We start from the raw sequence: 112,041 nt of genomic DNA, 5'->3' as shown, positions 1-112,041 counted from the left end.
ACTTTGGGCAAGTCACTTAACTTTTCTGTGACTCAATTACACCATCTGTAAAGTGGGGATTAAGACTGTGAACCCCACGTGGGACAACCTGATCCCTTGTATCCTCCCCAGCGTTTAAAATGGTGCTTTGCTCATAGTAAGTGCTTAACATGTGCCTTCATTCTTATTATTATTAAAAGGGGGGTGGAGGAGAAGGGGAGAAAAAGGAAAAAAGGTGGAGGGGAGGGGAGGGGAAGGGGAGAAAAGGGAAGGGGAAAAGGGGAGGAGGGGAAGGGGAGGAAAAGGAAAACAGGTAGAGGGAAGGGGGGGAAAAGGGGAAAAAGGAGGAGGAAAAGGGAGGAGGGGAAGGGGAGGAAAAGGAAAAGAGGAGGAGAGGGGGAAAGGGGTGAAAGGAGGGGAAGGGGAGAAATGGCAAAGGGGGGGAGGAAAAGAGGGAAAGGGGGAGGAGGAGAAGGGGAAAAAAAAGAAAAGGGAAGGAGGGGAAGGGGATAGAGGGGAGATGGGGTGGAGAGGAAAGGTGTGAGGGGAAAGGGGAAGGGGAAAAACGTGGAGGGGAAGGGGAAGAGGAGGAGGGGGAAAGGGGGGAGGAGAAGAGGGGGAAAGGAAAAGGGGAGGAGGGAAGGGGAAAAGGGGAGGAAAGGAGGAGGGGAAAAGGGGAGGGGGAAGGAATGAAAGGGAGGAGGGGAGAAAAGGAAAAGGAGGAGGGAAGGGGAAAGGGGGAGGAAGGAGGAGGGGAAAAGGGGGAGGGGAAGGAATGAAAGGGAGGAGGGAGAAAAAGAAAAGGGGAGGAGGGAAGGGGGAAAAGGGAGGAGGGAGGGAAACCCCCCAAAATAGAAGGGTGTGAGGTTCCGGCGGCCGGCTCGGCCGGCACGGGCAGGATCGGCGGGGCGGGGCGGGGCGGGGCGCAGCACAGACAAGTTCCCGGATGGTGGGAGCAGCCCCGAGGCCTCCGCCCTCCTCCGCCTCCTCCTCCTTCACCTCCTCCTCCTCCTCCTTCACCTCCTCCTCCTCCTTCACCTCCTCCTCTTCCCCCTCCTCTTCCCGCCCCCCTTAGCCGGGCCGCGGCCGACAAGATGCCCGGCGCGCTGCTGCGGCGGCGGCGGGGCCCGGGAAAGGGTCGGGGGCCGCCGGCCTCCCCGCTGCCGCCTCCCCGCCGCGCCGGGCCCTGAGGACACCCGTCCCGCACCGCTCCCGCACATCGGTAAGGACCTGACACGGCTCCCGCCGCACGCTTAGCGGAGCAGACGCGCCCCCCGGGACCCCCGAAGGAGGACCTCCGCCCCACGGGCCCCTTCTTCCCCCCACCCCGTGCGGCTCCAGGCCTCGCACCCAGACCCCGGCGCCCCCCACCCCCATCCCAACTCTTCTTTTCACGTGGAAGAGGAAAGAGACCGACTTCATTGGGGCCGGCCTTCGGCATTGACCCTGCGTCCCAGCACTGTAGTAAGCGCTGGGCAACTACAGTTCAGCAGCAAGGACCATCCCTAGACGATTCCAGCACTGTAGTAAGCGCTGGGCGACTACAGTTCGGCAGCAGACCATCCCTAGACGATCCCCAGCACTGTACTAAGCGCTGGGCAACTACAGTTAAGCAGCAAGGACCATCCCTAGACGATTCCAGCACTGTAGTAAGCGCTGGGCAAGTACAGTTCTGCAGCAGACCATCTCTAGACGATCCCCAGCACTGTAGTAAGCGCTGGGCGACTACAGTTCGGCAGCAGACCATCCCTAGACGATCCCCAGCACTGTACTAAGCGCTGGGCAACTACAGTTCGGCAGCAAGGACCATCCCTAGACGATCCCCAGCAATAATAATAATAATGTTGGTATTTGTTAAGCGCTTACTATGTGCCGAGCACTGTTCTAAGCGCTGGGGTAGACATAGGGGAATCAGGTTGTCCCACGTGGGGCTCACAGTCTTAATCCCCATTTTACAGATGAGGTAACTGAGGCACCGAGAAGTTAAGTGACTTGCCCAAAGTCACACAGCTGACAAGTGGTAGAGCCGGGGTTCAAACCCATGACCTCTGACTCCAAAGCCCGTGCTCTTTCCAGTGAGCCACAAGCGCTGGGCAACTACAGTTCGGCAGCAAGGACCATCCATAGACGATCCCCAGCACTGTACTAAGCGCTGGGCAACTACAGTTCGGCAGCAAGGACCATCCCTAGACGATCCCAGCACTGTAGTAAGCGCTGGGCGACTACAGTTCGGCAGCAGACCATCCCTAAACGATCCCCAGCACTGTAGTAAGCGCTGGGCGACTACAGTTCGGCAGCAGAGACCATCCCTAGATGACCCCAGCACTGTACTAAGCGCTGGGCAACTACAGCTCGGCAGCAAAGACCATCCCTAGACGATCCCCAGCACTGTAGTAAGCGCTGGGCGACTACAGTTCAGCAGCAAGGACCATCCCTAGACGATCCCAGCACTGTAGTAAGCGCTGGGCAACTACAGTTCGGTAGCAGGGACCATCCCTAGATGATCACCAGGACTGTACTAAGCGCTGGGCGACTACACTTCAACAGCAGAGACCATCCCTAGACGATCCCCAGCACTGTACTAAGCGCTGGGCAACAACAGTTCAGCAGCAGAGACCATCCCTAGAGAAGCAGCGTGGCTCAGTGGAAAGAGCCCGGGCTTGGGAGTCAGAGGTTATGGGTTCGAATCCCCGCTTTGCCACTTGTCAGCTGGGTGACTGTGGGCCAATCACTTCACTTCTCTGGGCCTCAGTGACCTCATCTGGAAAATGGGGATGAAGACTGGGAGCCTCAGGAGGGACAACCTGATTAGCCTGTATCTACTCCAGTGCTTAGAACACTGCTCTGCACTGAGTAAGTGCTTAACAAATACCAACATTATTATTATCATCCCTGCCCACTATGGGCTGGCGGTCTAGAAGGGGCATCAAAGAAAGTAAAGGGGCGACAGCCGGGCTGTCTCTTTGGTAAAGGGGCATCAAAACAAGTAAAGGGGCATCAGCTGGCCCATCTCTTTGGTCCATGGTACAGAATCAGCTTTAGGCTCTGTAACTTTGCAGCTTACCGAAAAGAATTGGCATTAGGCTTTATAACTTCTCACCTTACAATACAGAATTGGCATTAGGCTTTATTACTTCTCATCTTACCATACAGAATTGGCATCTTACCATACAGAATTGGCATTAGGCTTTGTAACTTCTCACTTTACCATACAGAGTTGGCATTAGGCTTTGTAACTTCTCAGTTTATTCTCGCTGATCTACTACAGACCTACCCGCACAGGTCATTCACACTTGGTCCCTCTAATGCCAACCTACTTCATACCTCAGTCTCATCCGTCTCACCCCCAGTCCCTTGTGCACGTCCTCTTTTGGGCCTGGAACACCTTTTCTCTTCATATCTGACTGTCCACCACTCTCTGCACTTTCAAAACCGTGCTAAAATCACATCTCCTCCAAGAGGCCTTCCCTAAGCCCACATTTGTCCTCCCTTCTGTGTTGCTACTCACGTGGATCCATATCCATTAAGTACTAGATATCATTGTGGAGAGGGAACATGTCTGCCAACTCTGTAGTATTGTCCTCTCCCGAGCGCTTAGTACTATGCGCTGCACATAGTTGGGAAGCTTAGTGGAAAGAGCATGGACTTGGGCGTCAGAGGTCGCGAGTTCTAATTCCAGCTCCACCACTTGTCAGCTGTGTGACTTGGGGCAAGTGACTTAACTTCTCTGTCTCAGTTACCTCATCTGTAGAGTGGGGATTAAGCCCCACGTGGGACAACCTGATAACCTTGTATCTGTCCTAGTGCTTAGAACAGTGCTTGGCACATACTGAGTGCTTAACAAATACCATTATTATTATTTAGGGCTCAGTAAATACAATTGTTATTCATTCCACCTCAGCACTTACATGCACATTCCTGTACTCTGCCATTTCCCCTATCTGTAGTTTATTTTAATGTCTGCCTCCCTCTCTAGAGTTTAAGCTCCTTGCGGGCTTTGATCGCATCTACTAACTCTGTTGTACACTCCCAAATGCTTAGTATAGTGCTTTGCATTCAATAGGCGCTCAATAAATACCATTGGTCGTGTGGGTCTGAGTGCAGGCAAGGAAGAGACAACTGGCGCTGGGCCGAGCCAAGGGAGTCCCGGAACTCTCTCATCTCACAGCATCAGTAATCATCTCCCTTTCAGTGGGGTAGCCGGAGGTCAGCCTCTCTGAGGGCCATGGCCAGTGGAATCCCTGTCATCCTATGGAATTTCAGGTCCAGACTTCCAGGTCTGCAGACAAGCCCTGAATTTTAATGGTCAGAGCTTGTTGGGTGCTTGGAGCCCGGGCATTAAAGTAGCTCCTAATATGCATGTCATGATTAATCAATCAATGGTATTTCTTGAGCGCTTACATTGTGCAGAGCTGAACTAAGCTCTTGATCATTCTATTTATATTATTTCCTCTTTACTTGTTTTGATGTGTGTATATCAATAATTCTATTTATATTGATGCTTGTTTACTTGTTTTGATGTCTGTCTGTGAGCCCGGCTTAGGCAGGGATTGTCTCTCTTTGTTGCTGAATTGTACTTTCCAAGTGCTTAGTACAGTGATCTGCACACAGTAAGCTCTCAAGAAATACGAATGAATGAATGAATGAATGAATGAAAAAGTAGAATACAGCAGAATTGGTAGACACAGTCGTGGCCTACAAGGAGCTTACTCTCTGCAGGGGGAGACAGACATTAAAGTATAGAGAGGGGAAGTGGAGCATAATGTTATGTCAGGCTGGGATGAGTATCAGAGGGCTTAAGTGCCCTATCTGGGACTACAATTCCCAGAAGATTTTAAGCCTTTAAGATGACTCTTCTCCCGCCTCTCGCTCTCACGTTTTACAGGAAGTACTGGCACTTAGTCTATGGGATCCTTGAGCAAGTCGTTCTGCGACTGACCCAGTCATTGCCAAGTGGAAAGTGACTGTGTGGATAGTCCGGAGATGGGACTGCAATCCCAGCCCAACGTAAATCCCCTCAAAGACACTGACCATGCCTGGCCAATCCAGATGTGACCGCTTTTCTCATCCTGGCGGCCCTCAGGCTCATGATACAATTGATTCCTAAAACCATCTTAAATTGACTTGGTGTAAGTCAGAACCAAGCTGAGGAATGATGTTGTAAATAGGGAAGTGGTTCCTGAACCAAGGTTGAATACCCAAATTACCCATAATTGTGTCCTCAATCAACTGTAGATGAGTAGTATAGCTACATTCATGCACTTACATTGAGACGGAGAGGTTCCAGCTTAGGGCAGAATGCATAAGCTTCACCGGAGGTAAAATGGATGTGTCGATACTTCCCGGTGAATCCAGCTGGTGATCAAAGGGCCCTTCCCTCCCCTGCCTTCCCGATTCCTCCACTTTCCTTCACTGCCCTCCCGTCTCTCCTGCTCTTTTTCCGGACCCTCTTTAAACTTTCCCTTCCTTTCTTCCTACCCTCCCCGCACTGCCACTTTTAAACCTTGCCTCCGTTTCTTGCGGCTCCCATGTGGTCCACCCCCTTCCCTCCATCAGTGGTATTTATTGAACACTAGCAATGTGCCGAACACTTTACTAAGCACTTGAGAGAGTACAGTACAGTAGAGTTGTTAGACACAATCCCTGTCCACAAGGCGCTTAGAGTGCACAGCTTCCAACCTGTGCCCCGACCGTGAGCCATAAAGGAGGATAATGCTTTAAAGTGGGTAGCAGTGTATTGTAAAGTTGAAACAGGATGTAAATGTGGAAATGTCGTAATTGCCATTTGTCTTAACTTAAAACCTCCTAAGTCAAGGACTATTGAGATTCTCCAGAGAGCTAAAGCTCAGCATACCACTTGCTGTTTTTTGGAGGAAGTAAGATGACTTTGGATGGTCTTTATCTTGACTTGTTGGTATTTTTGTCTGTCAAGAGTGTTTATCTCCAAGATGAATAAAATGAGCCCCAAAACGTTTCTATAATGGTTTATGTTTACAAATAGTTTCTGGTGTTTAATGCTGGAGGGAGGGAGATTAGTGTAAAATCAGATTGATAAACATTTCTACAGATTTAATTTATACATGACTTTTTCACTGTAAATATGGCAAACGAAAGGGGGTTTAAGTGAATCCCACAACCTCCTTTGGTCCCTTATGCCCTCCAGAAAGGCAAAGTCCAGAGTACTGCCTGCAAGGGAGGAAAAGGGAGCTGCTCTTCTAGCCTCCCATTTTGTATATTTGATTCTTATAAATTGTTTATATTAATATCTACCTCCCCCTCTAGACTGAAAGCTTATTGTGGGCAGGGAACATGTCTGCTAACTCTCTTGCATTGTACTCTCCCAGAGCACTCTTAGTATAGTGCTCTGCATATAGTAAGGGCTCAATAAATATCACTGATTGATTGAGAATAAGGCCAGTCTTCCTGAGACCATCCTTTCTGAAGAATGAATTAGATCCTTAGGGAAATGTAATTACACTCCCTGACCACTAGGAGGCTAAAAGAGCATCAAAGTAGAGCAATGATCTGCAATCCATCATCTTCATCAATCGTATTTATTGAGCACTTACTGTGTGCAGAGCACTGTACTAAACGCTTGAGAAAGTACAGTATAAAAATATAACAGATACATTCCCTGCCCACGAGATTTACAGTCCCGAGGGGGAGACAAACATCAATAGAAATAAGTAAATTACCAAAGTGTACATAAGTGCTGCGGGGGTGGTAAATAAAGGGAGAAAATCAGGCCGATAAACTTATTCCAAACCAGATGTCCCCATTTAATACTGGGGGTCATTGCCCTATGTGGTAGTGGTTTGGATATGGGGCGATGTTTCTCCTGAGCATGTCTGTCACACACGCTCCCCAGGCTTCCCCCTCTTCGATCCGCCCCCTCCCAGACCAGCTGTAACATCGGGCCAGTCTTCCACCTTCCGTACCACTGCTTCTGGGCACGTTGTCCTTCCCACCTCAACAGAAGCAAGTTCAGTTCCAGGAGAGCAGTGTGGTGTAGGCACAGTTAATCAAATTTGTCATGTGCTTACTCTGTGCAAAACACTGTACTAAGCACTTGGGAGAGTGTGGTATAACAGAGTTGGTAAACATGTTCCCTGCCCACGATAGGCTTACAGTCAAGACGGGTAGACAGGCAATATAAATAAATAAATTAAGGATATATACATAAGTGCTGTGGAGCTGAGGGAGGGGTGAATAAAGGGGGCAAATCCAGGACGCAGGACCCTAAATTGGCAGAGCACCAGGCCGATGGCAGGAGGCAGTGGCTAGACTGAGTGAGAGTGGAGGCTGGCATCCATTCATTTATTCAATTGTATTTATTGAGCAATTACTGTCTGTAGACCACTGTACTAAGCTCTTGGTAAGTAAATTACAGCAATAAAGAGAGACTGTCCTGCCCACAATGGGTTTACAATCTGGGGGGGAGGCAGACATCGAAACAAGTAAACAGGCATCAATATAAATAAATAGAATTATAGATATATACGTAAGTGCTGTGGGGCAAAGGGAGCAAGTTAGGGTGACATGGAAGGGAGGGGGCGCTGAGGAAAAGGGGGCTTAGTCTGGGAAGGCCTCCTGGAGGAGATGCGCATTCAGTAGGGCTTTTGAATGGGGGGGAAGAGTGATTGGCGGATTTAAGGACGGAGGGCATTCCGGGCCAGAGGTAGGGAGCACGGCTCCCTCATGTGAGCTAGAAGTTGACGATGCCTGTTGGAGAAGCTAGAATGTATTCTTGATCCGGTACCCAAGCCTACTCAGTTAAAAAGAAACTGGGGGGGGGGGGGTGGTAATCTGTGTGTATGCTGTTTACTGAGAGTTTGTATTTGTTTGGGGAGGGGGAGGAAGCTGGGGCTGCGGGACAACTGTTGAAGGAAGGAGAGAGGAAGCTCAGGGTCTGCACTGATTGCTCAATAGCCTTGGCCCAGCATCCCAGGTGGGAGGTCTAAAGTGGGTGTGACCAATTTTAGGGCTCAAGGGATGGGAAGTGGAAAGCTAAGAGCTTTTAGCTAAGTCTCAAACATGAGCCATTCCACGTGCTCAGACGCATTTCCACGGCTCTTTCAGCCTTATTGGCTTAGAGTTAAGGAAGTGTGATCGGTGTTGGAGGATGAGTGTGTGCGTCAAGAGCACATCTCTTTCAGAACTTAAGAATCAGAGCAGATTTTGCTGATATTCATCCAGGAAAACAGGAAGATCAAAAATAGGAGAGAATGGTGTCTGCAGTACTTGAAACTTAGTATGTTTTGAAGAGGAAGCATATTTTTCTTAAGAATAAATCGTTGGGATATTATAGCAATATACAATTTAAATAAGCAAAATGAAAAGGTAATGTAGCCAAACAGCTGAGTCAACTTTTCAGCTTTCAGCCAGTTTCCAGTTCTGTTCCTTTGATGTTTCCGACATCTAACTTTCCTGTTCAAGGTGTGGTCAGTGGGAAGTGTGATGTACAGTATATGTCCTGCAGTTCCCAGGAGTCAGATTTCAGATAGAAGAACTGCCAGCCTTTCTGCCAAACGGTGTTATTCTTTTACATTTTAAGAGTGAAAGCAGCCTGGAGTGTAATTTTACATCTGTAGGGTCTTTACTTAAACATGGCAAAGAAACCAAGGAAAAGTTTTCCAGCCTTCATTTAAGTACAGCTGTATCTAGATTCGCCTATCAGGTCTTTTTGTTAACCTGGGAAGACCAGTTTTGGAGAGAGGAAGAAATGGGACAGTTTTCTGGATTTGCCTACTGCCCCTTTTGCTAAAAGTTGAATGAGTCATTTAGCAAATAATAAATCCCGTTTCATCAGTGGCAGCTGCCTTATAGGGTCCTTTCAGGAGGACCTTTGGTCCTACTAGAGCCACAGGCGCCAAGAGCCTCCCGTTGGCAGTGAGGGAACGCTGGGCTACCAAGAGGAAGCAGCGACTGCTGCAGATTTCTTCTGGGGCCGGGGGGAGACCGGTTGGAAAAGTACCGAATGACCTCGAGAAAACAAGCCTCTGGCTATTTTTTTCTATGAAAGTAACAATGCAATCAGTGTCTTCCCCACAGTAGTCTAGTGTTAGAAGATGGATATTTGAATAATGAGCAGCAGTGAGATCTGACAGAATAAAAGTGGATTGACGTGCTGGATCCTAAATAGATGCTAATTCTCAGAATTATGTTGTTAGGTAAAGCGAGCCTTGGGACACTGAGGACGGCAGCAATAGGCTGCTCGAGAACTCTTCCTACGGCCGAACGGCAGGAGACATTGTGTTGAGCGGCGGCAGTGTCATCCTGAGTCTGGCACCGAAGTGGAAGCCCCAGTCAGCGTTCAAGGTAGCACTGAAATTCTCCAGGTAAGGTGGATGGCTATTCGGTCCAGCCTGACTACTGTCAAGGTTTTTTTTTTGTTTTTCTTTCGTTTTTATAAAGATAATTTAAGAATGGGACTTTCAGAGGTGTGGGGTGTCTATTCCCGTTCCCCAGTGCCAGTATTTAATTCAATCAAAATATAGGTAAAACAACATGGATTTTTTAAAAATTGTAGATTATGTTGACCGAGTCTCCTTTACCAAACTTAGTTGCAAAATCTTTGTGGAAAACAAGCCCGTTATTTGTTTGGGATAAACCCCAGGGCCACCGGGGTTATCGGAAATCACACAGGGCTCTCTCACAGGGGCTTTCATCTGTCCGTATAGTAGTTTCCTTTTTTAATACAGGCACTGGAATAAATGGTCAGAAAATGTGCCTTGGTCAGTGAGACTTGTAGTTTTTCCATCATAAAACTTGTGTACACAGGTCATTGACTTCGCCATAACTGAACAGTAGGTTTCTGTACATTACAGAGCACTCAAGAATCCCTCTATGACTTAGAGACGGGGTTCTCAGACCATGTATCCTGGTTGTTTTCATTTTGTACAGAGTCATAAATTCAACCGAGATGCCAAGGTTGCGTTATCATTTCACTGGTTGGTGTCAAAAGCTTTGAGAGACATGTGTCCCCTCCTTGCTGTTGTAGCAGTTTTTTCACTAGGGTCGTGCTGGTTTTCCTCAGTAGTCTAAAGGGCAAGGAGTGGCCACAGCTGTTTTATCTTAGAACACAGGAATAGAACTGTATGCAGCAACAGTATTTCTCAAGCACCACTTGGTGCTTGGTGCCCTGTACTAAGTGATTGGGAGTAAAAAAAACAAAAATGATGTGTTTCTGTGTCTACAGGGAGCTTACACTCTAATGGTCAAATAAATAAATAGAGTGGTCAGATAAATAAACGAACAATTAAATAAACTTACACAAAACTCCTGAGGAAGGCTTAAACAGTTAATATGTGATAGAGGTAGCTGATAGGTTTAGAGGGATGGGAATTAAGCAGGGAAGCCTTGCTTAAAGGGGTGGGATTCTTGGGGGGCTTTGAGTCCGGGGGTGGCCATGTTCTACTAGATTTGGGGAGAGAAGAAGTTTAGAGACTAGGAAATACTGTCTAAAGGTTGTATGGCTCTATGTTGAGCTGAAATTCAGTAACGATTTCTTGATTTATAACTATAAAGTGAAATTTTGATGGATATTTCTGAATCTGTGTCCCTTAGAACTCAGCTTCAGTAAGTTCTGTTGCAAATAAATCATCCTTTAATAACCAAAACCTTTTAAAATATCAAGAGCTAGGAAAATAAAATAATCACATCTTCTAGGAGGAGACCTTGAGTGTACTGATCCTTCAGAATTAACTTAGTTTTCTGTTCAAATTCCAAGGATCCAGTCTAACAGTTATGAGGAGAAAGCGATTCTCAGCAGGTAGGAATTGGGTACCGGAATGGTGCTGAAGCCTTGCTTAGTTTAGTGAAAGAAGTGAGACTTGTTTTCTTTTTTTTCCCCTTTCAGTTGATTAAGTTCACTGTACAATAATCGTATTTCTCTGACTCGAGGAACACACTTACAGGTAAGCAGCTGTTCAACTGGATTAACTTTATGGGCGGGGAAGCTAAACTAGTTGGAAAAGTAGCTTTTCAGGTTGGCTTGTCCATTCTTTTATAGTCTGAGGTAATAATTCGATCTTGTAACTAATTTGGCTTGGGTGACAATATGATTTTGTGAGGGAACAGAAGTCAGAATTGACGATCCAAAATACCCCATGATTCCCTAATTATAAATGTGTTGCTTTACAATGACTACAAGTACTTGAAAGATTAAGAATCATATTGGCCAAAGTCTTATTTTTCAAAGGTCAATGTGTATCAGAGGAATGCCCTCTAACAGCTGGTCCCGCCGAATAAGGGTGAATTGTCTGGATAATATCCCTTGGAAGATACATTTGGACATTATGCCAAACTGTTATGGCAAGAATTAATTGCAGGACTCAGGCTGTGAAATATGCCATGGATTAGAAATGCTAACCGTAATGCCTGATATGTGGACTAAATCACAGAGGGGACCCAAGTTCCCATGCAAGGCTGGTGATTAAATCCTGACATTTATTAGAGGTAGAAAATGTGTCCCTGAGAACAGGTCCTTGCATTGAACTCCCAAGATCTATCCAATGTTGAATGATAATTTGTAAAGCATCTTCCTTTCACACTGAGTGTGAGTTCAGTCGAGATAAATGAAGACTTTCATGAGTTTGAGGGGAACACAAATACATCAGTGAAAATCTCTGGGCTCTTTGGGATTGAATAGTCTGGGAACGTGTTTATATATAGTGTACTCTCCCAAGTTCATAGTACAGTGCTCTGCACGCAGTAAGCGCACAATAAGTTTGATTAATTGAATAGTCTGTTACAGTGTACTTTCCCAAGTGCTTGGTACAGTGCCCTGCCCAGAGTAAGCACTCAATAAATGCTACTGACTAATAGCAGTGATTGAGACGTTGGTGAAAATATAATGAAAGGTAAAAGACACAGGAGTGTCTACCTTGGAGGAGTTTATACTCTGAAGCACTTACAATCTGTGATCCAACTGGACTGATGGCTCAGATATTGAGGAATCTTAGATCTCCAATCCATCCTGGAATTTCTGGCCACTTCCTAAGCCCTCAAGCTGGCTCAAGCCCCTAAACAGGGGAGAGAGAAGATGTCAAAACTGAGCTGGCTCCCAGGGGCCGCTAGGGAGAAGCGACAGATGTGGATGTGGGAAAAGCATAGAAAGAACTGGCAAGATTTTGCAGTAACTCAAATGTGAGACTTAAAAGACAGTGAGGACGAGTTGAGAATAACCCCTTGTTCATGAACTTCTGGACCACAGAGTACAGAGGTGTTATAGACCGAAAAGGAACATTTGGGATGAAGAATGAAATTTGGAAAGGAGGTGATGGATTCAGTTTTGGACACACAAATATTGAGGTCCTGGGGTGGGATATCCAAGTGGAGGTGGTCCGGGGACAAGAGAAAATGTGGGTTTGCAGGTTAGGTGGGAGATTGGGACTGGAGAGAGAGAGTTGGGAGTCATCCGCGTGGAGATGGTTGCCTAAACAGGTGAGAGTGACTGTGGGACAAGAATAATAGCGCTTAAGAACTGTGCTTAGCACAGAATAAGCACTTAACCAATACTTTAAATTTTCTTTCCTCTTCTTCCCCATCTTTGTGTCTCCTTCTTTCATTCAATCATTCAATTATATTTATTGAGAGCTTACTGCGTGCAGAGCACTGTATTAAGCACTTGGAAGAGTACAGTACAACAGTCGGTAGACATGTTCCCTGCTTACAACAAGCTTCTAGTTCTCCTACGTGCATTCACTCAGCTCACCCCATTCTTCCTTACCTCACTGACCTACTACAGCCCAACCTGCAAACCCCGCTCCTCTACCATCAGCTTATTCACTGTACCCTGATCTCGTCTACCTCACTGCTGACCTCTTTTCCACATCCTCCCCTAGCCTCCTCTTTTCACTTCCTCCTCCTCTCTTTCCTTTTTCTCTTCTCATTGTCTCCCCCCCACCACTGCTTTTCCATTCTGCCCCTAAATTTGCTCCTAAACTCAAAAGCTGGCACCCCTGCACAGTTGCCACAATTAACTTCTAAACCAATTCCACTAACGCCAATTATGTGCAGTACTTAACATCAAGTAGCCAGATGAGGTCATAAACACTGGGGTCCTGGAACACAGTCAGACCACCAACATTGAAGCAAAGATCATCACTTTCCCACCAGATTATGTGAGGAGAACATGTGGCAGCAGGTTACCCAAACAGCCGCTCTGGGGTGAGCTAAAATGGGAGAACCGTGGTCAGGGAGGGCAGGAGACCCTTTTGAGACACTGTGAAGGAAAATCTCAAACGAAATGGCACTGTGGTGGGGAGTTGGGAAACTGCATCAGCTACAGGTCAACCCTAGTGCACAGCAAGCAGAAATTGGAATGACCTGACATGGAGTCCTGAATTTGGGAAGGTCAGGAAGAAATGAAACCCTGTCAAGCACTGTCCTGATAAATGCAACAGTATAGAGGCAGTGTACGAACACTAGATGTGCAAGGAGTTGTCAGTCATTAATTGCCATTTATTGGTCTTATCTTTCTGATTTCCCCCTCTAGACTATGAGCTCCTTGTGGGCAGGGAATTTTTCTACCAACTCTGTTACAGTTCTTAGTACGGTGTTCCTCACACAGTAAGCACTCGATAAATATAAGCACTCAAGATTGATACTGATACTGATTTTTTATGGGATTCGTTAAGCCCTTACTATGTGCCAGGCACTGTACTAAGTAGTGGGCTAGATACAGGCTAATCAGGTTGGACACAGTCCATGTCCCACATGGGGCTCGCAGTCTTAATCTCCATTTTACAGATGAGGGAACTGAGGGAAAGAAAAGCTAGGCCCATGCTCTGTTCACTAGGCCCCGATGACTAAAGTAACCATAACCTAGTCCTTATGCTGTGCCATGGTGCCGTGACCCAGCAGGCCATTGCCTTGATAGCCACCGTGGTCTTCACTACCTACGTTAGCCTACTCTTTTTCGGGATTCAGGATTCCTGCTGGACCAATCTGCCTCACAGAAGGTACTCAGTGGCTCTTTGGCTTGAAAGCTTCACCATTGATTGACTGTGCAGCTTAAGAAACCAAGCTTACCCCTCCAAAGGTAATTTCTAAGCAGTAATTAAAAATCAATCTGAAACGTGCCTTTGGGGATATAGGCCCTCTCCCTTTTGGTTATCTTGACAATAAAATTGCAAGTAACTGAGCTCAGGTCACCCAAGAAAGCAGAAGCCGAGCTAAAATTACCATTAGAAGTTCCTGATGTCCAGGCTTTGGTTGTAATCAAGCAGATCATGGTATTTATGAGGGCCTACTCACTCTTCTGCGTACCTGGGAGGATATACTGGAAGCAGAATTCACATTTTCTGCCCTTAAGGAGCTTGCAATTTGATGGGAGGAGACAGGGACATATAAATTATAGTATAAGCAAGAGAAAGAGCAGGGATATAACTAGGTAGTAGTACAAATATGTCAGCATAAGATTGCTGAATAAATAATAATAATAATAATAATAGTGCTGAGCACATAGTGCTGAGCATGGGTTTAGAGTCATGTTTCTCCCCCTGGACTATCCTGCCTTGGACACGTCTGTTTAGAATCCCCAGTTTCCCAGCAAACCCTGATGGGGAACAAGCTTGACATCACAGACGGGTCGGTGACGCTGAACCACAATGAGGAACTGGAATACAGAGTGTACTGGAACTGACCCGACTATGCAAGGTGACCAGGGAAGTTCCTCCTTTTTTTAGTTTTAATTATAAGCTTTCACAGCAGAGAAACAGCATTGACAAATTACCTGACCTGCATTCCACTGTTCAGAATAAAATCTGTGGAGAGTTAACAAGAACTACAGCCCAATGGGTTAACCAGCATGCCGGGAAGGGAGAAGATTTAAATTGGGCATAGGTAGTGACCAGCTATTAGAGATTTAGGAAGCGACCACCGAACTCAAGCTCAAGGAGACCCAAAGAACAATCAATCAAGCAATGGTATTTATTGAGCACTTACTAGGTGCAGAGCACTATATTAAGGACTTGGGAGCATACAGTATAACATAATTAGCAGACACATTCCTTATCCATAAAGAGCTTATAGTCTAGAAAGGGAAACAGACATCAATATGAATAAATAATTTATAATACAGAATTACAGTGAGCCAGGGGAAAGAGGCCTTCATTGGGGAAGGCCTCATGGAGGACATGTGACCCTAATAATGAGAGAATGGTGGTATGGTACATACATATGGAGAAGGAGGGAGTGCCAGGATGGGGGAGGACTTGAGAGAGGGGGTGGCGGCAAGATAGACAAGATCGGGGCAAAGGGAATAAGCTGGCGCTAGAGGAGCAGATTGTGTGGGCTGGGTTGGAGTAGGAGATCACTGAGGTGAGGTAGGATGGGACGAGCTGATTGAGTGTACTCAGTAAGAGGTAGGAGAACTGGAAGCTTGTTGTAAGCAGGGAACAGGTCTACCAACTCTGTTGTACTCTCCCAAATGCCTAGTACAGTGTTCTGCAGACAGTAAGTGCTCAATGAATACCATTGATGATGACGAGAAAATCATCTCCAAGAAGTTTCACACCAAGTAGTTAACTTCTCCCAAGTCATCTACGCAAGATGTATGTACTATATGTTGTAAAACTAATACCTGGAACAAGCCCAGTGCTCCCTTATAGTCAGAATTCAGTGCATTATCTGGGCCAATTTCTTCCTGAGGTATTTCTGCAGAAGAATCGGAGCACCAAGCTAAGTCCCAGGACTGCTTTGCAGGAGTTTTTCTTTGTTTTCTTGAAATCTTTGCCAGTCTTACAGTGGGAACATAGCACCTTGTTCTTTCCAGCAAACCTGTACACGGGTAGCGGTCACTGCTGGCGTCTTCACAACTGACACTGTACCAATCCACTCTTGAGTTTTCCTTCTGAGTGGAAAAGTCCTAAGGAAGAGGAAAAGGCCAATTTGTCAGTCTCTCAGGGAAGAACCTCCCATTTTTGTGTGCGTTAAGAATCCTTTCATGCTGCAGTTGTTCCCACTGAGGGATTTTCCTTGAGTGGAACTTGCCATTTTGCCTGGCTGCGTGTGTTGTGAATGAGCCAAGATGAGGTTGAGACCAGCAAAACCATGCTCCCTTGTTCCAAGGCCTGGAATTTCAACCTCTCATCTCCATCAAAGTGAAAATGTCAGTTTGCTAGCCACAGAGGGAGCCTGGCCAAGACTATGGCAGGAAAGGCCCAACCCATTCACAGCTGAATTGGAGGGTGCCAGCTGTCCCTAATTGACCTAGATGCATAAGAAGCAAAGCCACTGGCCTAACAGTGAATGAAGTTGAATGGAGCAGGTCTCTTTTGCAGGCTTTGGGACCACGTCGTAGAGCGAGAAGTTGATGACTTCAGTCCTGACCCTCAGTTCGGCAGACTTCTCAGAATGGTGGGAGGTAGAGAGATGTTTCTGAAGAGTGCAGATTTCCAGGGGTGTCGATGAAGTACATGGAAGGATTAGAATGTGGGAAATGAAGAAAGTAAAATAACCCAGGCTGTGGCCTAGTGAAAAGAGCCCAGACCTGGGGTCACAGCACCTGAGTTCTAATCCTGACTCCACCGGTTGCCTGTTACGGAACCTTGTGTGAAGCACTTAACATCTCTGGGCCTCAGTTTCTTCTGATTAAATACCTGTTCTCCCTCCTACTTAGACTGTGAGTCCCATGTAGAAATGGGACTATGTCTGACCTGATTAATCTTGTGTCTAGTACAGTGCTTGGCACATAGCACTTTATAAATTCCACAGTTATTAATACTGGGCATCACAATCAAACTTAACCCTATTACTAATCTCATGTTTATTATGTCCATTGTTAGTCCACTTTATTTGTCCTCAGTCAGCAAATTCTAGGTCTCTTGTATGTAGAGGTTATCAGTACTGTCGCTTTTTTAGCCTCCTCCAGGAGGATGGAACTTGGAGGAAAAAAAGATTGTGATTCTTTACTTGTTTCAGCTACAATTCAAGCCAGTCTGAGTTGAATATGAGCCTAATAGAGAGTGAGAAACCTATAGTCACTTTGGAAAGCAGTGGGGCTTAGTAGAAAGAGCATGGGCCTGGAAGTCAGGAGACTTAAGTTTTTATGTGACCTTGGGCAAGTCCCTTAACTTCTTTCTACCTTGTTTTCTTTGTCTGTAAAACCGGGATTTAATACCTGTTCTCCCTCTCCCTTATACTGTGAGCCCCATGAAGGACAGTGGGACTGTGTCTGATCTGACTGTATAGCATCTACCCCAGTGCTTGGTACAGTGCTTGGCACTATATTTAATAAATATCACCTCATCTATTGAAATGAGAATGGACTTCTGCATCATTCTAAATAATGTTATTCACCTTCGGGTCAAGGCCACAGTAACTCAGTAGTTAATTTCTGGATGGTGATCTTTAGTGAGAACAGTTGGTGGGTTCAAGCATGATTCCCATTGAAAGGAGACCTTGAGGCCCTGTAATGATAGTAATAATTACAATTATGGTATTAAGTACTTACTATGTGCCAAGCACTGTACTAAGCACTGGGGTGGATACAAGCAAATTGGCTGGACACAGTCCCTGTCCCACATGGGTCTCACAGTCTCAATCCCCATTTTACAGATGAGGTAACTGAGGCACAGAGAAGTGAAGTGACTTGCCCAAGGTCACACAACAGACAAGTAGTGGAACTGGGAGCATACCCTGAGGTGTCCCCGTGATGTCCTCCAGCAGGGCAAGGAGACTAGAACCTGCATGGCTCTTCATCCCTCATCAGATTGTGTTCTGTGATCTATGTGTTGTATGCTAAGAAATGCTGTACATCTCTGTCTAGTTTTATAGACACTGGGCAAGTTACTTAACTTTCCTGTGCCTCAATTTCCTCATCTGTGAAATGGGGGTCCAATACCTGTTCTCCATCCTCCTTGGACCAAGAACCCCATAAAGGACAGGCCTTGGGTCCAACCTGATTATCTTGTATCTGCCCCAGTGCTTAGTACAGTGCTTGGCTCATACTAAGTGCTTAAATACTAATATTATTATTATTACTATTACTACTATAGGCTCCCTGAAAAATCCTCATGCATCAGTGTACGGCCCATAGGTCCTTCCATGTTGATTGTTAACAAGGACCCTAGGCACTCCCACCCATTGCAGCCATGACCTGCAGATATCTTCAAACACAAGCCATTTCTGAATTTTAATTTGTTTTAGATTTTATTAGGAAAGGGACAGACCTGAATTGGAACAAGAGCCAAATGTCCATGTAGCCTGTATTTAGAGAAATAGCCCAGCTCTCTCTTGGTTGTTAAGATATAACACCAGGAAAGGAAGAGGCAGCTCAGGGTTCACAATTGGACAGTGAGTATGTTTTGGTTTTTTTTCCCCCTTTGCAAGCATATGGAACCAATTTCTTTATTATTCAAGCCACTTGAACTGCTGAGCCTAACTAAATCGGAGGAGCTCGGGGGTAATGAGTGCAGAAGAAGAAAGAGTTGCATGTATTTTCACATACACACACACATCTCCCCAACTCCGTCATGTGATTTTTCTCTCAGGGACACACTAGCGTGCTTGGTTCCGTTTGGGGTGATTGTGCAAAGCCACACTCCGCTAAGGAAAACAGGGCCCCTGCTCTCAGAAGGCCACACCCACTCGGAGGACAGAGGCACGGTCAGCAATTTTGGGTAGTGTTGACAATAACACAGTGGTTATCCGGGATGGGAAAAGCTGCTTCTTACTGACGGTGCTCTCCCTTCCCCCTGCAACCCAACAGCCATAAAGGAATGAGCTCTTTTGTCCCATTAAGATGCCAGGGGTTCCAACAGGGCGAGCAGCCATAACTGACTGCATTTTTATTCCTGGATTGAACATAATCTCTCCCTGTGGCTTTGGGCAAAGCACTCCATTTCTATGCCTCAGTTTTCCCATCTGTTCAAATGAGGATGGCTCACAGCTGAGGCTGTTTGGAAATGGAGTAGATATCCACAAAGAGCCTTGCAGAGAGACATGGCTGTCGCCGGATGTGCTTTGTTTTCTAACTCACAACTGGTTTTAAATAAGCCTTTTCAACTGAAAAGCCTTTAAGAAGGGCTTTACTTTACATTGGTGAAATTGGGGGTGGGTGTGTTCTGCACACAGTAAATTCTGCTCAATAAATAGTATTGACTAATTGCTAGGGACAGAGGATGATCACTTAAGTGTAAACTGTGTATGGCTGATAAAAGCTCCTTGTCTGGCCCCGGTATCGTTTTCCGATTGGCTCTGAGAGGGCAATCGTATCCTCCCTCTGCCAGCCCATAGGCCTTCTCCCTTACTGATCCGTCATCCAACAGTGTCGCCTAGTGGAAAACGCAAAGGCCTGGCAGTCAGAGGCCCTGGGTTCTAATCCCAGCTCTGCCACTTGTCTGCTGGCTGATTGGTGGGCAAATTACTTAACTTCTTTGTGCCTCAGTTCCCTCATCTGCAAAATGGAGTTTCAATACCTGTTCTCCTTCCTACTTAGACTGTGTGGGACCTAATTGTCCTAATAATAATAATAATAATAATAATGTTGGTATTTGTTAAGCGCTTACTATGTGCCGAGCACTGTTCTAAGCGCTGGGGTAGACATAGGGGAATCAGGTTGTCCCACGTGGGGCTCACAGTCTTAATCCCCATTTTACAGATGAGGGAACTGAGGCACAGAGAAGTTAAGTGACTTGCCCACAGTCACACAGCTGACAAGTGGCAGAGCTGGGATTCGAACTCATGAACCCTGACTCCAAAGCCCGCGCTCTTTCCACTGAGCCACGCTGCTTCTCCAATCTCACCTCCTCCAACAGGCTTTCCCTGATTAACTCCCAATTTCCCAACTCATTATCCACCTTATTTAATCCTAAATTGAATGGACATTGGATTGGGGGGGGAGGGGTGTGAAGTCCTGTATCTACTCCAGCACTTAGTACAGTGTTTGGGACATAGTAAGTGCTTAACAGATGTATAACTTCTTTATTTTATCCAGAAGCTCAGCAGAGGTGCATGTTGCTCCAGAAATGCTCTTTATTCTACCCCCGCCCCTTTGCCCCCCATCTCTCTCTCTCTCCCCATCCCAGAGCTTACTTGCTTTTCACAGTGATTTTTCTTCCCCTTTCATCTCCCACCGCTCAGTTCAGTAATTTCAGTAGAGTCGTTCTTCCTGGAAATCTAACTGAGTGGTGATCTAATTGAAAAGAGAAACATTTTCCAGACTCGTGAAGTGTTATTTTAATATTCTCAGGAAGATAGAGATCATCCTTCCATTCTTTCTTCCCTGCTCCTCCTCGCCTCCCGGGAAATAATTTCTGTAAACCTATCATTCAACATCTCTGCACCAATAACCATTTTATAGAGGAAAAATGGATGCTCTGTGCCAAGACAACAGATCATATTTTTGTTGCTGGAGCTCTGACTCAAAAAGAGTCTTTTGGCTGATGTGTGCCCTTGCTCCTTTTAGAGGAGAGTGTGTTTACAGCTCTGGTTTGCTGTGTTTAGAATTGCCCTAGCACAGACTTGGAAATCCAACTTAAGACAGGAATACTTGTCAGAGTCCTGCGTGTCACGGCAGTCCCTTTTTGGGCTGTCGAGATGAACCAGAGTTCTCTCAGACTCTTTGACTACAACAGCAGTTCAAGGGAAAGGAATTTCCCACAGTCCTGGTGCTTTTAAAGTCAGTCGGTCAGTTGTATTTACTGAGTGCTTACTGCGTGCAGAGCACTGTACTAAAGGCTTGGGAAAGTACAGTATAACAATATAACAGAAACATTCCTTGCCCACAACAAGCTTATAGTCTAGAGCAACTGAATTTTGCAATCAGTCAATCCTGTTTCTTGAGTGATTACTGTGTGCAGAGCACTATACTACGCACTTGGGAATATGCAGTTTAGCAGAGTTGGTAGACATGTTCCCTGCCCACAAGGAACTGGGGGTGTAGAGGGGAAGATAGACCTTAATATAAATGAATAACAGATGTGTGCCTAAGTCCTGTGGGGCTGAGGGACGGGTGAATAAAGAGGGCAAATCCAAGCGCAACTCTCCACGGGTTTTTATCCATCATCCCAAGCATTTCCCGGGGATCCACCTGGGCCCAGACAACAGACGAAACAAACTAAATAGTCACGCTTCTTGCCCTCCTCATCACTACCACCAGTCAGTTAGGGCATAGATACCATCATCATCGGTATGGATTGAGCACCTACTGTGTGCAGAACACTACTGTATTAGGTATTTGGGAGCACCGGTACTTGTCCTCAAGGATTTATAATCTAGCGGGGGAGATAGACTTACAATGGGAACGTGAGTAAAAATGTAGAAAAAACTGGTAAGAACAAAAGCAAAAAATGAATATGGAATAAGTCACTGCACCCACAGGTGTTTGGGGGTGACATAAGCAGAACTTAGCTATTGGTCAGGGAAAGCCTCCTGAAAGGAGCTGACTTGAGGGATTTAAAGGTGGAAAGGGACTCGAAATAGCAGACCTGAAGGGAAAAGGGAGTCCCCTCCAGGAGGGCCTGCAGGCAATCAATCAACCAATCATAACTGAGTGCTTACTGTCTGCAGAGTACTGTACTAAGTGCTTGCCTGAAAGTGCAATATAATAAGGTTGGAACACGTGTTTTTTATGACATTCCTTAGGCACTTACTCTGTGTCAGACACTGTTCTCAACTCGGGGAGGTTAATTAGGTCTGGGTGATGTCCCTGACCAGCACAGGGCTCACAGTCTTAATAGGAAGGACAACAGGTAATGAATCTTCATTTTACAGTTGAGGTAACTGAGGTACAGAGAAGCAAAGTGACTTGCTCAAGCAGACAGGCAGCAGAACTGGCATTAGAACCCAGGTCCTCTGACTCCCGGGCCCATGCTCTTTCCACTTGGCCATGCTGCTTCTATCAGACTCATGTTCAGTGGGTCTGATAAGATCAACAAACATGAATAAATAAAGAAGGTACTAAAGACGCTCTTTGTTTAACTCTGTGCCAGGAGAAGATGCTAATGGAATGACTGGACCCACAGAGGAGATGGGCAGGGCATCCCTGTATTGTGACTTCGAACTGTAACATTGCTCCCTCCTGCCAGGAAGATACAATATATATATGTGCATGGTGTGTGTTAAGTGCTTACTATGTGCCAGGCACTGTACTGAGTACTGGGGTAATAATAATAATAATGTTGGTATTTGTTAAGCGCTTACTATGTGCCGAGCACTGTTCTAAGCGCTGGGGTAGACATAGGGGAATCAGGTTGTCCCACGTGGGGCTCACAGTCTTAATCCCCATTTTACAGATGAGGGAACTGAGGCACAGAGAAGTTAAGTGACTTGCCCACAGTCACACAGCCGACAAGTGGCAGAGCTGGGATTCGAACTCATGAGCCCTGACTCCAAAGCCCGTGCTCTTTCCACTGAGCCACGCTGCTTCTCTGATAGTAGATACTAGTCATCAGGTTGGATATAGTCCGTGGCCCACATGGGTCTCAAGTCTTAGACCCCCTTTTACAAATGAGGGAGCTGATGCATGGAGAAGTGAAGTGACTTGCCCAGGGTCACCCAGCAGACAAGTGGTGGACGTGGGATTAGAACCCAGGTTCTTCTGACTCCAGGCCCCTGCTCCCTCCACTAGGCCCCGCTGCTTCACCTTGAATTGGTAGTAGCCTGCAGCACCATTTTTGCAGCACTGGGACCACATGAGGCTCCCAGCTAGACCACCTGTGGCTTGTCTCCTTACTCCTTCCCCAACACAACCCCAGGCCACAGCCTCTTATCTTGCTATGTCCTGTGTACTTTGGGGGATACTTTGGCCCCTGATTAGTGACCCACAGAGTCCTGCCCCAGCTAAGAAGATTCAGCCTGAGGAGCTTGAGTCTGGGGGGACCAGTTTGGGCCGGCACAAAGCCGAAACGGTCAGGTTTGGCCTGCAAGTGGATCTGTTCTGGTGGCACTGCATGCCGCCACATCAGACCATTTTCATGCCGGAGTCTCAATGCAGCGTCTCTTTCCCCCACTTGACTGCAAGTTCCTGAAAGGCAGAGACCTGGACCCTTGTTGACTTAACACAGTGCTCTATACACAGGTGCTCATTAAATAATAATAATAATAATGGTATTTGTTAAGCGCTTACTATGTGCAGAGCACCATTCTAAGCGCTGGGGTAGATACAGGGTAATCAGATTGTCCCACGTGAGGCTCACAGTTAATCCCCATTTTACAGATGAGTTAACTGAGGCACAGAGAAGTGAAGTGACTTGCCCACAGTCACACAGCTGACAAGTGGCAGAGCTGGGAGTCGAACCCATGACCTCTGACTCCGAAGCCCAGGCTCTTTCCACTGGGCCACGCTATTAAATATTACTGGATGAATGAATTCACCAGACAGGGTGCTGCTCAGACCGAAATAAGTCCCTGGGTCACCCTGCTAGCCATGTGGCTGCTGTCTCAGCTGCACAGTTGTTTCTCAGTGCATGAGGTAGCCATGTAAAGAGACCCAAGACTAGATCAAGCTTATAGCAGTTCAGCTGTGGTCCAGCCTATGCTCCTTCTCAGGCCGAGATGGGCTTGGGATGCACTGGACTGGGAAGAGCCAGAGATTTCTTTGAGCTCATTGTGGGCAGGAAATTAGTCTGTTGTTCTTTTGTACTCTCCCAAGCGCTTATTACAATGCTCTGCACACGGTAAGCGCTCAGTAAATACGGTTGAATGAATGAATGATTTTCTGGCCTGTCTGAGGTTCTTGTTTTTATCCTGCATCTTTTTGGGGGTTGGTACCAATTTGGGAGTATACTGGGCTGGGAGGTGGAGGGGTGGGGTCTTTGCCCCTACCAGAATTTGGCTGGTGGAGGCAGGCAGGCAGCCAAAGCTGGGCAGTAAAGTGCTGCCTAGATGGTGACTCTACTCAGAATCTGTCACCATAAACTGCCGCTTCCTGACCAAACCCTGGGATCCAGCGGGAGATCCAGGAGCATGGCCTAATGGAAAGAGCATGGGCCCAGAAGTCAGAAGGACCTGAGTTCTAATTCAGGCTCCACCACTTGTTTGCCATGGGACCTTGGACAAGTCATTCACTTCTCTGTGCCTCAATTACTGCATCTGTAAAATGGGGATTAAGACTGTGAGCCCCACGTTAAAGCGCTTACTATGCACATACCCTGGCCCTGGTATATACCAGTATATACTAACAGGGCCAGGCAGAAGCTCCTCATCCTCGTGGCTCTGGAGTCGTGCCGGGGCCTGTGCTCCTTCAACCAGGATTCATGGCTGGCTTTCCTCTCCCCTGCCCAACTCTGGGTCCAGCTGGGGGACTTGCACTTGGCTCTGGGGGTGGCCAGGCAGTTGGCACCCCCACCATCATGAGTAGGTGTGGCTTTGATACTGCCCAGTCTCAATAGGAGTGAAGGATCAAGGCCTTGAAGCTTTGTAGTGTCAAAGCCACACCTATTCAAGTCCCATCCCAAGTTCCCCACCTGCACAAAATGTAAAATTGGAACCTCTCTATGAGGGCTCTCATTAAGACAGTTAAGATCGGGGCACACTCTCACCCCCTTATGACTGCCTGCACTCTCTGTGAGTAAAGAGGATGGGAAATTTAGGAAATCCTTGAAATTTTAAGTTTCTGCCAACCTTCCCGAGGTCCCTACAAGCAATGGGCTGGTTCCTTCTTGGGACAAATAGTATGGAAATTTGGCTTTTCATTTCTCCCTAATGTTGTATAAATCCAACAGTTCTTGAGCCCAGGACTTTACAGGTCTCTCAAGAAACACTTAAAAACTCCTGAGCAGAGTTTTGTCTGATGTTTGGGACTTCAGTGGATATTGTTTGTCTTAAGTAATAAATATCTTCTTTAAATAGCACCTCCCCCTTGTGAATTCTCATGAACTTAAGAACTACATAAACAGGAAACAGAAAACTGAAACTCAGTAGTAGGTATGACTTCTAAATGATTTGAGTTCAACAGATCTATCTTCTTGGAAAAATATTTCTTTATAAAGAGAAAGCAGAGAGCCTTTTTTCCAGTTTTCTTCAGAGAGAAACTATTGCAGAAAACAGGAACTTAATGTTCCACCAGTGATTCACAAATTATATTCTTCATGAATCTAACATATTTCATACTCAGGTAACGCCCAGTAAAAAATTCCAATGACACATGCTTATATTTCTAGGTTAGAACCCATTGTGGTTTTCAGTTGGATAGCCTGATTTGGGTGCTATCTTCAGTAGTAATTTCATGCCTTTAACACCCACATGTACATACAAATGTTTCCACTATCAGTAGGATTCAAAGTAATAATAATGTTGGTATTTGTTAAGCGCTTACTATGTGCCGAGCACTGTTCTAAGCGCTGGGGGAGATACAGGGTAATCAGGTCGTCCCACGTGAGGCTCACAGTTAATCCCCATTTTACAGATGAGGTAACTGAGGCACAGAGAAGTGAAGTGACTTGCCCACAGTCACACAGCTGACAAGTGGCAGAGCTGGGAGTCGAACCCATGACCTCTGACTCCGAAGCCCAGGCTCTTTTCCACTGAGCCACGCTGCTACTCTTGGTGGGTTTGAGAGACTTGTCACATTTCGTAAATCTCAATGGCTATTTCATCCTTTTACTCTGGCCTTTTATCCTCCCCAATTACACACACAAAATCTGACTCTTCCAAAAAAGAAAAAAAACAAACCAAGGTGACAGGGCAGTCCTGAGAGATGAGGCAGAGTGAATGATAGCAGTCTTTCCTTCAGGAAGTAGCATGGCCTTGTGGATACAGCACTGGCCTGGGTGTCAGAGGACCTGGGTTCTAATCCCAACTCCACCACTTACTGCTGTGTGACTTTGGGCCAATCATATCTCTCTGCCTCAGTTTCCTCATGTAGAGAATGTAAATGTAAAATGTAAAATACCTGTCCTCCCTCCTACTTAGGCTGTGAGCTTCATTTAGGACATGATTATCTTATATTCCCTAGACTCAAAACTCGTTGTGGGCAGGGAACATGTCTGCCAATTCTGTTATATTATACTCTCCCAAGTGCATAGTTCAGGAAGTGCTCAATAAATACAACTGAAGTATTATTATTGACTGATTGCAACTACCCTAGCACTTAATACAGTGCTTGGCACATAGTAAGCACTTAACAACCCGATTTGCTTGTCTCCACCCCAGTGTTTAGTACAGTGCTTGGCAGAGAGTAAGTATGTAACAAATGCTTTAATTTTTTTATTATTAGCAATAATAATAATAAATACCACAATTATTCTTGTTGTTTCACTCAGAAGCAAAGAGCTATTTGAAGGGTGAGGTAAGAATCCAGATGATAATTGTGATAAGGGAGGACTGGAGTGTTTAAGGCAAAAGATGCAGAACCATAGACCAGAGAGTTGAGAAAGGAGAAGAGCGACTATCATTATGGGGGTGGGGGGTATATAGATGTTCTTTGTTTTCAAAGATGAGGCAACTGGTAGTGAGATCTTATACATCAATCAACCAGTGGTATTTGTTGAGTGTTTCCTGTGTGCAGCATACTGTACTAAGTGCTTGGGGGAGTACAATTCAATAGAGTAGGTAGATATGACATGTGACTGAAGGCCTGGACTTAGCTACAGAAGACCCATCCTGCTTCTTCAGCAAATTCACCGGCTTCAGCAACAAACCATTCTCATTGTGGTATTTAAGCACTTACTACCTGCCAAACGCGTTCTAAGCCCTGGGGTAGATACAGAATAATTAGGTTGGACACAAACCCCATCCCTCGTGGGCCTCACTCTCTGAGGAGGAGGGAGAATAGACATTGAATCCCCATTCTACAAATGTGGAAACTGAGGCACAGAGAAGTTAAGCAACTTGACCCCGACCACCCATTACCAAAGGGGAATATACACTGATCACCATCAGTCAACTCTTTGGATCTCTGAAGCTCCATTCTTTACAACACCAGTGCTCTGCACACAATAACACCCTCAGAACTCTCTTGTGTGAGATCACAGCCTCCTAATGTAAATCACCCAGTTTGAGCTGTCAGCTGGGCAGAAAAAAAAGTTTTCCAAGCTTCATCATCTTATCATGGAGTCGTTCTTATATTTACAAAGATACAAGGTATAAAATAGTGTATCTGTCTATCTCCCACTCTCTTTAAAAGGTAGCAGTTACATTTCTGTTTCCTACAGTCTATTTGAAATGAGCCATAATGTACTTCCACAAAGCAGTGAGTGTGCTTCATCTGTTTGAATTCGTTAGAATCCCACAGTATGCTTAATTTGAGTAAATGCAATTTTGAAACTACATAAGACATCTTTGTCACAAGAAGATGAGCAGTAGCTGTTAGTGAGGCGTGTAGCCAGGCTAGAGCCATTTGGGGGTTTCTGCTTTTTAGTCTCCAAATTTCGGCACTGGTGGGAAATTCCCATCACTTGGACTTCCGGACAAGTCAAAAATGCCTTAATATTTATGGTGCATTTCGTTGACCCAGGTGAGCTGCGAGGGAACTAAAATAACTGATTGATGTGATTCTGCTGATCGATTGTGGCGTAGGTGGGTTTCCATCTCTTTCATGCCGCTTCACGCCCCCCTAATCGAAGAGCGTTAACTGAGGAAGCTGAACTTGCACCCCAACCCCACGGCAGAACAAGGCGTGCCATATTTTTCATGCTCCATTTCCTCCCCAGCATTAAGCAGCCTCTGCCAGTGAATCTGCAGCTGCCAACCTGTGCTGACACTGAAGAAGAGGAAATGGAAACATGGGGGAAATGCACCGTGGCTGAGTTCAGTTTCCATTCATGAACTTAATGTGTTCCACATAGGCTGCATCTTATCCTCAGCAGAGCTCCCCCGGGGTGAGCTAACCCACTTTTGTGGTGGAGCTAAACTCATTTTTAAACATTCAAATGTTTTCTGTGATCAGGTATATATTAAAGAAAAAATCAGTAACAGGGGAGAAAATATCTGGGAGAACCCTGGCTCTCTACTCCCAGGCCCCTGCTCTTTCAGTCAGTCGGTTATATTTATTGAGCGCTTTCTGTGTGCAGAGCACTGTACTAAGTGCTTGGGAGAGTACAATACCAGAGTAAACAGACACATTCCCTGCCCACAACGAGGCCTCGCCGCTTCTCAGTTGGCCACTAATGGTTGTAGTCTGGGTTGACTGTGCCAACTTGCTGTCTCTAACCTGGGCACACGATGCACACACCATGTTTGAGTTTTCAAAGTGCTTGCTTTAGAGAGCTGTGTTTTTCCAAGTGGTATGCCACAGTCGTATTTTCTCAGGCTGAGAAGCCAGGATCTGCCACCTTTTTCCAAAGCTGGTTCATTCCACCCTCCGTGTACACGGGGATTAATCACGTTTTGGGGGGCTCTTGTGGTTCAAAATAAGTAGTCTGGAATACTTAACCAGCCTGCAGAAGAATGAGAGCTAGTTTGTGAAAACGGCACTCCTCAGTTGTCTCACTTCTTGATTATTTAGGCTACACTGTGGTGGAAGAGTGTTAGGATTCAGACAAGGAAGAGTTGGGATAAAGAAGCGTTAGGCAGGAAGGGTCAGAAATGGCAAAAGTGCTAAATGGGATTCACAGTCTAAGTAAGAGGAGAAACAGGTATTGAATCACCATTTTACAGATGAGGAAACTGAAGCATAGAGAAGTTAAGCGTCTTACCCAAAGGTCTCACGGCAGGCTGGTGGTGGAGTTGGGATTAGAACCCAGGTCCTCTGACTCGCAGGTCTATGCTTTGTCCACTAGGCCATGCTACTTCTCTAAATAAATACAAATTACGAAACAAATTACAGATGGAAATGTACTAGAACATATCAAAGCCTAAATCATTTGAATTCTTTATTTTTTTAAATTCCACTTTATTTTTGAAATGTGAGAACCACGTTAGAATTCCATAACTAAGGAACAAGAGATTACTCTCATTAAATATTTACTACTTATAATGTGCAAAGCGCTATATGAAGCACCGGAGTATTGAATGCATGAATATTGAATCAGACACTGTCCCTGGTCCACAAAGGAACTCACAGTCGAAAAGTGTATGCGTGGGGAGGACAGCCCCATTGAGAAAGAAATGGGGTAAATTTGAGACAGAGAAACAGGATACTTGAAAATGGGATGATGCATTGCTAAGTGAGTCCCGTCTCTGTAGTTTCCCCCCATACGCCATGACCTAGTGGAAAGAGCAAGGACCTGGGAGTCAAAGGACTTAGATTCTAACCCGGGCTCCACCCTTTCCTGCTGTATGACCTTGGGCAAGACACTTCACTTTTCTGGGCCTCAGTTCCTTTATCTGCAAAATGGGGACTCCAGCCTGTTCTCCCTCCTGCGCTTAGACTGTGAGCCCCACGTGGGACCTGATTATCTTGTATCTACCCTATTGCTCAGTACAGTGCAGTTGTCAGCAGCTGTTCTTTGATTCTGAGACTAGCCAATGAAAAATGGGATTAAATTCCCTAAAAAGCCAGGTCTAGGGGCGGTAGGACTGCCAGTCCCCCTGAGTTTGGTACAGATCTCCCAGAATCCAAACCCACCTTCTTGCCTTTCCTTGGAAGAATGGCTGAGAGGTGGGCACTGGCGAAGAGACCCCTAACTGGTATTCCGGTGGACTATTCCAGTGACAGAGTAGATTCTGCTGGAGAAACAACAGTGAGCACTTTGGTAGAGCACTGACTGACTGCAGGAGATATAAGTTGGTGTATTTAGAAGAGGGAGAGTAGTTTCTCCTGATGATCTTTTATTTTCTTTTTCCTTTACCATACAATACTGTTGAAGAGTAACAGTAGTGATTTGGGCATTATAGATTTAACAGCACGAACTCTCCGGGAATGAGTCAGGATTGTTCTTTAATTGTGGCATTTATTAAGACCATGAAGTTTAAATAAGATAGATGCAAGTTATCACAGTCTGTATGTGGGCAAGGAATGTGTCAGGTTATTGTTATTATTGTATTCTCCCAAACGCTTAGTACAGTGCTCTGCACACAGTAAGTCCTCAATAAATACAACTGAATGAATCTTTAAAATCTCCGCTTTACAGAATGGTAATTTTCTGTTGCAGCTAACCCCTCCACATTCCTCAGTATCAGCATAGCTGGGAGTCAGTACGACCTGGTGGAGAGAGAATGGAACTTGGAGTCAAGAGACGGGTTCTAGTCCCAGTTCCACTACTTTTTTTTTTAATGGTATCTTTTAAGTGCTTGCTATATACCAGGTGCAGTTCTAAGTGCTGCGGTAGATAAAAAGTAATCAGGCTGGTTACAGTCCCTGTCCCACCTGGGGCTCACAGTTTTAATCCCCATTTTACAGATGAGGTAACTGAGGTTCAGAGAAGTGAAGTGACTTACCCAAGGTCATGAGGCAGACAAGTACCATAGCGTGGATTAGAACCCAGATCCTTCTGACTCCCACACCAGTGCTGTATCCACTAGGCCACGCTGCTTCCCCAGAAGCACTACTTGACTCTTGTGCGATCTTGGTCAAGTCATTTAACTTCTCTTTGTGCCTTGGTTTTTTCCTTAGTAGAATGAGGATAAAATACCCAATCTGATGATCTTATAATTATCCCAGTGCTTAGCACAGTGCTTGGTCCAGTAAGCACTGAAGAAATGGCATCATCTTTTTTTTTTGTATTTCACCGAGTTGAAGGGTCGTCATAGCGTGAGATCGGTAAAGCAGGTAGGTGACGCTACTTCGTGGACACAGCCACTTATCTCCCAGTTATTGGACAATCTGACAATTCACTGTGTTTGAAGTTTACTTACAGTTGTGTGTGTGTGTGTGTGTGAGAGAGAGAGAGAGAGAAGGCTGTGAGACCTGCAGGCCTGACGACCCCGTCAACATACAGAGATCATCTCTGATACTACTGTATTTGTTGTTGGTAGCACCTAGAAGAGTTTGGTGTTGTAAGGGCTGACAACTACACAAGAATCAAAAATTATTAAGTGTCAATTAACAACATGGAAAAAGAACAAGGTCATGTTTAACAACATCACAATGTGACACTGCAGCACATTTTCTCACCCTGTGGTAAGTAGAATCAGGAAATCTCTGGCTTTTATGGCTCTTGGTTGCAACACAAGCTGTAAACACAGTGTAAAAGCTGGTCATTAACCCTGCCTAAATTAACCATTCCCACTAAGTGGTAGTGCCCTATCATTACATGAAAATAAGACTTGGCATAGACCAGTTTGTCACTAGTGCCATTTACCTCGAGTCCAGCTTGAATACAGTTTCACTAAAGGAAACAGATCCAGGCCATTGTTATGAGTATGATGCCATAGTCACAAACTACTTTCTCTGTGCTTGTCTTTTTGATTTTAAGTAGAACCTCTTACTTAAGGCTTTCCAAGCAGTTTATAAAATCTTGAAAATACAGGTAGCAATCACTAAGCTCCCATGTGGAAGGGTAGAATCCATTAAAGACCAATCATAATGATACTAGCCTATCCAGCTACCCCATTAACCCTAATTACTTCCCTCAAAAAAGAAAATCAATCTTTCTAAAGACACAGGTTGCCACTGAGGTAAATATGCAGTTATACAAGATCCCATTAGCCAGTTTCCAACAGACATAATAACATTACTTAGCAAGATCCCAGCTCTTCCAGTTGTCTGCTGTGTGACCTTGGGTAAGTCACTTAACTTCTCTGCACCTCAGTTACCTCATCTGTAAAATGGGGATTAAGACTGAGCCTCATGTGGGACATGGACTGCATCCAACCTGATTAATTTGTATCTACCCCAGTGCTTAGTAGAGGCCTGGCACATAGTAAGAGCTTAACAAATACTGTATAAAAAAGAAGAAGAAGAAGATGAAGGATCAGCCAGCCCCGGTGTCTGAATTAGTTCCTGGGAGCCTGTTCAGTACTTGGGGAAGTTTGAAAGCTCTTTGAGGCTTGAAGATGCCCTGTGGTGCTCTGTAGCGGAAATATAGTCAGCTGGGCCTCTATAACCCAAAGTCCAATAAACTTCCCTAACCAACTCCTTTCAGTGACTGCCATCCAGGCTCAGCCACCAAATAGTTGAGGAGAGAAGGAAGTGATGAACTGTAGTACAAGAGGTGTAAAACATCCAATCACATTTCCCCCCTCATTCTCTGGAGTTGCCAATGGAATCTTGAAAAATAGCTCTGTTCAGAAAGGCTGACATCATTCCCCAAAACATTTGTCCTGCAGCTCACCACCTGCTCAACCGCACTGGTGACAACCATTCCGAGCCCCAGTCCAAAAACAGTTGCTGATCTGTGACATGACGGGTAACTTGTTGCTCAGCTAGGCTCATCCCCACTTGCCTTTCTGTGGGCTTCATTGGTCCTCTTGTAGACCAGGTCTTGAATACAGTGTAAGAGGATGTGTGCTATATTATCTACCTAGATCTCATGGGTGCGGTTTTAGGTAATGAAAGGGGTAGAATTAAGTGATCCTTTATTAATAGAAATAATTATGATGGTGATTATGATGATTATTATTTAGTGATTACTATGTGCAAAAAACACCATACTGGTGGGGTAGATACAAGATAATCTGGTCCCATTTGGGGCTTACAGTCTTACAGTCTAAGTAGGAGAGAGAATGGGTATTAAGTCCCCATTTTGCAGATGAGGGAACTGAGGCACATAGAGGTGAAGTTACTTCCCCAAGGTCCTACAGAAGATAAATGGCAGAAGCAGGTTTAGAACCTAGATTCCCTCACTCTCAGCCTTGGGCTCTTTCCGCTAAGCCCGCTGCTACTCTAGGGTTCATGTTTATAGTGATATCCTGTTGGTTTGCTTCCTTAACAAGCATGATCTTAATATGGGCATTAGAGGGACATTATCCTGGACCTCTTTCACGATTTCAATCCGGGTCATAGCTGTTTTGAGTGTAGATGTGGGCTGGAAGAGGAGGGGAATTTGGAAATCTGAAGCTCATTAATAAGGCAATTTAGCAGGCATGCCATGCCAAAGAAGTGACCCAGCAGAGCCTGTGGCTGGGAGAGCCAGTAAGTTAAAGACCTTCAGTTTTCTGTGCAGTTCAACTTGAAGAGGAATACAATGGAGCAGTTTGTTGTGCCCAAATAGCGTAATTTCCTGACCCCTTCAACTTCCCTACAGCTTCTCTAAGACTCATAGAGGCTGTGCAGAGTATTTTTGCCTGATTACTAAGGAAGAAAGTGTTCGGCATGATATAATGCTCTAAAAATTCCTCCTAAGTAAGAGTTGTAACAAGTATGCAGGACTCAGTTGGGCTCTTTGACCTAAATTTTCAAGTGCGGGATGTGAAGGGTGTGTCTTCCGGGCTCAAGCAAAGAGAATACCTCGATTTTTAAAAAGAAAACAATGGTGTGTTTTCACTGGGAAAGGAAAGAAGCATGGTGAGCACTTCAGCTATATACTGTTTTGTATGTAGTAGGTACTGAGTCATAGCTTGAGAAGATAGGTTGAGAAGACTCATCTATGATGGGCTGAATGATCTAGCCAGCCCCTTGGCAGATTCAGCAATATTGTTCTTTCAGGTTAATTATCTTTTAAGGCTAGCCTCTTCTGGTTCCTTTGATTTGTCCTGAAGCACCCTGACTCTGTTCTGTGCCAATCCAGAGAAAGCCTTTTCTCTCCTTGTATGCACCAGATACAGTGCTGGGCAGGGAAAAGAGTAAATCCGAAAAGGAATAGTTCAATCTATTCGGCAGGCAGAGCATCCTGCTCTGAAATCAGTCTTTAGGAGAAATTGAGGATTTTAACTTAAAGGCCTTGTGTTTTGTACTAGCTCCAGGAGGCAATTTTCCTATGAAGGGACCATTTGTACAGAGTTTGAAAATATAATAATTATGATTACTATGGTACTTGTCAAGGGCTTACCTTGTGCCAAGCACTGTATTAAGTGCTAGGGTAGATACAAGGTAATCAGGTTGGACATAGCCTCTGACCCACATCAGGCTCACAGTCTAAGTAGGAGAGAGTAGGATTGAATCATCACTTTTCAGATGAGGAAACTGAGGCACAGAGAAATTAAGCAGTTTGCCCAAGGTCACACAGTAGACAACTGGGGAAGCCAGGATTAGAACCTGTGTCCTTTGACTCTCAGGCCTTTTCTCTTTCCACTGGACCACACTGCTAGTCAACAACTGTAACTTGTTGAAAATAAAGATATCTAATCCTTCCCACCATAAATATACCCCTGAATTTAGAAATTAGTCCCAGAATGCTTTATGTTCCAAATCCTATGTATCCATTATTTCCTCTTACCCAGGTGTGGAACACACTGTTTGTAGCAACTGAGGTCTGGCCTATTGAACTGGATGTTAGCCCTGAGCTGCAAAGTAATCTCTTCCACAGCTATCGGCTAGTTAGGCACAGACACGTAACACAGGTGGCAAAGACCTTGTACACCAGCCAGTTCTGCAGTCTGAACTGCTTAAGGGGACAAGTGTTTGGCATACTTGTCAGCCGTGTGACTGTGGGCAAGTCACTTAACTTCTCTGTGCCTCAGTTCCCTCATCTGTAAAATGGGGATTAAGACTGTGAGCCCCACGTGGGACAACCTGATTCCCCTGTGTTTACCCCAGCGCTTAGAACAGTGCTCTGCACATAGTAAGTGCTTAACAAATACCAACATTATTATATCAGAGAAGCAGCATGGGGTAGTGGCTAGAGCATGAGCCTGGAAGTCAGAAGGTCATGGATTCTAATCCCAGCTCCACCTCTTGTCTGCTGTATATCCTTGGGAAGTCACTTCTCTGTGCCTGGGTTACCTCATCTGTAAAATGGGGATTGAGACTGTGAGCCCCATGTGCGATAGGGACTGTGCCCAACATGATTTGCTTGTATCCACCCCGGTGCTGGATACAGTGCCTGGCACATACTAAGTGCTTAATAAATACCATCATCATTATTATTGTTGTTATATTTTCCTCCCTTGCCTTGAAGTGAGGTAAGGCTCAACAGGTCTTTCCCAAGTGATGGAGAGCACTCTTGGGACTTGGTACAATGCTCTGCACATAGTAAGTGCTCAATAAATACCATTGATTGATTGACTTGAGCCAGCTTGGGCTTGAGCCAGCTTGGGCTGCCTGTTCAGGGTATAACCTCAAACCACACGTGAGAGTCAGAGTTTTTTTGGTTTTTTATTTGTTGTGTGAGTGGGGTAAGGAGTAGCATTGCTAGATGTGGGAAAAGAGAGTGAGTATTTTGAGGAGAGATAAGCAGTTTTGCAGGCAGTAGGTCTTTATCAAAAAATTTTTCAGCCCAAGATGATCATGCTAGAATGAATGGACAGTATATTGGGTCAGGCCTTGAAAGGAGATGATGTGACATTAGCTAAGTCCTCTAAAAACTCCATGCAAAGTTCAGTTGAAACTAGAGTGGCCATTGATGAGACTAAAGAATTCCAGACACCCCTCTGGGATATTTTGGAGGTGGTTTGTTTTGTTTTGTTTTTATGGTGTTTGTTAAGTGCTTACTATATCCCAGGCTCTGTACTAAGTGCTTGGGTAGCTTACCAGATTGGACATGCCCCATGTCCTACATGGGGCTCACAGTCTTAATTCCCATTTTACAGATGAAGTAACTCACTGAAGTTCACACCGCAGGCAAGTGGCAGAGCTGAGATTAGAACCCAAGGCCTTCTGACTCCCAGGCCCCTGCTCTACCATTAGGCCACGCTGCTTCTTCCGCTAAAATGTCCTGTGTGAATAAAAAAATCTGCGTGGGCACTTCACAGCGGGCTGTATCCCTGTCCACTTGCCTGTGGCACTCAGTAGTCTGCATGAACACTACTGACAAGGATAAGAAAGTGTGAGTTCCACTACACAGATCTCTGTCCCGATTAGCAGTTCCTTCGCCAGATTCTTGGCTGTTGTCAAGGATGAGAGACTTAGGGTGGTACACACTGGGTGCCAGTTAGCCACCAGGACACCTCCAGAGCTTCCCTCTAGTGTCCTAAGCGAGGGTTGACGTGGGCCCCCCTGAACAGCCTCAGTCCTGACAGCTATTGAGGGGCTAGGGGAGGGTCCTGGCTGGTCTTTTTCTGGTCTTTCTGGCCTCTTCTTTCTGGTCTTTCTCCAGACCAGATGCCCATTTCATTCAATAGTATTTATTGAGCACTTACTGTGTGCACTGTATTAAGCGCTTGATTTCAGATACCGAAGGGTTATCCTCCCTGCCCACCTCCCCTCCACATTCCAGCAGGTGTCTGGGTGACGTGAATCTTAGGGGAGGGGGATCATTGCTCCACCCTTAGGGTTCGGGCTGGTAGGAACTGGTCAGCCCGCCTTCAGTTGCCTCCCCACTACAGTTGTGTCTTTTCCTCTAGATCTGGCTATATACGAGAAATGCCCCAATTTAAAAACAGGCTCAGGGTGACGAGAATGATTGGGAAACGAGCCAGTTTCATTGGGTGTAGGGTTAAGTGGCATGAAGCAAGAGAGATGATTTTATCACCAGCTTCTGGCCAGTAAGAACGGGGTTTAGGTGCATGAGGAAGTAAAAATGTCACATGCACCCCATACAGGAAGCAAACTAGAAGATAGCAGAGGAACTTTAGAGCTCGGTCCTATCCAGTGGATTAAAGCACAGGTTAGTGTGTTTTCTGAAAAATATCTTACAGCTGCTCTAAAAGTTTATTAACTGTCATTCATTAACCTGCCTTCAGCTACTATTGCAGTAAGAAAAATGTGAACTTGCTTTCCGTGACAGGACTAGTGAATTTAACTTGTAACTACAAGTGGTAAGAGGAACAGGCATTGAGCCATTATTGTGAAAACAGAATCCTCCTAGCTGTTTACTTCCCTGTTTAAATTGCTGTACTCTCTGAAATAAGAAAACTCGAGTTAATAAAATAAATAATTTCTTGAGATTCAGTTCTAAAATTACAAAAATCACAAAGCTTAACAAGGATGTCTTCTCTTTAAAGTAATATTTACTTGTTAAATAATGCTAGCAGAAGTGGTGATTGGGTAAAGTAGAAAATCCTTTTTTTAATTAATTTTTTAAAAAAACCTTCGCCCCCACCCCCTGCAAGCCCCTCAATTTTTTTTAACTGCTTTCTCTTTCTTCACTCCCCTCTTTTTTCAGGTCCCATTCAGGGTATCACTCTGGGGCCAAAAAATAAACTACCTAAATACAAGATGGGAAACTCAAGGTAGGGTTAACAAGGTCGTACATTAGCACTATAGCTTTGAAGTTTTCGGCTAATCCCAGGATACAGAAATAGGAGCTTGGTCTATGTGCCCTGGTCACTGTACTGCTCGGCACTGGTCAGGGCTCACTAGAATTTTCACACTAGGTCACAGTTTAAACAGGTATGGAAAATTTGGAATTCAGAAAACCATAGTGATGATTAAAACCCTGGAAAATGGGACCTATGAGGGAAAAGTTAAAGGAACAGGGATGATTTATCCTGGTAGTTGATGAGCAGTAGAATAAGTGTGTGTGTGGAGGGCTCTGACATACAGGAAGGTGACTGGTCTCTTCTGTCGTCTCTGAGCGCTGGACAAGAGGAAACGGGTCTAAACCGCCACATGAGAGACTGAGGCAAACGAAACTTCCTGGAACAAGCAGGTTGCTGAACTTTGGGCTAGTGGAAAAGCACAGGCCTGGGAGCCAGTGGACCTGAGTTCCGATTCTGGCTCTGCCACTTACTTGCCATGTGATGTTGGACAAGTCACTTAACTTCTTGATGCTTCAGTTTCATCTGGAAAATGGAGTTTAAATGCCTGTTCTCCTTCCTGCTTAGACTGTGAGCTCCAAGACTGTTAGTCCAATCTGATTGTGCTGCATTTACCTCAGTGTTTGGCACATAGTAAGTACTTAACAAATAGCATGATTATTAGTAATAGCAGTAGTATTACTTTGGAATAGGTTCACAAGTGGCATTTGGAGTCTTCTTGTATGTGCATGTTTGAATACAGGACGAGTGCTCCTGTGTGATTCAGATGTGAGGTGGGGAGAGATGCCTGGGTGACCTTTCAAAGCCCTGACCAGTTCTGTGGTGCTACAGATGCTTCCCCCGCCCTGACATTTTCTGCAAGATGGTGCAAATTTGGGAGATTTGTTTATAGTAATCAGGACAAAGCTAAAAGACTGAAATCTTTACTTGACATGTTTCCCAATAGAGTCCTAGGAGTGCCACATGGGTTTTTAGTTTTTACTCTCAGGTTGTGAAAGAAAATGGGCAGTAGGGTGAAGGATGGGTTTGAGGCACGCTCTAACCCGAAAGTTCGTCCCTCTAGACTATAAGCGCACTGTGGGCAGGGAACATGTCGACCAACTCTGTTGTATTGTACTCTCTCAGGTGCTTAGTACAGTGATTTGCCCCCAGTAAGCACTCAAATACCAATGATTGATTAACAGATTGATGTGCAGTGGGGTGGAGGAGGAGGGGAGGAAGGCGGCCTGCCCGCCCAGAGTTTATGCTGCCGTGGGAGGCAGTGGATAGGCTAATGTGGCACACGGCATACGTGGTGTAAAGCCAAATATGGCATGCAGCAGAACTGCCTCTTGTTACACAAGATATCTGGCCCGGAGCTATGTGGGCACTGCATGCAACTCGTGAGTTGTGGTTTGGTTACCCCCATAAAAGAAATCTCTGAACGAGAAAAAAGATAGTAATGTTCAGCATGAAAGCACACATATTTTCAGCCCTGCATTGCTCAGGCTCTATTAACTACACTAAATATGAAGTGCTTAGTACAGTGCTGTGCACACAGTAAGTTCTCAGTGAATACCATCAAAATACAATGGAATGAACTACATGCTCCAATGCAAGAATGAGTGAATGGAACTCTTTATTTTCAGACTCTTTCCAGGTGAGTGCTGGGGTAATGTTTAACATCTGAAATGAATCCTTTTTTAAAAAAGAATGATCCTGACCTGATTGCAACTTGCATTTCCTTCCTTCCTTTCCCCTCCCTACCACATCCCTCCCCTCCAGACATTCTGGGTAGTGGAACATGGGCCTGAGAGTCAGAAGGACCTAGGTTCTAATCCCAGCTCTGCCACTTGTCTGCTGTGTAACTTGGGCAAGTCACTTCACTTCTCTGTGCCTCACCTCATCTGCAAAATGGAATAGACTGTGAGCCTCATGTGGTACATGGACTGTGTCCCACTTGATTAGCTTGTATCTACCCTAGCGGTTAGTACAGTGCCTGGCACATAGTAAGCACTTTTAAAAAAAAACCCACTTCCCTCCCATTCTGCTGTCCTTGTGGGCTTCTTTCAGGGTTATTTGGAATGCTTTGGTGTTTCCAAAATTCACCCTAAGCAGCTGAACTGACAGTTTGCTAGAACCTCTGGGAGCCAGTCTTGAGAGGATAGGGCTCTGGGAAAGCAGGAGCAGCAGCAGCCAGATGAAATGAAGACAAGGAGAAGTGGTAGGAACCAGGGATCCGTGCCAGCCAAAGTCAAGATTTTACAGAGAAATTATAAAATATAAGGCAGGAAAAGGATTCGGAAGGAGAGAAGAGGCAGAAAAGGGAAAGGAAGAATGAGATTGTTACATTTAAGGAATGATGGGTTTTCTGCAAAAGATGCACGGCATTGTTCACACCTTCTCATAAAGGGATGCTCTGTAACTTCTGAAAGTATGGCATGGATTCTCTGAGTAGGGATTATCAACCGAGCCTCAGCTCTGGCACACGTTCTGTTCCCTGTCTTCTTCCAGATTTCACCCGAACCACCTGTTGGTGCTTGAGATTCCACAGTCATTTAATGATGTTAGGGAGTGTGTATGCCCTTAGAGTAATAACAATAGTAATCGTATTATTATGCCAAGCACTGGACTAAGGGCTAAGGTAAATACAAGCTATTCAAGTGATGCTCTGTGGCCTAGTGAAAAGAATCAGAGGGCCAGGGTTCCAATCCCAGCTCTGCCACTGGTCTGCTTTGTGACCTTGGGCATACATCACATTGCTTCTCTGTGCCTCAGTTTCCTCATCTGTGAAGTGGGTATTCAATACCTGTTCTTATTCAATATCTGTTCTTTAGACTATGAGCCCCATGTGGGACAGGTTTATCTTATATCTGTCCTGGCTCTTAGTACAATGTTTGGCACATGGTGAGTGCTTAACAAATGCCATTATTAATATCATTATTATTTTTGTCATTTTTTGTTGTTGGTATCAGGTCAGACCCAGTCCCTGTTCTTCCGGGGACTCAAAGTTCATTCATTCAATAGTATTTATTGAGCGCTTACTATGTGCAGAGCACTGTACTAAGCGCTTGGGATGAACAAGTCGGCAACAGATAGAGACAGTCCCTGCCATTCGACGGGCTTACAGTCTAATCGGGGGAGACGGACAGACAAGAGCAATGGCAATAAACAGAGTCAAGGGGAAGAACATCTCGTAAAAACAATGGCAACTAAATAGAATCAAGGCGATGTACAATTCATTAACAAAATAAATAGGGTAACGAAAATATATACAGTTGAGCAGACGGGTACAGTGCTGTGGGGATGGGAAGGGAGAGGTGGAGGAGCAGAGGGAAAAGGGGAAAATGAGGCTTTAGCTGCGGAGAGGTAAAGGGGGGATGGCAGAGGGAGTAGAGGGGGAAGAGGAGCTCAGTCTGGGAATGCCTCTTGGAGGGGTGATTTTTAAGTAGGGTTTTGAAGAGGGAAAGAGAATCAGTTTGGCGGAGGTGAGGAGGGAGGGAGTTCCAGGACCGCGGGAGGACGTGACCCAGGGGTCGACGGCGGGATAGGTGAGACCGAGGGACGGTGAGGAAAGTCTAACACAGTGCAAAATACACTATGTTTCAGAGGGAGAAAGTGGACCTCCGTGCAAACCCTGATGGCCTAAAAAAAAAATTGAAAGGAAAATGAGCAATTCTAGGGAATTATGTGTCTTTTTCACAACACAGTGCCTAGGTGGTTGCCCTAGAAAAGTAGAGTCAGCAAGACTGAGCCAGGGACATGTGAGCTTCTCAAAGAAAGAAACCTGAATGTACACACGGTAGCAAAATTGTTATCATTGCCATCCCTACTCTCATTAGGAAAAGGGAACAGTTAATTTTTTTCAAAATCCACTGTGCTACTACAGCTGCATTTTTAGTGCCATACTGGGAAACCTCCTCTAGCCCATCTCTAGCCCAGGGAAAGGGGTTCAGTGTTTATTTAAATGGCTTCTAAGTGCAGGACCATGGAGGGACAGGCTTTTTCCTGACCCAGAATCTTTGATGGTGGTGGTAATAATAATAATTATAATATTTGTTTAGCACATTTTTTTGGTGCCAAACAGGGTAAACACAGAATAATCAGATCAAGCACAAACCCTTTCTGACATGGGGCTAAGAGTCTAGGGGAGAGGGAGAACAGATATTGAATCTAACACTTAAGGCAGTGCTCTGCACACAGTAAATGCTCAATAAATACAATTGAATAAATATGATTGAATGATGATGAGGAAACTGAGATGCAGAAAAGTTAAGTGACTTGTCCAAGGTCACACCACAGACACGTGGCAGAACCACAGTTTCCTGACTCCAATCCTGGGGTCTTCCCTAGGGCACGCTGTTCCTCCAGGAAGGAAAGAATATCAGATATTTACTGTTTTTGATAGAGAGGAGATGTGCATATGTTGCATGGGGAGAAGGAGGAGGGAAAGACAAATGAGGTTTAGTTTTTGTTCTGGGTAGTTCTGCAGTGACTGAACAAAACCTTTGGCAATATAAAGCATTTTAGACTTCACCTTGATACCACTGACTAAAACTAGTCTCCATAGGGGAACCAGCTTCTCTAATTGTTTTTGGTATTTGTTAATGTAATGCATAATTTGTTGATGTATTTTGTTCCTTGTGTTTCTGTCACCAGTTCCTCCCTCCCTGCCCCTCAATCTCTCTTTTAAATTGTGGGTCAAACTGATGGTTAAGGAATGGTATAACAGTTCCCTGTATTAAGGTACAGTGATTTGCACAAAGCAAGCGCTCAACAAATGCAGTTAAATAATAATCGATCTTTCCTCACAGATATTTATTGACATCTGTATAGTTAAAAAATGTTAGTATTTAATCTCAAAAAAGACCAGACATGTTAAATACCCCTCCTTGTTCCATTGAAATATGAAGACCATCAGAGTTGTCTAGGAGACTTAGTGTTTATTTAAGGGTAAGAAGTGCTAACAGAAATTTGGCCAGTGGATACAAAGTCAAAGCAGCATGACCCAGTGGTTAGAAGACGGGCTGGCAGTGAGAAAGACCTGGGTCCTAATCCTGCCTCTGCAATTTGCTGGCTGTGTGACCTCGGTTAAGTCACTTAACTTCTCTATGCCTCAGTCACTTCATCTGTAAAATGGGGATTAAGAATGTGAGCCCCATCTGGAACGCGGACTGTCCAACCTGAATAGCTTGTATCTTACCCCAGCCCTTAGTACAGTGCCTTACACATGGTAAGGGCTTAACAAATACCATTTAAAAAAAAGCAGGGGGGAATGTGAGCAACAAGTCAGTGATTAGAGAGATGAGGAAGAGGCACTATCTTATGCTGTTCGCTCCCCAGACTGTAAACTTTTGTGAGCAGGAAATGTGTCTGTTTATTGTTGTATTGTACTCTCCCAAGGGCTTAGTACAGTGCTCTGCACACAGTAAGTGATCAATAAATATGAATGAATGAAAGAATACTCTCAGTTTATGTTCCCAACCGAGCAACGAAGGCAGTGAGCAAGTACCTGGACTAGGGGGCAGCACAGTGCTGAGTGCATGTGCCATCTTCGCCCATATTAGAGTCAGAGCTGGGACAAAAACTCAAATATCTCAATTCTCGGAACAGGGTGCTTTCCATTGGAAGGCCGGTTTAAAAGAACTAGAGAAGCGATGGGAAGTGGGTGTGAGTGTGTGGTAAAGAGATGGAGAAGACTAAATCGAGGAAAGATGGGCCTCTGGTGTGTGGTAGGACCTTTTGTGGTGCCACAAAATAGATTCAAAGACTAGTTGCCCTTAAGTTAGTGCCCCAAACTTGTGCCATTGCCAGTGGGAGGTTTCTATATGCAGACAGTAAACATTATCATTTCTTTGGGATAATTAAAGGCTAGCAGTACAGATTGTATAACTATGGCAGGTACTCAGGGAAGTGCTAGATTGTCTGCTTTGATAATTTTGGTTATGAATTAAGTTTCTTTGTACTTGTGTTTGTGTCTGAGTCTTAAAACACATCATTTCCCCAGTTTCCACATGATATCGGTTTGTAGTGGTAAGGTCTGGCTGGAGTTTTGGAGCAAAGAATCTTTATTTAAGTGGAATTTCTCTTTTGGAAAGAAAAAAACTTTTTTTTTTTGTGTCTGGGCTCACCAGACCAGTGTGTCATCGGGTCCGATGGTGCTCAATATAAAAGAATGTTCCTTGGCCCACTCAGTAGCTGGTCAGGAGAGTATACGTTGTTAATAAGTGAAATGGCACTCTTCGAAGGAATCACAAATTCAGTGAAGGGGAAAAATCCTTCTGTTTGAAGTATTTCTGTCCAACACAACCTGTCCATGTCCAGGAAGGCTCAGGGCCTGTTGCTGAGCACAACCTTTGCAGGAGCCTAATATCTAGAAAAAGAAAGAGACCAAAGTAGGTCTGTTGAAAGAGGCAGTGTGGTCTAATAGCTAGAGCATGGGCCTGTGAGCCAGAAGGATCTGGGTTCTAATCCTGGCTCCACCACTTGCCTGCTGCTGACCTTGCACAAGTCACTTAGCTTCTCTGTGCCCCAGTTCCCTTATATGTAAAATGTGGATTAAGACTGTGAGCCCTGGGTGGAATAGGGACGGTGTCCAAACCGATTTGCTTGTACCTACCTCAGTGCTTAGTACAGTGCCTGGCACATTAAAAAGCACTTAACTAATTCAACAGTTATTATTATCGTTTTTTCACGGCTGTGTGTACGCATGCAAATTATCCAGGGGCTTGAGGTTCTGCCTATTATCTATGTATTTCCAGCAGATTCTTTTATCCAGAAAATTCAGACAGTTGAAGCCAAACAGATTTTAATGTCTCACTTATCCAGAAAATTGCAAATGTAGAATTAGGTTTGGGGTTTAGGAGGATGCAGATATTCATCTAGGCCCTAACATTTAGTGTTTGGAGACAATCGTGATACCACTTTAAAAGTGTTCAAGGATGCAGGGCTGCTGTGGCCTAGTAAAAAGAGCACAGATTTGGGAGTCAGAGGACCTGGGTTCTAATCCCAGCTCTGCCGCTTGCCTGCTGTGTGCCTCAGTTACCTCAGCTGTAAAATGGGGATTAAAACTGAGCTCTACGTGGGACAGGTAATGTGCCTAAACTGATTAGCTTGCATCTATGTCATTGTTTAGTACAGTGAGTAAGTAAGCATTCAACAAGTTCCATTAAAAAAAAATGACAACTTGCTAACAGACAACCCTACTTGGGTTTGGCTTTGAGGATTTTTTCTGCTCCACAGCTCTTATGTAAATATCATTATACTATACTATTTCTCCTCTCTGTAATTTATTTTAATGTCTGTCTCCCCCTGAAAACTATTCGTTCTTGGTGATCAGACTACACTTCTACCAACTCTGTTGCACTGTGCTTTCCCAAATTCTTTGTATAGCTCTCTGCACACAGTAAGCACTCAATGAATATCATTGATCAATTTTGTCACCTAGAAAACATTTGGGGGTGATGTGGCAGGATTGGTGGGGTTTTGCCTCCTCATTCTTGCCTTCCTCCTGATTTTTTGTTGCCTTGCATCTGTCCTCCCACCCTCACTCCAACCTTCTTGGATTTTAGGGACTTCCCTCAAGCCACCAGGTCAGCGGAGGAGTGGGGGAATAGGGCCCTGTGGTTGGGAACAGTCTATAATTCTGTCTGTCAATCAAGTAGAGTAATATCAAGGTTCCCAGAGTGGGCCCGCCTTTGGGACTAGTTGTATGGCTCCCTGCCATTGTTGGCTTTTTCTGGAAGTTTTAATCCCTAAGAACATGTGGTAGGTTCTTAGCAAGAAGATTTTGGTGTAGATTTTGAGCAGAAACAAAATATTCCCAAGATTTCCAAAAAAAAAACCTGTCCCATGCCAACATGCCTACTGAACGGGATTACTTTATCACTGGGTATTTCCAGGGCTCAAGTCCAGCGGAAGACTCTATCAAGTCTTCTTCTGGGAGAGACATAAGCAGGAGGAGGAGATGGAACTGGAGCAGAATTTGGGTGGGGGACCAGCCATTCCTACTGTCACCTTCTCTCCAGGAATGTCACAGGGTTTGTGGAGTGGGCAGAGAAGTGCCAGTGACAGGGTGGCCACCTAGCACACCACACTGGAAAAAAGACCATGTGCCCTCTGCCCCATCTCCAAGCCATGGATTGGGACTTGAGAGCCCAGCTCCCTTCCCAACTATCCTATGACACCTTGATAGGTACCCTACAGGACCTCAGCAGCAGGAACCCCATCAGCCTTGGTTCAGAGACAGGGAATGGGTCAACCTACTCTACTGTATCGTACTCGTTCAAGCAGTGCTGGGCACACAGGAAGCACTCAATAAATGTCATTCACTGATTGATTTGTACATCTAGGCAGCATGGCATAGTGGATAGAGAACGGCCCTGGGAGTCAGAAGGTCATGAGTTGTAATCCCTGGCCCTGGGTTCTAATCCCAGCTCTGCCACTGATCTGCTGCATGACCTTGGGCAAGTCACTTCTCTTTGCCTCAGTTACTTCATCTGTAAAATGGGGATTGAGACTGGGAGCCCCACATGGGATAGGGACTGTAACCAGAGAGCGATATGCTTGTATCCACTCCAGTGCTTAATAGAGTGCCTGGCACATAGTAAGCGCTAAACAATTACCACAGTTATTAATATTATTATTAGGCCCTCTATCTGCTGCCCAGGAGTGTTTCTTATTTCTCCCCCTCACCCACCATCCCCAGAAACTCTGGGGAGGGGGAAAAGAGGTGGGGTGAGAAGGTTGACTGTGTTCCCAGCCTCTAATCCCAGCTTTCAAAGGATATCAAGGAGAGAGGAAATCCAGGCACCTCAGCCCCAAATTGGTGATTTATCTAACAGCAAAAAATGTGTCATTACACCTCTGCTCCAGATTATCCCTGCCCAGATGGCATTTGTACCCTGTCATTCACCATGTCCTGCTTGGGGTATTTCTGAATCATTACTCGGCCTGGTTCATTCGTAAAATGAGTCAGAGATATTTGTCTTGGTGGAGGTTAAGAACAGGCCGAAATTTTCCGTTTCAGTGCTCATCTACTTGTGAGTACAGGATAATCTTCTGACAGACTGTGGTAGAGAATGAATTGTGGAGATAGAATAATTCAGGAACAGATTAAATTGTGGAAACACTCTCCTTGCTTTTCATTGTTTATTGATGCAGATCCTCCTCATTTAAAAAAAGGATTTGAACCAAATTTCCACAATAGCCTTTCAGCTGCCAACACACTTGAGACATTTCTGACCCAAGAGAAACGTTTTTGATAAATTCCTAGTCCTGGCACTGACAGGGTAGTGAGTCTCTGAAATATACTTAAGGATGTTATGTGAACAACAGTTTTGCAGCATTGTGAGATCAGAAAGGTGTCTTTTGCTTACATTGGGACAAGTAACAGAAGATTCTGTTAAAGGTATTGAGCCCAGTTTTGTCCCCCGCACAGGACATCAAGCAGTGCTGCTGACATTGAAATTGTATTCATGGGTGTGAATGTGACATTGAGAATGCCTTGTCCACTCCAGGGAGGGGTGAGAGTAAGTGTCATTACCTCCCACTCATCCCACCACCACCTTAAGCACAGCACAACGCAACTACAGGGTGATCTTATTCTTGCTTTTATTAGGAGGCAGACACAACTCCCAGTAATAATAATGGTGGTTTTTAAGTACTTACTCTGTGCCAAGCTCTGTACTAAAATCAAGATAAGCAAGTGAGAGTCAGACCCTGTCCCTCATTCAGAGTAGGCGGGGAACAGATGAGGAAACTGAGACTCAGGGGAGTTAAGTGACATACCCAGGATTACACAGTCAACAGATGGCAGACCTGGGATTAGAACCCAGGTCCGCTGAGTCCCTGGTCCATTTCTTTCCACGAGGCCAAGCCACTTGCTCTATCATCACTTTGGCCATCACCTCTCCATTCCCCTCCCATGTCTCTCCCAAAGACCCTGAAAGAAGAGAAGGGAGCAGAAAAAAGTAAGCTGCTGCCAAGGGAGTCACTCTCCCTTGGAACCTGGCTGGCTAGATCTCAGAGTCAGTCAGTCAGTCATATTGATTGAGTGCTTAATGTGTGCAAAGCACTGTACTAAGCGCTTGAGAGAGAGTACAGTTTAAAAGACACATTCCCTGCCCACAACAAGCAGGAACAGACAAAGGGAGGCTAGTTTTCCTCAGCAGCCCCTGAGATGTAATGAAATGGCCTTTGAAGCCGGAAAAAATAGTGTGGCAACATGAAAAGTTATATTCAGTGCTTGACTTTACAATAAGATTCTATTGATGACAAACCTTAACTAGTTTACTAACACAACCTGGGAAGTAGTTAGGCCTAGCAGAAGGAGCACAGACCTGAAAGTCAGAGGACTTGGGTTCTAAACCTGGCCTGCCACTTGTCTGCAGTGTGACCTTGGGCAAGTCACTTCACTTCTCTGTGCCTTAATTTCCTCCATTGCAAAATGGAGATTAAATCCTACTCCCTCTACATGTGGGACAAGGGCTATGTCTAACTTGAATACCTCTTGAATCTACCCCATTGCTTAGTACAGTGTAAGTAGTTAGTAAATGCTATTATTGTTATTATTGTAATTATTATTATTATCACAGCTTCCCAGTGAAATAGGTCCAATAAAGATCATTATCTTCAGTTTGCAAGGGAGGAGAGACAGCCAAAATGAGTGATTCATTAGCATTATGAGAAGTGGAGAAGCAGCGTGGCTCAGTGGAAAGAGCATGGGCTTTGGAGTCAGGGCTCATGAGTTCGAATCCCAGCTCTGCCACTTGTCGGCTGTGTGACTGTGGGCAAGTCACTTAACTTCTCTGTGCCTCAGTTCCCTCATCTGTAAAATGGGGATTAAGACTGTGAGCCCCACGTGGGACAACCTGATTCCCCTATGTCTACCCCAGCGCTTAGAACAGTGTTCGGCACATAGTAAGCACTTAACAAATACCAACATTAAGTGTCTGAATTCCTCCCCCCACCCCCCCAAAAAGGGATTCCAACCCAATCCAGATTGTTGATAAGGATAAGAGAGTTAACTCACTTCCAATAGACTCTGATATTCGCTGGCTCTATTCCATGGCATTTTAAGAATTGACCTTAAGGCCAAAGCTAAAATCAGAGCTCCCAATTCTTGATTCTTAATCAATCATATTCATTGAGCGCTTACTGTGCACAGAGCACTATACTAAATGCCTGGGAGAGTACAATGTAGCAGATTTGGTAGACCTGTTCCCTACCCACCACGAATTTACAGTCTAGAGTCTACAGTCTTAACCTCAGGTCCAAGTGTCTAGCAAGGGAGATGTAACTGGATTTTGCAGAGAGCCCAACAGTTTGAATATATACAGTGAGAACAAAGCAGGGCATTTTGTTAAAAGGCAGAGGAGGCTTTTATTGGCTGTGCTTGGATGGCGTGAGGCACAGCTTTAACAGTGCTCAGAGGCCCATAGTTCTTATTTAGTGTGTCCTTGTCATACAGCAGTAACTGTGGAAGAGGAAATGAACAGAAGCGCCAAACCTCCCCTCTGCCAATGATCTCCCCCTCAACACATTTTTTTAAAAAAATGGTACTTGTTAAACACTTACTATGTGCCAGGCAATATACTAAAAGCTGGGGTAGATACAAGGGACACAGTCCATATCCTACATGGGGCTCACTATCTTAATCCCCATTTTACAGAGGAGGTAACTGAGGCACAGAAAAGTGAAGTGACATGCCCAAGGTCACACAGCAGACAAGAGGCGGAGCCAGGAGTAGAACCAGGATCCTTCTGACTCCCTGGCCCTTTCTCTATCCACTAGAAAGGGCTGCTTCTCCGAAAGAACACACATTGTGTACCATTTTTACTGGTTATTTCTCAGACCTATTTTTTTTAAATGGTATTTGTTAAGCGCTTACTATGTATCAAACACTGTACTAAGTGTTGGGGTAGTTATGAGTTAATTAGGTCGGACACAGACCCTGTCCCTGATGGGGCCCCCAGACTACTTTTGGTCAGTCGACTTGCCAAAGAGAGGAGAAAGATTCTTTTCTTATCCGGGCTATATTAATTCTGAATTAGAAGTGCCAGCATTTGCCTTGGGCAGCTGTGGAAGCTGTCTCCAAAGTTAATTCACTGCTGAGTGAGACCACCAGTAATACATTTCATGAGCCATGGTGTTTTTCATGAATACCCTTCATACTCACTCATGGGGCAATTCCTTGGCATGCTTATGGGCCTGGGTATGTTAAGATGTCATTGTCCCTCCCTTCATAAATTTGGAGAAGGAGCCAACTAAGAGTGGATTTAGAGAAGGAGCCTGTATAATGAGATGAATGCTGTCTTCCCGAGTGGAACAATTAGGCTGTATTTTGCTACATGCAAGGAGCTCCTGTAAGCTCCATTCAACAATAAATCTACGATCTACCTTTTAGACATTCATTTAGCCAGCAGCTGAATCAAATTTTAAAATGTGTGAGAGTTTTGTATTGTTGGAAAGCCATTTTTTTGTTTGTCTAGGCGATAAAGAATAAAATTATCTGTGTTTATTGAGCATCTATTGTAAACAGAGACTCTAGTCTCTGGCGTACAGAGACACTTGGGGACATATAAGAGGACACTGTCTCCACCCTTGAGGAGCTTACAGCCTAATGGGGGAGCTAGGTAATCATAAGTGCAGTAGGACTGAGTCAAAGCACAGGAATAAATAAACCAGTACTCTGATAAATGTTAGCACTAAACTGTAAGCTCATTGAGGGCAGGGAACATGGCTACCAATTCTGTTATATTGTACTTTCCGAAGCAACATGACAGCAGGCATTCTGCTTTTGGCAAAGCTGTGGCTAGAACCTTGATTTCAAGCTCTTCTTTTCTCTTCTCCCACTCCCTTCTGGATCCCCCTGACTTGCTCCCTTGCAACTCCCCTCCCAGCCCCACAGTACTAAAATACATATATGTAATTTTATTTATTTATATTAATGTCTGCCCCTCTAGACCGTAAGCTCATTGTGGGCAGGGAATGTTTCTCTTGTATTGTGCTATCCCAAGTGCTCAGTACAGTCATCTGCACACAGTAAGCTCTCAATAAATATGTGTTGCTGACTGACTAACTTTCCACTGGACCAGTAGCAGTAGAAGTAGTAGGAGGCAGAGTGATTATGTACAAGGCCAAGCTCCTTTTTTTAATAGAACCAAAATACAGATTGGGTGAACAGAGCTTTCTCACCATTTTTTTTGGTGGTATTCACTAAGCGCTTATTATGTGCTGGGCACTGTACTAAGTGCTGAAGTAGGTCTGAAATAATCAAGTTGGACACAGTCCCTGTCCCACATGGAGCTCACAGTCTGAATCCCCAGTTTACAGATGAGGTAACTGAAGCAAAGAGAAGGGAAGTGACTTGCCCAAGGACACACAGCGGACAAGTGATTCAAGGGTTTAGAATCCAGGTCCTACTGACTCCCAGGCCCGTGCTCTATCCACAAGGACACGTTGCTTCTAGTTGACTTGAGTGACTGAATGAATTAGTGGTAAAGGCAAAATCTTAAGGTCCCCTTTGCCCAAAGGAGCTGAGTACAGCATTCTAAAGAAAGTGGCTAAGACCCCAAGAAGATTGTAAAAGGCCCAGCTACCTCCTGAGAAAGCAGCCTGGGTTGGGAGGGAGTTGGGGGAAGGTGTAGCCCCACTATCATCCAGGCATGTGCTTGATTTGTTTTTCCAGGAGTGGTGCTACATTACACTGACTCATCCACACTCTCACCCCTCCCCACATGGTCAATATATTGTATCGCCAGACAGCTGGTGGAAGAGGGAGGAGTGCAGATATTGTCTGTGGTTGTGAGATATAAAACATGTAAAATGGTTGGGTCCCCACCCATTTCATCAGGCCTTATTGAGTGGAGCAATTCTGTTACAGAACTAGCTTTAAAGATCACTCAGATGTTCCACTTGGTTCAGAGGAACCCAGCAGCACTGGTTATGGGTTGTCCAGGCAATCACAGGTCCTTCTGAGGTTGTGGGAGCCCTAGACTGACCTTGCGGGCATCTCAGAGAGGCCGTCTCTGAGCCTCCCTGGTCCAGAAGCATCTTTGGCAGCGTGAAGCAGCATGGCCTAGTGGATAGAGCACAGGCATGGGAATCAGAAGGACCTGGGTTCTAGTCCCAGATCTGCCACTTGTCTCCTGTGGGACCTTGGGCAAGTCACTTCACCTATATTATATTAAGACTATGAGCCCCACGTGGGACAGAGACTGTGCCCAGCCTGATTACCTTGGATCTACCCCAGTGCTTAGAACAGTTCCTGACACATAGTAAGTGCTTAACAAATACCATAAAATCAGAACATGGCACCGCTGTCCAAAGCATACAAAACAGGCTTAAATAATAAGACATTAAATGTGTCTAGTACTCTTATTTGTTTCAAAGTGCCTTCACAATTTATCTCAGTTTATCCTCACAACTCCTCCAAGAGGCCTTCCCTCTCTATTATGAGCCAGTCACTGTTCTAAGCCCTGGGGTAAATACAAGCTAATAAGGTTGGACACAGTCTATTTCCCACTTGGGGTTTATGTTCTTAATCCCCATTTTGCAGATGAGGTAATTGAGGCACAGAGGAAGGGAAGTGACTTGCCCAAGGTCACAGGGCAGACAAGTGGCAGAGCCAGGATTAAATCCTTCTGATTTCCGGGCCTGTGCTCTATCCACTAGGCCTGGCTGATTCTCACTTTTCAGCTTTGAAGTTATAACTCAAGCAGAGTTTTGGTGCTAGCTGTTTTTAGCTTATTAAGCAGGGTGGTTAATTCTGAACCATTTTACCAGAGGTACCTCAAACAATCTCACTCATTTTTAAATTGGGTTTAAATAAATAGGATAAATTGTGCATGAGAGGACAGCAGGTCCCATAGAAAGGAAGAAATTGAATGGAGAGAGGGAGTGGAGAAGGATTTTGAACTCTGGTGGCGTAACTCAGGAAAAGAAAGGGTGAAACAGACCAGCCTTTTTGAGGATCACATATTACAGTTTAGCAAATGAAACATGTCTGAATTGCAGGTAACTAAGGCGTGACAACGTGAGGCGGAGCAAATTCAGGTGGCTATTTGTGCTTTTGTGATGTGGTCCCCATGCTAAACCAAGATGAGTTTGACAAAATATTCCAGAAGCAAAGGGAAAGCGCAAAAAGCCCCGTTTTAGATTCTTTCTGACCCCAAGTCCTTTCGTCATCTCTCAGTTCAACTGCTGCCTTTCCTTTAATGCACCTTTATTCGAGCTTCTTTGTGTTTCTGTTGGTAGATCCTTGAGCTTGGGATGCTTGGTGAAAAAAGAGATTGGGAAGTTCCTGCTTCCCAGCTAATGAGATGGGAAAGTATGTTTTCAGAGGACTAATTCTTGTTTCTCTCCCAGCCACCCTCATACTCATGCCCTCGCCTTGCTTCGAATCAATCACTCAAAGGTATTTATCGAGCGCTTACTATGTGCAGACACTGTACTAAACACTTAGGAGAGTACAGTACAACAGAATTAGCAGACATGTTCCCTGCCCATAACGAGTTTACAGTCTAGAGGAGAGACAGACATTGTTATAAATAAATTTTTTGGGTTTTGTTCTTTTATATTGTATTTAAGTGCTTACTCTGTACCAGACACTTTAGTCAGCACTGCGGTAGATACAAGCTATCAGGATAGACACAGTCCATGTCCCACATGAGGCCCACAGTCTTAATCCCCATTTTACAGATGAGGTAAGTGACACACAGAGAAGTTAGGTGACTAGCCCGAGGTCAGACAAGTGAGCCAGATTAGAACCCAGTGCCTTCTGACTCCCCGGCCTATGCTCTATTCACTAGGCCATGCTGCTTCTATCCAGAATGCAGAGTGAAAGCATGCATTATGGCAAAATGGAGTGTATATCAATATCAACAGTAGTGATTGAACTCATTCTGTAGTATTTGGGCAATAAGAAGCAAAGCACAGTACTAATAATTATGGTATTTGTTAAGCGCTTACTAAGTGCTAAGCACTTACTATGTGCTAATCGGGCAGTTCCTGCCTTCAAGGAGCTCACAACCTAATGGGAGAACCAGTGGAACTAAGTTGCAGCAGATACCATAGCTGAGAATGGGTATAAATAATAATAATATAAATAAAAGTGAATAAATAAATGAACAAATAAATATATGGAGGATGGAGGTGCTGTGACATAAAAGATAGGATTCTCTTAGAGAAAACATATACAAGGCACTGGGGAAACATACAAGTGACATGAAAGACAAATAATGTTAGGCTCCTGGAACTTGCAAGGAGCTCAGCAGCAACTTCCCAGCAGTCTTGATGGAACAAGGAACCCAATTAACAGGCTCCAGCATGAAGAGGAAATGGGTTTTTTCTCCATAATCCTACTTAACAGATAGTCATCAAGGCTGTGTGCACAGGTAGCTGGCACCTCCACAACAGGTTTGCTGATGATAACTCAGAGATTAAAAAACTCCTAAAGCAAATAAGCCGCACACTGTCCACATCTTTCATCTCCATGGTCCTAATGAAAGACTTTAGACGACAAGCAAATTAAAGTAAGGAATATAAACCATCAGGAGGCTATGCAAACCACCCTAAACAAGGACTTATCTACCTTCTTGAAGTTTTTTGGAGCCAAGGATGGCCTTTCCTCCTCCTTAAACAAGACAGTCTGATTTTTAGCTGGTCGTAACCCCTGTCAGGAACAGATATGGAAATGGATGCCCTTTTGGCCAATGTTTTTATTCGTAAATACCCAGCATCCATCTACCATGGCTCCTGTGCTTAGCACAGTGCTCTGCACACAGTAAGTGCTCAATAAATACGATTGACTGACTGACTCCTATGCCGAGTCCTGCAACTTGGAGGCAGTACCCATACCGACAGGGATACGGAAGGCAACCCAGTGGCTCTGGAGAGAGAGTCGGGGTGACTTGAGCAACATGCTCTAGGTTCTGTGGATTTCCACTAAAGGGCCCATGGGGCATCGTTACATTGTTGTGTAACCTTCCTAGTTCGAGAAACCTAAGGTATGTCTGTTACTTCCGGGTCGACGAAGGAGCGTCCGATGTCCACAACTCTCTTCATCGACCCCTTGATGATTCTGCCACACGCTATCACAGCACCTCATCTCATTTTATGAGGCAGGAATATTGATGAGGATCCATTGGCACATCTACTGCTACTTAGACTGTAAACATGTTGTGGTCAGGGAATATGTCTACCAACTCTGGTGTAGTGTATTCTCCCAAGAACTTAGTTCAGGGCTCTGCTTGCAGTAAGTGCTCAATTTATTAAAACTAGAAGCCCTACACATAGAGACTTGGCTAGTGGGTCATGGTCTTTTTCCGGAAACTCACCATTGTGTGGAAAGCCATGAAGAATGTTGTGCCTTCCAAGATGTACCGGCAGGGAGAAGATGCACTTGCCTACACAGCAGTGTGGCCTCGTGAAAAGAGCACGGTCCTGGAAGTCAGAAGGATGTGGGATCTAATCTAGTTCTGCCATTTGTCTGATGTGTGACCCTGGCCAAGTCACTTCACTTCTCTGTTCCTCAGTTCCCTCAACTGGAAAATGGGGATTCAAACCTTTTCTCCCTCCTAGTTAGGCTGTAAGTCCCACAGGGGACCTGATTACCTTGTATCTACCGCAGTGCTTAGTACAGTGTTAGGTATGTAGTAAATGCTTAACACATGCCACCGTTATTATTATCATCATTAATATTATTGGGGGTGGATGGGCAACCACTTGGAGGTTTTTGAGGAGTGGGAAGATGCGGGCGGAATGATGTTTCAGAGAAATGATCCAGTCAGTCAATCAATGGTATTTATTGAGTGCTTAATATCTGCAGAGCTCTGTACTAAGTGCTTGGGAGAGTACCGTTTAAAAGAGTTGGTAGACATGTTCCCTGCCCACAAGGAGCTCACAATTTAGAGGGAGTGAAGGCAATAGAGTGAATGAAGTAAAGACTGGATTGGGGTGAGACCAGCAGCAGGTAAGTCAATGAGGAGGCTGATGCAGTAGTCGAGATAGACTATGTTAAGGGCTTTGGACCAGCATGGTAGCAGTATGGATGGAGAGGAAGAGGATGATTTTAAAGATATTGTGAAGGTAGAACAGAAAGGATTTGGAGACAGATTGAATGTCTTCAGGCCAAGAGCCAGAGACATGTAGTCAGGGCAGAGTCCTAAAGTTTTCACTAGCTAGAAATGTGGTCATAACACTGTACTCTAAAATGCTTGCTTATTTTAATATTATGGATAAACTTTATGCTTGCTAGCTTTAGGCCAAAATGGTGGGACTATGCCATGTAATCTCCTGTGAATCTAAAACAAGTTTAGCATGTCTTCCAAATGCTCCCAATTTATATATATACATGTCAAAACCGTGCCTTAGAGAAATACAGCTCAGGTTATGCGACTTAAGATAGCTTCATGTAAATGCAGAAATTATGTAGACAGATTGTGAGCCAGGGCCAGTGAGCAGGGTCTTGTTCTTTTACCACCTGAAGCAGGCTCTAATTGTCTTATATGTACCTCAGGTTTTTCAAAGCATTTAAGTAAGCTTTAAGTAAGCACTTAAGAAGAACTACTATTATTTTTATTAACCACTAGGGATAAATTTATTCTCAGACTGCTTATTTCTTTCACCTGAAAGTGACCCTTGGATAAATTCTTTGGAGGCCATTGGTCAACAACATTTTGTATTCTTTGGCTCTCTGGTGGATACATCAAAAGTCAAGAAGCTCCAGAAGTCATCAAAGGATTCCTGGCCCTTTTACCTGTAGAATGAATAGGGAATAATGAGAAGCATCGTGGCGTAGTTGAAAGAGCTTGGGCCTAGGAGTCAGAGGACCTAGGTTCTAATCCCATCTCTGGCACTTTCCTGCTGTGTGATCTTGGGCAAGTTACTTCACTTCTCTGTGTCTCAGTTTCCTCAACTGTAAAATGGGGATTCAGTACTTAGACTGTGAGCTCCATGTGGGACAGGGCCTGTATGCAACCTGATTACCTTGTATCTATCCCAGCACATAGAATTCGTTTCTAGCACATAGTAAGTGGTTAACAAATACCATTAAGAGGAAGAAGGTCTCTACACCACCCATCTGGGATTCATGAAGGCAGTGCCCAAATAAATGGAGGTGGGATTCAAACATTGTCACATTCTTGAGCTTTTTGTGCTCTAGAAGATCAAGAGGAGGCAGTAGCCTTAGCTTTTCACATCCTATGAGGGGTTTCTAGAGTCTTTGGAACTCAGGGACCCATCTGGTGCTGGGCTGGCATCCACAAAGATGGAAATCCGAAATAAGAATCTCTCCTTCCTCCACCTCTGACAGTATCAGAATAGATTGCTTTTCTCTGATAATCACCCCAACCAGTATTCAAGCTGGATACCAATTGCCAAGGGAATGCATATGTCAAGAAACAGGCAGTTGAAGCCTTGCTTAAACTTGAGTGGTATCTGGACTTTGGGGGAGAATTACAGAGCTCATTTTGACTGCCACACAAATAGTCATAAAACAGTCCTCGAAAAGTAGAGGTGTGAACATTTGTGGGCTTAGCTTTTCAAAGCTTTCAGATTGTATGAAGTGATTGCTCCAGTATTTTTAAGCTCGTCTCCTTTTTCCAAATGCAATTTGATTTGATATTTTTACTGGCCAGAGAATAGCAGTGGAAACATTGAACCAAGAGCATTCTATCCATATTACTCAGGGTGTATTTTTCTGAAGTGACCTGAGAGGAAATGCTGGTTTATGAACCACAGACAGCTGCTGAGTAGGGTAGGGTACTGCTTAGGAAGACAGTCATCGAAAGCTAGTTCTGAAGGCTCCCCATTTCTCTAGATGTTTCAGTTAAATACACTGACTGAAGAGAAGATCGTCTTAACTAAGGTATTTATAACGTCTTTATTATGTGCAAAGCACTCTGCTAAAGTCCTGGGTAAATACACTCAGTTCTGCCGTGAATCATGTTTTTAGTATTTTTGGTTTAGCACACTGGTAAGGAAACTAGGGAGTGCCGGTCCAACAACTGTTCGAATGCAGTGCTCTGCGGTGTCTGAAAAAACAATTTATATTCATGTCTGTGGTATTGGATGTGATGAGTACTACCTCACGAAGAACCACCAACACTTTTTTTTTAGTGGTATTTGTTAAATGCTTACTGTGTGTCAGGCACTGTACTAAGCGTTGGGATAGATATAAGATAATCGGTTTGGACACAGTCCATGCCTTTCGTGGGGGCTCATAGAAGATTGGGAGACCAAGTGTCTAATAAATGTTAGTAATAAGATAGAAAATTTGACCAGATGATATTCTTGTTATCCTAGGCGTCTGTCCTTAGATTTCGAATCCCTTGTGGGCCAGAGTTCATGCCACTAATAATCATGTTAGTAATAAAAGTCTATAAGCTTTTAGGAGGCAGAGACAGAGTGTTTTACTTCTGTTGTGGGCTCCCAAGTGCCTAATTGCTTGCTCTCTAGTGTTTAGTACAGTGCTCTGCATATCAAGTCACGAGTCCAAAATTAAGGGCAAAAATAGGAAGATGAATAGTGGTTGATTTTTCCTCCCTATTCCAAGCTATAGTCTTTGATTCCAAACTGCAACTGCTTCCTCAGTGTTCTTACAGTTGTAGCTGGCAAACAGCTCTTGCAAGGGGCAGCTCTGGATTCCCTCAGTGACCAAAGGGAGAGGAGCTGGGCTGTTCAGGCGAGGCCCACCCCCAGCGGGCCATGGAGCTCACAGTGACATTCTTATTTATTCTCCGTAAGACTAAACGTACACCAGTTTCCATTCCCTGAATCCATATTAAAACTTCAAGAAAAGAGAAAACACCATCTGTTTTCTCTCTGGAAGCTGCTCTGAACTAATATAGTGTCACTGCCCATTTGAAAATCAGAGAATGAATTTTTAATGTTGGATTTCAGTCACCCTGCATAAGAAAAGCCTACAGGTGCAGAATGAAAGCTTTACCAGATTAGGTGATGAAGCCATCCTTTACCCTTAACAGGTAGTGAGTGAAGGAAGTGTTTGCTCTGAACTGAGCAGCAAGACAGGATGTGACAGACAGAGCAATTGGCTAGACAGGACTAGGTCATAGACTCTGAAATAAATTGAGCTACTACTCAGCATCTGGATGGAGTTGCCATTGTTCATAGGGAAAAATTACTGCTTTTACTTAAAACTGTGTTACCTAATTGCGGGGGTGGAGGGGATTGAATTCTCCAAAATGGGACCTTTAGATGAGTTCTGATTATGATCAATCATTTTTTGATCTCATTTGTAGAAATCAAAAACCCAATTTGTCCCAGTGGAGAGTAAAAACAGGATTCCCTCACCACTGTTTGGTCATCAAAGATGTATTAGGTACAAAGGTCAGTAGTGAGGGCTCCACAGAGGTGGAGTGTGAAAAATGCCTTCTGACAAAGGACCATTCAGCAGGATCGAGTTTCCATTTTAGAGGAGACCATCTTATCTCCTGCTTGTTGGTATGGTTAACCAGTATGGTTCCCAAAAAGTGGATTGTCCAGCTACACTATTTCCCCTGCCAAAATTCACCGGATAATAGTCAGACTTCTACTTCATTTTGTTCTGGGTGATGGGGCCAGCCAAAGAAAACTAGTCCTCCAACCGTTTTACATTAAAATGAGCTGAGCTGTTTGTTTCCTCTGAGCCACATACAGATGCTTATTAAACTGTTTTTCTGTTTAAGATAACTTTTTATAGTTTCAGCACACCACTTCCTTCAAGTCAGTACTTTGAAAAAGGGAGCAGAGGGAGAGATTCCTACTGGCCTTTAGCCTAGTCAAGCAAACTGGTGATTGAGTGGTGGGAAGAAAACTAGTTAGTATACTTTCAGGTCTTTTCATGACTTCACGAAGCAATTTTTCATTTGCTGCTCTTGGCACAGAGCAAAATAGGCTGTCATCTCAGCTTTCAAACAGAAAATTGCCTTTCATTAGTATCCAGGGTCTGTCACTCCAAGCTGAAGAAAGCCGGGGGTGGTCTCACAGTTCATCTAAAATGTCCTTACCTCACCTACGGCCCATCCTTCATCTTTCTGTGAATCTTGAGGGCTTTATTTGATGGGAAATGCCTCCTGATCAATCGATGGTATTTACGGAGCACTCACTGCTTGCTGAGCATTGTACTAAGTGGTTGGGAAAGTACAGTACAAGAGTTGGTAGTCATGATCCCTACCCATAAGAAGTTTACAGTCTAGCGACTGTCATTAGTTTATTGCACTAGAAAACTATTGTTTAATAGTTCAGTAAGCAGAATTTTTTTTAATTTTACTGTTCAGAAAATGAAAAATTGATCTCAGTGTTATGTGGAAGAACTTTTTTTAAAGTACTTGTTAAGCACTTACTATTTGCCAAGCACTGTGCTGAGCACTGGGGTAGATACAAGATAACCAGGTGGATAAAGTCCCTGTGCCACATAGGGCTCACAGTCTGAATAAGCGGGAGTAGGATAAGGAGTAGGAGTAGAATTTTACGGATAAGAAAACTAAATCACAGAGCAGTGAAGAGATGTACCCAAGGTCACACAGCAGACAAGGGTAGAGCTGGGATTAAAACCCAGCTGCCCTGATTCCCAGGCCTTTGCTCTTCCCACTAGGCTACGATGCTTCTCATAACTTGAAGAAAACTTGAAGAATTGAACATATATTACAGAAACTACAGCTCTGCAACTCAAGAACAGCATCCCTCCTTACACATACTCTCTCTATGTATGTAAAATTGAAGCCATTTTATTCCCCCATTAGAAACAACCAAAGATTTGTAAGTTAGTAATTGCACTGATGTAAAAAAATTGGTACTTGAAAATGACAAAGATTTATCATTTATTCCCTGTTCAGACATATTCATTTGGCATCTAAATAGTTCTTTGGTTTGCAGGAGATGATGGAGGCTTGGCCATCACCTATCCTGTGAAACATATATTCCCTCTTAGGTAAAATAACAATTTTGTAAAAGCAAACTAATTTACTGTAATCAGAATATATTCTGGGGTGCTACACAACAAAAGTCATGACTCTAAACTGACAAAAGATCAAGTGGTATATTTAGAAGAATTGCATCATTCTTGAGAATCAATCAAGAGCCTGTGCCCTAGAAATCCACCAAGAAACAAAGCAAAAGCAAATTGCCTTTGATCATTTGTAGAAGAGGCCTAGCAATGAAATAGGGCAGAAGAGCAGTGGATATTGATTCAGTACTTCAGGAAGAGGGAATGTTTTCTGGCCATGATTATGATGGAATATAGTCCAGAATACCTTGTCTAATTGTCCAGCCTCCCATCTAGATGTTGGAGTCGATTTTATTGTTTATATTTGTGTGCCTCAGCTTAAGCAGCTACAAGAATAGGAATGGTTTAAGGGCAGTATTTTGTTCATACCTGTTTTCATTCTGGTTCAGGCATCTCATCTCTCCTCCTAACTTGACTCGTTTTAATGGGCTGGCTAAAAACGGTTTATGTTATGGCTATTTTTTTAAATATTGAGTTTTTATTAGTTTTTCAGTTTTGTCCCTGTCATAAAAGTGGTGCTGGTTTTTAAGAAGAAATTATCATTGTTTAATTACTCTTTGTTTTTATCTTAATTTTTAAAAATAAAGAACACTTATTTTGCCTGTTATTCACCCTATCCTCAGCCCCATAGCATTTGTGTACATATCTGTAATTTATTTGAATGTTTCTCTCCCTCTCCAGACTGTAAGCTCCTTGTGATTAGGAAATGCATCTACTAACCCTTGTAGTGTACTCTCCCAAGCACTTAACTACAGTGCTCTCTCTACAGTAAATGCCACTGATTGATTATTCCACTTCTCAAAATAGACATAAAGTCTTTTAATAGCATTGTTTGGACTGGATTGTTTTTCAGAACAATTTTAGCTAGATTAAAGGCCCTGTAAGGATCATTCTGCTACTGACCGATGTTTAATCTCTCTCTAAAAGGAATTCCATCCAACTCTGCAGTGAATTTTGAATTTGTGGAGAGTTTCTGCTTTGCCGGGGAAAGGCAGCTGGGCTATTCACATGAAACCCTGATTATCTCAGCCGTCTTGCAAAAAGCACCCAACCTGCAACAAGGTTCATCTTGACTCCAAGTGCACCACTAAGGTATTTTTAATTCCATCTGTCATTTCATGGTGGTGGTTAAGCTGTGAAGGGAAGTAAGGCCTTGCCTCTGTTAATCCAGGAATACATTCTGTACTGACCATTTCTGGGAATGGGGACGCCAAGAGTTTGAAAATGTTCATCACTGATTACATCTAATCTTTTGCTCTGCAAAGCTGACTGTAAACATAGTATCAGGCCTGAACCTAACATAAACCAGGAAGTATGCCTGAAATGAGTGTAAAATACTTTTTATCTCCCCTCTGGCTTCTTTTGATTTTTATGGGAAAGTTTGTAGAGGAATGTGGAATATATTTGCAAATGCCCTTATTTTCTAGATAAATAAATGGGAAGTATTATAATGAGAATGGTGGAAAGGCATTGGTAAATATTGAGCAGCCCTATGGAAATTTGGCTGAATGAATAGTTTTTGTAGGCAAGTAATATTTGAAAAATACACACAGTTCTCCTAAAACACGAGCGTTGTATTCTTGCAAAATCCCACATTAAGGATTTTCCATGTGTGAACTGTTTCTTCCGACATTGTGGCATGCCGTATACAGTGAGGTTCGAAATGTCCAACATATATGTTCCCTAAATCCCTAATAATGTTCTAGCCAAAATGCAGATTGAAGCAGTGCTTTATGGCAGAACTGAGTGTATTTGAAAGAGTAATAGGAAAATAAAACCAAATGTAGGTACTCCGATTCTTAAAAATGTCCAAATTTAAAGTCAGAAAGTCAAGATGGAATACTCAGTATTTGGTGAAAATTCCTTATTGTGGTGTCATCCTGAGTCATTGTGTGGGCCACAGTCCAGTCACTGGGTTACAGGATGCTCATCACTCCTGGATGAAAGGGTGGTCCCAGAGTTTATTTTTCATCAAACTTGTTTAGACTTGGCTGTTCGTAGTGTTCATTAGCCCTGACGGAATTAATGTCACTGGTGACATGTAAAATGGGTACAAATCCAAAATGTAGCCCTCGCACGTCTTTCATTTCAAATTCATCACTGGGTCCTCCTTACCCCTTCCCTAGTTTCTAAGAAGCACTGAGAGTGGAGAGAGTTCTAACCCTCTTCACCTGAGGTTTCTATTTACAGAAATCAGTGTTCTTGAAGGCCAACAAAAGTACTGTGAAAATTGGGAAATATTCAAGAATTAAGGAAAATTCCAATTCCTCATCACCCTTAGTTAATTAAGAAAAAGTTAGTTTGATATTCACCCCTCCCCAACCCCACAGCACTTAAGTATATACATTAAATTACTTATATTAATGTCTTTCTCCCCTTCTAGCCTGAAAAGTTGTTATGGGAAGGAAACATGTCTGCTAACTCAGTTGTATTGTACTCTCCCAAGTGTTTAGTGCAGTGCTCTGCACAGAGTAAGTGCCCAATAAATATGATTGATTGGTTATGGCTGCTTTGAATGACCAATGTTCAGAGAATAAATTTTTCATTTTTCGATCAGAAGCTTATAGAGCATAGAAATTGTTTTCAATTTTTCAGTAGTCAAATCTCAAAATTTAAAGTAGACCATTTTTCTTTCTAAACGTTGGTTTGGTGGTGAAGGAAAATATGGCTTTCAGGCTGACCTAGGAACCTCTGTCTTGTGAGATGCAGCTGGTTGAATCAAGAGCAGATGTTCAGTATTTTGTAATTCTGATTTTGTGCTTTTTAAAGCTTATTAAGTGAAACCTCGGGTCAGATAGTTCCACTTAATAGAACAGGCAATTCGGAAGAACTGTTGGGAAAGGATGTTCTCTTCCCTTCCACCCCATCCCCAGCCTCCCCTTGAAAAATCCCCATAGTGCAGAGGTGCAGGAATTATGTAACTGGAACACCTAAGCTGGATCAGAGAAGCATCTTAAGGAAAATCTCCAGGAAGTAGGTACAGCAATTTGGAACACCTAATCAGACCTTCAGACTATACTGAGCAGGAAATTGGCCCACCAAAGAGGATCACACCCAGCAGCACCCCCAAATTCCTTGGAATTACAGCCAATTCATTAGGTCAGGATCATATGGCCAAATAAAAGTCATGGGTAACTACAATAATTTTACACTCTTCCCCTATCAAATCTTTTCCCGGGTGCCAACAAGAAGCAATGAACTGCTCTCCATTCCCCATCTCATTTTAATCCTTTAAGGCTGTGGTGAAAACGCTGCCAATACATAAAATGACCAAAAGGCCAGCAGTGGTAATAATAGTAGTAAGAGTGTTTATTAAGTACTCACAATGTGCAGAGAACTGTAGTAAGCACTGGGAAAGAGTATACAGGTGAGAATTAAAGCAGTAAAAGGAAAAATAGAAATATAGGAAATGCAGAAATACAGAATTCTTTTGCTTGTTTCTACATTTTCTTGGTTGACTCTGTTACTTGTTGTTTGCAGTCTACTGTTACCTTGTCTTTATAGCCTACTCCACTCTAGACTTTGAGCCCTCTGTGAGAAGGTGACAGTTTAATCTGTCAAGTTTAAAATTACCCCAACTGCTCAGAACAGTGCTTGGTACATGGTAAGTGCTTAATAAGTAACATAACTAATCAACTCCTGATTAAGTAAGAAGAAAACTGACTGCTTCAGCCTTTTCCCTTAGGCTGAAATTTTCAGGCACCCAATTTACTGGCTATGGAGTTCTGTACCCTGGTAGAGTTCATAGCTAAAATGGATGGTAGTTCTTAAGCTCAAGAGGAGGAAAAAGCTGGACTTGGTAAAGGAGAAAAGGTACTAATGAAAAGAGTTAATTAGTCCTCAGAATATAGAGAATAATTAGGGAAGCAGCACCGCCTAGTGAAAGAGAGCTGCCTGGGAGTTAGAGGACATGGGTTCTAGTCCTGACTCTGCCACTTGTCTGCTGTGTGATCTTGGGCAAATCACTTAACATCTCTGTGCCTCAGGTTCCTCAAATGCAAAATGGGTTTAAAATACCTGTTATTCCTTAATATTTCGATTGTGAGCTTCATATGGGGCAGAGACTGTATCCAAGCTGATCAACCTCTATCTAACCCAGACCTTAAAACAGTGCTTGACACACAGTAAGCACTTAACAATATGATTATCATTATTATTATTATTATTAATAATAATAAAAACTCTGAATGTCTCTACTTTGTGGCAACCTAAGACAATCAGGTGCCTGGGGCCACAGCCGGCCCAGTTGTCTAGGGTTAATACAGCCTTTTCCCTGTGACCTTAGCAGTGATTCTCTTCTACAGAATCACCACTGTCCTCATCTCTTCATATTTTATTTCCTCCTCCCCTTCTGCTTCCCCCCCCAACCCACCACACTGTTGCTACCTTAGTGATTTGCCCAAGGTCACATAGCAGACAAGTGGCAGAGCCAGGACTAGAACCCAGGTCCTCTAACTCCCAGGCAGCTCTTTCCACTAGGCCATGCTGCTTCCCTAACTGTCAGCATTGACAGCATTTATTGAGTGCCTATTGTATGCAGGACTATTGTACTAGGCTTTTGGAAACATATATTGGAGACATAAGCCAGAGTCCTTATCCTCCAGGAATTAGAATCTACTGCGGAAGACAAAGATAAAAGAGATAAAGAGTAAGAACATGCATACAATTGATAAATTAGCTGTTGTGAATAAATAAACAGACAACAAAGGTAGTGGTTGGGACATTCACTAGGAAGGTGGGGAATACCGTCACAGTGACTGAGGAGATACCAAAATAAAGCTCCATTTTCAAGTTGAATCCATATGTTTCTCTGGTGTTTTTTTGGATCACACAAAATGGTACAATTTATGCTCCAGAGACTTTGTTGCTAGCTGTTTTCATAGAGGTCGTTATTGATTAATGGGTCGACATTCTTTTAAAAGTCACACACAGCTCATCACTCTTGTCTGCAGAGCTGAAAGAGTGGAGAGTAAGGGATGTAATATATTTTAATTCAGTGTAATTTATTTTATTGGCTGTCTCCCCCTCTAGGCTGTAAGCTCCTAGAGGGAAGGGAATGTCTACTAGCTCTGTTGTATTTTACCCTCCTAGTGCTTAGTACAGTGCTCTGTACACAGTAAATGCTCAAATACTATTAATCAGTATAGCACAGCTGCAAATCCATCACACTTACCTAAAAGAGACTCGTCTCCTACTACCTGGATGGACTGTAGGACAAGACTTTTCCAGCTTCCATCCTAACCTGCATCCCTTGCCTTTAATATTTCATATTGAGGGGCAGCAAAAGATCACAGATCTGGAAGTCAGGGAATCTGAGTTCTAATCCCAGCTCCACCACTTGTCTGCTGGGTGACCTTGGGCAAATTCCTAAACTTGTCTCTGCCTCAGTTTTCTCATCTACAAAATGGGGATTAAATAGCTGTACTCCCTCCCCCTTAGATTGTGAGCCCCTTAGGGGACGGATTTTATCTGCTTTGCAAATACTCTCTCTACCCCCATGCTTAGGACAGTGCTTGGCACATAGTACCAACTTAACAAATACCACAGTTAGTGTTATTCGATGTTTCCATAGCCCAGTCAAATTGCAAGGATTCCCTCCCCTCTGCACCTCCTGCTGTTAGTCTAATGAAATCTCTCCTGCTTGGCACATAGTAAAGCACTTAACAAATACCATCATCATCATCATCTCTGTAAAAGATACCCCAGGCCCCAACACAGGAGGCCCTCCCAACCAGGGAACAGTCAGCAACAATGGTGGCGTAGTGGTGACAGAACCACAGACCCCATCCTCTGTAAAGGAAACTTTATCTAGCCCGTGGGAAGGCCTCTCAGAAGAGGAAGTGATTGCATTGTTTTCTCTCTCTCACTCACTCACACTTGCCTTAGCTAGAGGAGACTGCTTGCCCTCAACTGTAAGCTCCTCCCTCTAGATGCTAAGCTCTTTTTTTTATGGTATTTGTTAAGCACTTACTCTGTGTGGCCTCATACTGAATGCTGAGATCAATACAGGCTAATCAGTTAGGATGCAGTCCCTGTCCCTTATGGGGCTCACAGTCTTAATCCCCATTTTACAGATGAGATGACTGAGGCATGGAGAAATGAAGTGACTTGCCCAAGGTCACACAGACAAGTGGTAAAGCCAGGGTTAGAACCCAGGTCCTTTTGACTCCCAGGCCCGTGCTCTATCCACTAGACCACACTGCTTCTCAGTTCCCATGTGGCCAGGGATTGTGCCAACCAATTCTGTTGTATTGTACTTTCCCAAGCACTCAGTACAGTGTTCTGCACACCATAAGTGCTCTGTAAATGAATGCCGTTGATTGAATCATTGGGGTCAATGCAGTGCCTCTACTTGTACCTCAAAGGTCAGCCCTGCTTACCTGATTAGGACTTGAGGAGGGTCTGGAAGGCAGTGGGGAGAAGTGGGGAGAAATGGGGGACTCTTCGTGGCTGGAGATGAAATAGAGCTAAGTCTTCAGTCCTATGAAATAAATTGGTTCTGTGTAGAAACAGCTTGGATCATGTAGTCAGTCAATCTTTTTATTGAGCATTTAGAGAGTACAATATAACAGACACAGTCCCTGCCCACAACAAACTTCTATTGGAAGAAAAAACCCACCTAGAAAGGCAGGCAGACCCATCACAGACCTCCTGTAAGGCTCTCTCCATAGCACTGTTATTTTCAGATCTGTGTTTGGAGAAGCGCCACCTATTTTCCCACTGGGAGTCTTCATGGAATTTCCTTCGGCCGATAGCATGTGGAATATCAATTAAATTGGAAGTGATGAGGAGATAGGGAGGGGAATGAGGGCTGGTTTTAAAAACTGTCTGTGTTACCTATCAGCAACCATGTGAGCACAGAGTGGCCAAATTGTGTGGGAGAAGGCTATTTAAGGATACAGCTGGAAGGGTGGCCTCAGGCTATTAGAATCGGTTCTCCTTCGGCTAAGAAAAAGCAGTGTTTTTTGTGAGATATAAGGAAGCAACCATCCTGGGGGCTGACAATGTATGGAAGAGGGAGACTGGCTCTGTGGATCCATTTAAATTCATTCATTCATTTGTATTTATTGAGTGTTTACCGTGTGCAGAGCACTATACTAAATGCTTGGGAAAATACAACACAAAATAAACAGTGACATTCCCTGCCCACAGTGAGCTTGCAGTCTAGAGGGTATCTAAATGAAAACTCCGTACTGCCTGTACCCATAGATGTGTGCTTCACCTCTGTGCTTCCATTTGAGTTACAAGAAGAATCCCCTAGTGGAAAGAGCATGGGCATGTTCTCCATCTTACTTAGACTGTGAACCCCATATGTCCAACATAATTAAGTTGTATCCACCCCCAGGGCTCAGTATAGTATTTGGCACATACGAAGTGCTTAACAAATACTATTGAAAAAATAAATAGGAAGGGTGAGAGAATAGGAAGGATGGGGGGGGGGTCGTCTAGGATGCATGAGGGGTGAGAAGCTGGCCATGGGTTCTATGTTGGCTTTATGATAATGACACCTGATCAGCTTCCTGCCTAGCCAGGGGCCTTCTTGAAACAACCCAACCAAAAGCAGCCTATGACCTCCTATTCTTTTAAATGAGCGAGGGCTGGGAGAGAGGTGGAATGGAATGGGCAAGGAACATAATCAAGGGCATGAGGCCTGGGTGGGATGGGCTAGAGAGGGCAACACACCCAAAGGGACAATAATAACAATTGTGGTATTGTTAAGAGCTTACTATGTACCAAGCACTTTGCTAAAAGCTAGAATCAGGTGGGACACAGTCCCTATCCCCCAGAGGGTTCACAGTTTAAGTAAGGCTCATTACAGTTCTGACCTTTGGCGGTGAACAGATGATAATAATTATGTTTATGGTATTTAAGTTTTACTATAAGTTTTACAGCACCGTTCTAAGGCTGTAGTAGATACAAGTTAATTTGGTTGGACACAGTCCCTGTCCCAAATGGGCCTCACTGTCTGAGTGGGAGGGAGGACAGGCATAGTGTACCCATTTTACAGATGAGGAAACTGAGGCACAGAGAAGTTGTGGCTAGTCCAAAGCCACACAGGAGCCAAGTGGTAGGGATGGGATTAGAATCCAAGTCCTCTGACTCCCAAGCCTGGGTTCTTTCCAGTAGGCCAGTTATTAAGGAACAGCTGGAGGAATTATGAAGACCCCTTTTGGGCTTCAGACTAGTCCAAATGCTTCCCAAATTATGTACAAATCTTCTCCCTTGGAAGTTCCTGATGAATGTATTAGAAATCCAGATTGGGACTTTCCCATTAGCTTGGCCATTGTGTTCTTGGAAGTTTCCCAGGAAATCCCCTTCCATTCAGGTTTGAATGGTCCATGGTGAACTACTTCTCAGAAGCATATCCAGTCAGAATTAGCATTTTGACTAGCTGGGAAAAGACAGGATTGTGGGGGGAAAAAGAAAGTAGTCCTTAAATGAAGCCATATTTAAAATGAGCCTGGTTTTTCCCAGAGGAATGTTTAGTGGGTGGGCTATACCTCAAAATTTTCTTTGGTTTTGCTAAACATACAAAAGTTTAGACTGTGAACTGAACTGAAACCCTGGACACCCTCTTCTTCCTCATCATGTTTCCCTTCCTTGTCTCTCCCCACCCCACCACTTAACTTCTCTCTGACCTGATTTGCAAGCCACTATAGCTACAACTTTCCCACTGCCCCTCTTAGAGAAAGAAGCTGAATTTTCAAAACCCAAGAAGCATTTTCCATTTTGTCTTTCAAGAGGCTCTCTCAATTGACTCCACATCAGGGATTCTCCCTTTTCTCCATCTCCAGGTGTCTGTGACGAGCTTCTCTCTTCTTGAGGATTTGGTGTTGGGTCTGTCGGCCTGCCCTGCTGAACCCTAGGTCGTAAGATTTTAAATTTTTTTTTTTCTGGGGGCTCTGGGTTTCCATCCTGTTTTCATCAAATCTCAGCCAAAGAAATGATTTTGAGAAATGATAGTTTTCAATCTGCAATACTCTGGAATCAAGACCACATCTGGGTTTGAAGAACTCTTCAGTAATCCCAGTGTTGTTGAAGGTGGAAATGGGGAGAAGGAATATTGGGGGTGATAACTCACTGATCTACAGGATAGATTCCCAGTGACTCACATGAACAGAAGCAGATCAATCCACCAACTTAGTGTTTTGCCTATTTTGGGCTTAATAACAATAATGATTAATAATGACTGTAGCATTTGTTAAGCACTTGCAATGTGTCAAACACTGTTCTAGGCACTGAGGTATATACAAGATAATCAAATCCCACAAGGTCTCACAGTCCAATTAGGAAGGAGAACAGGTATCAAATCCCCATTTTGCAGGTGAGGGAACTGAGGCATAGAGAACTTAAGTGACTTGTCTGAGGTCACACAGCATTCACAAAGCAGGCAAGTGACAGAGGTGGATTTAGGACCCAGGTCCTCTGACTTCCAGGCCCAAACTCTTTCCACTAGGCCATGCTGCTTCTCTGAACAATAAATACCTTGATGCTTCCTGTGATTAATACTCTGGCAGTTGGATATGGAGAAACAACTTTTGACTTTAGACATTCCCCTTGAAACAACCAGATTATGTTCCATAGAAATATAGTTGTATTTTGAATGGGCTGTAAATTGTAGGGTACAATTTCCACTAAACTTCATGTTATTAATTAGGATATGTTACAAGACCTCCAGAAAAATACAAGATTCCTTTATCCAATATATATAAATATATATACATATATATATATATTGTCATGAATATCACTAAACTATTTAATCTTTTGTAATTGAAAATGTAGCATCGCAGTATTAAATCATTATGATAATATTGAGTCTTTGCGGGAGGTTACTGAAATAGAAGCTTGTTCTGCTGATGATAGTCTGATTCCTACTGCACACCACTGCATACTTTTGAACTCCTGTCTCTATCAAGGTCTCCTTTACTGATAGTTATTTTTAAATCCATCCACTTTCTTGGAAATTAACCCAAGACTTCTTAAGCCCAATATTTTAGCTAATAATGGAGAAGCCATAAGTTCAGGTTTAATGCAGTCATCTTTGGACGGTGATTCCAATTAATGAGATGCAGTTAACTCATCGATCTATATGCATTAACCATTTGGAAATTGTTGTCTACTAAATTCAACATCTTTGTTTACCTGCTCCAAGGTTCTCGTCAATACATTGCATATAGGACCTATACTGGGCAGGTTTCCTCCAAGATCCATTCAAGAACGTTCTGTTCGTTGTTTTATATTGTACTCTCCCAAGCGCTTAGCACAGTGTTTTGCTGAGCACTCAATAAATAAGACTGAATGAATTTTTGATTGCTTGATTTCAGCCCCAGAGTTAGAGGGAGCAAGGAAGGTTTTACTAACCTATAGCATTCTGCCTAAACATTCCAAGATTGTTGTATCATTGGGTGGTTGTAATGTGGGGCAAACCTGTAGCTGGTATCATTGTGGCATGGTGTCATATTTTACCTAGGCCATTCTGTAAGTTTTCTTTCATCTTGATTGATTTGGATCCTCTTTAAATTTTCTCAGATGAGGGCTCTTCAAGCACTTTTTTTATAATTTGAAATTTCTCCCTACTTTTTTGTTGCATAGAATTACAAATAATGATGTAAACGAAAGTAATAACCTTGGATTTAAGTGCTTCCGAAGTGTCAAGCACTCTTCTAACTGCTGGGGTAGATATAATTAATCACATTGACACAGTCTCTGTCCCACATGGGGCTCACAGTCTAAGAACTGCATATTACAGTAATTGCACTTTCTATGCTTTTGTGACCATTACCTACATAGAGGAATAGCAATGCCATTACTGGGTCAGATCACTGGTTCATCCAGTGGAAATTTGAGAAACTGTACGATAGCCACTTCCCTTGAAATCCATTCTAATTGTTAGGAATGTTATCATCTAACATCTCTAACCTTTCTCCTCTAAATCCTTAATTTACTTCTAGTAGCCCATTTTAGACCTCTTGCCCATAATTTTTTCCAGTCAAGCAATCATATTTATTAAGCACTTACTGTGTGCAGAGCACTGTGCTAAATGCTTGGGAGAGTACAACAGTAAACTGACACATTTCCTCCCTGACCACAACAAGCTTCAGTCTACAGTCCAGAGTCCTCTAAGCCTACTTAAGTTTTTGGTTTGACTATTTCTTGCCTTAATGAATTCCATGCAGTTATCACTGAGTGTGTGAAAACATGTTTTCTTTTGTTTGTTTTAAATCCCTGACTTTCAAGCTTTAATAAGTGCCCTGTTATCCCAATCTTGTTGGATTTGGTGAACAAAAATTCCATGTTCATCCTATCTACCTCTTTTATGGTGATGTAGACGTAATCATGTCTCCACCATGCCTTTGTCTTTTGGACTGAAATAAAAGTCTTAATCTTTTCAGTCTCCATCTCCCTCTCCCCACTGTCATTTTGGTGCCCTTCTTGGCACCTTCTGTTACATTTTACCATTGGCAAATTCATTATACTAAGTAGGCTCTCAGTAAATAAATATCTTTATTTCTATGATACCTCCTAATCAGAACTGCATATAGTATTCCAGATATGACCTTATCATTATTTTTATAAAGTGGTGAAACTCCAAAGTGCTAATACAAGTCAAGTTTTAAAACCCAACATTGTAATTGTGGACCTTTGCCTCAGTATCCCCAGTCCACTCCTTTAGATCAGTTCTTTCATTTTTTTGGCCCTCTTCTCTCCACTTTCCTGTTCACTCTCTCCTTCACCCTCCCTATCTCTTTTTTTTCAGTCCCAGTCCCCTTGATGAATAAAGCCAGAGGTTAAAACAAAGTCAGTGAGAAGGAAGGTGTTGGGGACAAATTGAATCCTAATGAACTTCGTATTAATCCAACGATTCCCTCTCTACTGCTTGCATGGTCCATGTCCTGATGCTCATACTTATATTAATAGTATTCTGGTGGCAGGTAACCTGGTATTTCCATAACCAACAACTGTATGTTTAGTGTAAGCTTATTTGTCTGTGGGTTTTGCATGGTATAATATACTGTGGGATTTATGCTCCCTGGGCATGGTTGTTAGGAAAAATATCATATTCTCTAGTTAATCAAGGAGGAAATGGAATTTCAGAAGTTTGAAGAAGATAATGAATGTCGGTCACATCTTCTGTGTGTTTCTTTTCCATCTTCCAACTGTTTTTGATCTGAAACTAGTTCTATGAATTTCTGAAACAAGTAGCTGTCCAACTTTCATCCTCTGCAGAAAGCTGTATACTACACATTGCTGCTAGCACCTTTCCACTGAGAAACGTCATAGGTACATACTCCAAGGCACTCTTTAAGCCTGAAGAACAGGTCAAATTGACCATCCCTATTTTATAGATATAAAACAATGTAAATGGTCACAAGTCCATTTAGAGAAAGCACCACGTCCTCTCATCGATGTCTAGTATAGTACCTCCTAATAGATAGGAAACATCAGTTTTTTCTTTGTGGTGTTATGTCATTGATGAAGACAGAAGTAGATTTTAGATGTAGATGTAGATTTTTGCTCTAATACCTTATGTTTCTCATTTGCATTCTCATTTGCAATATGATATGGAAAGAGAATCTTTAATTTACCTTTCTGTTATTAATGAAGAGAATCTGGTTTGGGGGCTCAGTGACTATTTGTGGTTGTGTGTACGGAATGTGCATCTGAAGGAGTGGCAACGGACACACTAATTGATAAAGATCTATCCCTGCAATGCAGAAGAACACCTTGCTTTACTCTTTCAAGTGATTCATTTTCTCAGAGTTAAATGACTATTCCTCCCTGTTGAAGTTTAGAATTGTACAGATGGTCCATGGTTTAAGATCATCATCCATGTCTGCTGCTGTTGGAATGTTTTATTTCCTCCTTGGAGATCTCCTGTTTCATGTTACAGTCCCACACAGTGGCAACACCTAGCCTTCTTCCACCTCCCCTCTTTACATGAGCATAAATGACCAAGAGAATTGTAGCCTGCTTAACAATAACGTCTGTCATCAGAACTGGGCTGTCATCCCCTGCCTCTGGGTGAAGCTCTACTTTAGTGACATTTTTCAGTTTACAGCCATGTTCCCTTTAAACTTGAAGCCTACTGTAGACAGGCAACCTGTCTACCAACTCTGTTGAATTGTGCTCTCCCAAGCATTTAGTACAGTGCTCTGCCCATGGAAAATGCTCAATAAATATGATTGATTGATATTCTCCGGCTGGGAATGTGGATATTCAGCTTTCCCTGGTACTTGATTTCAACTGGAAAAAGACTTATCCTAACTTTGGCACAAGATTAACATTTCAAAACTCAGGCTGTCATCAGCTGCATTCCAACACTGGGCAAATGGCCAGAGCTACAGACTCCCTCCCCCTGGTGTGCTCTCTGGAAATTGGAAGAATTTATTGGTGAAATTGAGTAGTGTTATTCCACTGGTGACCCCCCTTCCCTTTGCTTTTGATATTGAGGGAAATAGTCAATGCTGGGAAAGACATTTTCAGATTTTCCTCTTAGCTCTCTACCACTTTGACTAGAAACCAACAGAACTGCTGAAGTTGTATGGCCGATGAATAAAGTGGCCAGAAACCATATGAGAGAAAAATTATTTTAATATGTTTTCTTATTACTTTAAGTTAGAACTATCAAGTTTCTTTTTATAAATGGTAGGTCACAAGTAAAGGAGGAAGAAATAAACAACGAATTAATCAGACAGGAAGCAAATAACCACAGGATATGTGTGTCTCTGACTCACTGTGTCACATTTATCGAGCAGTCCAGAAGTATTCTAAAATGGCTGGCTTAACTCGAGAATGCTTTAGAGGAAGATTCTGTTTTCAGTGAAGTTTTATAAAGTCTTATTCCACTTTTATCTGCCTGTAGCCCCTGATCATTCATGTTCTGCAGTATCATATAACGGTAAGAGAAATTACATTCAAAACTAATCTTATTTCTTTTGCAACCAGACAGAGCAAAAAAGCTTTTACTGTCATGCACTTGCCAAGCTAAGTAGCTTAGTTTCATGTGAAAGCCCACTTCTCTGTGTGTTTTGAGCCATCCTAGTACACAAAATGGTATATATTTGGTGCTAATAGAAGTTAGTGGCTTAATAAATATAATTTAATAGGCAGGAAACTCCCATTATGATACAGTCCTGATAGTTTCTAATCTCTGAAAAATAACATTTTTAACTGTTGATTGTGATATCTTCAGGGGCAGGTGAGGGTCTTTCAACCCGGGCATTTAGTTTTTCATTGAGTGTTGTGGGTTTAGCCAGTTCCAGGGACCTGATCTTCCTTTCTAAGAACTGAAAGCCTCAGTGGGAGTTTGTCTCTGCTGCATTAGTGCTACAGGAATTTCCATCTGACTGTGATCATACTGGTTTTTTGGGGGCAGGAGTTCAGTCCCCAAGGAAATAATTTTTTTTAGGAATTGATCAGTAGAAAAAAAAAATTTAATGTCATAATTTATCACATTAAATGAATTGTCCTTTCAAATGAATCTCTGATGCATTATTTTCTAAATTGACATACATTGTGGTGAATATTTTGGCAAAATTTTAAAATTCCCCATCTTGAAACTCTCATCCACCATTTCAAGGTGTGACCTAGTGGAAAGAGAAAGGCCAGAGAGTCAGAAGATCTGGGTTCTAAACCTAGCTCTGCCATAAACTTGCTGTGTGACCTTGGGCAAGTCACTTAACTTTTAGGTACTTGAGATTCCTCATCTGTAAAATGAGAATTAAATATGCTCCTTTCACCTTAGACTGTGAGCCCCATGGGGGAGAAGTACTGTGTCTGACCTAATTATCTTGTATCTGCCCCAGCGCTTAATACAGTGCTTGTCAGTTAGCAAGCACTAACAAATACCACGATTATTATTAAAGGAAATATAGGTTTATGTCTGTCACCACAACCGTCACAACTTGCAAGTTTTTCCTGAAGACTCCAACCATTTCATAGAACCTGAATATATCCAAAAGACATTATTGCTCTAATAGCTCAATTTTAATACTTTTCCTTCCACACTTTTGAATATTGAATATTATTTGAAGTGGTGTTTTCTCAACAGATCATGGGTCATTCACAGATTTGTCCCTTGCATATCTCCAGACTTTGGTAGGAATCAGTAACAAATTGGATGCAGAAAATACAATTGGAAGGCCTGGAATCAAATAGGATATATTTAGATCATCTTTTGGGAGAGTAGATATTCTCACATCTACCTTTTCCATTGATTTGTGAATTTAGGGAATGTGGTAGGGAGATCTAGATGACCGTTTCCCATGCTGTGACTTTTTTAGTGTTGGCTTTTTATCTTTCATTGACCTTGTTTAATTGGAGACGTGGGCTGGAATGATTAGGATGAAGTTCAGAAGGATAATTGAAATGGACAAAGAAAGGGTAACAAATCAAAAGGCCAAACTGGTTCTGGGCAAACAAGGCAGATTTACACAAGGTTGATATGAATGGTTTAATATAGAATGCAAGTAGGATGCCTGAGCTTTCATCACTTCCTGCCGGGTTACTGAAACAACCTCAAACTCATTTGTAAAGTGAGCATTAAGACTGTGAACCTCATATTGTTCTCCCTTCTAATTTTTTTTCTGGTATTTGTTAAGAACTATGTGCCAGCCACTGTAGTTAATGCTAGGAAAGATACAAATAATCAGGTTGGTCAGTGTTAAGCCTCATTTTACAGATGAGGTAACGGAGGCACAGAGAAGTTAAGGGATTTGCCCAAGGTCACACAGCAGACAAGTGGCAGAGACAGGATTAGAACCCAGGTCCTCTAACTCCCAGGCCCGTGTTCTTTCAACTAGGCCACGTTGCCCCTCATGGCCTAGACTGGGAATCCCATGAAGGACAGGGACTGTGTCCAACCTGATATCTCATATCTATCCCAGTGTTTAGTACAATGCTTGGCACATAGTAAGTGCTTAACAAATGCACTAATACTGTCAATACTATTAATATTCTATAGCATCATTCCTCTCATCAAAAGCCTCTCCAATGATTAACCATTTATTCTCATATTAAAAATTCCTGGCCATTGGCTTCTAGAATCTCCACCAGCTTTCTCCATTTTATATATCTGCACTCTTCTCCTACTGTACCCCAGCTTGCACCCTTTGCTCATCCCAATTTAACCTTGTATCAAAGGTTAATTTGCTAACCTATATCGCATTTGAAATCTCTCAGCTCCGGCCCATTGCTTTCTCCCTGGAACTCCCTCTGCATTCAAATCCGCCGAACTTCATCCCTCCCTCCCTTCAAAGCCCTCCTGAAATCTCCTCTTTCTAGAGATGTTCCCTGACTACACCCCACCTTTCTGGTAGTGTCACACATTGGTTATATAATTATAATCATCATCATCATGATAATTGTGGTATATGTTAAGCATTTACTCTGAGCCAAGCACTATCCTAAGCACGATATAGATACAAGATAACCAGCTTGGACACAGTCCCTGTCCCACAAGGTATTTAGTGTCTAAAAGAGGGAGAATGGGTATTTAATCCCCATTTTACAAATGAGGGCAGTGAGGCACAGAGAAATGAAGTGACTTGCTGCCCAAGGTCACCCAGCAGGCCAGAGGCAGAAGTGGGCTTAGAATTCAGGTCCCCCTAGTAGGAGTCGGGGGACTCCTAGGCCTGTACTCTTTCCACTAAGACATGCTACTTCTCTTCAGGACTTATATGTATATCTGTTTATTATTAAATGATTTCATTACTTTATTCTAGGTTTATTATTCGTTCTTATACTCTCACTGTTACATGTAAGATATTGGCCATTTTCTTTGGTTGGTCTTCCTCGTTAGATTGTAAGCTCCTCAAGAACAGGGACCAGGCTGTGTCTTTTAGCATATAATATGGATGATGATGGTATTTAAGTACTTAGCACTGTTCTAAAGCTGGGTTAGAGATACAAGTTAATTGAGTTGGACACAGTCCCTATCCCCCATGGGGCTCACAGACTTTAGTAGGAGGGAGAAAAGGTACCAAACCCCCATTTTACAGATGAGATAACTTAGGCAAAGAGCAGTTAAGCAACTTCCCCAAAGTCACACAGCAGGCAAGTGTCAGCGCTGGAATTAGAACCCATGTCCTCTGGCCCCCAGCCTCTTGCTCTTTCCATTAGAACACACTGCTCTCAAATGCTTAATGCTTCGATTAGGCGTATGTTTCAAAATGCCTAATAAAGAAGCAGCCTGGCTTAGTGGATAGAACGCAGGCCTGGGAGTCAGAAGGTCATGGGTTCTAATCCTGGTTCCACCACTTGCCTGCACTGCGACCTTGGGCAAGTCACTTCACTTCTCTATTCCTCATTTACCTAATCTGTAAAAGGGGGATTGAGACTGTGAGCCCCATGTGGGACAAGGACTGTGTCCAACTTGATTTGCTTGCATCCACTCCAGTACTTAGTACAGTGCCTGGCACATAGTAAGTGCTTAACAAATACCAGAATTATTATTACTAATAATAATATTTGCCCAGCACCGAAGACATGCTCTTGATGGCTAATAAATAAAAAGCAGTGCATGTTGGGATTGGGAGGAGAACGTCCTGCTGCACTCAGGCCTTTATTAAAGTGCTCTGCACAATTTGGAGTCTCACAGTTGAGGAATAATGCAGTTTGAAGGTCTCAGGAGAGCAACAAAGGATTCAAGCTTTGGTAAATAACACCTATAGGAGAGGTTAAGGAATTGGATTTCCTTACCTAGAAGAGAGAAACTAGCCAGGGGAGGGAGGAGTCCTGCTTATCGGGTCTTTTTATAGTCTCAAAATTTGAGTTGTTTCTTCCTCTTAACACCCTTTCTCCTCCTGCCCCTCCTGTTTACACCTCCACGGTCTTGCCCTGTCGCCAGAATCAGACAATGAGATTTTAAAGCTTGTATTCTCCTGGGGAAAGAGTATCCAAGAGGCCAAGAAATGCAGTAACTATCTCCAAACCATATAAAAGGGTGGTGTAGGGAGGCAGCATTGCCTCGTGGACAGAACACAGGACTCAAAATCAGGAGACCGGGTTCTAGGTCCATCTCTGCCTCTGGTCTACTGGGCCAACTTGATCTAGTCATTTAGTTCTCTGGGCTTTAGTTCTTCATCTGTAGAAGATGGATTGTGAGCCCCAGGTAGGAAAGCGACTGTATAAACGTTGTATTTACTTCACCCTTAGTATGTAGTGCTTAATGAATGCCGTAATTCATATTTTTTGGTACGGGTCAGGACTGGTTCAGCCTCCCTAGGTGCCATTTTCAGCACAGTGGCACATGGTAAGGGCTGGAGGAGGGGAGACCGAGGTACTGGCCTGTGTCTGCCTTCTTCCTCCCATGCGTGTACTTACATCGTTGTCATCACCACACTTCTTTTTAGCTTGGGTAACCCTCCCCCTCCCATCACAAGTGCAACCTCCCCCACACTGCTGGGGGAAGGGAGCCTAGTCACACAAACCAAGGGCAGAACAAGTGTGCCATTTGCACACTCACCACCCTAACTTTGAGACTTTGAGACTTTCTGTAGCAGTATTTTGGTTTCCACTATGAACAGGACAAGGTTTTAGACTACAGGACAGGCTAGGCAGGAGGGAGAACAGGTATTGAGTTCCCGTTTGTCCGATGAGGAAACCGAGGCAGAGACAAGTAAAGTCATACAGCAGGCAAGTGGCAGACCTGGAATTAGAACCCAGGCCCTCTGACTCCCAGATACATGATGGTATTTGTTAAATCAAAAACTGTACTAAATGCAGAGTAGATTAAAGATAATCTAGTAGGACCCAGCCCCGTCCCATATCAGGTTCACAGATTAAGTAGGAGGGAGAACAGGTATCTAATCCCCATTTTACAGGTGAGGAAACTGAGGCCCTGAGAAGTTAAATGATTTGCCCCAAGTCACAGTCAGGTAAGCAGTGGAGTCGCGATTAGAACCCAGGTCCTCTGACTCCCCAGTCCTTACTCTTGCCACTAGGCCATGCAGCTTCTCTATTCTAAGATACTAAGAAGCAGCCTCACATTCAGACTCAGCAGGCAGTGTAATCCCAGCTCCATCGTTTACTGTGTGACTTTGGGCAAGTCACTTAACTTCTCTGTGCCTCAGTTTCCTCATCTGTAAAATGGGGATTAAGACTGTGAGCCCCATGTGGGACAGGGACTGTCTCCAGCTTGTTTAGCTTGTATCTGCCCCGTCAATCAGTAAATGATATTTATTGAACAGTTACTATGTGCAGAGCACTGAACTAAGCACTTGGGAGAGTATACTACAACAGAATTAACAGGCATGTTCCCTGCCCATACGAGTTTAGTGCTTAGTACAGTGCTTGGCACATAGTAAAGCACTTAACAAATACCATTAAAAAAGAAAAAAAAACCACCAGACCCTGTATGGAGAGAGCCATTTAATGCAACAGGAATCTCTCCTTAAGGACTCTCATCCCAGAAGGGTGGGTCAGTCCCACTGGTCTTTTCAGCCACGCTCACCTAGGCTGCCATATACAAAAAACAAGAACAGCTAGCTATTCATATGGATAGTAGAAAATAGTTCCCAAACAATGACTCCCTCTCTCCTTTTGTCTCCTCTCCACTCCCAAGACCTGAAAAACAGTTCTGACACAAAGCTGTTGGTTTTTCACTATAGCAAAGTGTGTGGCTACTTATGCTGTTGGATTCAAGGCCAAGGAGGCAGCCCTTAAAAGAAAATCAGAATTGATTTTCAGAGTCATGTTGGTCTTGGTTCCAGAGCTTTTGGGCTCTCTGGCTCTCACAGACCCTTATATAGCTTAATTTAATAATGTTTCAAATACTTCAAGATGGCTACGTTGAAAACTGGCTTTCCACTGTTTATGTGAATGAACTATAAAAAGATTTATTTTTTTTAAATAGCCCTGGGATTTGCTCAGTGTGGGTTAGAAACAGGAAGATGCCTTGAAGCTTGGTTGGGGGTGGGGGAGACAGTATAATGCATTTAAACTGTAGTTTTAAATAACTGCACCAGGGAGGAAAGAGTGAAATAAACAGTTCTCTTTGGAAGTAGGAGCAGCCATAAGACATATCCTACACAACTTAATCAAGGGAGAGATAAATGGGAAAAATCAGTAACCAAGTTCAGCAATTAACGTGCTTGCAAATTGAAGTTTGTTTAGTCCAGCCTATACCTTTTGTCTCTTCTTTGGTCACGCTTTAAACTGGCATTGTTCTCTTTTACCCACATTGTTCTTTCTGTTCATATACATCAGTAGGTCACTGGGAAAGCCCTTTCTTGAGATACCCCTTGTACAGGAAACTAAAGTGAGAATAGCTTTTCAGCCCTGTTTGTCAAAGGTTTATAATTGGCAGCGTGATACACTCAGAAGGTTTTTTCTTTTGTTCTTTTTTTCGTTTGGCCATACCATAATATAGTAACTACAGGCAACAACAGCTGTAAAAAGACTGTGTTAAAGCAACAGGATGGCTGTGGTTTGCTTTAAGCATGAAAATTTTCCTGTTGCGCCGGAAACTGAAGAACAAAGCAAAATTAATCTTAATTAGTTCTAATAGTTTTCAGATCTTCAATTTATATGTTTCAGAATCGAAATATATTGCTATTTGATTTGTTGATTCTCATTGGTAAGAAAGAAATGAACTGTGAAAAATTGGAGAAGAATGTTTGGAACTCATGAGATCTCTTTTCAAAATCCTAGCAGAGTATAGAATCTGTTCTATTTTTTCCGGTATAACTTGGTATAGATTCAGCACAAATGCAATTCACTTCTCTACATCTGTAATAACTTTTTTATTAATTTTCAAGTAATTTCTTCATTAACCACTGTCTTTATGCTTTGAGTGACCATTCATTGTGCAACAAATTGGAAACTTTTGTTCTCTTTTGATCTCTGGATTTCATTATAGCTAATTGAATCCAGCAGAAACAAATTGTTATAGGATTCTCTTTAAGAAAAGGAGAGTTTTCTTTAAAATGTTTTCTTTCTGTTGACCCTATAGCAAGGTTTTGAGGAATACTCCAAATGAGGTTCAGTTAGAGAAATTAATGCAATTGGATTTATTTTTTGAACCACATTATAAAATCAAAAAGGCACATCAGACTTAAGGACTGCATTTGGCCCACCTGTGGATTCTATTCAGCCTAGTCAATCAATCAATCATATGTATTGAGCACTTATTGTGTGAAGAGCACTGTGTTAAGTGCTTGGAAAAGTACAAGTATTATGTCCAGCAAAAGTCCATATATACATACTAGTCCATGAGAATACCTGTATCAGTAGTAATAGTGGAATTTTTAAAATGCTTCATAGGTGCCAAGCGCTGCTCCGAGTATTGGGGTAGATATAATAGAAGCAGATCAAACATAATCCCTAGCCTACGTGGGGCTCTCAGTCTAAGGAGGAAGACGAAAAGATGTCTTAACCCATTTCTACAGATGAGAAAACCGAAGCACAGAGAAGTTGGTTGACCAGTCCAAAGTCGCACAGCAAGCAAATGGCCGAGTAGGATTCGAACCCAGGTCTCATTCATTCATTCATTCAATCATATTTATTGAGCGCTTACTGTGTGCAAAGCATTGTCCTGACTCCCCAGGCCCATTTTCTTTCCACTACGTCAGGGTACTTATTAACATTCGTTCATTCAATCGTATTTATTGAGCACTTACCAGGTGCAAATCACTGTACTAAGCACTTGGGAGAGTACAGTGCAACAACAGACACATTCCCTGCCCACAACAAGCTCACAGCCTTAACATGTCATAGATATTGTAACTTTGTGTAGGAATAACCTGAAGGGCTTCTTAATCCATAAATGTCATAACAATTAATGGATATTGTAAATACCAAATATTTTACATGAGGAGCCCTCACCAACTGGTTAAATGGCCTTTTCGCCTAAATATATTGCCCACCCTTGTTTTAAGAGGTCTGTGTAGCTTAGAATACTGTTGATGTAGCATAGTAAATGCCACTAGTTAGGTCTGTTTCTCATATTCTCTATCTCTGTGCAGATTATTCCAGAGAATTAGGAAAAATCTGGCACTATGAATATCACTAGGTCTGCATAGAGTTATGGGGGATAATTGCTAAACTTCCTCCTACTCCCTACAGCCATTCTGAATGCTTTGGGTCACAAAATTCTAAAATAGAATCGTGAGCTGGCAATGAAAATAAGGAAGAAAGAATGTCCTTAAATAACAAGTACATACTATTTTTCTAGCATTGTTAATGTGTTTTCTGTGGAATAATCATCCCCATTTTCTAGGGAGAGAAGTTTGAGGAGGAAGAAATAGATGCCTTGTCCCAGTTCATATTGATTGTTAAATTGGGCACAAAATCATAGTGTGGGGCAATGCTGCATCCAGATGGTGAATCTGGGAGCTGAAGCTCAAATCCAGCTCTTTGAGTCTCATGTTTGGTATTAATTTGGCCATGAAAAAGGCAAGTTTGACATTCAGGTCTTCGGAAAACTGAAGGTCAGAGAGGCAGAACCGACACTGAGTTTCCGGAATGGAGAGGCAGGAAACCACGCCGCGGGCTCCGTGGACTGAGCCTGGAGCCACTGGGTTAGATGTTCAGAGTCCTGGCTGCCACAGACGCCATTAACTCTCACCATTAGTGCAGCTGTCACTCCTCTGGAGGTGAGGGAAGCGACTAGGGGAGTGGGGCAAGGAGAGAGAATACAGGGGAGGGGGAGGCTCAGTAGACAGGAATTACCTGTGTCCCAGAAGCAATGGTGCCAGTATCAGGCCTGCAAACCAGTATTATTGTTCTCCAGGGGGAGTGGGCAGGAAAGTGATTTGGAAGGAAATGGAAAAATATAACTATTGAGGATCTGGAGGGACCCAGCTCTAAATCAGGGGTGAGAAAGTTATGAGGTTCTTTAAAAAAATGACAGCTCATGTACAGTTCTTGGCTTCTTTAGGTTAATGCACTGTGGGGCAACTGGAGTAAAAGCTGGCCCTACTCCAGGCTCTCAATTCTCTCTCACTGTTGAGAAGCAGCGTGGATAAGTAGATGGAGCACGGGCTTGGGAGTCAGAAGGACCTGGGTTCTGATCCCAGCCCTGCCCCATGTCTGCTGTGTGACCTTGGGCAAGTCACTTAACCTCTCTATGCCTCAGTTACCTCATTTGTTAAAAATGGGGATTAAGAGTATGAGTCCAATGTGGGTCAGGGACTATGTCCAAGCTCATTAACTTGTATCTATTCCAGTGCTTAGAACAGTATTTAGCACATACTAAACGTTTAAGAAGTATTGTTATTATTACTTCATTCTTTCAAGGCATTTACTCCATTCTGAAAGTAAGAAAAATCACTAACTGGAACTCTAGTGGCCTCTGCGGAGGGCGAGCTTTGGGTGGGATGTGAATGTCAGCAGGTTTGGAGAGGTGGGGAGAGTTGGAAGTGGCCAGCCATTGAAGAAGACACTGGGCTTATAGATCCAAGGCCTTGGGCAAACTGGGGGCTGCCTTTGACCAGAGAGAAGCAGGGGCTGAAAGTGAGGTGAGGTCAGGCACAGAACCCTTCCCAGCTCAGATACTGCCCCTCACCACTTCTGCCACCTTCCCCTCTTCCCCCGCCCCCCGGCCACCTTGGGAACACCCCATTCCATGACTTCCTTTCGCCACAGTTGAGTCCAAGCCAGTTCTCACTTCCAGCTCTGCATTTACTTATCAGTTATTGAGCATGTACTGTGTGCAGGGCACTAAACTAAGCGCTTGCACTGTACTAAGCACTTACTCTGAACTCTTAACTACATTTGTAATGTTTCACATGCATTGTGAAACGATTTCACAACAGTTTGTCTCTTTGCTACAAATGAGATGTTGTAGTTGCTGTTTAGTAAGCCTGATTTAAGGGCTCAATTGGTGGATGTTCTATCCAAAAACTATTCCTTCAATGGCATATACATGCCATTTGTCTTTCTAACCTCTAGGAATCATTCCCTTTCTGTAATGTTTGTCTCCCCCTCTAGACTGTAAGCACCTTGTGGGAAGAAATCGTGGTTACCAACACTATATATTGTTCTCTTCCAAATGCTTAGTACAAAGCTCTGCACACAGTAAAGACTCAATAAATATCATTGACTGATCATAAAATGCATTCTAATGCATGTCGTAAAGCCGTATTAAGCAATAACATGATTTTGGTCTGTCTGCATTAGAGATATGGCTCCAACAATCGAAAAGTAACTATTAAGAGATTCTGATACCATCTATCATAATCGAAGCTATTTGAACAATTACAAATTAACATGAATTCTTCTGAGGGAAAGGGGAATTATTTTTTTCAATTAAGATAAACTCTGAGAAAATATTCTAACCAATTTTCTTTTTGACAGAGTGAAGAGGAAAACCTGAGCAGTACAAGTGAGGGCTTCATCATCCAAGATGCCTGTCCCTCCCCCTCCAGCCCCTCCGCCCCCCCCAACATTTGCACTGGTTAGTTTTCTACTTTATGAATTCATTGCAAATACCTTTGCTGTGCTGCCTTAAAATCCAACTTCCAATTTAGGATTCATAAAAGTGCAAAATGGGCACAAACCGAAGTAGTCGTAGTAGTTGTATTTATTGAGCACCCATTGGGTGAAATGCACTGTACTAAATGCTTGGGAAGTACAAAACAGAGAAGTGTCATGTTCTTCAGTGGCTGCAGGGAGATCACCAGTGGCCTCAGACAAAGCTGTCTCAGTGGAGTAAACAGACGTAAAGCCTGATTGTAGTAGATCATTAAAAGGGTTTGTGGAGAGGAAATTAGGGCAGCAGGCATATACAACCTATTCCAGGAGTTTGGATAGGAATGGGAGCAGAGAAATGGGGTAATAGCTGGAGGGGATGTGGGATTGAGAGAGGGGTTTTTTTTTTTTTCCAGTTTCAGGGAGGCTTGATTGAAGAGGGTGGTCAGACATTTAGTATTAGGTGGGATGGTCTTGCTTTTTTGGGATTCCATCCCACCACCCAGTAAGCTAGGACTGAACTCCAACAATAATAATGATGATGATGATAATAATAACAATACCTTTACCTTGTGGAGTGCTTTCACATAAATTATTTCATCCCCATTGTACTGAAGAACCAGAAGCTCAAAGAGGGTAAACGGTGTCGCCCACAGGCCAACCACAGAGCTGAGCTGGCAAATCCAGTTCTTCCAACTCCCTGACCTGTGCTCTTTCCACTAGACTACACTCCCTCCAAAGGTCCTGCTCCTGACTGTGGTAGTGAGTTAGAACTCCTCAGTCAAGGGGGCAAACCACAAAGTGGAAACCAAACCACTGCCTTCCTCTTCAGTGTGGCAACACTAGCTTCCATTGCTGCTGCAGCCACTGCTGTCCCCACCACAGCCAAATGGGCCTTTCTTGAGGGGAACTTTCTGATGCAGTCAGAAACGAATCATCTGGTCCTGCTGGAAACTCCCGACCCCAGCTAAGAAAGGCCAGTTTAGGAGCAGCCGAGCAGTTGGGCGGGCATAGTTATTGCCAGTCGCTGCTCACCAACCGCCGCCACCCACCGGGCAGGACAGCGAAGGAGGACAGGCAGACTGGAGCAGGGAGGGAATGGAAACTGGTGGGATGAGTAGGTGGAAGGGAAAGAAACAAATCAACAATTTCTTCTCCTTGACTGTATCTCTGCATATACCCCTCACTCATTTCCCTTTCTTGCTATCCGTTTTTTTCTTCCTTCTTCACAAGAAGCTTCTTTTGTAGAAAAGCAGCATAGCCTAGTGGAAAGAGCACAGGTCTGGGAATCAAAGGATCTGGGTTCTAATCCCTGCCTCACCATATGTCTGCAGTGTGACCTTGGGCAAGTCACTTAATTTATCTGTTCCTCAGTTACTTCATCTGCAAAATGAGGACTAGGATTATGAACCTCACATGGGACATGGACTGTGTCCAACCTGATTAGCTTGTTTCTACCCCACCACTTAGTACAGTGCCTGGCACATACTAAATGCTTAACAAATGCCATGAAAAAAATTCTAAGAACAGAGCAAGGCACGGGGAGAAGGTTGGTCTTAGAAGAGCAAAGTGTGCAGGTTGGGCTGTAGTGGAAGAGAAGTATGGGAAGAAAAATAAGGCTGTTCGAATGTTTTGAAGTTCTTCTCTAGAAAGTAAGTTAATTATGATCAGGGAATGTGTCATTAAGACATTAATGCCTGGATTTTTTTGGAAATTAGCTCAAATTTGGCAGTTACAGTCACTGTGGTTTTTCATCTCTCCCATTATTGAAATTTAGTTGTGGTCTACAGGAAAAGAAGTCCTACAATAAATTATATACTGCAGCATAAACTCCTAAAACATCAGCTATAATCTGACTCCCAAATGGGCTTTTACTATTCCTGGAAATCAGTGGACTATGGTTCTGTTGGATAAGGAGAAGAGATAAGGAGGAGCCAAGAGACTGTTTTTGGTAACACCTTGGTCCTGTGTCTCAAGGGGTGAATTTTGGAATTGAGCCCAAGGGTGTACGATAGTGCTTGTCAGGTAAATACTGAAAAGATGGTCTCTAGTAGAACTAGCAGGCACTAGTCCTTTATTGCTTTAATCAATCAGTGGTATTTATTGAGCACACACTATGTGCAGAGCACTCTACTAAGCATTTGGGAGAGTACAATACAACAGAATTCCTGTACATATTCCCCACCCAAAAGGAGCTTACAGTCTAGAGGAGTCTAGAGGAGTTTACAGTCTATTGTACTCTTCAAGCACTCAGTAAATACCACTGATCAACTGATTTTTACCCCAGATCTTATCGTTGTGCTTGGCACCTTGTAAATGCTTAATAAATACCATAATCATTACTCGCCATCAGAGTAGTAGTCAGATGTTTTGACTAGCATCCAGGATGGTTTGTTGCACAAAGTTAGCAGTATATAAATATTTTAATGTTGTTGATGATGATGACATTGTTTTAATAATGAGTGTCCTGTGGGGGTGCACATTATTGGTTAAAGAAGGAACAAAAGAGACATATCAGGGTATGTCCTGACAAACACCTGGGACATCCCGGACCAAGTTAAGCCAGTTAAGACTGGTATGCCCAGGGAACAAAGCAATCCTATCTCCTCTAGACAGTTCAAGGCAGGTCATTGCTGATAAAACCTGCCCCATATCCTGTACCAGGTAAGAAAGGTCCTCAGCACCGGTAATATCTGCCTAGCAACAATTATGCATTAGTATTTATTGGGCACCAGCTGTGCTACAAGGCCAATTCTGCCCTTGGGAGAATTCAGTAGAAGTAGTCAGAGTAGTAGTAATGATGATGATGATGAAGATGGCCTTTATTAAGCACCTGCTATATGCCAACTACTAGGATAGACACAAAATAATCTGGTCAGACACAGTCCCTGTCCCTCATGGGACTCACGGACTGTAGTATTTATTGAGTGATGCCTAGGCACAATACCCTGTGCTAAGCATTTGGGGAGTACAAAGCAAAGAAGCAACACATTTCCTGCTCCCAAGGAACTTAAAGTATAGCAGGGGAGATGTATAAAATAATTTACCAATAGAAAATAAAAGAAAAATGAGTATGCGGATGAATAAGTGCTTAAATAGAAGAGTTTATAAGTTGATATGTACAGAGGTGCTCTGGGAGGGAGGGAGTGAATAGTTGTGGCAGAAGTGCTGAGGTTATAGTTGGGGGGAATATGACCCAGAAAGAAGAAGAGTTACCTGGGGAAGGCCTTCTGGAGGAGATGCAGTTTCACAAGGGCTCTGAAAATTGGGAGGGCCAGAATCACCGAGAGAAGCCTTTAATAAGAGACTTTACTTGCAGCTTCACATTTTGTTCGGCAAATGGGGATAGCGTAAATGGTGTTGGGGGGTGGTTGGGGGAGTTTGGGGATAGGCAAGGAGAGGGTGGGATGAGAAGGTAGGCAGGAGAGGGGAGCTAAGTGAGGCAGCGACTGGGGGGTCCCTCAAAGCAGCTCGAGGTGGCAGGATAGTCCTAGACCTTCTGACACGAACTAGGGGTGAGGAATAGACCCCTTACCCAGTTCCATGGACTTGCCCCTCTCAGCCCCTCACCTTAACATCCCCTGTATTCTAGACCTCAAAGCTAAATCTCCCCAAGCGCGGTTTAAACCTTCTTCAGAAATGCAACCTTGGATGCTTATTTTTCAGGCAAACACGGAAAAACCTTCCCTAAACAAGTCTGAACAGGCTGGGAGAAATGCTCTTCTCTCTGACATTAGCAAAGGAAAAAAGCTCAAGAAGGCTGTAACCAATGACCGAAGTGCACCCATCTTGGACAGTAAGTACAGAGATGCGCTTTAAGTGATGCCGAATGAGGTATCACTTCATTTGGAATGATTCTGTTGATTCCTGCGTGTCCTGAGAATGAAAGATTACAGGGCTCGTTGCAATGCATCTTCACTGGGCAGGATGTAGGAGAAATTTGGATGACACTAGGACACCCAAACAGCTGCTCTATGGCTAAACACAGTGGGGAAAAAAAAAACACTTTAAAAGCAAAATGTGAAACCTCAAATGATGTGTCAAAGCAGAAGTCCCTTAGATGATAACAGCAGAAGGCAGATAAGCCTGACAGACGGCAACTGGAAATGGGGTGACTGCCTTACCAGAACAGGGGCTTTGGAGAGATTGTCTCCAGCAGAAAGAAAATTGGACCTGGTCCAAGGAGGAATAAATGCAACATGCAGGAAGGGGAGATCTATATATGCACCTGAAGTGGTAAGAATGGTCAGTTAAAAGCATGGACTTTAACAGCCACATTCCCAACAAAAAAAACTTGCCATTGGTCATGTCATCTTCACACTCAAAGAGCTGTTGTATGTGTAAAATATGTATATAGTGTGTATGTATCAGGCAAACTTCTATACTTGTCAAAATTTCTAATGAAGTTTAGGATGAATGGGCACTTTAACTCACCATGAAGGGAGAAAGTCACAGGGTTCCTGCAATGTGAAATCAGAGTCAATAACCCTGTGGTTGGAGGGGGACCCCTGGGTATGATATATTTAGGTTTTCAAAAGGCCTTTGTTAAGGCTTCACACCATAGGCTTTTATAAAAACAGAGGAGTCTTGTGATCGAAAGGAACGCCCCGTTGTGGATAGTAAAATGGTCAACAGAGGGGTCGCAACGGGTAGAGCAAACAGCCACTTTTGTGAATGAGTAGTGAAAATAGTGGAGGACTAGAGATTACCCTTTGAAAATGTAAGGTGGGGTAGATTGAGGAAAAATAAAAGGAAACACTTCTTTACCCAGAAGATGGTAGATATATGGAGTTTATTAATACCAGAAGTTATGCAGCCAGAAGATATCAGAAGACCCAAGAAAGAATCAGACACATTAATGGAGAATGGGGCCCATTAAGGTGCAGTAGTAGAAGGAAAAGCAGCACAGCCTAATGGAAAGAGTACAGGACTGAGAGTGGAACTAGGTTCTTATCCCGGCTCCACCACTTGCCTGTTGTGTGACCTTGGGCAAGTCAGGGGGCCTCAGTTCTCTCATCTGGAAAATGAGAATTCAACGGCTGTTCTCTTCCCTGCTAGCTTGCGAGCCCCAAAAGAGACAAGGATCTGACTTTTTGGCCTCTACCCCAGCACTTAGCACAATGCTGGGCACATAGTAAGGGCTTAACAAATACCACAATTATTATTATTGCTACTGTTTGAACATTACTATGATGGATAGAGGGAAAGTAAGGTATGTTTGAAGACTCAAATAGGATTTAAATCAATTGGATGGTCCTACTTCCTTAATAGGCTAGGGGGAAAAATCAGAAAGAGTAGAAAGTACAACCCTGAGAATGAATATCAAGGAGGACAACCATCACATCTTTCCTTCTGCTTTAGGGCCAATGTAGGAGATGGAATACTGAGCAGAATGGATGAATGATCTGACTCAGTATGGCGTTGCTTAGGTTTCATGTCCTATTAACTAACTTCATTAGTCACTTTGCCTCCCAACCCTTGTATGGGAGACTCCTCTAACATTGCAGGAAGCTGAAATAAGACTTCTTTGTCTCATTCACAAAGGGGTGTTTCTCGATAGAAAGTCTTTTCTAAATATTGCTCCTCATACTCCTCATACAGTGAGTTGAAAGGAAGTAGTATTAATCCTAGTTGGCAAAACATGAGGTCTGATCTGTGGACCTTAGCTTGCCCTCTCTAGGAAGGGAATCCAAACCTCTCAAATGGCCATCTTCTTCTCCTTGACTTTTGTCACTGCCCAATCCCTAGACAACATTGTCTGGGAATTCACATACCTCCCTGCAAGAGGATGATAGTTTCTGCTACAGTCTTTCCAGGTCTGAACCTGAGTTAATTCAAGGATCGCCATCCCACTGCATTCCTTACTTAGCTCATACCTTCCACCCCAACCCTCTCTTCTAACCCACCACCTGCCCCCAAGGTCCCGTAGCCCACTTGACACAAATGAACTCATCAGGAAACAGATTTCTGGGATCTTTCTTCTCCATATCTAAAAACACTCCCATTGGTGCCTGGAGAGTGGACAACCTAAATCTGAAGGCCTGAAACTTGAAATCCCAGCCCAACTCATTCAAGTACCATTAAGGAAGACATGGTTTCCTTCTGTTCTTTCCCCATTCTTCCCAGCCATGGCACTGATAGGTCATGGCACTACCCTTAGAGGCAGAAGGAGAAAGTGTGCTCATGCGCTCACTCTCTCTCACATACACACACCCATACTTGCCTCCATGACTCTGCCTGCCTCAGCCCAGTGCCAATCCCCCCAGCTGGACTGATCACACTAGAAGCCTCCTGGGTGAAGAGAAGGAAGCCTCCGGGCAATAAGATTAGCCAGGGTAGGTAGGGAGTTCTGGGAGCAGGGAGGAGGGTTGAATGGATGCTCTCAACCTCAGGAGATGGAGAAGGAGGTAAGTCCTATCCATCCAATATGGCCTTGTTCAGGCCCAGAATAATGGTGGCATCAGTTACCTTGAGCGACCTTTTTTAGCCAGGCTGAGCCTGGCCCAGGCCCAGACAGAACTATAGAGCACGAAGATGCCTAAGGAGAACCCTGGTTGGGGAAGAAAGAAAATGAAGAAGCGGAAACATCATTGATGCCTCAACAGGCCGCTCCCTAGCTGTATAGACGAATATTTCTTTCTTGAGCAACAGTGGATGCTTCATACCCAAAAAGGAACTGCTGACTTCTTCACTTTTGATTTGAGGCTATTTGGCAACCAAGCCATAGGCTTCAAAATTGTTGTTGTTCTTCCTGAAAGAAAAGGAGAGGGACTCTGTAAGGCTTAGGTAGGGGGAAATCCTGTTTTGGGGGGAAATTCTACTTCCTGTATATGTTAGGCCAACAGTCTCAGGCCTGTGTGAACTGTGGGAAGCTGAAAATCACCCATTCCCAGAAAGGATGACATGAGTTGCTCCTCCAAACCAAAGCTTAGGGCCTTTTATAGCATCAGGGAGAGTTGGGGAGAGACTCCGTCTTAGGGGAAATGGTGCTTTTTTGTGCTCGGAGCTGGCTCAGGTTTCCCACAGGTGAGACACCCAATCAGTCTGCCCACCCACCTAACAAAGCAAATATGCCAACCCTGATCAGAACAGGGTTGAGCTACAGGAGAAAAGTATCTCTTGGGAGTTCCAGGAAGGGCCAGGGTGATTCCTAGACTGGGAATCCTGTACAACTGGTGTTTGGAAATGACCCCAATCTCCCAAATTCCAGAAAGGCTTCTGTTGGAAAGAAGGAAGTCTAGGGGGGTTAGTAGGAATAATCAAACAATCATAGTTATTGAGTGCTTACTGGGTTCAGGGCACTGTATTAAGTGCATGGGAGAGTTCCACACAACAATATAACAGACACATTCCCTGCCTTCAATGAGCTCGCAATCTAGAGAGGGAAACAGACATGAATATGAATATATAAATTACGAATATGTATATAAGTGCTCTGGGGACAAAGAGGCCAGTAGTGAATGAAGGGAGTAAGTCAGAAAGTATGGAATTTGTTAAGCGCTTGTCATGTGCCTCGCACCGTCCTCAGCTCTGGAAAAGAATACACAGGCAAGAATTAGATTCGGTCCCTGTACCTTGGGGGTTCTCACAGTCTCTATTTTGGGCTGGACCTTCTTACTGGAGCACAGGAAGGATAAACCATCCAGAACTGCCCTCAAACCCCCACAGGGGCCCTGAAACGAGGAACCATGTCCAACTCCCTGGGATGCCGGGAACAGGTTCATTCATTCACTCGTATTCATTGATTGTTTACTGTGTGCAAAGCACTGTACTAAGCACTGGGGAGAGTCCCTCAAGACCACCCTGAATGCCATGGCCATCCCTGGCCACTCCCTTCTCCCGAGCCCCAGGATACTGGTTGGACCTGCCCAGAGCCCTGCACAGGCAAGTCCGTTGGTACAGTTGTCGTGTTGTCATTTCAGTGTGCCACCAGCTAATGGGGGGCAGGTAAAGAAATGAGCCCCTGGGAAGCCCTCGTCATTTACCCTGGCTGGGTTTAAGGTGCTGTTTTCCTTCCCTGCAGAGCCTAAAGGAGGCGGAGGCGGAGGCGGCGGTTTTGGCGGAGGCAGCAGTGGAGGCGGGGGCAGCGGAGGAGGCTTCGGAGGCGGTGGCGGCCCACCTGGTTTGGGCGGGTTGTTCCAATCAGGAATGCCAAAGCTGAGGTCTACTGCCAACCGAGATAACGGTAATAGGGTTTGACCTCTCCTCCGGCTCCCTTCTCCCTGCTTACCCTTTCCCCTCTGTGTTTTCGTTTCTAGGAATGGGTTATGAGAAAGAGAATCAGCTTAATGTTATTCTTTCTAGTAAATATTGGGTGAGCATTTTCTCAGGCCAAATAAATACAGAGTAATTGTAATCTCCTAGAGTTTGGTGTCCCCAACTTACCGCTTGTAACTAAAATGGTGCTGAGGCTCCAGAAGGCAGCCAAAAACTGTTAGTTGAAAATGATTGGTATTTATCTGATTCTGGTGAATCTGATGTGGGGAGTTTTACAGTATGGCTCCTCCCCACTTTTTTTTTCTTAAGAACAATAATTCAAGAGAACTATTTTGAGAGTCCTCCCAGTAGTGTGTTCTTAAGCTTTCCAAAGTAGGCATTTCTAAATCGTTGAAATCACTTTTGAGAAATGAGGAGAGGGCGTGTCCAGAAGCGTGAAAATCCTCTCCTTCTCTTCCCTCTAGGGAAGAGGGAAGGGGGATGGGGGAGGAAAAAGGGCGGGTTGAAAGCAAGCAGCACAGGGCTGGGGCAAACCACGTCACAGACTGTCACGTCCCAGTGGTGGTTCCACTGGTTACCAAGCACTGGTTTGCCAACACAGTAGAGCCGTAATGAGTTTGCTGTAAATCTTCATTTCCCAGCTAAAACAGAATCTTGGTCCCTGTGTCTTGTGCTTCGGGGTGAGCTCATCTCTTCCTAGTGCAGGGCCGTAAACAATCATTTTAACCATGACAAATTTTAGTGCTTATTTCAACATTCATTGAGGGAATTGGGGTTATTTCGTTTCACCTCTGCATTCCTCTCTCCCCTCTTCTCCCCCACCCCCCCCCCACCTCCTGCTTTTCTTGTCATCTTCTTCCACCTTCTCCCCTTTCTCTCTCAAAAGCCCACTCCAAAATTGTAAAATTGCCTTGGAAAAATGGTAGTTACTCTCACTCACAGGTCCAACAACTACATTTATTCCTTTAGAGACTGTTTTTAGACCGTGCTCTTAGCTCAACTGATTTTTTAGAGGTGGTGGGATCTAATGGGAATCTTGCTTCTCTAAAATTTCCTTTATTATGCTACAGAAGTGCTTTCCCAGGCTGTGGTGAATCCCTAAAATGAGCCTGTCAAACTCAAGTGTATTGGTGGATCAGATAAATTCTTATGAAAGTACAGAAGGGGCTTATGCTTACAGCAGAAAGGGAGTGGAAAACACTGACAGCTAGATCTAGGAACCACACCCGCCCCATCCCTGCTTTGAGTACAGGCCAATCCAACAGTAGTTGCATAAGAAAATTTCCCATCTACACTTCTCAGCTCTCCCTCTCAGAGAGCTTGTCTCTGCCTTCCTCAGCCTGTCCCACCCCACCACTTCAGACTCATCTGCCCCACTACCACAACAGGCACCCAGACCTTCTCTCTCTCTCTCTCTCCCCCTTCCTTCTTTCCCCTTTTCAGGCCCTTTATCCAAACACCCTCTCTTCCTTGTAGATGTCCACAAGGATTACTTTGAAGTCCAGGGTCTTTCCCTGAAATTGGATATCAGGGTTATTGGGCAAGCCCACCCAGACAGGAACAGAGACAGACTATGGATCCATCCTCCATGTCCTCTCACCCTTCCCTTCTTCTCTCCCTCTTGCTCTTCCTATTTCTAGCCTGCAAATACCATTTGTCTTTCAAGGCATCTGGGACCAGTTGAGAGCCATAATTTTGACACCAGTCCTAGGAGCAACGTCAGGTGGGGTAGAGGGAAGAGTTCTTTTGCTCAGCTCCAGAAATTCAGGATCAAATATGGATAATTTAGTCCTGGCGTGTCAGTTCTTATGTGGACACAGTCCAGTTGGAAAGGTATTCATATCTTTCCCTCTCAGTCAAGAGCTCTGCTGTGGCCCAAGAGACAGTGTGGAATATGTGAACCCAGAGAAAACCAGGTTCAGGTTCAACCTTGAAGGAGAGAGAAGATAACGGACAAGTTACCATGGCCTTTGTACACACTAATATCTATCTTTAGGGGTGAACCTGCATTTAGTCCTGAGCCAGCAGTGCTCCCACAATATGCTAAATTGGAGAGTCAAGGTCGCTTAAGAATCTTAGGACTCACAGCACGGGGAGAGACTCAGAGATCATCTGTTCCTTTCCCCTGCCTCCAGGCAAGACTGCATTTCATCTGTCCTACTTTATTCTCCTGGATCCCCAGGCAAGGGACTTCCTCATGCAAGGATGTGTGGTGTATCTTCAAGACATTGCTAAATTCTGCCCTTTCTTCTCCTTCCAAACTGCTACCACACTGATCCAAGCACATAGCCCATCCCACCTTGACTATGGCATCTGCTTCCTTTCTCACCTCCCTGCTTCCTGTCTCTCTCCACTCTAATCCATACTTCACTATGTCGCAGGGCTCATTTTTCTAAAAAAAATGGATGGTGTTTGTCCATCCACCTCTGCAAACAGAAATTCATTTCTCTTGGCTTTAAAGCCCTCAATCAGCTTGCCCTATCATACCTTACCTCAGAGATCTCCCACTACAGCCTAGTCTACAGACTTTGCTCCTCTAGTGTCAGCTTAGTCACTGTGCCCTAGTGTCATTTATTGCTAAATCCTATTTATTGCTATATCCTATTTATTGCTATATCCTATTTATTGCTATTGTTCTAGTCTGTCTCCCCCGATTAGACTGTAAGCCCGTCAAAGGGCAGGGACCGTCTCTATCTGTTACTGATTTGTACATTCCAAGCACTTAATACAGTGCTCTGCACATAGTAAGCGCTCAATAAATACTATTGAATAGTAAGCGCTCAATAAATACTATTGAATGAATAAATGAATGAATGAATATTCCTTGCTTCAGACCTCTTTCCCACATCCTCACCCTAGCCTGGAACTCCCTCCCTCTCCAAATACACCAGGCCACCAATCTCCCCACCTTCAAAGCATTATTAAGATCACAGCTCCCCCAGGAGGCCTTCCCTGATGAAGCCCTCTTTTCCCTGGCTCCCTTTCCCTTCTATGTTGTCTACACACTTGGATCTGTGAACTTTGGGCATTTGATATTCACCCCACCCCTAGCCCCACAGCACTTATGTACATATCTTTAAGTTCTTTATTATAACATTTGTACTTTTATTAACGTCTGTCTCCCTGTTTAGATTGTAAGCTCATCGTGGGCAGGGAACATGTCTGCCAACTCTCTTGTGCTGTACTCTCCCATCCGCTTAATACAGTGCTCTGCGCATAATAAAGGTTCAACAAAACCAATGATGATGATGACGGCAGTATATCCCGTCTCCATGCTTATGCCCAGATTCCTAATCTGACATTTTCCTCTTTTCTTTTAAGACTCGGGAGGAAGTCGACCACCAATTTTGCCACCAGGAGGAAGAGCCATGTCTGCCAAACCCTTTTCTCCCCCCAGCGGCCCGCCGCGGTTCCCAGGATCTTCCCCAGGCCACAAGGGTGGTGCTCCTGAGCTCCAGAGGAGCCGAATGCCTCCCCCTCCAAGGCCCGATGCCAGCTGTAAGCCCGACGGCGGGCCTCCACCCATTCCAAACACTCCGAGACCCTTCCAATCCAGTTTCCACAACCGGGGCTCTCCTCCAGTACCAGGAGTCCCCAGACAGCCCAACCTGGGACCGACCCCGCCACCTTTTCCAGGGCACCGAAACCCAGCCTCCGGAGGATCCATCCGTCAGTCATCCCCAGGACCCCCCTCTCCCTTCTTCAACAGGCCCCCGCTCCCTCCAGCCCCTGGCAGAGCCATGGAGGACAAGCTGCCACCTCCCCCTCCTCCACTGGGAAATAGGCCAATGATCAACAGGGAAGGGGCGCCACCTCCCCCACCTCAAAACAACAAGCCCCCGGTGCCTTCCACCCCTCGGCCAACCACCACCTCACAGGCCCCACCTCCACCACCTCCTCCTTCTAGGCCTGGCCCTCCCGCCTTCCCTCCAGGTTCCGGTGGAGGTGATGAAATTCCCAGGCTCCCCCAGCGGAATTTATCCCTCACTTCCTCCGGACCCCTCTTACCATCAGCGGGGCGTTCCGGACCCCTGCCGCCCCCACCCATGGAGAGGCCGCCTCCTCCCGTGAGAGAACCACCGAGCAGATCAGGTATGCTCTGCAGAGACCTAATGCATCTGAGTCTCTGCATTTGAGGCTTCCGCTCCCTCTCCCGGCCAATTTATATGGACTATGTCAGTTGCGTGAATTCCGTGAGCACACCTTGTTAAAGCAGTCTCTTGTTTCAGCCTTCTAAAAGCGGAACTATATAAAACAGTCCTGCAGATATGATCAGGAGCTGTTGTCCATTCTGTGTTTCTCCTTCTGCCATTTGGGTATTCCCTTATTTCATTGACACCACCTCCAGAGGACCAGCTCTAAAGGGGAAGAAGAAGGCATTTAAATGAATCATTGTTTCTATTTAAGAACTCAACAGTTGATTTGAAAAGGCAAAAGACAGAAGCTGTTGGCCAAATGAGGATCTGGGATTGTGAACCTCACTTATTCCAAGATATCACCATCCTTCATTACCCCGAATAATTGAGAATTGACTCTATAAAGAATTTGGCCATTGTCCAAAATGTTTGAGCTACTCAGCCTCCCTTCAAGGGATTCTCAGATAGTAACGTGAATTATTCTTTTGAGATAAACTGTTATTTGTAGAGGGACTATTCGCAAAGCCACTTTGTGAGAATTATTAATAAAAATGGGTGAATTATTCCACACAATCTATGCAATCAGTTGTAGCCTAATGGGAAGGCAGCACAGCCTACTGGCAAGAGAACAGCTTGGGAGCCCGGAAAGCCAGGTTCCAGTCCCAGCAGTCTTTCTGTCCTGTGTGACCTTGGGCAAGTCACTAATCTCTCTGTGCCTCAGTTTCCTGTTTTGAAGATAAAATGAGATTATTCATGTGAAAGTCCTTTGGAATAATAGAAGGGATTTATAAAACCAAAGTATTATTTCAGTATTTCCCTTTTCTAATATTAACTCTACCTAGATTTTTTTTTCAAGTGTCAAAGCAGGGAAGGCAATTTGTAGTGTGGGGACAAAAAGACATCACTTCAGTAAAGATTCCCCAAATGTAATTCATATGTAACTCACATCTCAGGGAAAGGGTTCTTTTTAATCCCAAAATCTCCTTTGTCGATGACACAGCGGTACTTCCCAGTGGAAAGCCCACGTTGTGTGCAGAAAAGCAGGCTCAGATCAAATCACCTCAGAGCCCGGCAGCAGTCTGGGAAGAATTATTACTATAGAGAAGCAGCGTGGCCCAGTGGAAAGAGCACGGGCTTGGGAGTCAGAGGTCATGAGTTCGAATTCCGGATCTGCCACTTGTCAGCTGTGTGACTGTGGGCAAGTCACAACTTCTCTGTGCCTCAGTTACCTCATCTGTAAAATGGGGATGAACTGTGAGCCTCACGTGAGACAACCTGATTCCCCTGTATCTACCCCAGCGCTTAGAACAGTGCTCGGCACATAATAAGCGCTTAACAAATACCAACATTATTAATTATTCCCAACTGATTAGTGTTTAGCATTTGCCTAGACCATGGAACAACCCTGTTAAAATCAAGTAATATTCATTTCTCTTCCCATTTTACAGAAGGGGAAACTGAGGGTTAGACACTGACTGGCCTTCCGGAGATCAAACGATAAAGTAGGGGCACAGCCTGGATCAGAGTTCACAGCCTGGATGTTATCAGTTGTTTAATATCTCATGGAGTCTCTTTAAAAAAAAAATAGAAAAATTAAATCAAGATCATTGCTGTTTGGTTTCTCAGGGATTCTCCTGCCTGGGAACAAACTGTGATCAAGATTTCAAAATGTTGTGAGTGATAAGGCATATTTATACTCCTCATGAAGCCTTCCCCAACTGGACTGGCTATGGCTCAGGCCCTACACATCCTCTCACTCCTTCCACAACCCACCTACCTCCTCAACTAGTATGTTTTATGTTTGCACACGCATACATGATCCCAATTCCATGTGGCTCTATGCATTACATTAATACATGCCTCTGCATTTCGTCCCCACCAATAGATTATAGTCTCCTAGTGGGCTGACAGTGCTTCTTCTCCATCCTGTGTAAGATTCCCCATTGTGCCTAGTGTATGTGCTGTGAATATATGGATGATCACATTGGAGATAGAGAAATGTGAGATTCTGGATCGAATGTACAAATCTCTTTTCCGCCAGGACCTCTTCCTCCACCACCTCCTATAAACAGAAACGGTAACATTGCAAGGGCATCGCCCGCTCCCCAGCTGCCCTCCAGAGGTGGATTAGAAACCCAGAGGGGCGGCCCAAGGCCTCCACTCCCTCCAGATCGGCCGGGCTCCGGTGCTCCTCCCCCTCCACCGCCACCATCCTCTTCGATCCGAAACGGTTTCCAGGACTCACCCTGTGAAGGTAAGACACGGTCCTACTTCATTTTCACTAACAGCTGACCTCTTTTTTCCCCAGTGCCTGCAGTTCTTATGGGGCATGCCATTCCTTGGCAGCTTTTCTCCTGTCGAAGTTCTCTTATGTTAAGGTTGCTCGTTGCTCAATTGCCCTCACAAACTCAATATTGTAAATGGAAAGCGCACCCTCTCTGACCTAGCCACTTTGCAACATTTCATGAGTACCACATTCAGCCAAAATGGGGGAGATTTTTCTGGCTTTTACTTTGTCCACATCACCTGTTCCCTGTGTTCAAAGTAGGTTGGAGAGCCTGAAAGGGTCAGGGTCATAGAAAACCCACATTTCAGGAGAAGCAATATCACAATCCTATTGTTCTCCCTACACGTTTTTTTTTTCCTTTGTGAAGGAGTGAATCTGGAATGGAGAGGACTGCAGACTGTAAGCTCCTTCTGGGCAGAGATTACATCTACCAACTCCATTATATTCTACTTTTTCAAGTGCTTAATGCAGTGCTCTGCACAAAGTAAACACTCAGTAATTACCATTGACTGATAGGAGCAAGGAGAGGTGCCAGTGTAAGAGTTTCCAGCTGCCTGCTGAGAAGTAAGTTGCCATCAACCCTTAGAGAACCATTGTGGTTTAGTGGATAGAGCACAGGCCTGGGAGTCAGAAGGACCTGGGTTCTAATTCTGTCTCTGCCTCTTGTCTATTGTGTGACTTTGGGCAAGTCACTTAGCTTCTCTGTTCCTCAGTTACCTCACCTGTAAAATGGGGATTAAGTTGTTGAGTCCCTTGTGGGATAGGGACTGTGTCCAAACTGATTAGCTTATATTTACCCCAGGGCTTAGTACTGTACCCGGCCCATAGTAAGTGCTTCACAAATACCATTAAAAAAACCCCAAAAACAAAAAAGCTCTTACTCAGTACCTGAATCTCATTTACTCCTGGCGACTAAAGTGACCAAAGTTATTGGTTTCCTTTGTGGTGTTATGACAGCTTCCTAACACAGCTCTTTTGCAGTATTTTAATATTCTTAGTCTTTGTCATCACACTGTTCATTTGTTTCACTTCCAGTTGCTTGCCACAGTTCTATCTGAAATCTGCTGTACTGCTTGGCTTGGCTAACCCTTCCACAGGAAAGTATGTCATGAAAACTGTAATGGGTCGTTTTGCCTTTTTCCCCTCAGATGAGTGGGAAAGCCGATTTTACTTCCATCCAGTATCAGACTTGCCACCTCCCGAGCCATATGTACCAATGAACAAGAACTACCCCAGCAAACTGGCACGAAGTGAAAGCAGAAGTGAGTATTCTCTTAATCCTGCTTGGTTATTGCTTCCATCTAGAACTGAGCAGCACATTTCCCTGACGGGTGGTATTGGAGCATCAGGACCGGAGCAGCAAGAGCAGTGGGTGTGGGGCCGGAAGGATTTGGCAGAGCCCCAAAAAGGCTCGAGTCCGTGGATGAGGTTCGACCAGCCCCGATCTTGCACAAAGCCAGTAATAGGAGTGATGGACTGGGGTGCGGAGAAGACCCCCGCACCCACACATATACCCCCTGATTCAGGTCCCTGAAGATCATGAGGCAGAGATGGAGCCCTTGGGGCAGCCAGGAAGAGGCCCCCAGAGAAGGAAGGTCCATTCACAGAACTTGGAGGGGAGAGAGGAGTCCTTCTCCTTTGGTCCTAAGGCGGGGCTCCCTTCTCCAAAATTGCTCCCCTGTGTGTCTCTAGAATGGTCTTGACTTGGGATTGGGGCTGTCAGCTTCCATTATGACTGGTCTGGCCTTGGGACTACAGTCCTAAGATTTTGGGGCTTTAAGCTCTGTCTCTCACCAGGACAGCAAAGGACCCCAAAATCCTGGTTTTATAGGGACTATGGCCTACATGGTTCTCTGCCAGCATCCATCCCTAGGGTAATGGGGCTTCTGCTCCACAGTACTCTAAGGGAGAGACAGCGATATGGGATCAGCTGGCAGGAGAAGGTGTTGTCTCCATCTTCCTGGCGCATCTAGGTCCTAGAAGGGAAGCCAATTTGCAGTGGCCCTCCCCACAGAAACAAGAACCAACAAGAACCAGCTTTGCAGATAGATGTGATAAAGAAAAGTGATAATAATAATGGTGGTTGTGGCCAAACACCGTGCTGAGCACTGAGTGGCACAGTCCCTGCCCCTCGTGGGGCTCAGAGTCTAAAGGGGAAGGAGAACAGGTATTTCCCATTGTACGGATGACACTGAGACGCAGAGAAGTGAAGTGACTTGCCTAAGGTCACACAGCAGGAGAGTGGTGGAAACAAGATTAAGACGTAGTACCCTGACTCCTTGGCCATGCTGCTGCTTGTGTAAAACAAAATCTGCCAAATTGCATTCTGCCCACAGCGGCTCATGGGGTCAGTTGACAGAGCTGGTGGTATGCGGAGCCAAGAGACTCATTCTCTGGCTCACCTCAGTCAAAAGCCATGTCACGGTGTTGCTGCCTCTGATATCACAGTGGGCAGAAGTATCCCGAGAAAGCCAAGGCTCTGGATTCAATGGCCAGTTATCGGTCACTTTTCAGTCGTAGTTAAAATTGCCCCTCTTTTCTGATTTCTCACCTGCTTGCCTTCGGGCCTGGAGGTTTTGGGTCCCCACCCTCTTCTGGTGTACTCAGCGGAGTTTTGCTATTGCTAAATCAGGCGTTGGAAGAATGGCAGTGTGACGCGAAGAAGCGACTCATCATACTCAAAGTCATTTTTTATCTTCTCTCCCACTTTGAAGGTGGCTCCAGTAGGCGAGAAAGAGGAGCTCCTCCTCTCCCGCCCATCCCGAGGTGAACAGGGGCCCCGACTTTCCAGCCGGACCGCTGTGTTTACCTGGACTGAACGGTTGCTTTGTTGTCGTCTCTGGAAAATTGCCATTTTTTATATTCCTTCCATGTTGGCCAAGGGGCTAAGCAAGGATTTTCTGAGAATCAGCTAGAAAAATGCAAGTAGAGTTTTATGACCAGTAGATGCCCAAAGCTGTGTGTTTGCTTCTGCTGCAACCAGTGTAAATCAGCATTTCAGGGACCACATCAGGCAATAGATAAGTCCTTGTGACTGAAGGATGGGACAAATATTCAGATTTTAGGTCTGGGTCAGACATTTAAAATAGTTCCACTGCCTTTTGCTTCATTGCCTTAAAGCTAGTCATTGCTAGCATTCCTTTCCAACTCCCCATTTGCTTAAAGAGACCTGTTTCATAGGAAGCTTGCTTTTTGTGTGTTTTTGCATTTTTTAAGTTTTTTTTCTTTTCTGGCATTCTGGCCTATTTGCTATGCATCCGTGAACCACAGACCATCCAACTGAGTTTGCTGAGCCTTGTCAGTCTGAGAAAGCCAGAAGTTGGCTTTTTACAGAAAATGAAAATGGTTGAAACCCACAGAATGTTCTAGCAATTCAGGGGAAGAGAGGTCCAGACCTTGTTTTGCAGTTATTTGCATGTTAGATTTTTGTATTTGTATCCAGAGTTACTTATGAGGAATTCAGGTAAGGTCTAGACCTTTAATTTCTTAGGATCACGTGGAACAAAATGGAATAAAGCCATAATTAAACAGAAAGGGACTGAAGGCTTGTGAATCTCACTACTCAGCACTGGCCGGTACATCTGGCTGGATGCCAGTTGGATTCATACCCTGCAGGTTTGGAGCAACCTAACCCTTAGCCTTTCCTCTCTTTCCCTGTGATCAAGCTTCATGTCTGTGGCCCAGCATTGGTGGTTGCTTTGCAGAAAGTCATGGAGGCAGGAGGCTTGGAAAATGTTGTCTCATTTTCTAGCATCCCAAACATTTAGAAAGGAAAGTGAGTTTGAGGCTGCTAGGCATGTACCCCCCTGAGGGGGTCTGGAATGGAGTGCCATAGGAAACCTGCGTTGGAAAATGAAAATTGTTCAGTAAAATCCCCAACCAAGAGAAGTTCGTGTTGGCAGCATGTGAACAAGCCTCCAGAAAGGACCCTAAGAAAAGTCAGTCTTAACTTCTTCAGCCTATTTTGTTTACAAAGCCACATTGAAACTTTTTAATCTTGTGATATTTGAAAAAAACAAATGCTTTCATTTCTGTGTTCTGCATCTAAATCCAGTGTTTATAATAGTTTCCCTTGCTATGGTAGGTTATAAAGTCAGCATGTGATAGTAACAAACATTTATGCATCTACCTAAACTGGGTATTAGTGCCTATTTTTCATTCACAGGTTGCTGGATGATTCCAACATAAATTCAGTCCAAAGAGGGATTATTTAAAAGATTTGTATTTATAAACTAAAGGATTGTATCCGTTTATATGAAGAGAAGCATTCATATGGATTTCTAAAGAAATGTGAAATTCCCAATTTGAGCATACTGTATTTTTTGTACCTTTCCTGTCTAGAAGTCCTGAACTTAATTCAGTACTTCCCTGCTTCTCTTCCATCTTTACACTTATATTCCAAGCAGTTGTTGGGTCTCTGCCCAGTGGTATTTTTGGAGTTTAGAAGCAAAAGGAAGCATAATTTGCTTCAGTATGTAGTACAGAGCAAAATCTGCCCTCTTCAGGGTTTTTGCTGCTGCAGTAAGGGGTGAGGCAAGATGCCATGTCATTCTTTGATTGACTATAGCCTTGATCAGTGAGGTTCTCAGCAGTTGATGTCCTAGGTAAAGTCCTCTTAAATCCCTTACTAAGCCTGGGTGAAGCAAAGACATGAAAAAAATCCCACTCTACAGGATGACCAGATGTTTGTGGAGAGGTCAAATGTGCAGTTTCAGTTCATTTCAAAAATTCCCAATATTTAGGAATCCTCTCTCAAATGGAGATAAAATCCCAGCTCATGGTGGCCACCCAACCAGAATTTAAGTTGGACAAGAGACTCTGCCTAGTTGTCACCAATGTATTCTTTCCCAGCACATAGTACAGGGCTTTGCACACCCTAAGTGTTTAATAAGTACTATTACTGTTATTACATTTGCTCAAACTGCCCATTTCTAAAAGTTGGCAGGACTTTTCCAGCTAGAATTTTGTACAGTATTTCTACACAAATGCTCTATGAAAACTACCGCAAAAGCCACCAAAATAAGTATTTCCTTTCCCCAAATGAGGTTCCTACATGTGCTTTCATTTACTGTAAAATTTCCAAATACAATATATTCAAGATGCAATACAGTATTTTAACATTCCTCATATCATTTTATATTAAAACTATTTACAGTATTAAGATTCAGTATTTATTTCAATATGCATTTTGTTTAGAAAAAGGAATAGAGCAGAAAAAATGCTAAAAGCAAGTGGTGCCTTTGTGATTCACGAGAAATTGACTGTTTATGTCCAAGCCACAGATTATTTTATAGATTTTTTAAAATGGTTAGTTTTGTTTCCATTTGTATTACAAAGTCGTAAATGTCTGTTGTTATTGTGAGAGTGAAATTAGAGATGGGGTGATTTGAAGATTCCCAGTGTATTTCTGGCATAAATTGATCTTCCTCTCTCTCCTTTCCCTCTGTCTTGCCTTCATCACCTAGTTTACATTCAGGGACTGAAGGGGGAGAGGGATTTTAATGGCACTGTGATCTCTACACAAGCATATTTTGGTTTCTTTTTATCATAAGAATAAGTTCACTATGAAAATCTATGTCTTTGTAAAGTAGCAAAATAATAAATAAAATCAGAAAAATGTATGTCAATTTGTAGTTTTTTCTATTCATGTTTTCCACATAAGTGTGGGTGAAAATCATGGGCTTGTATTTCTACTTTCTACTCTGCTGGTGTCAACATGAGCGTTTTTCGGTAATGAAGGGAGTCGTGGGGTTGCTGGATGCAAACTCCTAAGAGTTTTGTTTTTTTTTAATTAGCCATTTCAGGAGGAAACTCAGGTTCTTCAGGTTCCTCATCTGTAAAATGGAAATTAAGTGCCTATCACCCTGTCCTCCTTAGACTGCGAAGCCTACGTGAGACTGGGTCTGTGTCAGATCAAATTGTATCTTAGCATATTGTAAACACCTAACATACCATTATTACTGTTATTGTTGTTACTGGTATTATCCTTATTATTGTTAAATGGTCCAAAGTAATATTTAGAAATGAGGTAAATGACTGAATACCAGAAAAATCTAATCAGGGACATCTTGAAGTGGAGGAGAATGGGAGCAGAAGACGGCATAATTTTAAAGGTCTTCCCCTGGAATGAATGACCAAAGTAAAAGTGTGAGGCAAAGTATGCTTTGCTTCAGTAATTGGCGATAGGGCATTATGTTCCTTGACCATTGTTGGGCACTATAGAGTAAAGAAATGAGTTGGAGTGGAATTAAAAGAACTGGGAAAATCCTTATTTGAAAAAGGTATATTTAATATTTTGAAGGTGAATCTAAGTCAACCATGTAAATAAAGGGCCCCAGGTTGAAGGACATCCTGCAACTCCCCAAGCAATCGGATCGTCTGTTAAAGAGGAAGTGCCCAACCATGGAGAGACACAAGTGCTTAGGTGGTAGACAATTTGCCTCTCCTCTTCTCTGCTCCCTTACCCTGCTTTCCTCTTGCAATTTCTCCTATTTTCCGAGAAGAAAAGAATGAAGAAATCATTGCAAGCCACCTCCTTCCTCTCCTTTCTCCTCCTGGAAGCCCCAAATTAACTGAAGTTAAATTAGTCGATTGAGAGTCAGAGGAGAATGTGGAGAACATATTGGTCACCCTTACAAGAGGTAAGTGTATGGAGGGAGATAAATTTTCAGTAGAAACTGTCCTTTCTGCCACAAGCATTTATCTGCTGCCAGTATTGTTGCCTAAAATGTATTCTTTTTTTATCTCTCCAGTTCCTTACGTAAGGCTGTGCACACAGGCAAAAAGAACCAATGATGATAACGTGAAGGAGTTTGTGATGGCGGAACAGTAGGTGAGAAGGTTTAATGAAACTAGGGATCCTGGGCACATGAGGGGTTCCTGGTAAGTAAGAAAACAGCTTTAAAGGTCACAATAAGTGGAGCAGGAAAGCTTCCTGAGGTCCAACTGCCAAAGAGATTTGATCCTAGGAAGAAATCAAGTTTTTGTTGGCCTATGGTTGGGCAAAACAGATTTTTTTTCATTCTTTGCATAAAGCTCGAAGGGTAAGATTCCTGTCAGAGCAAATTGAAGAAGTTAAGATGTGTTGTGTGGTTTTATTGTGATAATCCACAGAAGCAGTGTGTCCTAGTGGATAGATCACAGGCCTGGGAGTCAGAAGGACCTTGGTTCTAATCCTGGCTCTGCACTTGTCTGCTCTGTGACCTTGGGCAAGTCACTACAAGCATCATTTACTTTATCTCATCTGTAATATAGGGTTTAAGACTTTGAGCCCATGTCACAACTTGATTGTGTCCAACTTGATTAGCTTGTATCTATCCCAGTGCTTAGGACAGTACCTGGCACGTAGTAAGCGCTTAACAAATACCATTAAAAAAAAACCTCCCATGTTCCCACGCCTACTGGTGGGGTCTTTTGAAGCGGTTTGTGTCCCCTCTCCAAGGATGAGACCAAGGTAACCACGTGGCACTCACTGATACTAGACAAAGAGATGTACATCACATGTACATAATAGTGATGGTGAGGATAGTGGTATTTGTTAAGGCACCCTTATGTGTTAAGTATTGCTCTAAGCACTAAGGTAGATACAAGATAATCAGGTTGGACAGAATCTGGGTCCCACTTGGGGCTCACAGTCTAAATGGAAGGGAGAACTGGTATTGAATCCCCATTTTAAAGATGAGAAAACTGAAGCCCAGAGACGTGAAGTCACTTGCCCTAGGTCACACCGAAGCCAAGTGGCAGAGCCAGGATTGGAATCCAGGTCTTCTGACTCAGAGGCACGTGCTCTTTCCACTAGGCCATGCTGCTCCTCACTTCAAACAAATCATGTTAATGTCATGGGTGCCATTTTCTGGAAGAATATGGACTTTGTGTGAACCAACAGCATTTCTGCAGAAGACTCCTGAGCCCCTGACTTACTCCAGAGCCCTTCATTGCCCTCCCATGTCAGCATGAAATCTAGTGGCAGTGCCAGAAGTAGACAGAAAAGCATCTAGGTTCCTGTCAGGATCAGACAGGTGACAGGCCAGTTGAAAACTGGACTGTCCAGTACAAACCCAGATGACTGGCCACCAAGGTGAGACGACATGCTGAAAACTAAGAATTAGAGCCTACAGTTGTCAAAGAAGCAAATTAGCGTGATTGCGTTCTGAGGAAGGTGATTTTATCCAATCCGAGCTTTCTTTTCGGCTCACTTATTCTCATCAAGATTTCATCAGTATTTATCCCTTGTCCCTCTCCTTTATGGTAATCCAGGTTTTCATCTCCTTTCTTTTCTTTTTCTTAAATGTTGCCCCAAAACTCTGGGCCTGAAATAAATATCATTGGTGAACCACGACTTTACAATCTGTAGCTTACTTTAGCATCTATCTCCCCCACTAGATTGAAAGCTCTTTGAGGTTTGGGTTGATGCCTACTAATTCTATTGTACTTTTCCCAAGCACTTAGTTTCCTACTCTGCTCACAGTAGGTATTCAGTAAACACAATCAATTGGGTTTGAAAATTTGTGCCCCATGTGGGGCAGGGACTGTCCAATCTGATAAACTTGTATCCACTCCAGGTGTTTAAATTGATGTCATAATTATTATTATTATAAGTAGTAGTATTTGCTTTTGCAATATATATTATTACTATATATTTGACAGGCATTTTCCTGCTGCCCTTTTGTCTTGGGTGTTTTCTTTTTCATTCCAAATCCTAATAGGACAATAGTCAGCACCCTCTCATCCCTGCAACACAGGGTAAAAGCCTCGAAAGGATCTGGAACCATTTCTTTGACATCTGATCTTAAGTCATCTATTAATCTTCTTTACTTTTTCCATCCATTCAGCCAGAAAAAAAAATCCAAATGTCGATCAAAGATTTTTAAAATCAAAACAAAACACCAAAATCTGGAAACAGATGATTCATGAGAGCTGTAACAAGCCTTCATCCTAATCAGCATCAAATGGTTGAATAATGATCTGTTCCTTTCAGCTGAAGCACTTATGATCCATCTTTATGTTTTCCCATCATATAAATAACTTGGCTATTAGGTTGCTATTTTTCAATGCAGATTAAATTGATGTATCTTTGTATGGGGTATTCTGGCATAGCCAAACTGTTACTCTGTAGGTAGGGTATTTGTAATTATTATAATCAGAACAATCTTTAAAAGTGCCCAGGAGGGATGCCAGTTTAGTGATTGGCAGTTTTCAATCACTTTCTTTATTATGCAGGGACTTTTTAAGCAGCTTTTAGTTGCACTTAATGGCATACAAATGAAGCTATTATGGTCAGCAACAAAGAACATTTTGAGGGAGGTAATTAGAACTCGAGATTGGGAGTCAGAATTTGTTGGCTTGGCTTGTTGGCAAGATGTGAGAACCAATCCACCTCTCTAATTCTGGTCACCTAATAATTAGATAAGGTGCATGGTAGGAGAATGCTTTGAATTGGGCAGCATTTGTCAGGAGTAAGAGGGTTAAGTAGTCTTAAGTGGGCACAGAACTAGTTTGAAGGTCATACTCTGCTCCAGAAACCCGATTCGTGAGTGCCCCTCGGTGCAGGGTATTTCCATCAAGAAGTCAGTTGCCTGGGAAGATGGCACATGGCACCATCCTGGGAAGAGTAGCCAGCACTTTGGAGGACAGGTTTAGAACTCTGGTAGCTTGGAGAAAGAATCAGAATGAAGTACATCCTGGAAAGGAACCCGTAGACCCACCCCACAGATCCCCCAGTTGGCTCTGCCCTTCAGACCCTTTGTCCCTTCCTTTTTTCCCCCCATCTTCCTGTGCGTCCAGATTCCTTTCCCACAGCTTTGCTTGGCACCTCCCAACCCGGTATAAGAGAAAACCAGGTGGATCAGAAGTAGGGGTGGCCTGCGGTGAGCATTTATAGAGCTGTTCGCACAGCTACCCCTAATTACTTTTAATAAGCACTGATGAAATGCCAGGAAAGTGCTGGGATGAGGAATTAGATATGGCCCCGATCCTTGGACTCCCAGTCTAAATTAGGCCCACAGGACATATTCAGAAGAAGCAACATGTTCGACTTATCGGGATAATTTGAGAAACAAGGGGATTTATGCCATGCAATTGGGATTGATTAATATGTTCACTAAGTGTATTAAGTATGTTTGTTAATATGCTAATTAGATTGATTAGCATTCATTACTATGCTATTACTATGCTAGTTCAGGCAGGACTCAGTCCAATGCAAATGCAATCCTGGGGTCAATGCATGTCAGCCCCAAGAAGTGTGAGAGTGCAACAATAAAGGAGAGCAGGAAATAGGGAGGACAGTAATAATTGTTTTTTAAGCACTTAATATGTGGCAGGCATTTTTCTAAGCACTGGGGTAGAAACAAGGCTATCAGGTTGGACACAGTCCCTGATCCGCAACGAGCTCACAGTCTAGGTTTGAGGGAGTAGGATTTAATCCCCATTTTACAGATGAGAAAACTGAGGCACAGAGTAGTGAAGTGACTTGCCCAAAGTCACACAGCAGACAGGCGGCAGAGCCGGAATTAGAACCCAGGTCCTCTGACTCTCAAGCCCGGGCACTTTCCACTAGGCCACGCCACTTCTTCCACAGATGGTTTCAATACCAGTAATGCTAATTGCTCTTATTCCAGGGAACTGATGGTGACAATGGCTGGAAGTTAGTGGCAGCAGCAGACCAGACAGGGCTCTGACTCTTTTGGCACTGCTGTTTCACTGTCCTACCTGCTGGTCACTCAGAGCACTCACCCCCAGCCCCAGCATTGCCTTGGTTTTCAGGAAACCAGTCTGTCACTGGGGACTCCCAGCTCATTAGGCTGATGTGCCTTGAGAGGACAAGTGAATTGGGCCCTGTAATTCAGGGCATCAGGGGGTCCCCATGGTCAAGGAGAACCGTGGCTCTAAGATCCATCTGGAAACCTTTCAGCTCCATCAACCCTGCAGGATCCCTTCACTTGCCTGTGCCATCCAGACCAACATTCCCAATTAGAGTAGAGGCAGAAGCCTACCCACAGCTAAACCCTTCCACCCACGAGCAGGCCCAAAATGTGGGACCCTCAGACACTCTCTGTCCCTAGATCCTACCTCTCCTTTTAATAGAACTGAGGTAATTTTGCTGGTGTTTCTTTAAAAACAAGCATTATCAAGATGCACTGTGCAGTGCTTTTTATGAAGTGCACTTGGAAAGCCCTTTGAATAAGCCCCAGGAAGCAAGGTAAACAACCATTTTCTTTATTCAGACCCCCAAATGTCAGTTATCTACCTCTAACTCCTCTGAAACCCAGGGGTTGCCTGCTCTCCACTCTGAATTCTAGTCTCCTCACCGCTCTCAGTGTGCAGGAGTCTTGGCTTGCCAGAAGATCAAATCCTCAGTCTAAAAGGAGGCACATAAGGATGTTTTCCTGTAGCAGAAGGCCACTTTCCAGTTCAGTGGTTGTTTTGCGGAAAGGCATAACTACAGGTTGTCCTGGCTCAACCTCCCCAAGCGGTGCCCAGCAGAGAGCCCAATACCCAGAGAAAATGCTCTGTGCATCAGCTGCTAACAGTCCCTGATGTCCATCTGTCTCCAGAGTCCCAGGCTAATCTGAGTCTTGGGCCCCAGTGATGTGCTCTCTTTACCCCCACTGACACAGTGGCTGGGTCAGAAAAAAGATTTCACTGTTATTTTTGTATTTAGGGTGTGTTTTCCAAAAAGAGTCTTTAATGACATAGCAGACAGCCCAACTCAGCAGCCCTTGCTGTCAGGTAAAGCTGATTTCCCGTACTGTATTCTGGCTGAGTGGGAGTGAGTTCTCTAAACACCCTCCCGGTGGCTGTCATAGAAAGAGGGAGTAGGTGGAGAGGAGGGACAAAAAGAAATGGAACCCTGGGATTACATCAGTGCCTTGTGGGAGGGGAGAAGGAGGTATGTGCAGGTGTTTGTTGAGCTGACAGGGGTTGAATCTGCACCTAATAAGAGTGAAAGCAATGTATTTCTGCAAATTAGAAGAGCTCGAAGAGTCCATGAACACGATTGATGGGGGAAATTAACTGTCAAAATTTCCTCACAAGAACAGGGAAGTGGGCCCTGGATGCTAAGGGCTTTTTTTCTCTTCTGAAGACTTTCCTGGACTAAATAGCAACCTCCTGGCTTTGATGATGACCCTGGCCCACTCTGTGAGAGGAAGCCACACTGCCTATGATGCTGTTGAAGGTCAAACTGAATAAACTTCTGGGAATATCAGGTAGGACAAAATGTGTGGGCAAATGGGGCCAATCCGACTTCTGAATGCAGTTTTATTATTCATAGTAGTAATAATAATACTAAGTATTGGTTAAGGGATTACTGTGTGCCAAGCACTATACCAAGTGCTGGGGTAGATATGAGATAAGGTCCCACATGGAACTCACAGTCCAAGTAGGAGGGAGAACAAGTATTGAATCCCTATGTTGAAGAGAAGGGAATTGAGGCACTGAGAAGTTGTGACTTGCCCCGAAGTCACCCAGCAGAGAAGTGGAGGAGGTGAGATTAGAACACAGATCCTCTGGCTCCCAGGCCTGGGCTCCTTTCACTAGGCCATGCTGCTTTCCGCACTGTTTTCTCTCTGGTGAGCAGAGTGGCTGACTTTGGGGGATCCGAGTTTGGTGCTATTTGGAACAGTGCCTCCCAGGCCTAAATGTATGTGTGAATTATGTTCTCCCTGTGAACTTCAGACATGGTTTGTCTCAAAGTTGTCCTTCCCAAAAAGCAAAAACAACATCAATTGCTGCCGTCAATCAATCAGTGATATTTACTGGGCGCTTACTGTGTGCAGAGGACTGTACTAAGAACTTGGGAGAGTCCAATATCACAGAGTTGGTAGACACATTCCCTGCTGCAAACATAAGCATGCATAACACAAGGGACAGCCTTTATGCAAGCACCATGCAGTAGTAACAATGATAATAATAATAATGTTTTTGTTAAGCGATTACTATGTGCCAAGCACTGTTCT

General features: G+C 43.9%; 1 protein-coding gene and 1 long non-coding RNA gene across 9 annotated transcripts; both read left to right on the top strand.

Annotated features, from left to right (window-relative positions):
- The first annotated feature begins 970 nt into the window (after window positions 1-970).
- Window positions 971-104,712, top strand: WIPF1 (WAS/WASL interacting protein family member 1). 8 transcript variants are annotated; one of them, XM_029072009.2, is made up of 13 exons: window positions 971-1,201; window positions 9,150-9,317; window positions 10,838-10,895; window positions 60,959-61,123; window positions 68,827-68,898; window positions 73,899-73,934; window positions 84,332-84,431; window positions 88,112-88,241; window positions 92,469-92,630; window positions 95,984-96,754; window positions 98,840-99,052; window positions 100,234-100,347; window positions 101,800-104,712. In XM_029072009.2, exons 7-13 carry the CDS (start codon window positions 84,381-84,383, stop codon window positions 101,853-101,855), a joined length of 1,497 nt encoding a protein of 498 aa, XP_028927842.1. In that variant the 5' UTR covers window positions 971-1,201; window positions 9,150-9,317; window positions 10,838-10,895; window positions 60,959-61,123; window positions 68,827-68,898; window positions 73,899-73,934; window positions 84,332-84,380; the 3' UTR covers window positions 101,856-104,712. The 8 variants fall into 8 exon arrangements, with proteins under 8 accessions (XP_028927842.1, XP_028927843.1, XP_028927840.1 ...); XM_029072007.2 differs by lacking the exon at window positions 73,899-73,934 and adding an exon at window positions 52,393-52,441 and having other exon boundaries at window positions 973-1,201; XM_029072006.2 differs by lacking the exon at window positions 73,899-73,934 and having other exon boundaries at window positions 973-1,201.
- An 865-nt stretch (window positions 104,713-105,577) lies between these two features.
- Window positions 105,578-111,325, top strand: LOC114814249. The gene is made up of 3 exons (XR_003762009.2): window positions 105,578-105,726; window positions 105,838-105,917; window positions 111,168-111,325. It is a non-coding gene; the product is annotated as an uncharacterized LOC114814249 (long non-coding RNA).
- Window positions 111,326-112,041: the final 716 nt, after the last annotated feature.

Source organism: Ornithorhynchus anatinus, chromosome 9 (genome assembly GCF_004115215.2).
Source record: "Ornithorhynchus anatinus isolate Pmale09 chromosome 9, mOrnAna1.pri.v4, whole genome shotgun sequence".
Classification (NCBI taxonomy): Eukaryota; Metazoa; Chordata; class Mammalia; order Monotremata; family Ornithorhynchidae; genus Ornithorhynchus; species Ornithorhynchus anatinus.
This window is presented reverse-complemented; position numbering and strand designations above follow the sequence as displayed.

Bases quoted from the DNA above. Each gene is read 5' to 3' on its own strand.
- WIPF1 (XM_029072009.2), top strand. From the start codon at position 84,381: ATGCCTGTCCCTCCCCCTCCAGCCCCTCCGCCCCCCCCAACATTTGCA. The intron at 96,755-98,839 runs GTATGCTCTGCA...CTTTTCCGCCAG, and splicing joins AGAACCACCGAGCAGATCAG to GACCTCTTCCTCCACCACCT. The intron at 100,348-101,799 runs GTGAGTATTCTC...CCCACTTTGAAG, and splicing joins GGCACGAAGTGAAAGCAGAA to GTGGCTCCAGTAGGCGAGAA.